The 133,920-nt window shown below is 38.3% G+C and overlaps 1 protein-coding gene across 1 annotated transcript; it reads left to right on the top strand.

Annotated features, from left to right (window-relative positions):
* Nucleotides 1–59,744: 59,744 nt before the first annotated feature.
* On the top strand, nt 59,745–127,544 carry SLC22A4 (solute carrier family 22 member 4). Its single transcript, XM_039324906.1, has 10 exons — nt 59,745–60,280; nt 92,336–92,439; nt 93,928–94,082; nt 106,502–106,673; nt 112,105–112,231; nt 115,516–115,613; nt 117,160–117,374; nt 119,915–120,097; nt 120,946–121,081; nt 123,978–127,544. Exons 1-10 carry the CDS (start codon nt 59,888–59,890, stop codon nt 124,057–124,059), a joined length of 1,665 nt encoding a protein of 554 aa, XP_039180840.1. The 5' UTR covers nt 59,745–59,887; the 3' UTR covers nt 124,060–127,544.
* The last annotated feature ends 6,376 nt before the right edge of the window (nt 127,545–133,920 follow it).

The raw sequence follows: 133,920 nt of genomic DNA, 5'->3' as shown, positions 1-133,920 counted from the left end.
ATCTGGAACTTAGGGTTGTTGTTATTGCTCTTTCCTAACATTTTAGGCATGTTTCTTATACACCTGTCAGTCATTTAATTGTGAGCTGACCATCATGAAGAGTGTGTTTCATCTCTCACCAAAAAAACCTCTATTGTTCAGATGATTGTTCCCATCTTGCAGAAGTTATTACACACATAAGGATTATTAGCTCTTTTTTAACTTTAGCAACCCCTTCCTTTTACAGATGGGAAGAATAGCTTCTCAAGGAGATGAAAGGGGAGAAACCTCCTGTGTGGTGGCTATTTTAAGTTCAAACCATTCATGTCAAGTAGGTTGACTATGAGCCATTCCTCCAATATATATTTATTAAACAGAAGTAGGCACTGTCACAATATTCCATAAATTAGGGACGCTTTTTAAAACCCATGCAATCCATTAAGGATGACATCGAGATGTGCAATCTAATGTTCAAGAGGTAACACAAAGATGTAACCCATGTGTTCTTCTTTCCCCAACCTTGTGCCTCTTGAAACTACAAATCTCACCAGGGCTGTCAACAGGATATACAGGTAGTTCTTGACTTACAACAGTTCATTTAGTGACTGTTCAAAGTTAACATCACAGAAAAAGTGAGGTATGACCCTTTTTCACACTTATGACCATTGCAGCATACCTATGGTCATATAATCAAAATTCAGAAGCTTGGCAACTGACTTATATTTATGACGTTTGCAGTCTCCCGGGGGTCATGTGATCCCCTTTTGTGATCTTCTGACAAGCAAAGTCAATAGGGAAACCAGATTCACTTAATAACTGTGTTACTAACGTAACACTTGCAGTGATTCATTTAACAACTGTGGCAAGAAAAATCATAAAATGGGGCAAAACTCAACAAATGTCTCAACAAAACTCAACAAACATAAATTGTGGGCTCACTTGTGGTCGTACGTTAAGGACTACCTATAGTCCAAAAACCAGGCAGAGCTTTGATTACACTATCACAGGCACCATCTTGACTTAACTCTCATTGAGAAGAGTGAAGGTGAAGACTGAATTCAGTCTTCTCCACAAAATGGCTGTTTCTTCACTGCTAATGGAACCAGAAAAGCCACAGGAGGGAGAGACGTAGCACCCCAAGAACCTCTTAACTTAGTCATTTTATGCAAGATACGGCCACGCATCCATGTGTGTACACGCCAATTCCAAGAGGTGCTCTCAGACTCATAAACCGTTAAATGTATCAATTGAATTCAACATCTTATCCACTGTTGTGAAGCATAAGAGCCATCCTATAGAACAGGGACCTTCAAACTTGGCCCTTTTATGACTTGTGGACTTTAACTCTCAGAATTCCTCAGCCAGGCATGCTGGCTGAAGAATTCTGGGAGTAGAAGTCCACAAGTCATAAAAAAGCCAAGTTAGAAGGCCCTGCTATAGAAAGAACTGTAAGCTTTTTCCAAAAGGATAACAGTTTGCATTCCCCCCTCATCTTTTGATGCGGTTGATAAGAGTTGCAAACACATACACACATGCACACACACACAAACAGAATCCATGCTTTAGTTTCTTCTGCCTTGAATTCTGAGCATGACTTTTATTATATATTCCTATTTGTAAGCCACAAATGGGAGTGGGCAGCATAGGCACGTTTCAATCAATAACTAACCCTCAAACTCACTCCTGCGCCAGGAGTTTTACGCTGGGTGGAGTAGCAATTGTAGGCCTGAAAAGCACAGCTGCAATGATACAGCTAGCTCACAGTCAGCAGCTGTTGCTGGTTTTTCTGAAGAATATCTTCCGCTGACCACATCTGTCAAAATGTTTTCCCCAAACATGAAGTCACCCTCGCTTAGTCACTGAAGCACATCATATATCCCAGACCAATCTTCTGTGATAAAGTGTTCTAAATTTAAATCTGAAATGGAGGCAGTGAAATAAGGAGACCTTTATTACTTGTCTCCGGACTTTGTCATCAGTTGGATTCCACCGTGAATACCCAAAGAAAAACATAAGTGGATAGAAGAGAGAGACGGACTTTTTGAAAAAGATACTTTGAGCATCTTTGAGGAGTGCTGTTTCTCTTCACACAAACTATTGGAGCTTTCAGTGTTTCTTATCTGGGGGAGCTGCTTCTGGCTTATCAAAGGCAGTGAGGACCCTACGTTTCCTAGGTTCCTCTCATCGCCATTAGCTCTACATATTTTTACACCTAAAACTCAGATCAGTGATGGCGAACCTTTTAGAGACCAAGTGCCCAAACTGCAACCCAAAACCCACTTATGCATCGTCGGGTGCCAGGTGGGTGTGACCCATTGGGTGGGTGTGGCCAATTGGGTGGGGGTGGCTGCGGTGGTAACAGCAGACTCGGTGGGACTAAAAAGTTCAATCAATCAATTCCAACTTTGAGAGATCTTTTTTTCCCCCGCGAGAAGTTGAAATTGACTGATTGATTGAACCTTTTTTAGGCAGAGGCCTAAAGTGAAAAGATTTTATAAAACCCAGCTGAAGGCCTAGGACTGGGGCAATGGCGCACATGCCTACAGAGAGGGCTCTGAGTGCCACCTCTAGCACCCATGCCATAGGTTCACCACCACTGACTTAGATGGTGAAACACCAAATATCTTTGGTGTTGATATTATCCCAGGCAGTTAACCAATAGATTATTTATTTATTAGATTTTATCCTGCTTTTATTACTTTATAAGTAACACAAGACAATGAGCATAACCTAATACTCTTTAATAGCATAGCATAGCCTAGCTTAGCCTAGCATAGAGAGAGGAGAGGAGAAGAGAAGAGAAGAGTTGGAAGGCACCTTAGAGGTCTTCTAGTCCAACCCCCTGCTCAAGCAGGAGAACCTATACCATTTCAGACAAGCCCTATACCATTTCTTCTCCCTATTTTCCCCACCACAACAACCCTGTGAGTTTGACTGAGGTGAGAGTGACTTGGCCAAAAACACCCAAGTGGATTTCATGCCTAAGATGAAACTAGAACTCACAAACTCCTTGTTTCTAGCTTGATGCCTTAACTACTACACCAAATCGCCACTACACCAATAGATTATTAAGAGTTAAAGAAAGGTGCTCTGGTTTATTGAATAATAGTAGTAATATGTATTTCGTCTATTTTTTCTAAATAATCCTCTAAGGGGCCAAAGAATAGGGATAGATCACAGGTCTCGGTTTTAGCTGGAATCTTTGAACCTGAACTGGATGTTCTAAAGACATCGGAGCACATGTTCTCCTCTTGGCTCCATGCAGAGTCAGAATAATTTCAGCTATGTGGTCATCACAAAAGCCACATGACATACTTCCTTCCCTGCCAACAAAGCCTTTAACTGAACTTATAGTCACAGGAGGGATGGAAAGAATTAAAAGTAATACAACGCCACTCATATGTGTCTGTGTGTTCATTGTCAACTTGCCCATCTCCCTTTCCCCAGTTATTCTCATTTCTGCCTCTTTATAATTCTGTTCCCTCATATTTATTTTTGAAAAGCACAGGAGGCCTGTTTTCGTTTTTTGAAAAGAAACAAACAATGCTCATGTTTGTAAAAATATACATTCTCATTCTTATGAGTCTAACCTTCTCTTTGCCCAACATTTGGTCTCTCTTTATATTATGCCTCTCCCCATTTATAACCCCTAAGGAAGGCTTAAGTCTCAAGACCACAATTGCTTAAAGGTCTCATTCAGTTCTTATAATACAGTGTGTTTATTATGTCTTAAACAAAAGTCTTCTATGTGAACATGGTTTCTGCAAGGATTAAAACTCTCAAATATGTTAATAAATAAACCAGGGAAGGAAGAAAAACAGACTTCTTCTAACATTAACCTGAAATAATGGCAGGGAACACAACTGTTTTATCAAAATGATGTTGGGCAAAGGAAAATATACTGGGGAGGGCCATCATGGAGACTCTTTGTTTTGTGTGTTTTACAGTTTAATTTTTCTCTGTAGTTTGCACATTTGCTTTGCATTAGGTTTTTATTTTATATTAAACTGCTGAAAATCTGCTGGATTATGACAGGGTAAAAATCAAATCAATCAAATAGCACCAGGTAGTACACACATATGAGACTCCTTTTCAGATAACATCCACCGAATCAGAATATACATTACGAAGGCAATAGGATCTTTGACTTTTTTTCAGTTTAGTATACCTTTTCATAAATTCTTCAGACATTTTTTTTCATAATCCCGTAATGTCTATGCTTGTCAAATCCCATTATGGTTTAATGTAATGTGAGGTTTCTAACATCATTCATTACTCTGATTAAGATTTAATACTGCCATATTGATTTCTTTCCAAAATCTTGTGCTAGATCAGACTGCATCTTACACAGTCCAATTAAATGAATGGGATTTATTTTAAAATGGTAACTGTGAAATAATAATGTGAATTGCACTATTTGCACTCGTAAGAAATTTTAAAAGAGGCTGTTAGATTGTCAACTCACGATAGATCAGCACATTGCATTCCTGTTTTAAACACCAATGCTGCAAATCTTTGCTCAATTTCAAGCAAGTGTTAGAAATGAGAGTATCATTCTACTTAGAATTGAGTGCATTATCTTGAACAGCAAAATGGGATATCCAATCAACTCTAGTTTCCATATTACATTACATATGATCAATCATTTTAAAATATTATTGTCTTACACATTTTTGAGATGGCTAAATGCTGGAAGGTAATACAAAGATTCATCCATTACCATAATTCAATATTATTTCAATGAATTTAAAAGCTACCCTGTCGAGTTCATTGAATGTAAGATTTTGAACAGTAAATACCATTGAAATAAAGCATGAGAACCAGCTACTTATATTATCTTTAAATGTCTATGGAGATTCTCAGTGATCCAGGTCACGGTTATCCCAAAGGTGCTTTTTCAAAAGACAACTGGACTTTCTTGTTTTTCCTTGAAGACATTTCGCTTCTCATCCAAGAACTTCTTCAGCTTCTTAAGTGAGAAGCGAAACGTCTTCAAGGAAAAACAACAAAATCCATTTGCCTTTTGAAAAAGCACCTTTGGGATTATCTTTAAATGCACATGTAAGATGTTTGTTCCCAAAATATAAATCATGAACACAACAGATATACTTGAAAATATCTCAATCTAAATACAGACATATATATTGCGTATTTACTGATGAGGAAATCCAAGACTGGTTGTGCCTACCAAAACCAATATAGAAGTTGTGTGGCTCGAGAGTTTTATTCTTTGAGCTACAGCTATTTGCTACCTCATGCATATAATCTCATGAGGAATCCCTTATCTGTAGCATTGCACACAATGAGGTTAAACCTAACAGTAAAAGCAATCTCACATTTCCAATTGCAAATAGGAAAGCAAGAGAATTCACAAGACCAGGTGGTCAAAGAATTGACTGCTCATTTGGTGATATACCCTTTGTGATCAATTTATATATCTCAGAATTTCCCTAAAACACAAAGTTGCCCTCAAGTCAGGCTTGATTCCTGGGGGCCTACCTTTCCTTGGTAGCATTTTCAAAGTGTTTCGTTGTTGTCTTCTAGAAATTTTTCCTCTCAATCTACCAGTGGTTGAAAGCAAAAACACACACCTCTGCAGACATCAGAGCAAACTCAACAGGCAGCCGGTGAGCATGAGATAATCCAAAACAGTACAGTTCACCCCAACTCTATTCATAAACGGGTGCCTAAGACAGGGGTCCCCAACCCCCACTCCGTGAACCAGCACTGGTCCACAGCATGCCAGAAACCGGTCCATGCAAACAAGCGAAGCCCCACCTTAAGGATGCAGGCAGCACACAAAACCACGCTCCCTCCAGTCTGCGAAAAAAACCTCTCTCCACGGAACCTGTCCCTGGTACCCAAAAGGTTGGGGACCTCTGGCCTAAGATATCGAAGGGGACCTAGGATATTGAAGCCTTTATTTAAAATAAACAGATCTCAGGTGAATGTTCCTGGTTACACATCTATCTTGAACATTCTGGCAGATAGAAGGAATCTATACTACATTTTAAAATAAATATCAGGGACTCCGAATGTGTTCTGAAGAACAGAGATATCAGATCTGGACTGGAAAATTCTAAACTAATAGAAGAGAGCATACAGCTAGGCTTTTCTGTATTGTTTTGCTGCCACCATTTGGAATTTTGGAGCCCTGATCTGGCAGCACTGCTAAGGTATCTCCACTTTCAATTTTTTTTAAAAAAATAATATTCTGCTAATGCCACTTCTGCACTAACACGTCCTGCATGTTTTCATTTGTCAAGGGCTCTCTTCAATCTCCTGTTCTGGCTTCTCAATTCCCAGCCATATAAATTATATCATTGCTCCTAGCCCGGGGTAGGCAACCTTGGCTCTTTTATGACTCGTGGACTTCAGCTCCCAGAATTCCTGAGCCAGCATGGCTCAGCTTGGAAACCTCTCCCTTTCCCCTCAGCATGGCTGGCTCAGGAATTCTGGGAGTTGAAGTCCACGAGTCATAAAAGAGCCAAGGTTGCCTACCCCTGTCCTAGCCTACGGGGTGACCCAAACTGGGGTAGGGCCACAGCTCAGTGGCAAAGCAACAATTCAATCCTCAGCATATTCAGGTGGAGCCAAGGGAGGTCTGACTGAAACCCAAAGACAATCTGTGGTTTGCTCTGAAATCAGAACAAACAGAAGGGAGTTTTCCATGTGCACATTCAAATAGAAAATGTAGCTCAGAATATCTATAGTGCCTTGTTACTGTTATCATGTAACAGTATACAGTCTGAAAGTATAACATACCATGGCAGAGCATAACACAGAAAATGGAATTAAATGAAATGAAGTAATAAAACACCTCTAGCTCTGTGTAGCTCAGGCTTGCTGATCTTGGAGCTAATTAGATGTCTAAATTATTGGAAGTAAGAATATAAGCTCACTTTCATATAATATGATTTGAATAAGGAACCTTGTAACAATCAGTCCACCCAGGGTTGCTGCTTTTCTATTTTTCAAAGGCCAAAAGGGAAATATTAAATGTCAAAGGTGAAAGGATGGAATCTTGAATTTGTGGGAAAAGCCATTCGTTTATGAGAAAAACATTGGATGAAAATGTCTGATGTGGGGAAGCAGAGGCACGGCCCAAATCCCCAATGCTGTTAGAGAAAACTCTTTCGCTTACAAAAGAACGTCTGCTTTCAGGAACCCAGACTAAATATTAGTATCATTTTCCAAAGGAAAAGGTGGAAAGGAAGAAATAATTGGCATGAAACAAAAGACAAGAAAGAAAATGCTCCATCTCAAGTAATCAGCCTTTTGAATGGGCAAAGAATTCATTTATAGAAGGCGTTGCTGAACAGAATGGATGAAAGAAACTGGGCAACTCCTATGCCTCCTTCTATAGCAGGGGTCTTCAAATTTGGCCCTTTTATGAATTGTGGACTTCAACCCCCAGAATTCCTCAGCCAGGCACACTATACAGTTAGACCTGGAGCTAGAACAAGCTTTGAAAAATACTGTAAGTTGATTCAGTCTAAGTGGCTATTTAAGGCAAAGTAACAGGACAGCAGAAAAATATGTTGACTTCAGAGAATGTACTTGGTCAGCATTCTTGACCTTAACAGGGAAACGTGTGTCTTTCCATTCTACAAGCATTATAAAACATTTGCTGAAACAAGTTTAAAATGGGAGTTGCCATCACTGTAATCTTGGTTGATGCCTGACTGCTGTTCAGATTTTTTTATACACAAGCAACAAAATAATACTTGGCTCAGAGATAAGTCAAGACTTTGTCTTTTTCTTCACGAGATGTTATATCTACAGTACTCTGCATTGGTTACATTGCTTTTCTGTGCATCACCAATCTAGTTTAAGTAGTATTACTGTCTGGACCAGGTAATGAAATGGAAGCAGGTCACATCCTACATTTCAGCCACAAGGCCAGAAAAACAGAAAGATAAAACCTACAAAGTGAAACTATACACTCAATTCCATTACATTCAATTATGCGTTTGTATAACATCCTTGCCTTTAATTCACTATAGTTGATTCAATTAACCTAATTTTGTGGGTTTGTATAACATGCAAGGCTAAAATGTATTTGGCTAATTAATGGTTTACTGTGTTGTGGGAGCAAAGCTTCTGACAGAAATGGAAAGCAATTAATTATCTGGACTGACTATGTAAGGGATATTGAACTCCATCTTGCAGTCTGCAGGCAAACCAGCAAGGAAATATTGGGCAAAGGTGCAGACTTTGCCTGACACCTAAAATGGTCTTTCTTGGCATGAGTGACAGAGAGAAGTCTTCTGTTTCCTTCTCTGTTATGGAACTGAATGCTACCTCTGTGCCTCTCTTGGTCTCTAGTGCTCCTTGAAGGAGCACAATTAGCTCCTAGGATGAATCATGTTGATAAGGAACATAAGATTCTTAATCTAAGGAGATGTGATAAGGAAAACCTGTAAGGTAGTCCTCAATTTTCAACCAGAATTGAGACTAAAATTCCTGCTGCTAAGCGAGACAAGGAGTATAAATCCTTCCAGTCCCCACCATCCAGTCAGAGCTGAAGGAGCTTCTTGGATGCTAAACATCTTCAAAGAAAAATAAGAAAGTCCAGTTGCTTCGTGAAAAAGCACCTTTGGGATAACTATGACCTGGATGACTGAGAACCTCCATAGATGTTAAGTGAGGCAGTTGTTAGAGGTTTATGACCTTGCTTGCCACAATTGTTAAGTAAATCACTACATTTGTTAAGTTAGTAACACAGTTGTTAAGTGAATCTGGCTTCCCCATTGACTCTGCTTGTCAGAAGGCTGCAAAAGATGATCACATGACCCTGGGACACTGCAACTGTCATGAATATGAGTCAATTGCCAAGCGTTTGAATTTTGATCACATGAGCGTGGGGATGTTGCAATGGTTGTAAGTGTGAACAACGGTCATAGGTTAGTTTTTTAGTGCCATTGTAACTTCAAATGCTCACTAAACAAATTGTTGTTAAGTCAAGGACTTTCTGCATTACACTCACCACTTGTCTTTCAAATCTATGACTCTTTTCCAGAAAGCTATGTCCACATAATCCTTCCTCCAAAAGTGAATGGGAAGCATTTTTGGCAAAATGTGGTTTTAATTTAGTTGTCTGTTTATACTCCCGACTAACCCAGATTTAATTGTCACCATCTTCAAACACAACAAAATGGAAGAGGTCTGTATTAAACACAATTCCTTATATAGGCAGTAACCATGGTATCAAAAGGCCCAGTTCAAACCTTGGCTGTGTAAACTGTTTTAATTCTGGAGAAAAGTATAGTTACAAAAAAGCCCTGAAATCCAATCCCCACCTCATCCCTCTCCTTCAGCACATGTTCGTCCTTTCAAACATTTAGACTTTGAGGTTCAGATTTCCTGAGTTGGGCAGTCTTGTAATATAAATAGATTAAAGGCTTTGTTAAAAAAAAAAAAAAAGTGGGCCGGGCTGCATTTGCTCTCATGTACACATGAAGTCATTGTAATGTCCTTTTTCTTCTGCACTAACTCCACGCTTTCCCTGGTCAGCTCAGATGATTACCTGCTCATCTGGTAGGGATTTCTCTCCAGGGTTTCTAATACTCCAAAAAGTTTGGGTTGCCAAACCTCTTTGCTGGGAGTAAACCCGTTATTGTTGTCTACTGTGAATCTAAGACAAAGATGACATAATGCAAATGGACTGATTTCAAGATACATGCCGTGAAAATACTACATGTATCTGCCTGATCTAAGCCTGGATGGTCCACAAAAAGAGCAATTCTCTCCATCCTCAGCAGCTGGAAGAGACTGAAGTGTAATTTGTGATATCAGACATTCAGGCTACGGAGTTTTGCTATTCACCACACAACAAGATGTGTGAGGTACTAATCAGACTTGGAGGGAATTTTGAAACCAAACTGATCATATTGCTATTCATTGCGACTTTAATTTTTCATAAGAAACTTGCTTTCCGTTGTGTTTCTATTAGCCAACTGTCTTTTATTTCAAAGTGTTTAACTTTTCTCAAAGCTAATGAAAGGTTTCCACACCAGGGCTTTAGAACCATTTTATTCCAATTCAGATGAGCTACTGGTACCAACCTAAGCTGGCAGATAATAGAAAAGATGATTCCTGGCCTGTCTCAAGGACCAAATAATGCAAAATGGCCCATATTTGTGTCGGACTTACTCTCTCCCATCCATTTTTTATTATTTTAAAAGAAGGGTTTCCTTGACCTATGCAATAGATAATGGAGATCACAAATAACTTTTCTGCAAAGGTGATCTTCCCAGAAGACAAAAACAAAGATTGTCCTTCAGAATTTAAGAAGTACAGTACAAAAACATCTCTTCCTTGTCTGTAATTATTACTCTCTGGAAATTGTATTTGCTTTAAAAATAGCTGGTCTTTACTGACTCACTGACACATTTAAAGACTAACTGAGTTATTAACACATAAGCATTTGGAAGCAACAGACAATCATCAGAATTTCAATCCACAAAAGCCCTTGTTGTTACACAGAAAGTGCAGAAAGAATGCTAAAGTGAGCAAGAAGCCATCCAATCATTTTTAGGAATGTTCACGATCTCTCAGACCCTCTTCTCAACCTTAACCAGATTTTAGATTTCCAGATATATTTAATACAAAATGAGTTTGGTGTTCCATTCCATAACTAATTTACAAATGAGCATACCTTGCCTGCTGTATAAACCATGAAGGAACAACCGGTTTTGTGTTTTGTCACAGGCTGCATCCCTTCAGGGCTAAGCTGTTAAAAGCCACGAGATGGATGTCTTAGAAAAGGGGGCTTGGTCACCACGCCTATACTCTCTTTGATTAATGTATTTTTCTCTAGCTGTTACTAATTTGCTGACTTTTCTTGTTCTCCTAAAAACAGATGGTAGAGCTTATTATTAGTGGTCTAAATTGCTTGCAGAAGAGTTTTTTAAATTAGGCAAGTCAATTTAAACTTCAAAAACAAGGGATGTAATATTTCCATTATATTAAATTTAGTTAATTATATATCTGAATATACATACAACACATACACATGGGCAAACATAATTATTATGTCAATTAATTGATGAAATAATAGGGATATATAAAACTCACCATGCTGTTCTCAGATCAATTGGAGCATTTACTTCCAGAAACCCCTGTACTTGCCCCTGAACAGCATACTGGAGAGGAGGTTTAGCATCATCACAAGAGAAATAAAACCCTCTCTGGAATGTTCTCGTTCTGTACATCAATAGAAAATTCTCAATTATTATCCCCTACCATATCTTAGACATTTTCTCTCATAGTAATTATGCAAAACCTAGCAACATCTAGTACCCCAGTCCTCCTGATCTAAGAAGAGAAAAAAATGTATTCCTGCATTGTTTGCTGGCCTTTTTCTTAACTGGGTGCCTGGGAACCATATTATCAATTTAACCACTATAAATCACAAACACTGAAGCAGAAACTCAGTGTCATTTGACTCACAGGGATAGAAGTGCTTTAAAACCCGAATAATCTGAAGCCTGCCTGTCAGTAATGCTGGTGGATAGGGTACTGTAGTGCGCAAATGGTTGTGTTAAAGAGGGACTTTCACAAAGGGTGTTTGTGAAGGCAAAACACCCTCTTCAAGTATGTAATGTATCGAGTTAAATTCTGAGAACTAAGTTACTGAGAACTGTGAAAAAAAAAACAGTTAGCAGGCCACATGGCCTGAATGCCAGACTTTCTATCTGCAGACTGTAGCATTTAAGCGGGAGAATGCTGTGTTTCTATTGGCTGCTGCCTCCTAGGCTGAATGTATAAATAGGGGTGGGGCATTGGTTGTTAGTTTCTGTTTTAATCTTTAAAAAAGAGAGTTGGCTTTCACCTGCTGCCTCTTCAACGCCCATTGAACAGTAAACACAACAAAGTGTTAAAGCAGTCATGGGCTCTGGAGCCCTGGATGTGGCTGCTTAGAAGACCTTCCAAGTTATCATCCCCGGCTTCAGTGCAGCCTCTTTGGATCTCAGGATCCCAAGAAAATGTCTGTAGATGTAGAAATTGCCAAGGAAAGCCTTCAAAGCAGCCATCATGCTAAGCTTTCCAGAAGGTGCTCAAGGAGAAATAATTCATTTGCCCCAACACTCTTTGCAAGGAGCTCTTTTCAAGGGCTTTATATAGCCTTACTTGGTGCTCTTTCATCGTGCCTGGATGACTATTTGAACAGAGGACTAAGTTGTAAGCTATCTTCAGGTTTAGGCATTCAAATATTTAGGTATTCTTTATAATGGATTGTGCACCTGGAAGACATAGATAAATCTATTTGCTTGTAATAGGGGACTAAGACCTCTTTAGTTCTGCCTATCCCGATTACAATGTGAAAAGGCAGCAGCTGTTAAGATTCTTCCACATAACAGACAGGAGTTATTCAAGGCCAAGGATGCTGTGGAAGCTGAGGAAGATAGTAGATTTAGCTACTGATCAAAATGTAAAACCTATTATTTCAGCTTAGGGCATACCAGATTCCAGCCAGATAATGAGTTTTTTAAAATAGTAAAATAGTATTTTTAAACAGTGAAAAAGATATAAATTAATTCTAACTAAAAAAAATAGAAAGTACAGCAAAGAAAAATAATAGGAAAAGAAAAATAATAGGAAAAGAAAAAAAGTGACTTTCCACCCTCATCACAAGTATAAATAATTTTAGTAACTTATCACTTCTCTTAAAATATAGCAAATAATCTTTTCTTCCCATATCTCATCTCAGATATAAACAAATCCTTATAGCCCCATTGATTAGGAGAAGTCCATGAGGGATTACAGAGATAACAACATACCTGTTTCAAACTTCATCAGAGTAAACCTAGCATTAAAGGTTGGAACCCCCTTCATTTTTTAACATCCAACCATAGGTATGCCTGCTTTATTGTTTAGCAAAAACAAACACAAGTATTTTCATCTTATAATTTATCAAGAGATCTGCTTCCAATTAGGCTGCTAAGGTTCACAATGTTCTCATCATCCTGAGTGAAAAACCACAGCAGCATCTGTAGAGACTAACACTAGCATTAGCTAACCCACTATCTAGGGGAGGTGCTTTTCTTTTGTGAGTCTGATTGAAAAATTAAACAAGAGAGCTAAAATGCTTTCTGCTGCAGCCTGTTTTACACAGCAACAGGGGAAGACAGCTGTCCTAGATTGTTATATATCTTTTAAATATAGGTGTCCTTGTGGAGCTGTTTAATCAGCGCATTCAGCCAAGGATCTGTTGAGGAGACTTCTAGTTCTTCCAAAGCTTATCCCTATGAACAGCATCAAAGGCCAATTTTAAATCTATGAAGATAACACAAAGTCTCCCTTGGACATATTGGACCAAAGATGTATTTCTTTGCTCAGCGTTTAAAAATCAGTTAGTGAGCCATGATGGCTCACAATTTCTCTTGTTCCAGGCAATCTGCAGTTTCTATAGGAAGTGCCTGACATAAAGATTATTTACAGTAGAACATTTAGCAAGCTAATAGAATGACTGTTAGCAGGGTCTGCTTTCTTACTTTTCAGATTGGGACAAAGACAGAATCCCCGGGTATGTACAGCAATCTATTCATATGGGAAAAATTCTGCCAATCCTGGGATTTCCCAATCCATAATACATTTTAACAATTCCGGTCCAGACTGTTAACTCCCCAACTCTAACTACATGTAGCTTGTTGACATAACTCAGACTCTTTACAATTTCTTGGAAACTGGTAATATTCAGCACAGAAATTCAAATCACTTATGCCAGATCCAGGGTTAGTGAATAAGTAGAAGGGGAAAAAAGCACAAGCAATTTTCGCTAGCTTTCTTGGTCAAATTGGCTAAATGCTGTGACAGAATCAACAACTTTTTCATATTCTAAACTTGTTTTAAAGATTCTCTTTTTGTTCTGTTTTTATCTTGCTGTTTCTTAGTGGTTCTCAGCCACCGGGGTTCTTGCATGAGATAGATGGCCATATGTTTTTAAATAGAAAAATAGAATAAATAGATATTCTTTGCGCAATCTAAACTGAAGTTTAAATTACTCCCCTTTTTCCTAGCATAGAGTTTCTGGTTGATATACAGTAAAAGATGGATTACAGGTTGTCCTTAATTTAGACCAAAAATCGTGGGTGTTAAGTAGGTCACTATATGACTGCATCGAATTTCACAACTTTTCTTGCAGCAGTCATTAAGTGAATGCGGCAGTCATTAAATGAATGAGGCAGTCATTAAGTGAATGCAGTAGTTGTAAAGTACATACACTGTCTGCAATGGCTGTTTTTTTTGCCAGAAACCATAAGTAAAAACTGGTTTCCAGCAAAAAAAGGCATAAATTGCAGTCATGTGACAGTGGGACACTGCAAACAGCCACAAATGCAGCCGGTTACAGAATCTCCAAAATGCCGTCACATGACCATTGGGAACAAGGCAGCTAGCGGAACTTTGAATCCAGGTTATAAGTAAAGCTGAGGAGGTCTGTTGTAAATTTGCTTAGCAACTGGTCATAAGTCAAGGACTACCTGTATGTGATTTTGAAACAGCAGAGATTTCAAGATGGTCTCAAATGTTACTGGAACAAATCTGGGAGCAGAAAGCTTCTTTTCGTCAAACGCCAGGAAAATCAAGAGAGTCAGGCAGTTCAAATGTATATAAAAATGTATTGCTAGTTTAAGCTCTCCACAAAAATCTGGCCAACTGGCCATCAAGGGAAATCAACGGGAGATAAGAGAGACATTCAAGGTGGGCTGGACTTAGATCTTTTGCGAGCACACAAGGACTTGTGACTTATGAAGCATTTGACCCCTCCCTCAAGCTCAGCCTGGTCATCTCCCATCTTGTCCCAAGTTATTGCTCCTACATTTATCAAAATGTAGGGGGGAAATGCAGCATTTATTGTAAAATTCTCATTTGTGAACTCTGATAAAATCTGCCATGGCTCTAACCTTGCTCATTCTGATGGTGAAAAGGAATGGTAAATGGCTACCGCTGATCATTCTAATCTTTTCTAGCTATCAGCTTCTCTGCTGAGGAGAATAATTTTGACTGCCTCATTCTCCCCACTACTGTGGGCCACCCCATCATAATCATAGATGTTGTCGTTCTTGTGTAGCATTTGAAAGTTTTAAGAAAACTATAATAAAGTAGCATTGATTTATTGTTCTGGTCTGCACCCTCTAAATCCTTTATTTCTTGAGAAGATGTAGACACAGTCATTTAAAATGTTCTTGCTTTTCAGAGACACCACCGCAATATTGATGGGGGAGGGGTATTGTATATGATAGAATCAAGAGCAAGGTGTGCTCCAGGTAACTGAAAATAATCTCTAGTTGCCCAGAGGAGGGCAGGGGGAGTAATCCAAACTTCACCTCATCTAAATCATCCAAGGGCTCCTTCGGATTATGTGCAAAGTTTTGTTTGCATGTTGAGATAGAAGATGCAGTTAGGTATTTAAGTGCATTATCATTGGAAATCTCAAAACCAAAATGATTGACCTTCTCTGAGCAGCAGCCAAACTACTTGAAAAACACAAGCTGGTATAACTTGGACAAAGAAAAGGAAGTTTTTCATTTGTAGAAAGATGAGCTGGATATCAGATTGGTTAACAGACAGTAAAACTATTTTTGCATTATTCAGCTTGGTTGCCAGTCAGTAATGTCAAATCAATCTGATTGTACAGGTAGTCCTTGACTTACAACAGTTTGTTCAGTGACCATTCAAAGTTACAACCGCATTGAAAAAAGTGATTTATGACCATATTTCATACTTATGACTATTGCAGCATGCCCAGGGTCATGGGATAAAATTCAGCCACTTGTGACGGATGCAGTGTCCCCCGGATCGTGTGATCACCTTTTGACACCTTCTGACAAGCAAAGTCAATGGGGAAGCCAGATTCACTTAACAACTGTGTCACTAGCTTAACAACCACAGTGATTCCCTTAACAACTGTGGCAAGAAAGGTTGTAAAATGGGCAACATTCACTTAACAAATATCTCACTTAGCAACAGAAATTTTGGGCTCAACTGTGGTCATAGGTTGAGGACCACCTGTACTGGAAAGTAAATAAGTTGGTTAACAGCTAAACTGTTTCTTTCAATGAATCCTGACATTCCTGTTCTCCTCACAGTTACATAGGGTTCCAGCTGGTTAAAATGTACTCTCATAGACCACATAAATTTAAACAACACCTTACACAGCATTCAATAAAAGCTATTCATGTCTGCTCAAGATGCACCTCAGGAAGCAGTCAAATCCGGAAACTAATCGTCTCGGCAATGAGATAAAATGTGAATACAATTTTGAGACTTCCCTGTCCTGATCACTTAGTAGGCAGTGCACAATTGCCGTATGAGAGTGATCTGAACAGTGTATCATTAAACTGTTTATCGTTAAAGAAATTAAATCTGCTCTTCAAAAGTGATATATATTTCAGAAGCACATGCACGGTTTTCTCAGTTTCAAAGTCTGAACAAGTATCTAAATGCTTCTGGCAAGGAATGCCATTATATTTATCCAACAGTAATAGATAATATGAAAGCTCTCCTGTGAGATGGAACTAATAAGATAAAGGGAATTGCAAAAGGGGATGTATGAGCTTATGATAGCAGAGATGGGAGTGTTAGTTTTGTCTTTTTTGTAAATCAAGGTTCATTAGAAGAAGCTTGCTGGCCTATGTGCTTTATGTGAAAGGAAGCAATAATGATGTTGATAATGAGTAATAAAGATCTAAAATTCATGCTTCATCCAGATCTTGCATGGATACAATCTGAGAAATGAGCCCACAGTGAGCCAGGTCATTCAAGAAGACTGGTACCTATCTGCCAAAACTAGTTAGGCTGTAGAGATATGTCTCAAATTAAACTAATATTTTAACCAACAGAGTTTGTAAGTGAGTCTTAACTGACATACAGCCAAGGTAAGTGTCACCTGATATTAGGTTTAACAATTCTGAGTCTGGAGTTGTAGATAGAAAGGGAACAAGGTGTCAGAACTTGGTGCAATTTTTGGTTGAGAATTTTATTTATTTATTTTATTTATGAGACTTATATACCGCTTTAAGTGCAAGCACTCTCTAAGCGGTGTACACCAGTAAACAATGTATATATATATTTACATTGCCCCCAACAATCTGGGTCCTCATTTTATTATTTATTTATTTATTTATTTATTTATTTATTTATTTATTTATTTATGAGACTTATATACCGCTTTAAGTGCAAGCACTCTCTAAGCGGTGTACACCAGTAAACAATGTATATATATATTTACATTGCCCCCAACAATCTGGGTCCTCATTTTATTATTTATTTATTTGTTTATTTATTTATGAGACTTATATACCGCTTTCAGTGCAAGCACTCTCTAAGCGGTGTACACCAGTAAGCAATGTATATATATATTTACATTGCCCCCAACAATCTGGGTCCTCATTTTACCTACCCCGGAAGGATGGAAGGCTGAGTCAACCTTGAGCCGGTGAGATTTGAACCGCTGACCTGCTGAACACAGTCAGCTAAAGTGGCCTGCAGTACTGCACTCTAACTGCTGCGCCACCTCGGCTCACACATTATTAATTGATTTGTTTTATCTTCTTCTGAGAATGTACATATTCTAGCTTATTTTACCGGTTTGGGTGGAAATAATTATCAGCTGTTCAAATTTTAGGGTTAGAGCCTTAACTCGAAAGGGAAAGGAGCCTTGTAGAAGAAGGAGGTCACTGTCAGAGAAGGGAAGAATTTGTGCAACAAGCAAATAATTTATTGATAATTAACATAGAATAGAATGAATAGAATAGAATAACTTTATTGTCACTTTAAACCAGTGCTTCTCAAATAGTGGGGCGCGCCCCCCGGGGGGGCGCGAGGCTCCATAAAGGGGGGCTCGTTTGACCTCGGCAAATACTGTCATATTGGATTTCTAGATCGGATCATCCGACTCACTCGCAAGCGGCGTCCCACACAGCATTGGTTGCCTAGCAACTCTAGAGCTGAAGAGAGGGAGCAGCGTGGCGCGTGCTCTATCCTGATTGGCCAAACCCGCCCGTGTGACTTTTAGACCCAGAAATCGGTCCTCTGTACAGAAAAAAATTTTTTAACAGGGATGAGAAGACAGGCGGAGAGAGAAGGAGAGAAGGAGATAAAAGAAAGTCTTCCGAAGGCTAAGACAAGGAAATATGACGAGGGGGGTGCGAAATGTTTTCTTCTTCCTAGGGGGGCATGACAGAAAATAATTGAGAAGCACTGCTTTAAACAAACACCAATCAGCATACATTAAAATGAAATTTTGTTGCATTCAGCTCTCAAAGGGTAACCACCTCCAATATATACTACATAAACATGACAAAAATTACACATATACCCACATACACACACACACACACACACACACACACACACACACACACACGACACAGAGAAACAACACAGTCTACTTCGGATGTATATGGATGGTGAAAAAAAGAATCCTGCGAATTTACAAGATGGATAGCATAAGGAACAAGGCTGTTGCAGAATCTAGTAGTCCTGCTATAAATACTTCGAAACCTCCTCCCAGAGGGGAGCAACAGAAACAGACAGTGAAGTGGGTGTGTGGGGTCTCTAACAATGCTCTGAGCTCTAAGCACATCGCACTTATAAGCAGTATCCTGAATAATGGGAAGCAAGCTTCCTATAATCTTCTCAGCTGTCCTTACCAGTCTCTGTATGGCTTTGCTGGCTGAGGAATTCTGGGAGTTGAAGTCCACAAGTCTTAAAGTTGCCAAGGTTGAGAACCCCTGCTGTATGGTCAAACCTTCTAACTACTTTCCCTTAAATTGATTAATTTGTTGAGAATAAGACTGCTTTGTTTTCTTAACTTGATTGTTAACCTGATTTATGTTCTCACCTCTCTTAGGTTGCTGAGTACTATAGCTACAGCTGTTTCCTCTTGTCCATGACTTCAGCAGACAGTCCATCCAACATACCTTCCTCTTGATGGGATGAAGTGATGAAGTTTCTGGCTAGTCTGCTTGCCCAACTACTTCTTGGCAAGCAGTTCGAAGGAATGTTAAGGTCAATTCCTTTTATCGCTCATAGTCAGAAGTTATTAAAAAAATAGCAGTTGTGGTTTGAACTGACAGGAGACACTGATTAGCAACAAAAAATATTTAAAATCCCTCTTGCCGTATCTCGTTCTGTAGGTTGTTTTTTCATGAGTAAATCAATTTTACCAGGAAAGAAACAATCAATGCAATTTACTATTCTGGCGTGAAGTGGTGATGGACATGCCCATTTTGTGTTCTTTCTAGTTCTGATTCCAATTTTAACATTTCAGATCTGTTGGAATTAGTGAAGTGATTAAAAAGATTATTAGACCATACACTGAGTCTTTGGCTGCAGGTTTTGAGCTTATCTGAATGCCTCTGAGTTGTATACTTTTTTAAACTGCTATGTCTAATAATTTCCTAAAACTTTTAAAAAAAAAACTACGAGAAATGGGTAGCAATAGCACTTAGAATTATATACCACTTCACGATGCTTTACAGCCTCTCTAAGCAGTTTACAGAGTCAGCCTATTGCCCCAAAACAATCTGGGCCCTCATTTCACCGACCTCGGAAGATGGAAGGCTGTCAGTCAGCCTTGAGCCAGTGAGACTTGAACTGCTGACCTGCTGGCAGCCGGCAGTCAGCACAATTAGCCTCCAATACTGCATTCTAACTACTGCACCACCACAGGGCAGATTGTTGTCATATGTGTTGTGATGACATAGTGCAAACTCCATCTCTTAAGTTTGTTGGAAGTCCAAATCCAGTGGCCCATATCCTTTGGGACCTCATGGTCTACAAACCACAGGAAAGCCACAGGGTAAGGATTTACTTGAATGACTTCTTCTAACTCCAGTTCTACGATTGTATGAAATTACTCTGAAGGACTGCACTGATATATACAATGGCACTGTTAGTTCCAGTGGAGCTGAGTGTGTTTTCTTGCAACTACCAGTGAGGATGGGTTTGGTGATGTAACAAAAGCTAGAGCTATCAGAGTTAAGCAGCTTTGGACGGTGGCCCAGTCTGCCTTCTGTTATGTTTTCATAAATGTACAACGATTCAAGCTTCTCAAAGAGCTCCAAGTCAGCAGGCAGGGTTATAAGTGGAATTAACCTCCTCAGAAAACATCATCCTCCACTACAAATGGAAAGGTTTCTTGAAAATAATTGCAAGGTCACTTGGCAGTAAGATCAGATCACACCACATCCCCATATCTTGACAAAACAGGGATGAAAGACATTCAGATAAGGGTGGAATGAATTACTTAACAGCCTTTGTGATGTTATTGAGCTGGACTGTTTCGTCCCATTCCATTCAAATGACATCATAACAATGCTTTGGTGTGTGGGCTATAGCAGACAGGCCAGGAAGAATATGAAGCGTTAGAATCACAAGGTGGCTTTTGCCTCTGAAGAGTTGTTTTAAATAAAAGGAAATGGAAATCACCCCGAATTAAACCTTCTCTGCTTGCTTCCATGAAATTGGCCATACCTTGCTTGCATATTTACTTGGCTCTGAGCACCATCAGATTCAAGGGGACTTCTTTCCAATAAATATGGTTAGGATTATTCTATTACGGTGGTCATTGTATTGATTTTCAGTCAGAACTAAACCTTAAAATTATGGCTACCCTGTTCAAGATTGACTAACAGGTTATTCAACTGAGCTATGCACAATGACAAAAATACAATATTGTTGTAAAAGGAAAATGTCCCTGAACTTATGAAAACCTCAACCATCATCTCTAAAAAGGAGCACACAGAAGCAGAATTAGACAAAACCTCTGTCCATATATTCACTTAGGATGCAAACCGCATCCGCGGGATGCAGGCAGCACACAAGACCACACCCCCTCTGGTCTGAGGAAAAACCTCTCCACAGAACTGGTCCCTGGTGCTCAAAAGGTTGTGAACCTCTGGCTTACAGGGCAAGTAAGATAAGCAAGTGCTGTCTTAATTGGAAATGGGTTTGATTATGGGCAATACATGAACAATTGAGCAGTTTGGCACCATTTTTATAGGAGAAAAAAAAGGAATGTTGCATGATCCTAAATTTCATTTTCAATCTCAGCTGAATCAGGTTTCCTTAAATACTGCTGAACTTTGCTTTTCCCCTCCCACTTTTCTGTTTGCTTTGAATTCTTGAGAGGCATATCATAGGCCAATAAAGCCACGGAGGTCCCATTCCCCTTGTGATACCAGAAACAAACTGCATGCTACAAGCTGAGGTGGATAACAGTCAAATGACCTTCTTATAGAAATGAAAAACAGCTGGGATTTTCTGGGAGGACAAGCACAGCTCCAGGACTCTAGACCAGCTCTTGCCTTTCTGCTCAAAGAACTTCACCCTTTTTCTCCTCTTCACTATGAAGATTCTTTAGGAGAAAAAAAGTTCTAAATGTGAAGCAGTTACAGGAAGTGGTCAGTAATTCAAAGGAAAGGATAATGGGGAGCTGTTGAAGCCCAATCATGTTTGCCCTTAAAACTGAAAAACCACGCTGCTTCTCCAAAGGTCAAAGGGGAAAAAAATAAGTCATTCCCTACCATTTCTCTTGAGCTGACAATGCCATAGCTGTCTTGTTTTAAAAATCACAAAACGCTTGCATAAATAACTTGGGCTTTAACCCAATCTGACAATTTCCAGATATGCTGGGTTTGCACTTCCCAGAAATCCTAGTCAATCTTAGCAAAAAGCTTGAGTGAGAACAGTGTTCTAGGCTTTATGTACAATAATTCTGATTATCCCAAGCATCCTGATTTTCCTGGCATTTCAAAAAGTTATGCATGTTATCGTATTTTATGTATATGATGACACACTAAAATCTTATTATTCTACTTCAAACCACAGTGAAAATTAGAAATTTGGACACTGTTCTAAAAAGAAAATCTCCAAGAGATAACAGGCATTATTTGGATTAATTCTGCAATATCTATAGATGATCCCTTCCTTCCGGCAGCATCATAATGGCACTGCCTTAGTTACTGCATTCAGGCCACCATATATTTTTAATATGGTCCTTGGTTATTAAAAAATTCACCAACGCTATTCACTTTCTGTAACCAGCTGGGTTGATTCAACAAAGGAACAGAATTCCCAAAGGGGAATGAATACATGGTTGTAGCATAACTGTAGAGATTATTTTACCTTCTGAAATAAAAAGGAATTGAAGTCTCTCTATTTTACAGCACACCCTGTTGGGCAATCATTAGATAGCAGCAAAGAGGTACAACACTTGTAATGCTATGCTGCCATCTAATGGTTAGATCTTGGCGTCCCATATCTGGTAACCTTACTCAGCAAATAACAATAAATGAGGTGTTTCTGCCAATAAACACCAGGCCAGGCATATAATTTCTTTTTTGAGCATTGCCCTTTTGTTTGCTGGTTCAGAGACAATGACAAAGTCAAAAGCTCTGAAACCTGATTGTGGAAGCATCTCTTAGAAGTTCAATCATGTATTTTGATTTGAGGAAACAAATGGGTAGTCGAGAATCTTAAATAGTAAAATGTTTACCTTGGCTTTTACATGAAGTAGTGAAGGTGACTTCAAAGGAATTATAGTGGTGTCCACAACTTCTAAAAAGTTGGGAATCCAGATTTATATAATGACAAAAATGGAACAACTTCACATAAGACAATTTATTGGTTATGAGCAGTAAACCAATTACTGTGGGATTTACCCAGGGGCTGCTTAGCAGATAACTCTGCTAACCCCTCTACCTTCTTCATCTAAGGGGTTTGAATATGCCTTGTGTATAGGAGTACAGAGATAGTTTTGAAGACAATATCTGGCAGTTATTACAAAGACATCGTCTTAGCCTTCAACAGGAGGGAGGAAGAAACTCAAAAGTTTGTTATGTTGATTCTCCTTGGATAAAAGGAAGGAGGAAAGGAAAATTCTCTCAGCTTTTGAAGATTCTATTATTGTATTATAAAGCAATAAGTAGAGTTATATTTGCTCCTGTAATGTCTATTTCCTGACCTGGCCTAGCAAGGTCAGAAAAAAACATCAACTTCAGCTGCAACCATCATGTTGACACTTGGATGGTCAACTAGATCCATACTGGCCAGTTCCTTGGCCAATAACCCTGTTGTGTGTTTGAATATTAGTAGCTCGAGTTGGTAGCTGGGCTCTTGATTTGATCTCTGAGCTTGGCAATTTGGCTGAAAAACATTTTATTTCTATTTGGGAGGCACAACTTCAGTGTGCTTTGAATTGTGCTCATCTTCAGAGCACTGGACTTTTAAATACCTTAAAGGTATTTAAAAGCCCATTGAAGATGTTCCCCCCAAATAGAGACGAAATGTTTGCAGCCAAATTGCCAGCTCGGAGATCAGATCAACCGCCCATATTCTGTTGCAGCTCCTTCCTGTCCTCTAGCCTCTGGCCACCCTTGGACAGGAGTAGAATTTGTGACCTGTGTCAACCGAGGCCTGCAGTCTAGCAGTAGAGCAGCCTCACTGAGGGAGAGCAGCCAATTATATGATCACCCACATTTGTGAACTGCACTGGGTGGGTGTGTGAACATTTAAACTTTGCTAAATGGTACCCATTTGCAGCCTTGGATGATGCAGGGCCTGAATGCTCCCATTAGGTAGTAGACCTACTACTGGCAGAGTTGCTTTTTCATTCTAATGTAGTTGGTTTTGGTTGTAATGCCTTTATCGTAGGGATGTGTGGCGATGGGGTAATGGGGGTGAAGCTAAGGGAAGTTAGAGTATTTAAGTGGGATATAGAGGCTTGGCCCATATATCTCCAATTTTAGGGAGCAAGGGTTGCATTTGTAGCAGGGTTTTATCTTCCAATAAAAAATGTTGCTTCCCAATGAAATCCTGTCTTCTATAAATGCTAAAGGGACTGAATAATCTACATGCATAGGTGCCCACATTAGCCTCTGTGGTGGAGACAGGATGACACATGCATGGTGACATTACAACATAACCATCCCAATGTCAGATCCAAGTATGTAAGCTGTGGAGTCTGCATCATGATTCATGATGTATGTTTCATCACCTATCTCCAGCCATTGTAGATGCCTATGAATGATTGTACTATCCTGCTCAGCAATTGAATGTTGATTTGCTACAGTGAAGATAGGTCATCCTACAGCAGGTCTATCTTGCCACTTGCTCTTGAGGTAGGGAAATGTTTTGGTCATGCTTCCAATTGGAGAAGCAAACTAATTTCCCACTTTTGGAATGACAAGCACCAAAGAGACCTCAAAGCTCATGAATCTACACAGATTATAAAACGAGCAATGAAAACATAATTTATTACAATCACAGAAGACAAAAGAACCAATTTGACAATATAATAAAATCTCATCATCCATATCAATAATCTATTCTGTTTTGGAGTTTAATCACAATGAAATGTTATGGCTTGGGCACAGAGTTTGGCTATTGTATGCATAATTTCAGGGTACTTATCCTTTCGGGAAAAAATTAAATAACACTGGTGTAAACCAGGTGTATCCAACCTCTTTGGCTTGCCTGGACTGCACTGAGTGAAGAGGAATTGTCTTGGGCTGCATGTAAAATATATACTATAGTTAATGTATATACATCACATAATAATGATAAAAGTTTATGATCTTGTACAGGTGTATTATTAGTTGTTCAGGGCCACAGGCAGTCTGCATGTGGGGAGTTGGACTTGCGTGCTCTAAACTTTGCAGGATTTTTTTATAAAAAATACAGACTGTCAAGAATGTTTGATTTCATTTCTCTGGCAATGCGAAGAAGTGGAAACTTAATGCAAAATGAAAATCTGGTTTCAATAGAAAGCAAGCATTCTTACAGATATTTTTAATAATCTGAGAATGTTTTTACTGAGCAAGAATATCTATTATAGTTATTAATAGATTACCTATAAAATTGGGTGGGCAGTATAAGTCATCATCTAGAACATACCTTGGAACTAAGATATGATGTCACATGACAGCTGAACTGTTCTTTGGAAATAGAATAAAGAATATGTTTAAACAAGCCGTATAATAAAAACCAGGGTTTCAATAATTGAAAAAAGGAGTACAAAAAGCATCCTGCAGACAAGAGAAAGGGTTTTGGTTTTGCTGGATAACATCACCCAATGCTTTTATGCCAGGCAGAGAAAAGAATATTTAACTAATTGATAGCAGATATCACCCCATCTTTGAATCTCTGGATCGCAATTCAGTATTATGAGATTTAACTTGTTAAAAACCAAGGGAAAGATCTTGCTAAAGAAATGCTGTGTAGAATACATTATATTGTTGCAAGAAAACAGCCTATGCTGACAAGCTTTCTTCACCGCAAAGGTCTAGGACAGGGGTAGGCAACCTTGGCTCTTTTATGACTCGTGGACTTCAACTGGCTCAGGAATTCTGGGAATTGAAGTCCACGAGTTATAAATGAGCCAAGGTTGCCTACCCCTGGTCTAGGAATTAGTTGCCCTCTAGTGGCTCTCTATTATTTATTTATAGGTGATTATTTATCACCTTTGAAGGTGACTTGAAAAAAAAACCTTCCTGAGAGTATTGTATTAAAGCGGAATGACTTTTCCCAGGCTTCCTTGGGAGGCCTGTGGGAAGACTATACGTTGCTACTGCATTAAAAAAATGATTAACATAAATGCAACTCATAAGGCACCCGCACCAATTTTTCAGCCTTGCAAGGAAGTAGAGTTGCTTTATTAATAGCAGAGGAGTGTATATGCGGGGGCAGGTTTATCTCTGTGCCTGTCCCCAGGAGCAAGCAGTGGTCAACATGTAAGAATTTCCTGTTCAGTCTGGGCCTCTTAAGGTTCCTCCCAATATGAGATATCTTGCATTGGTCAGGCCCAGGAGCTTCAGGGACTGCTTAGTCACTCATTTTTGATTCAGAAAAGTCTATGGGCCGACCTCCCAGCTTCAGCAATTATCCTGGATGCTTAGCTGAATGCCTGCCCATAAATGGCATTTGGAATCTGTGTCAGGAACTGCTCAATTTCTGTCAGGACCGATAGGCCTTCTAAAATGGTTACTCCAGCCCCTTCCAGTCACATCTAAATATCTGCACGGTGCTAATTACAAACCTGATATTGAAGATTAATAAAGAAAAACAAGAATCTTTACCTAAAGCAACAACATTGCCTGTCAGCTTTATTTTCTTGGTACCCTTTTTCTCAGAGCTTTGTCACATTGGGCTTATAGTCCTTGGCCCCATCCTAATGCATCTCTTTCTTAATTTCTTCCTTTGTCGAGGGAACCCCAGCCAGGAACAAATAAACTCCCAATTTCCTCTCCTCCTGAATCTCATCCCCTGCCTCTCGTTGGAAGAGAAGTGGCTGTGTTTATGGAATCTCGTGCAGCAGGTCACTTGTAAGAGTTTCCAGTCAGCCAACAGGCCCCTGGATCACTATGCTTGCTCAAAACCCTCAACAACATAAACAGGCCCATATAGTCAAAAAGTGTGGAAAGCATAGACTATGACCTTGAAGGGTCCGGGCAACAATGAGACAAGCTCAAGCCTATTCCAAGAAACTAAATTGAGAAAATTGGCTCAGACAGGTTCCTCTCTAATTCACCATAAAATTTATGGCTGGGAGAAAGCACATTGAGACTTGCAAGGTCCTATTACAATAAAAGTAGTTTTGCAACTCTATGGCAGTGATTTCTTAATCTGGTCTACCCTGAAGGCAATCTCCTTACATTTTCCTAATGTGAAATAAATTTAGAAAAGCAACTGATAGATTCCCCTGGCTTTGCTTGCTCCCCCCCCCCCCCCGCAAACATCACCATGCTGTAGAGAAAATGCACAACTGCTCTCCTTAATGGGGTGAGATGGGACCTGGGGCTGGGACAGAGGCTGTTTTGACAGATAGCTAGACCATAAGAGCACATTCAGACAAAACCTGAGTATAAACTGATGGTCAGCTTCTTTGGGATATAATTTTAGGAGCAATCTGGAATAGTGCTCAACCAGAGTTTAAGCTATTTTTGGATACACAAGTGCAAAACTTGCCAACCCTAACCCTGGATTACTGTTTCTGTGTTGTGAGATAGAATGGGTTCCTCCATCACTTCCTGGGTTTTTTGGCCAGAATTGAGGAAACAGTGGCAGAAAAATCCAAAGATAGATGGGATATGAGGAACTGATTCTTTCTCAATACGTCTTTGTTTTCAGGGAGATGCCCTACCCTGCCCTACCAAAAAACCTTGCTGAAAAAATCATGGCTTTCCTTTTCTTCCCGCCATTTGCTGGACAGATTAACATGAAAACATACAATTCACCTGCAGCCTTCAAATGTGACGCAAAAAAAGAGAAGCTGGTAGCGGAGAAGAGGTGACATCTCTTTTAACTCTGCTAGTGCCTGCAGGAGGATTCGCATTGTCATAGCTGCCTCCTTTCAACACAAACTTCACATTCTGCTTCCCCTCTGCAGTTCCTTAATATAATTTGTTTTTGTTTGAAACAAATAAGGTATAAATCCCTTTTCGTCACCAAGCACAAAGGAGTATCGTCCTGTTATGAGGGGGGGGGGACAAGCCATGAAATGAGTAGATGAGATTTTGCTCAGCCAAAACAGATACTACACCTGGGATTTGGAGTCAGGATACCAGAGAGCAGGAGACATCAGGCGACCACAAATGAACCTATGGATTGTAAACGGAGAAGCTCCAAAGTTGTTTTCAATTTGCTCCCAAGCTAGGGTGTGGCTTCTCCTGGAGTCCAAGCCAAAATGGCTATGGAAGACAATGAGAAGTGAATAAGATGGTCATACCTGAACCAGTAACTGACTCTTGATTGGGTCATTCCCAGCATCATTGATAAAGCATCGTAATTTGTGTCCACAGAAAAATACTTATTTGGAGAAGAGATAGACAGCACTTTAAGTCCAAAAGAACTAAAGAAAAATGCAAGCTGCGTTTATAGTGGGCTGAGGATAAGACGAAGACAGCATAATGTATCCCTATCCTTTGTACATTGTTAGCAAGGCATTTTTAGGGCTAAAGGGATGTAAGAAAGACTCCAAGGATCAAAGAGTCTTGAAAGAGTCTATCATTTTTATTATCAACCTTTTAAGCCCTCCAATTTGGGACTTGACTATCAGAAAGACTGTCTCTCCTGTTAAGATTGCATTTATCCACCCACCCTAGAAATGGTTTTATTAGGTTACTTTGAATTGTTTTTGTGAGACAGGTGAAGTTGACAACAACAACAAATCCCCTCAAGCTACCCATTTCAACTTTGATATCATTTAATCCTCCAACTGGAGTAGCCATTCATCCCAGTCAACCCAAAAGTTTAAAAGTTACAGCTTTGACCACTTGTTGTCAAGGGAAGCATGAACAGGATCAGGTCTGGCATTGAAGAGGCAGCCCAGAGATGTCCATAAGGGAGCTTTTAAAATAGTCCTGCCAATGTAAAGGGAGCCTTGCCCTGCTTTTATCTCTGTTGCACATTAAAAAAGGGGGGGAGGTACAGAACTTTAATTGTGCTGGTATGGATGCTGCTGTGACCCTTTTGACCCCCACCCCCCCTTACAATGATCCTTCAAAAAGCCCTCAAGCTGTGTTTGAAATATCAAATCAGGCCTTAAATCCAATCCAGGAACTAGTACATAGCTTACTTCTGTTATAAAAACCAACCTGACTTTTAGATCAGATTATTTGAAAGACTGCATTCTTTCCCCCACATAAATCAGCTTGCTTTTAGGATTTGGGTGAAAAAGTTTTCTTTAGTCCTATTGCCAGCAAAAGCATGCATGATTAGAATGTTTTGAGTATCAGTTCTCAAGCTTCCCCATTTTTTCTTTTGTCCAGCTGGCATAGACACTTTTGATCAGGCACATTTTTGGCATCTGAACTAGCCTGCTGTTAAAGTAGCCTTTAATCTAGTCGATGCTATTAATGCTTTCTGACTGTTGGGGGTTTTATATGACGAACTATGAAGTTTTATAGATAACTTTGCTATGTGTATATTTCTCCAATTTACTTCAATAAATCCTTCTAGAGATATAACCAAGTCTGATGTTCCTTTTTTTTTTTTTACTGAAGTGTGTGTTGTTTGGGATATTTTGCTGAAATTCCCTGCAGTGGGTTTTTAGCCCCCTCTAATGGATTCAAGAAGAAATCAACAAGGTTTTTTTGCAAATACACAAACACACTTTCTATCTCAGAAGAATGTGGTAATAGTATTTACATAACTTAAAAGGGGTATTTGAAAATCAGTGTTATTTTTGTCAATTAAAGCCAAAGGCTCACATGGTAACATTTATTGTAGTTAAGGAGAGCTTTTGGGGGACACATATATAATTGATGAGTCTGTTAACAAAGCCTCTGTAATGTATTTCATAAAACAAAAGAATAACAGAATTGGAAGGGATCTTGGAGGTCTTCTAGTCCAACCCCCTGCTCAAGCAAGAATCCCTACACCATTTCAGACAAATGGCTGTCCAATCTCTTCTTAAAAACCTCCAGTGATATAGCACCCACGATTTCTTAAGGCAAGCCATTCCGCTGATTAAATTGTTCTAATGTTCATGAAGAAATGCCTTTTATGAAAAAGACAAGCAGAACAGAAGCAATACCAAAATAACTTTTAAAATATTAAATTCAAAGCAATAATCATGAGATGAGGGAGAATATGATTATTTCACACTTATATACAGTGGTATCTTGGTCTTATCATTAATTGGTTCTGGGAGGTGCTGAGTACCAAAAATGATGAGTAGCAATTTTATCCCATAAGGAATAATATAGTGAGTCACAAGGCAGCCGATATTGATACATTCTAGTTATGCATTGAGTACCAAACAAACAATAAGTACTGGGATAAAGTTTTTGTGTCAAAATTCATCGAGTACCAAATTCGATGAGTTTCAAAGCAGATGAGTGCCAAGGTACCACTCTGTGTGTGAGAGAGACACAGAGAGACAGAGGCTACTAGCCATTACTCTAAAATTTCTATTCATTCGATCATCTGGTTTTTTTCCAGAAATGTATCAGGTTATCAGGCTCTATGGTATATAGAACTACACTGCTGATCTGTAACACTGCTATGCAGTAAGGGTCCAAGACGGGTGGGCAACTATGGCCCCTTTACAACCATGGCTGGCTCAGGAATTCTGGGAGTTGAAGTCCACAGGTCGTAAATAGGATATCATTGCTGACCCCTGGCCTAAGAAGACTATCCTTGGAAAGTTACTAATGACAGCGGCATGGAGGAGAAATGTTACACTACCAGCAGAGAAGATTTCCTCAATTCTGTGTGGGGGGAAAAGTCCAGACTTGGAAGTTCCAAATACTTGTAGCTCAACACACACATAGACATCCTACCATAAGCACAAAGCTACTGCTGTTAATGCTTCTGCCAAAAGTCCCTTCAAAATGGGGCATTCTGAGCAATGTTAGAAGTCAAGTTGCCTTCAGATACAGGACCTGTGTTTTTCCATGAATCTGCAAGGTTACTGGAAAGTGCAGGAGCAAAATGGTTAAAAGAAAATACCACAGAAATGAAAAACACCCTACAGTTAGTCCTTGACTTACAACCATTCATTTAATGACTGCTAGAAGTTACAATGGCACTGAAATAAGTAACTTATGACCATTTTTTACACTTAACGATGTTGCAGCATCCCCATAGTCACATGATCAAAATTCAGACCCTGGGCAACTGATTCATACTCGTGACGATCAGAGTGTCCCGGGGTCATGTGATCACCTTCTGCGACCTTCTGACCAGCAAAATCAATAGGAATCCACATTCACTTAACAACCATGTTACTAACTTAACAACTGCAGTGATTCACTTACATTGTGGCAAGAAAAGTGGTAAAACAGGAGAAATTTCACTTAACAATTGCCTCGCTTAGCAACAGAAATTTTGGGCTCAATTGTGGTCGTATGTCGAAGATACTCTGTACTTTTTCCCCTCCAGAACATCAGATGGAATTGTTCTGCCTAACTCATGGTGGATGGTTGGAAATATTCACATGAATATTCATGCATAAACAGATATGTTGTACAGTCACACTTACCCACCCGCCTATCTGTCTACAAACACAAGACACAAGCACTCATCTTGGCTAGCAGAATGAGGAAGATTTCTGTTTCCTCTTTGTCCAGGACATTTGGTTTCTGGCCACACTTCCCTAATCCTATTAGAGGGCAAACAGAGTTTCTGAGATGGAACAATGTTATTCTTCTTCCTGTCAACCACGTTGTGCAAATATCCCTGTGCAACTAATGGGTGCCCTGGGAATGAATTGCTCTGCTGATGGTTGCTTGGACCTTGTGTGCATATTAAAGGCAAATGTTGCTTCATGCCATGCCTCAAAGCAACATACATAAATACTTGAAAAATGAATGTATATTGCAAGCACTTCTTTGGTTTTTTGTAGATACAATCTAACTTCCCCAAGAGGTATTGCAAAATCAAAATATTTTCCTAATTGGCATGTAACATTGTGACTGCAAGAGAGAACTACTGTCATAAAGCTCAAAAATTAGAAGATGACACTTGCATTTGCATTGCTCTGGGTCCTGTGAAACAGATCATCAGATACTGGGGAGATTTAATTAGATATAGCAAGGTTTTTGGTTCATGTTTTCTATGAAAGCCAGTTTTAAAGTTCAAAGATTCAAATACTACTTAGTGAATATCCTACAAAAATGTTACATATTCGTTCATGGACAACTCTTGCAAGTGGATCTATTTTATACTTACTGTTCAAACTGATCTGTCCTATGCTCATGCTGGTTTGATTCTGATCTAGTTTAAAATTAAGCTTAATCTACAGTGGTTTAAAGAAATTCTGTCCAGATATATTTTGGCAACAACTTTCAAAATGTTCAATCCAGACTGCAGGCCACTAGGTCTGTCAACTGAACAATTAGCCACCTCTGCTCTTCCATCTTTCTGTTCCCAGAAAACAATAGCCAATTGCTCTTCTTCCTCTGGGCAGCTCTTCCTGGATATATAAACTTGTCTGTGCATATAGTAGTTCTCGACTTATGACTGGTTGCTTAATGGCCATTTGAAGCTATGGCGGACTCCCCGTCAAAAACTACTTACAATCCTGTCCCAAAGTTACAGACGCAGCAGTGCCCCAACAGTTATTCACCCTAATGTCTCAAAAAAGGAACGTGGTGGCTACATGATTAGAACACTGAGCTGATGATTGGTAGGCTCACTTTGCTGCTGTAGGATTGGATGAGCTCCTATCACTCGCTCCAGGCCTGCCAACCTAGCAATTCAAAAGCAGGCGACTGCAAGTAGATAGATGGGTACCACTTTGGTGGGCAGCTTAAAGGGGACATGAAAGAAGGTCTCAACTGGGCATCCCCCTGGACAACAGTGATGTCACCAGCTAATCCATTCAACCCTGAAGCGCTTCAGCATGCCCAACACAAAGTAGTAGTAGTACCGGCCACAGGGACACTGGGGCACTCCTGGCCTATTTCCCATCCTCTACCACCTCAATAGATTCCTGCAGGCCTTTCCCCCTCACACCAGGTCCTCACAGGGCTGATGTAAAGTAAACATTTTCTTCTTTCCACTGTTCTGCTCTGATTGGTTCTATAAGACAGTAATTTTGATGAAAAGAAATATTAAAGGCAAAACGTTTCACTTAGAATGAAAGAATATTTGGTTAATGGAAAAGTAAGCCTGGCCTAAAATTAGGCTAAGACTCAGACCCATCCAGCAGACTATAATCAAGGAGAATCCGCTACTTTAATTATTATGGACTGTATTTCACATACAGCTGCGCAGAACTTAGCTATGTCCTGCGTTGGCTGGAGCTAATATTATAATTATACTGTACTGTACTGTACTATACTATACTATGCTATACTATACTATAATACAATTAATATAATATAATATTAATATAATAATATATAGTATCATATCATATCATACCATATGGGTTTTTCTCCCTCATATTAAGCTTTGGCTTGAAATCTGTGCAAGAAATCATTTGTATTCAGAATCAATGTAAATAATGAGACTGAGAGACCACAGAAATGGTGCTGCAGTTTTTTCAGGCCTTTGGGCATAAATTGTCACACTCCCCTTTCCAGCAGCAATATCCTTGAGAATGTATATGTACAGCTTTTTCTAGGACTTCTGCTTAACCACAGTTAGCAAGCAGCTGCCATCTGAGATTAGTGACAAGGCTCCTAGACCCGAGTCTAGAATCTATAGGCAGAAATTTCTGAGAAGCATTCTCATTGCATATATTGCCACATCTATGCCTGAACATGCTAGTATGAATGGATTCTACATGAGAAAGGGCATTAGCTGGCCTTTTAGCAACCTGGAGCACTGAACAGATGTAATCTGATCTAATCTGACGTAAAGACAACAAAAAAGCATCTATCTGTATATGGGTGATCCTCAACATACAGCCATTCATTTAGTGAGTGTTCAAAGTTACAATGGTCCTGAAAAAAGTGACTTACAGTATGACTGCTTATGGCCATTGCAGCATCCCTACTGCCATGTGATCAAAATTCAAACACTTGGCATGTAATCCATCTTTTGTAACTTTCTGACAAGCAAAGTCAATGGGAATGCCAATTCATTTAACAATCTTGTTACTAACTTAACAACTGCGGTGATTCACCTAATAACTGCAGCAAGAAAGACAGTAACACGGAGCAAAACTCACTTAACAACTGTCTTGCTTAGCAACAGAAATTTTGGCTTCAGTTGTGGTTATACGTCAACACTGTATATGGATGAAATTGTTGCCATTAGATTTTGGAATGTTGTAACGTGAAAACCACTACTGAGTGTAATTTATTTTTTTCTTAAATTACTTTTTGATTTGCTTGGTTGAAAGGCCACAATGGGCAGCAATTACAAGATCATATGAAGCAAGTGATTTTTGGAGCAGAGAGATGTTCTGTTTCCCTCTTTCAGGTGCGTGTCAAGTTTTTCCAATGAACTGCCTGCCCTGTATGTTTTGTTTTAAGACATAAAATTGAGACAAAAACCACACCTGCATTTATTGGCAGTCAGCTGCTGGATTCTAGCTGTATCATTTCAAGATAATTTGGCAGCTGTGAAAGAAAATAAAAAGATCTAGGAGCAGGGTGTATAATACCTAATTATTATGTGGTTGAAGGTTCCTTCTCCGAGCTTGTGAGTACCAACAATCTTGGAGAACAAACCTTCACCCTCATCCTGCACCTGAGCTACAGATATTCACCACTATTGCAAACATAATTATTAGCCTACCAAGGGTTCTTAGGTGTATATTTAGAAAACACATTGTGATTCATTTAAGCACATATATATGACTTAATGTAGATAATCAAACAAACTATTTCAGCTGAAGATATTTGCTATTCATGTATGCACATAAAATTGGACTGCAGGATTTATCTTTTCTGTAACTAATTTAAATGACTTTTTAAGGCCAACAGCCAGTTCTAGATATTGTGAAAAGTCCAACAGGCTGCATAACAATAACTTTCTTGAGAAAAGATGATCATACAGAGCCAAATCATTCACTTTAAATTCCAATCTTTTTGGTTAAATAAGAGGCTGTCCTTAAAGCTGATTTTGAAATGTCAGCTGATGATCAGTAAGATACCTGGTTATTTTATGATGTATATCAATATAAAAAAAATAGAATAGAATAGAGTAGAGTAGAATAGAGTAGAGTAGAGAATTCTTTATGGCCAAGTGTGGTTGGACACACAAGGATATACATATTAGATATGTAGTAAAAACAAATAAATATGAACAAAAGGATAATATCAAACTAGGATTTGTTTAATAAAATGCTGAGCTTTCATCGGCCAGGACTGCCAACATCATCAGAGCATAGTTTGATATTATCCTGGTGTTCGTATTTATTTGTTTTTACTACATGGCATCACCCAGGATTCAAATTTTTAACGTAATTAGGGACATATTAGATATACATATTAGGGCCTAAATCCATTCAAAGTCTAATTATGCTGATTGGCAAAAGAGTAGTTTTTCAGCACTGGCCTTATTTAGAGGACTATGTTCAGTTTAATCCCTTTTGTGTTATCATTACAGATCTTAAAGCAACTTATTTAGTTGGCCTATAACCAAGTTAAAATACCACTGGGATTGATATATAAATTCTACCGACTGCTTAAAAATACTTAGCATTTCTGTATTATGCTTTGTTGTTTTTGAATGTTATACAGTATGGCACTTTGTCGAAGTTTTTTCTTAGAGAGTAGCTTATTATTTTCTGATGGAGCAAAGGACAGAAGAAGAAAACAAACTACTGAAATTAGGATCAACTACCGTAAATGCCGGCGTATAAGATGACTTCCGCGAGCACTGAAATCGGCGCCAAAGATGGGGGTCGTCTTATATGCCGAGTCGTCTTATACGCCGGAAATACTGGTAGTTTCCGGCGTATAAGACGACGTTCTAGGAATGCGGCCCGGCTATAAAGACGGGGGTCGTCTTATACGCCGGGTCGCCTAATACGCCGGCATATACGGTAATTTCAGTTTAGCTCCCTATATGTTGCCTCCATGGATAAAATACTGGATTTTAAAGTATATAAGGGATAATTGGATGGACAGTGTCCTCTGATATATAATTATGTCATTCCAATAGCAGAATGAGGATAAAGTCTCACATTTTTGTCAGATTCCTGTGAAAACTGACTTCTTATTACTATTCTTTTGAAGGGAAGAAAATCCCCATTTTTATATCATTCAACCAATCAGAAAGTAATTTAGATATTTGTTTCCCCCTGCCCAACAAGCCTACATTTAAATTATAAATGGTCTAGGCTAGACAACTGTAGTGAGCCAAGGGAAGAAAACCTTTCCATCCAATTTGTGTGATTCTAAGGCTATGGACAGACTTGAATAAAAAGAAAAGTAGATTTTATTATTCATAAAATCCACATTGCTTTCATCTGACAAGAGGAACTCAATTACTTGCCAGGGTGCTGTTCAAGCATGCCACTTCTTTCTGAAGCCCAGGGATGAGTCTTAATGTCTTCTATGTTTCAGCAGGATCTTATAGGGTGAAGATCAGCCCCAAATCATCCATTATCCTATTCTAATGAAACAATTTAGTCTGACTTTATAGCCAAACTTTATCCTATATGACACAGTTAAGATTTCAACCTGACCTGACATAATTCAAAGTCCAGTTAGCTACAATATTAAGAAAAGTTGTATATTGACTATTTAAGTGGACAAAGCTCAAGATATCTATGTACTATGTTCAAGTTTCAAAATGGGGAGGTAAAAGTTCCCATGTATACTAAATGATACTGTTAACCTACATAAGTATGTTACGATCATAATCAGTTTATTAGTGTGCTATTTTTTTTAATCAAGCTTATATTAGGAACTGTCTGTTCTTGAAATGAATTGAAGAGTAAACAAAAGTCTGATCAGCAGGCAAGAGATTTTCAGATGTGCCAAGAAAAACAGGTTACTGTCAACAATGATATTGTTAGGCATGATTGTACACCTTCGGCTAATGATTTCTCCCAGTGCTTTTTTTGTTAAAAAAAAAAAAAAGATGCCGAAACTCACAAATGTCATACAACCTGCCTTGCCTACCCTACAAGGTTCCATCCCCAAAAGGTGCCAGAGCTCCGTTCTGGGCGTTCTATGACAAAAAAAAGCCCTGGTTTCTCCTCTTAAGACAAAAAGAGATGTCTCATTCTTTAGGTATTTGTTTTCTGGAAACCAAGAAAACATGCCTTGTCTAGACATGACTGCAGAGTCAGGACTAACAGCATTTGTTACAATTTCTTTTATTTTTTTTAATAATATTTTATTAAGGTTTTTATAGTTACAAATCATTCGTGCTTAATAAATGTGTTGTCTGGGTTCAAATATTTAACATTAATAGTAATACAACTTCCATTTCTACTCTCTATTTCGCTTTTCTAGCCATTGATAAAAATTATCCCATGTTTGAAAATATTCTATACCTTCCTTCCCTTTCATTTTCAATGTAAGCCTATCTATTTCCACACAATCCAAAATTTTCCTAATTATATCTTCTTCCGATGGTGTTTCTTTGTTTTTCCAATATTGGGCAAATGTAATTCTCACTGCTGTTAGTACATGTAATATTAAATATATACATTTTTTTTTATTGAGAATTTTTAACATTTTACAAAATAAATCCCCTCCCCAAACCCGCCCACCTACCCATACCCTCCCCCAACTCCCCAAACCTCCCTAACCCTCCCCTGAACCTCCCAGAGTTGATTACAGGCTTATCCAAAATGTTTCAAAAGAAAAAAAAGAAAAAGAACTTAAAACACATATAAAACTTAAGACACCTATAAATCCTAAACAATCCTAAGAACCTTAAATTAAATGAATTATTTCTAGAAAATAATAATAAACACATTATAATATACTCTAAAAATCTTCTAATCTTACTTATAATATTATCCATCCTTCTAGATAAGTTTCTTCCAAGACACAATTTTAAGCACTGCTTTCTTTAAACATCTATAACTACAATATAAAGTCAGCATAAATCATAAGCAAATCTAAATACATTTAGTTAAACGAGTTATAGTCCCTCCAAAACACAAATTTAAACAATCAAAACTTGAAACATTAGAACAAACAAATTATAGTCAATCAAAAACACAAATCTAAACATTACTTAAAACTTTAAACATTAAAAATCCCGCCCAAAACACTAAACACATTGTAATATACTCCAATCCTTCTAATATCATAAATATTATTATCATTTTCATAAACTCCCCCAAAACACAAATTTATACATTACTTAAAACTTAAAAAAGGAAAAAAAAACAAGACACCTTTATACTCATTTAAATCTTATCAGATTCCATCCAAAGTAGACAGTTTATAGCAAATTCCACCCTCAAAAAACACTATAGGAAATTCCATCCACCATAAACACAATAAATATTCAAATCTTCATCAGTAACAAGTTGCAACCACAAAAACCCCAGTCCTTATCAATCTCAATTGTCCATTTTCATTCTCCATTCATTATCATACTGATATTATTATTGTCAGCCTCGATTGTCCATTTTCGTCATAAAACTTAAAACAAATGCTTTAGGATCTGTCCTCAAAAGCTGCTCCAAATTTTCTGAGTCTCCCAACGACTCAGAAGCCAGTACATATGGGGATTCCTTAAGCTCCTTATTCTGTTGGTCTTTTTCTTTACAATTATACGTTGCACAGATTTTCCTCTGCCCCTTCCTCTCAACTTGTTGACGCCCCTCAGGCTGGAATTTCCCCTTTTTCATCTCAGATGACCCTTCCATCCTTGAAGATTGCTCCAAAGGATTTATGGGTCTTGCTTCTCCCACAGATTCAGCAATCACTAGGTGTGAAATTTCATTACTCTTCTTCAGTTGCTGCTTTTCTTTACAGTTTTGTGCTACACAAGTTGTCTCCTGCTCCTCAATCTGAACATGTTGAGATCTCTTAAACAGGGGTTGCCCAATTTTAGAGTCTTCAAACTGTAATTCTACATCCATTTCTTCCAAAGTCTTGAACTTAATAGATGGAGATGAACATACCCCCAATACTGAAGTATAAAAATCTTTTGCTTGAGAAACAGTATTAAGTCTGTAACATATTCCCAGGTAATTCACCACCATTCCAATCGGAACATCCCATCTAAACGAAATTCGTCTCATTTTAAGTTCATTTGCTAAAAAGGCAAACTCCTTTCTTCTTCTTAAAATTTTAGATGGGATCTCCTTTAAAATTATAACATCTTGTGAAGCAATTTGAAATCTCTTCTTATAAAAAGCTTGTATAATTTCATTGCGTAAAGATTTCTTCCCAAAGTAAATTACCACATCTCTTGGCAAATTCTTTTGTACTGCCACCGCAGAGTTAACTCTAAATAGTTTTTCAATTTCACTAAGTATTCCTTCTTTTTCTTTATTCAAAATTACAGCAAAGTCCTTTGCAACCATCTCTTTCAGATCTTCTTGCAAGGACTCTTCCAAGCCCCTAATTCTTAAGGCATATTCCATTTGACCATATTGAAGCATAAGAATCTCGTTTTCCATTTCTTTTTCCATACTTTCAATTTTCCCCTCCATTAATTCCACTTTTTCAGCTACTTCTTCCACATGGGAATTCAACTTTTCAAGAACAGAAGCAACTCCTTTTAGAGCCAAAACTATGTCTTGCCTCAAAATCTTATTATTTTCTTCCAAAATCTTTTTCATTTCTGCCCTGATTTGAATTGTAAAATTTCCCATCATTTGTTGCATATCCTTCACAGTTGTTGGCTGGGCCACAGAAGATTTAGGAACTGTGAAATTCAGTGGACGCTTTGGAGCCATCTTAAAAAAAAACTTTACTCCTTCTTAAAAATTACAAAAATTCCTTCAAAAGAAAATCATAACTCCCTCAAAGGAAAATCTTTAAAATAATGAGAAAAATAAAAAAATAAAAAAAGGGAGTTAGAAAAGAAGAAAAAAAAATAAAAAAAATTAAGATATACACTCCAATCATTAAAATGAAAAAAAAGAAGGAAAAGAGGAGGGAAAAAACCAGAATGCCTGCCCTTTAAAAATACAAGAGACAAAACCACAAATCAAACCAAAACAAAAAGTTAAAATATACACTCCAATCGTTAAAGTGAGAAAAAAAGGGAAGAAAAACCAAAATGCCTGCCTTTTAAAAATACAAAAAGCAAAACAAAAAATCAGACCAAAACCAGAATGCCTGCCCTTTAAAAATACAAGAGACAAAGCAACAAATCAAACCAAAACAATAATAATACTTCTAAAATCCATCCAATTCATTAAAAAGAAAAAAAAAAGGAGAAAGTAAAAAAAGCCGATCGCCACTCTAGCTTCCCCAAAAAAAAAAAGAGAAAAACGCTAGAAGGTCTCCCGATCGCCATTTACTTTCTCTTTCAACAAAAAAGCAAATAGTAGAAAAGAAAGACTGTAAACAAAACAATAAACCTTTGGATTTAAAATAAAATCGAAAAAGGCGAAAAATAAATCAATAAAAGAAATTAGAATATACACTCCAATCGTTAAAGTGAAAAAGAGAAGGGGGGGGGGGAAAAACAAAATGCCTGCCTTTTAAAAATACAAAAAGCAAAACAAAAAATCAAACCAAAACAATAATGTTTAGAAAATTAAACAACAAAAATTAATAATACTCTAAAATCCATCCAGTCCTTAAAAAAAAGAAAGAAAAAAAAGAGAAGGTAAAAAAGCCGATCGCCATTCTAGCTTCCCGAAAAAAAAAACACTAGAAAGTCTGCCGATCGCCATTTTACTTTCCCTTTCAGCAAAAAGCAAAAAATAAAAAGAAAGACTATAACAAAAGAATAAACCTTTAAATTTAAAATACATGTAAAGTCAAGGAAAGCAAAAAAATAAATCCTCTAAACAACTCTGTCCGCTTCTTAAAAAAAAACTCACTAAATCACTTTAAACGCGGAGGTGGTTGCGAGGGCTTGTTTTGTCCCAAGGACAAAAGCAGCTGGGAAGCGGAGACAGTCTGAACTCCGTGGGAGCACTCTGTCACCCCCAAAAAAGAAAAATTGGGGGTACATAAGAGGCTCTACCACTATTCAGACTACCCTCTGCCCCCCCCCTTTGCCCGGGAGGGGGATTTTGAACCGCTGAACAGCTGATGTCTGCTGTTCATAGCGGTTCATTACACTTACCCAGGAGGACGGCTACAAAGTAGCCGCCATCGCCCAACGCAGATCCACCGGAAGTTAAATATATACATTTTTTGTCATAGTTCTCTGTAATTATACCTAGAAGAAATAGTTCTGGCTTAATATCTATATGTTTTCTTAACATTTTCTGTAACCACATATGTATTTTTGACCAAAGTTTTTTTGCTTTAGGGCACGTCCACCAAAGGTGATAGATAGTACATGCCTGGATTTTGCCTACATTTCCAACAGTTACTAGACATGTTTCTAAACATTTTTGCTAATCTTGCAGGTGGTAAGTAAACATTTTATATAAATTTTCTTTATAAGTAGCTACTCCTGTTATCTTATAGTTTCTTTCCCACAAATTTTTGCCATTTTTCTAATTCTATATTGTATCCAAATATTTTTGCTCAAGTTATTGCTTCTTTAACTTGTTCATCGTCCATCTTCAGGTTTAACAAAAATTTGTAAAGTTTTTTAAATCAATTTTTCATCTGATGATAATAGTATCTGGTCAAAGGCTGTTTGATCTTTATAAAAACTGTATGTTTTAGCATTTTTTCGTATCTCATTTGCATTTGCAGGTGTGGCCACCATGATAGCTCAATGCCCTGTTTTTCCAATTCTTGTTTAGTTTGTAATTTCCCTTCAGTGTTCAAAATGTCTCTGTATGTCACGGGTTTCTCAAAGTGGATTAAATTTGGGTACACAAATGCTTCTATTGTCAAGATCCATCCTGGTATTTTCATATAAATTTTCATTTTTATCTTTTCCCACGACAGAAGTAAAGCATTTCTTATGTAGTAATTTTGAAAGTATTTATGGATTTTCTTCGTCCCATACCATGGAAAAGCACGCCATCCAAGTTGTAGGTCATCTCCCTCTAGATATAGTAATCTTTTGTGTCTAAGGGTTAGCCACTCTTTTAACCATGTTAAAACAGCTGCTTGATAGTATAGGATCCAATCCAATAGCCCAAATCCTCCATTTTCTTTTGCTTCTTGTAGCAATTTCAGTTTTATTCTGGCTTTTTTCCCTTGCCGGATAAATTTCAAGATCAATGTATTTAGCTCATCAACAAAAATTTCTCTAACTTTATAGGTATTGTTTGAAATAGGAAAAGTAGTTTTGATAAAATATTTATTTTCACCATTGCTATTCTTTCCAAGATTGATAATTGTAAATTTTTCCATTTTCCAAATCTTTGTTTTAATACTTTAAAATAGTTATCTTCTTTTAATGTCACACACCTTGCTGTTAAGAATATCCCCAGGTATTTAACTTTCTTAACTATCTCAAGATCTTTTATTTGGGAAAATTTCTTTGGGAAGACATCTGCTAAGACAGAAAAAAAAAACAAAGACTAAAATCTCATAAAAAGCTATTTAAAAATGATGTTATGCAATTTAAAATGGCCAAGGATTTTGAAGATCTTTATCAAGAATAGTTATTGGGGATTCAGGTCTTGATCCCCAAATCCATACTGAAAGAGCCATGCTTTTTAAAGCTTCCTGAGTTTAAGGATATGATCCTTATATCTCATGGGAGGGCCTTCTACAGAAGGGAGCTCCTAAAGAGAATTCTCCTCTCCCAAGTCTTCTCTTATTGCACATCTCATATGGATGAGGACTCTCAGCTGACACTCTCCACAGGTCAATTTGGGCAAGCAGATTCTATTTAGATTACATTGTCTCAATGACCCATCTCCAAGCATCAATATAACAATGGTCACCAGGACTTTGAACTGCATCCAGAAACAAACTATAACTAAAACAACTCTTTTTATATGGCAATACAGGTTTGCCCCAGCTAAATGCAAGCCACTAACACTGGTAAAAACTCCTAGGTGGCCTCCAAGGCTAGTCCCAGGTACAGGATAGTAGTCCAACCATGAGATGACAAGAGTGGCTCATCTGTTTCAGGAATGGTCATACAACTGGCATACTAGTGCTCCTGGCAAAAGCTTCCACTTCCTATTCTTGCAGGAGATATAATCCAAGAACATCGCTTGGGTACTAGGTTTTTCTAGAGGAGCACAATTCCATCCAGAGTTAATATTGGTATTGTCCCCAAGTCAGTTGATTTCTGTTGCTACAGCATCTCCATCTTGCTGGAATCTTTACCTGTTTCTTCCCATCCAACTCTTTATAGCTTTCAGACTTTGAGATAAGACTTCCATGCATCTCCCGGGCACCCTGGGGGTAAAGATGTATCACTGGATATTACTGATGAGACTGGTCTCTAAAAGGCTGGATGAGCTCCTCCAGCACCTTCATATAGGTCAGGGGTAAGCAACCTTGGCTCTTTTATGACTCATGGACTTCAATTCCCAGAATTCCTGGCTCAGTAATTCTGGGAGTTGAAGTCCACGAGTCATAAAAGAGCCAAGGTTGCCTACCCCTGATATAGGTATTACATAATAGAGGATAGAGACAACTTATATTGATGTCCACAGATAAACAGTCCCCCCCATGGACATCCAGAACTGCTCCTGTAGGAAGAAACCAAAATACTGAAGAACAGTGACCCAATTCTCAACCACCATAACCAAATCAGAAAGATACTACACTTAATGGTATCAAAAGCCACCAATCTAGTAAGCCTCACTATACGTCATTAGTGATAGTGATCAATGTAGTTTCATGTGTGTCTAAAGCCTGATTGAAAAAGGTGAAGATACTCTGCTGCTTCTATTTCTTTTTGCAGCAGTCAGCTCATCTTCTTCTTTACTTCCTCTTTTACCACTTCAGATTTATTTATTTATTTATTTATTTATGAGACTTATATACCGCTTTAAGTGCAAGCACTCTCTAAGCGGTGTACACCAGTAAGCAATGTATATATATATTTACATTGCCCCCAACAATCTGGGTCCTCATTTTACCTACCCCGGAAGGATGGAAGGCTGAGTCAACCTTGAGCCGGTGAGATTTGAACCGCTGACCTGCTGAACACAGTCAGCTAAAGTGGCCTGCAGTACTGCACTCTAACTGCTGCGCCACCTCGGCTCTTTTCATGTTGAGGGAGATACAAAGTTCTGGTTCTTGCTCTTCTGGCAACCTCAATCATTGTTAATTCATGATGTATTTTGCCTTTGATGGTCTATCTTCTTCCGGGTTTGCCTCTTTGACCTTCTCCTCTTTTTGGTATATGCCTTGTACGGTATGGAATCCATGACATCACTTCCTCATACTATTTCCCTAAAGGAGCAGGTTAGAGACCTGGTAACAGTAATAATAATAATAATAATAATAATAATAATAATAGTAAAGTTGGAAGGGACCTTGGAGGTCATCTAGTCCAACCCCCTGCTCGGGCAGGAAACCCTACACCATTTCGGACAAATGACTGTCCAGTCTCTTCTTAAGTTGTCCAGTATGGCTGAACTTAGGATCTATTATTAAGAAGAAATGACACTAATATCCTCTTCAATCGTATCAGTACCTGTCCCTCTCAAAATGAGGATTCACAAATACCCAATCCAAATTTTGGGCTATCTCTGGCAGCTCAAATAAGCCAGGTGGGACAGAGATCAAACCACAACTCGCTGAGGGTATCTCTTGAAGGACACTGTCCACTTTCTCAGAGTACACATATTCAAACTTTTCCCATATAATACTACGTTATATGTAGTGTTACATATAACACTAGATATTACCCTTCATATTTCTCTCTGGATGGTATATAGCTGGGGGGCCATTTGAGAAATTTGAAAGCTTTTATATTCTAAAAGTCAGCTATACCCTCCATAGAATCAGCCTCCAAAGTGCTGAAAAATCCCCAATTGCCATCTGGACACTGAATGGATCCATCAAGTGTCTAAGGGAAAGATAAATCTAACTGGTCCGATCTCCCTATAGAGGTTTGTGGTACCAGTCAATATATAATGACTTGGGGCAAACCATGCTTGTTATGAAATCCCAACTAGCCTAAGTACCTTAGGGAAAATAAATGGAAATCACCCAGTACTACCAACCAAAATGTCTCACCTAAATCATCTTGCAGTTAGGTTGTCCTAATTATAACTCAAATCATATTATTGGAAGCTGAAAGATTTTTCATTGTTTATAAACACTAATTTTTTGGGGGGGGAAATCAGAGTTGTCATAAATGGCATCTACAAGAGTGAAATAATTGGCAATGGAGATGGTAATTTTTTATATAAAACTTAAAAATAAGTTGATAAAAGCAGCAGCATGGCTTGATGCTGACTCTGATTTGTAAGGCATTGCATTAAAAAACATGAAATACTGCTCTTGAGGGTAAGCAAAAGCTACTGAATTCTGTGAGAACCATTTTCTGTATTATATGGATAATATTTAAGTTAATACAGTAATTATTTGGCAGCATTAATTGGAAACAATTTTGGGCAGTAGGCTTGGAACATAATTCCAAGGCACACCCTTTACAAAACAATTCTAAAGTCATTTCTCCACAATAAGAGATGAATGGAGCATTTTACATAGCACTCTTATTGCTGTTTAATTTAAACTAGGGGTGGGAGGAGGAGTGAACGTCGCGGCGGTATGACACATCCTTTGGGGGCTCCCGAAGAATTGTCACTTTTCAGCTGTTTGGGGAGGTCTGCCTGGATTCCAGATAGACCAGAGCCGTCCTATAGGGACAGTGAAGAAGGGAAGCACAGTTTGGTGGCACAAGAGGGATCGCAATCTCCTGGAGAGCTGACAGAAGCTTCCCAGACCAGCAGCTGTCAGACGGCCATTGCAAGCCGTCACAAGCTGGGCGGTCGCGCACTACCTTGACGTGGTTGTGGGGCTTGTGTACTCTGAGGAAGATGAGAGCTATGCCAGAGGTTCAACCATACTGGACAGGTCTCATCAGAGGAGTCAGACAAAGAGTGTCTCTCCCATAAAAAATATGGTGAGACGTAAATTTCAGAATGCCATACCGGCTCGGACGTCGCCCGGGTTAACAAGGTCCGCACTAGATATTGGAGTTCCTGGATATCTGGTGAAAAATGGGTTACAGGACTCAGGACTGTTGGCTGAGCAACCAGGGCCAGCAGCTGCAGAACTACTGGAAGAAAAGGTGTTTACCCGTCGCAGATACACAGTGATGGAAAACAAAGAAATAATGATCTGTTACTACAGATCAAGTCCAACAAGAAGAGGATATCTAAAACGAATGCACCAGTTCTGGAAAGAACAACATCCAGAATCAGAAATAACAGAACAGAGACTAGCAGATCAACGCCGATTTATAACACGAAACAAAATATTCACAGAAACAGAATTGGACGAACTGCAAAGGTTTACCCAGGGCAAAGAAATCAAAGCCTTACCAGAAGTAATTCAGAATGTAGAGGCTAACCAGGGGGAGTTGGCAGTGAAGGAATCTAGCAGAAATATACAACTGTTCTCATTTGGAAACCAGGCACCTCTACCTCAGGAAGAACAAAACCCTCTAACTAAAGAAATAAAAGAATTGAAACAAAGAATAACTGAGCATCTAGAACAGCACAAAAACAACAGAATAAGGCTACCTGCATTGAAGCTTGTTCCAAAGAAACAGCTAGCACAAGCATTAAAAGATGCAAATACTGCAATATCAAGTATAAGCACCAATTCACTGCAAGAAACAAACCAACTAATGTACAGCACAGCTGCAGTTATAACAGAATACCTGGGATGCAAAATCAACAAAAAAGAAAAACAAACAAACAGTGCACCAGAAAAATGGAAGGTTAGACTAGAAAATAAGATCAGCAAGTTAAGATCACATGCAAGCAAGCTAGAACAGATGAAAGAAAAGAAGCTGAAGAACAAGAAGACCAAAGAATATCTAATCAAGAAATACCACTTAGAAACAAGGAAGATCAAGGAAGCACTGGAAATAATAAAGCAACAAATAACAGCTATAGCCAGGAAAATCAGTAGATATGAAGCTCGAATTGCAAACTATAGGCAGAACCTCCAATTTCAATCCAATCAGAAACGTTTCTACCAATCCATCAATGGAGAAACTGCAAGGAATCAGTCAGTACCTGACAAGGAAGAAACAGTGCAGTTCTGGAAGCAGATATGGGATAACCCAAAGAAATACAACAAGGATGCGGCTTGGTTAAAAGAGGTGGATGCAAATAAAACAGAAGTTGAAATGAAAGAACTAGTAATAACAACAAAAATGGTAGAAAAAAGAGCAAAGAAAATCAAAAATTGGTCAGCACCAGGTGAAGATGAACTGCATGGGTTTTGGTTGAAACATCTAACTGTTATACACCCACTCATTGCCAAGCAGTTCAACAATATACTACAAGGAGGAGAAATTGAAAAGTGGCTAACAACTGGGAAAACCTACCTAATAATGAAAAATCCAGCAAAAGGGGCAACACCTGGTAACTACAGGCCAATTACCTGCTTACCAACAACTTTCAAATTACTAACTGGTGTGGTAGCTGATGCAGTACAACAGCATCTAGTTGAAAACAATCTCTTTCCACCTGAGCAGAAAGGAAACCGCCCCAATAGCAGAGGAACAAAAGATCAACTCCTAATAGACAAAATGATCTTGGAAAACTGCAAGAGAAGGAAGACCAACCTGAATGTGGCATGGATTGACTACAAAAAGGCATTTGACTCTCTGCCACATGATTGGATAATAAAGTGCCTAGAAATAACAGGAGTCAGTAGAAACATCAGAAAATTTGTGCAAAGATCGATGGCACAATGGAAGACACAGTTGCAGATCAATGGTGAGAGGCTGGGAGAGGTTAATATCAAGAGAGGAATATTTCAAGGAGATTCATTATCACCATTACTATTTGTTATTGCACTGTTTCCTCTGTCAACAATACTGAATAACTCAGGACATGGCTATCAAACATCAAAAACATCTGCCAGACTATCCCACCTCCTTTACATGGATGATCTGAAGCTGTATGGAAAAACATCATCTGAAATAGAATCGCTGCTCAACACTGTCCGTATATATAGCCAAGATATTGTAATGGAGTTTGGCTTGGACAAATGTGCCACACTTACTATCAAACAAGGAAAAATAATGAAAACTGAAGGAATCAAGATGCCCCACGAAAATAACATTAAGAGTCTGGATGAGGAAGAGTACTACAAATACTTGGGTATCCTTCAAGCTGACAACATCAAGCACACTGAAGTCAAGAAAAAGATTAGAGGTGAATACATCAAGAGAGTGAAGAAGATCTTAAAGTCCAAACTCAATGGAGGAAATACCATAAAGGCAATCAACACCTGGGCAATCCCAGTCATTAGGTACACAGCTGGAATAGTGGACTGGACTCAAGCAGAACTAAAAGCAATGGATAGGCAGACCAGAAAAATAATGACAATGAATCATGCCCTTCATCCACGCAGTGACATTGATAGACTTTATCTACCAAGGCAAATAGGTGGGCGTGGAATGCTACAAGTACATCAGATGGTTGAAGAAGAAAAAATGGCTTTGGAAGAATATCTGAAGAACAATGATGAAGATGCACTGAAATTAGTATATCAGGAAGGCTTACTAACTACTGGAGAGACCAAACTGGCCTACAAGAAAGACCAAATGAAGAACAGAATAGAGGCATGGGAAGACAAAGCACTACATGGCCAATACATGAAAAAAATAGCTGGGAAAGCAGATAATAATAAAACCTGGCAATGGCTAAGAGCAGGAAAATTGAAGAAAGAGACCGAGGGACTAATTCTGGCTGCACAAGACCAAGCCTTAAGGACAAATGCATACAAAGTCAAAATTGAGAAGACAGCAACAGACAGTAAGTGCCGCCTATGCAAAGAAGCTGAAGAAACAGTGGACCACTTGGTAAGCTGTTGCAAGAAGATTGCACAGACTGATTACAAGCAGCGGCATGACAAAGTAGCAACAATGGTGCATTGGAAGATCTGCAAAAAATATCATTTGCCTGTAAGCAAAAACTGGTGGGATCATAAAATAGAGAAAGTCATAGAAAATGATAAAATTAAACTGCTCTGGGACTTCAGAATTCAAACAGACAAGCACCTGCAACATAACACCCCAGACTTAACAATTGTCGATAAGAAAGACAAAAAAGTCTGGATAGTGGACGTGGCAGTGCCTGGAGACAGCAGAATAGAAGAGAAAGAACTAGAGAAGATAACAAAATACAAAGACCTACAAATAGAAATAGAAAGACTGTGGCAAAAGCAAGCAAGGGTAGTACCAATAGTCATAGGCTCCTTGGGTGCAATCCCAAAACAACTGGAGCACCACTTGAACACCATTGGCATTGACAAATTCGCTATTAGTCAATTGCAAAAGGCAGCCTTATTAGGAACTGCTTCCATCCTGCGACGATACCTGTAACACCATCAAACATCCACATCTGCCTATCCCAGGTCCTGGGTAAGGACTCGATAGGTAGACAAAATGCCAAATCCAGTCTGAACATCTGGCTGACTGTGCGATGATCCATAGTAAAGTTGGAAGGGACCTTGGAGGTCATCTAGTCCAACCCCCTGCTCGGGCAGGAAACCCTACACCATTTCGGACAAATGACTGTCCAGTCTCTTCTTAAGTTGTCCAGTATGGCTGAACTTAGGATCTATTATTAAGAAGAAATGACACTAATATCCTCTTCAATCGTATCAGTACCTGTCCCTCTCAAAATGAGGATTCACAAATACCCAATCCAAATTTTGGGCTATCTCTGGCAGCTCAAATAAGCCAGGTGGGACAGAGATCAAACCACAACTCGCTGAGGGTATCTCTTGAAGGACACTGTCCACTTTCTCAGTGTACACATATTCAAACTTTTCCCATATAATACTACGTTATATGTAGTGTTACATATAACACTAGATATTACCCTTCATATTTCTCTCTGGATGGTATATAGCTGGGGGGCCATTTGAGAAATTTGAAAGCTTTTATATTCCAAAAGTCAGCTATACCCTCCATAGAATCAGCCTCCAAAGTGCTGAAAAATCCCCAATTGCCATCTGGACACTGAATGGATCCATCAAGTGTCTAAGGGAAAGATAAATCTAACTGGTCCGATCTCCCTATAGAGGTTTGTGGTACCAGTCAATATATAATGACTTGGGGCAAACCATGCTTGTTATGAAATCCCAACTAGCCTAAGTACCTTAGGGAAAATAAATGGAAATCACCCAGTACTACCAACCAAAATGTCTCACCTAAATCATCTTGCAGTTAGGTTGTCCTAATTATAACTCAAATCATATTATTGGAAGCTGAAAGATTTTTCATTGTTTATAAACACTAATTTTGGGGGGGGGGGAAATCAGAGTTGTCATAAATGGCATCTACAAGAGTGAAATAATTGGCAATGGAGATGGTAATTTTTTATATAAAACTTAAAAATAAGTTGATAAAAGCAGCAGCATGGCTTGATGCTGACTCTGATTTGTAAGGCATTGCATTAAAAAACATGAAATACTGCTCTTGAGGGTAAGCAAAAGCTACTGAATTCTGTGAGAACCATTTTCTGTATTATATGGATAATATTTAAGTTAATACAGTAATTATTTGGCAGCATTAATTGGAAACAATTTTGGGCAGTAGGCTTGGAACATAATTCCAAGGCACACCCTTTACAAAACAATTCTAAAGTCATTTCTCCACAATAAGAGATGAATGGAGCATTTTACATAGCACTCTTATTGCTGTTTAATTTAAACTAGGGGTGGGAGGAGGAGTGAACGTCGCGGCGGTATGACACATCCTTTGGGGGCTTCCGAAGAATTGTCACTTTTCAGCTGTTTGGGGAGGTCTGCCTGGATTCCAGATAGACCAGAGCCGTCCTATAGGGACAGTGAAGAAGGGAAGCACAGTTTGGTGGCACAAGAGGGATCGCAATCTCCTGGAGAGCTGACAGAAGCTTCCCAGACCAGCAGCTGTCAGACGGCCATTGCAAGCCGTCACAAGCTGGGCGGTCGCTTGGAAGAATCAGAAAGCAAAATTGGAGGATCTCCTGGATGAGATGATTAAGAGACTGTAAAAGGGAAAAAACTTTCTCTTAAATGCTGGAAATCGCAGGGGGAAATAAGACGAATTTGAAGCCGTGGAGAAAGGGGGGGGAGCAGATTTTTAAGCTGCTCCTTTCCCGGAATTGTAGCAGCGAAAAGAGTGGAAGGCAAAAAAGGCAATAAATTAATAAATCAATGTAAAAACTGTGTAGAATTTGAAAAGCCTGCTGAAAACAATTGGATTGATGGAACTGATCTGAGAGTAAACTACTGCTGGAGGTGTGGATTGTTCTTTTTTTTAAGTGAGTTGCCTCTTTTTTTTGTATTTTTCTTCTTGTATTTGACTGGGAGTACTTTGGAAGCTGTAATGCCAAGGAGAAGACTAAGTGACCTTGAACAACATCTGCTGGACTTACTGATAAGAAGTTAGACATTCATTGCATTTATCACAGTGACTGTTTCTTGTTTTGGTGAATGGTGGACTGTTTCACGGAGGCTTTATCTTCGATCTTTTTTTTTTTGATTAAGGCATGAAGAGCCTGAAACAAAGAAGTGTAACCTGCCTTTTTTTTTCTGCCTTTGGATTTTTGATGTGGGATATTTTTCTCATTTTCGTTTCTTTTCTCTTCTTCTTGGAACATATTGGGATTATAATATTTCATTGATATTTGGATTATAAATCATTGGAGAAGATGAAGAAGATTACAACACACTTAACAACAGCTGCCTCAACATTACAGAGTCCGGTGGTGCAGGGAACAGTGGACTCTACAACACAGCAAGATAAATTTAACATGGAATTGAAAAATACGATTCAGGCACTACATATAGACTTCAAGGAAGGGATAGCAAATTAGAAGAGGAACTAAAAGACGTCAAAGAACTGGTGGGGAAAAATGAACAAAGATTGCAACAAGCGGAAGGGAAAATTGACTCAACAGATAAGAGAGTAGAGGAGATGGACCATCAACTGACATTAACAGATAGGAAGCAGGAAAAAGCGATTATCTCTCTAAAGATGGATAGAGCTGATTATTACTTAAGATTCCAAAATGTTGAAGAAAAGGGAGAGAATGTAGCAGACGTGATGTTAGCAGAAGCACTGGAGGAAAGCAAAGAAAACATAATTAATGATATAGATGAGATATTCAGAATACATACTAGATATGCAACGAGAAATAAGCTCCCTAGAGAGGTTCAGATAAGATTTACTAAAAAAGCATTAAGGGCAGATATACTACAGAAGCTGAGAAATGTCACAATAAAATATAAAGGAAGAGAGATAGTGATATTAAAGCAGATTCCAAGAAGAGTGAGAGACTTGAGAAAGGAGTATCAATTTTTGACGAAAGGCTTAATTGAAAAAGGGATAAATTTTAGATGGTTAATACTAGAAGGAGTAATGGTAAACTGGCAAGAACAAAGACATAGACTAGACACATTAGAGAAAGCAGAACTTTTTTATGATCACTACTTTGGACAGCAAGAAGAAGAAAGGCTGAGAGGGGAAAGAGGAAATAGACACCAAGGAGATGAGATAGAGAAGCAAAGGGGTGAGTATAGCAAAGAACAGGAGGAAAGGGCATTGGGAGAAGGAGCAAGAGCAAAAGAGGCAAAAGAACAAAGAGAGATGAGAATGACAAGATCAGCCAAAACTTTAAATAAATAATTACGGAAGAAGAGATAAAAGCAATCTCAATAAATATAAATGAATTAAACTCGACCATAAAAAGGAAAAGAACACTAAATAAACTGGGGAAATTAAAAATGGACATAATTTGTTTGCAAGAAGTTCATATTAGGAAACAACATAAATATCTATTAGAATATCCAAAATTGGGAGAACTGTATACTTCACTTGTGGATCAGAGTAAAAGAGGTGTGGCACTATATATTCAGAAAGCAATACAAACTAAAAAAGCAAAATCCTTTCTTTTTCTAAGAATTTTTGAAGGTATTTCTTTTAAAATTATAACATCTTGAGTTGCAATTTGAAATCTCTGCTTATAAAAAGCCTGTAAAATTTCATTACAAAGTGATCTCCTAGAAAATAAATAACCACATCTCGTGGCAAATTCCTCTGCCTTGCAACCCTTGAATTAACCCTAAAAACTTTTTCCGTCTCTCTCAGTATTTCTTCAGGCTCAGCCCTCAAAATGAAAGCTATATCTTTTACCACCACTTGTCTCAAATCCTCTTGCGTGTTTTCCTTCATTCCCCTTATTCTTAAAGCAAATTCCATGTCTCTATATTGTAACATAGTAATTTCATCCTGTATTATTTCCGCCTTATTTTCTACTTTATCAATTCCATCTTCCAGTTTTTCAAAATTTTCCACATCATCAATACGATCATCCAGATGATCTATATGACCAACAAACTTTTGAAACGCAGACGCAATGTCCTCTCTCAGTTCCCTAATTTTATTTTCAAGAAATTCCTCCATCTCTTCTTTAATCTGTCGTGCCTTATTTCCCAAGGCATCCTGTAAATCTTTAAGTATACATGCTGGTAACGATGGAGAAGGTGGTGGTAACTTAAAATTAACTTGCTGAGCTGTCTGCATTACCGGGAAGATCGAGGCTTTAGAAACAATAGAAGCTCCGAGACGCTTTGAAGCCATTTTATTTTTAAGACCACTTGTTAAAAAGTCTGCTAAAATCTTATAAAATCAACAAATACCAAAAAAGGGGGGAGGAAAAAAGACAAAAGCCCCCTTAAAAGAAAAAAGAAGATTCTTGCATTTTATATAAATACAAAATCTGTTACATTGTTTCAAATAGAGGTTCCGGTCCTTTCACTCAAAGAATCAACATCTCAGCGCCATTTTTCACCACTCTTAATTGAAAAAAAGGAAAAGATAAATTCTTTTCCAGAGTTAAAGTCTCGAAATAATCACCATTTTAATCTCTCCTGGTCAGCTCTGTCTGCTTTAAATTTTACTCACAAATTCATTTTAAGCGCAGATGTGGAAGCAGCGTCTAGCTTTGCCCTGGATAAAAATCAGGGCAAAGGCATCCTGGAATGTGGAGGATACCTCAGACTCTGTGGGAGTTCTCACCCTCCGACCACCAAAAAGAAAGCTTTGGGGTCTCGGGAAGCTCTACCACTATCTGAGGAAAGCTCACCTCCTCCCCTTTCTACTGGGGAGAGAGGTTCCAAGCTGCGAGACAGCTGTTGCTTGCTGTCTCAGCTGGCTTTGACATATCCCAGGGCGGACAGCTGAAAAAAGCCACCATCGGTACCTCCGTCACCACCAGAAGAAAGGATTTTGCTTTTTTGGCTGATGAGCTCAAAAAATGACAGGTCCGGTTCAGATGGGAGATACCGGCTGGAATAGCTGTGAATTATGCGGGGATATATCATAGATTTAATACAATTTCAAAGGTGAAAGATTTTTACACTTCTGTTTGAAGGCGGGCTCTCCATCATCTTTACGACCTGAGATTACAGAAGAAAAGTTGGAAGGGCAGCTGGTTGAAGGTGCTATGTTATTGGATGTAGGAGACATACAGCCTGAATCTCTGCAGCAGTCTCTTGTGACAGAAGATTTTTTAAAGAAACCGAGAATGACTCGTGCAGCCTATAGACATAAAGTAAAAGAACAGCAGAAGGCGGATGTTGGAATAAAGAAAAGGAAATGGTGAACTTTTGTAGTAGTTTTTTGAGATAGAAGATGTTTTAAAGGAATAATGAATGATTTGTGTAATTTGCAGATGTAAAGAAAAAGAACAATAAATATTATGTTTTAAAGGAATAGTGAATGATTTGTGTAGTATGTAGATGTAAAGAAAAAGAATAATTAGTGGAAAAGTTTAAATATTTGGGAGTACATATATTATAATTTTTTTAATTTAAAGTGTATAAAAATAATTATGAGATATTATGGGTAAATGTGTAAAAGAATTTAAATTCTAATGATCTCTGCTGGTGAGAATTTTAGTGATTAAGATGAATGGTTTGTTGAAACTTCTTAAGTAGGAGGGTATTAATAGATTTATTTAGGGGTGGGGGAAAAAAAGCAAATAGCCAAGTTTATCGAATGTAAGTTTGTTGGTTGGGTTATACTGGAAGGAAAATTTTGTGTTTATTATAGATGAATGGTTGTTTAAAAGATATATACACTTCAGCGTGGAGAAGATGGATAAATTACATGTAGAGTAAATAGAGTTGATATGGGATTAAAAAGTATTATTTAGATTATGAATAATTTTTAGTTTTTAATTTGGAATTGCTTATATTGTTATTTTTTTCCTTTTTGTTTTTTTTATATTTTATTTGCTTAAATTTGTTTTGTATTCGAGTTAAAGTACATTATTGATTTTGTTATTTGTATAGTTGGATAAGTTTATTTACAATTTGTTTGTTTATTTGTAACCCTATAACCAGCTCTGGGAAGTGAGGGGGGGAGGGAGGGAGGGGGTTATTTTAGGGGGGGATATTGTTAAAAACTTGTATAAAACTTTTCAATTAAAAAAAGAAAGCAATACAAACTAAATTGATATATTCAGACAAAGAAGGACGAATCTTAATGGTGGAAGTAATTATGAACTGTAAAAAATCATTATTGGTAGCGATCTACGCTCCAAATGAAAACCAAGAGAACTTTTATTTAAAATTACACAAGAAAATAATAAAACTGGAATATGAAAGCATATGTATGATTGGAGATTTTAATGCTCTTGTAAAGGTTGAGCTGGATTATAATACAAAAAAAACAAGACTCTAAGAAGAACACTCCCAAAATAACATGGTGGACGAACTAAATATATTTGATGTTTGGAGAGAAAAATATCTGGAAAAGAAGCAATACACATTCTACTCTAACAGACACCTGTCCTGGTCGAGAATTAATATGATATGGACGTCAACAGATTTATTTATAAATATACAAAATATAGCCATTGAAACAAGCACATGGGCGGATCAGAACCCAGTTACAATCATATGGAAAGGACAAAAAAAGAGAACAAGATGGACATTAAACCAAACTGTATTGAATGAAAAAGACTTTCAGCAATATATGGGAAAAGAAATATCTTTCTTTTTTAAGGAAAACAAAAAAGAAGATACTTCACTTCAAAATGTTTGGGACATGGTGAAAGCGTACATGAGAGGACTTGCTATGACTTATTTGGGGAAAAAGAATAAACAGAAAAAACAAAATAAGGGAAAACTGGAGGAAGAATATAAGACACTTGAGAAAGAATTACAGAAAGATACACAAAACAAAAAGATTAAAAATTTAATGGAGCTGAACAAACAAAAAATGAATTTAATAGAAAATGAAGAAGTGGCAATGAAAATAAAGGCAGCTAAGCAAACCTTTTTTGAGCATGCAAACAAACCAGGGGTTGACATATAAAATTAAAAAGGAGAAAGAGAAGAGATAGATGAAACAATTGGAAGATGCTGAGGGGATTTTACAACATTGGCATGAAGAAAAGAAAAAAATAACTTGGAAATATTATGAGAACTTATATAAGCAACAAACAGTTCCAGATGATAGGATAAAACAATTCTTGGAAAAAACAGAGATACCTAAAATACCGGAGAAATTTAAAAAGTTATTAGAAGGGGAAATAACAATGATGGAATTAACAGAAGCAATTAAAAGACAAAAAAATGGTAAAACACCAGGACCGGATGGATTACCAGCAGAGCTATACAAGACATTGCAGGAAGCAATAGGCAATGTAATGTTGGAACTTTATGATGAACTTTTTTCTGAAGCTAAGATACTAGATTTGTGGTCCTCAGCATTTATTACCCTGATACCAAAGGAAGAAACGGAAATGCAGAAATTAAAGAATTACAGGCCGATTTCCCTACTGAATATGGACTATAAAATATTTGCATCAATAATGGTGGAAAGATTTAAAAAGTTTTTAAATGAATTTATACAATTGGATCAAAATGGTTTTTTACCCAAAAGACAAATTAGAGACAATATGCAAATTGTATTGAACACATTAGAATACTGTGAAACACACCCCAAGAAACAGATGGCATTGATGTTCCTGGACGCACAGAAAGCATTTGACAATGTGAATTGGCAATTCATGATATGGATTATGGATTTGGGGGAGAAATTTATAAATATAATCAAAACAATTTATAATAAGCAATCAGCCAAAATAATGATAAATGGAGATATGACTGAGAAGATTAACATTATGAAGGGAACAAGACAGGGATGTCCTCTATCCCCACTATTGTTTGTCTTGACATTAGAAGTATTAAACAAAAGTATAAGACAGAATAATGACATAAAAGGCATGAAAATTAAAAAGGAAAAATATAAGCTACAAGCATTCGCAGACAATTTAGTATTTATCTTGGAGGAACCATTAGAAACAGGATCTGTATTAATAGAACAAATAAAAAAATATAGTGAGGTAGCGGGGTTGAAGATTAATAAAGATAAAACAAAAATGATAGTGAAAAATATTACTGAAAAACAAAAAAAAGAATTGATGGGAAAATTAGATATACAGATTGTAAAGAAGGTAAAATATTTAGGGATCCACCTGACAGCAAGATGTACAACAATTAAAGAGGATAACAATCACAAATTGAAAAGACAAATTGAAGTAGATTTGGATAAATGGAAAAATATACAACTATCATTAATGGGAAGGATTGCGATAATCAAAATGAATATATTACCACGATTATTGTTTTTGTTTTCAACAGTATCAATAAGATTAGATAAGAAATATTTTGAGGGGCTTAATAAAATAATCTTGAAGTATATTTGGCAGGGAAAAAAGGCAAGGATTAATCTAAAAATGTTACAAGATACAAGACTCAGAGGTGGGTTTGGTCTACAAATTGGGAATTGTACTATCAGGCTGCAGCATTATCATGGATGAGGGAATGGATCTTACTGAGGAATACGAGAGTATTGACATTAGAGGGACATGACTTGCAGTTGGGATGGCATGCTTTCATATGGTATGGAAAAAACAGAATACATAGCTATTTCCAGAGACACCATATAAGGAATTCTTTATTAGTGGCTTGGGAGAAAATAAAGAGAAAGCATTATTTGAAGATTCCAAACTGGGTCTCAACTATGGAAGCGCTAATACACCCCAATATGCTTAATATAGGAAATATTATAAGATATAAAGACTTACTAACAGATATGGGGGAGTTGAAAACCAAACAACAATAAGAGGAACAAGGAATAAAGATGGATTGGTACATGAGAACGCAAATAGAATCTAGATATGAAAAAGATGTTAAAATAGATGGTTTTAACTTGGGGACAACAGTTAGATGAAATACTCACAGAAACGGAAGAAAAATGGATTAAAAAATGTATAGTTACCTACTACATATGGAGTTAGAGGAGGAACAAGTGAAAGAGACAATGATAAAATGGACAAGGAATTTTGGATATACGATTGAATTAGACAGACGGCAGCAACTATGGGAAAGAAACTATAAACTGACAATGGCAACTGCATATAAAGAAAATATGTACAAAATGTTCTATAGATGGCACATGTCTCCAGAAAGATTAGCTAAAATGTTTAAGGACAGATCTATGAAATGTTGGAAATGCCATCAAATACCAGGTTCTTTTTATCATATGTGGTGGACGTGTGTAGAAGCTAAAACGTATTGGAATATAATTAGAACATGGATAGAAAAGATGATACAACAACATATAGAACTAAGACCAGAAATATTCCTGCTGGGTATTTTACCAGGGAAATATAATAAAGAGAAAACATATTTGATTATTCATATAATTACGGCAGCCAGGATTGTGTTTGCACAAAATTGGAAAGCACCAAAAGCCCCCCAAGAGGGAGAGGTGATCGGGAAAATACTGGAATGTGCAGAAATGAATAGATTAACAATGATAATTAAAGAAAAGACAGAGTCAACAATATTATGAAATTTGGGGAATTTTTTATGATTGGGTGAAAAGAGAATATGGTTAAAAAATAGTTAACACCAACTTAGATGGAAGAAAAAGGAGATAGGAGAAAGAAAAAGGAGGGAGACCCAGGCGACACAGTATTGAATAACCGGAGGTCGTATAAATACTTATAGAAGTATGTACCGAGAAGGTCAGATAAATAGAAGTATTAACGTAATAGAAAACTAATCTTATTATATATAATATAGATAGGGAAATTTAGAGAGAGGAGCTGCTCGGACATTATTGTATCTGAAGAGGGATGAGAGGGAAGAAAGGAGAGGAAAGAGAGAAGAGAGTAAAGGAGGGGGGAAGGAAGTAGGAAGGTTGGAGGAGAAGAGGAGGAGAAATGGAAGGGGAGTGGTGAAGGAAAGAGGAGAGGAGAGGAAGAAGAGGGAAATAGGAAAGAAAGAGAAGGGAGAAAGTAGAGAAGAGTAGGGGTGTGGATACAGTGAAAGGGGAAATGGGCGAGCAACACCAAAATTTATGTGTATGTATTTATTTTATTTTATTAAAGAGTTTCTGATAGATAAGACTGTAAAAAGAATGTATGCTAACATGTGATAAATATCGCGGTATATTTGTTGATATGTATGGGGAAGAGTTGGGAAAAATAAAAAAGTTATATAGAAAAAATTTAAACTAAGGTTGTGGAATTAACTATTTTGGGCTTTGTATGAGATTGAATCATCAACTAAGCACCAGGATTGGGGGTCATCACACAATACACAGGGAAAAAAGGTGATTCAATGATCTTTGTCATAACTGGCTACTACTTGTATGGCTGATTTCCAACAACTACCATAGGCCAGCCACATTTTAATCTCAGGTATTGGGTGAACCCTCCCAGACCAAAGGTTAGTTACTAGCTCAATTGTGATGTAAGCCGAGCCTATTGTCTGAGCTAACCACGAGTAACCATGCCAACTTGCCAAGCCAGCCAGTGACTTCAGTTTCTGTCCATTTCTCCCGCACAGCCTTCGCGGGAATACAAGTCCTTTTAGCGGAAGAACTAGCAAGAGGCGCTTGCTCAGGGCTCACCACCGCATACAGCCAGCTTGTTTACGAGCGTTTTCGATGCCTTTTCCCGCCCAAAGCCTAGATATCGTCATAAGGACGCCTCCGGGCGGGCTCATAAGCGACTCGCCTTCCGGCAGGATGAAACCTCTCCTATCGGCTGAAGGTTATCTCGGGCGGGGCCGATCAAAAACCAGCTCGGGGGTGGCGCGGGGGGGGGGAAGGCGAGAAAGGCGGAGTCGGACCGGCAGAGACCCCACCTCCGGAGGGATGCCAGAACCAGTCAGAAGGGCGCAGCGCGGGCTCTGTTCAGCAGCCGGTCTGGGGGGTGTAGCTTTTCCTCCGCCGGCTGTTCTTTGTGCCCGTAGCTGCTATGCGGGATTACGACGAGATCATCGCCTTCCTGGGCGAGTGGGGTCCCTACCAGCGTCTCATCTTCTTCTTACTCAGCGCCAGCATCATCCCCAATGGCTTCAACGGCATGTCCGCCGTTTTCTTAGCCGGCACCCCCGAGCACCGGTGCCGGGTGCCCGCCAGCGCCAACCTGAGTGTGGAATGGCTCAACGCCAGCATCCCCCTGGAGGATCGTGACGGGCGGCAGGTGCGGAGCCAGTGCAGCCGCTACAGCCTCGACGCTCTCATCAATTTCTCCGCCTGGAACCTGGTGCCCGGCCGCGATGTCAATCTCAGTCAGGTGGCGCAGGAGGAGTGCCTGGATGGCTGGGAGTACAGCCGGGAGGTTTATCTTTCCACGATCGTCACGGAGGTAAGAAAGTGCCTGATGCTTTTCGGGTCGGGGGATGGCAGGGAGAGGAGTCGGAGGTCGCGGCCCGCTGTGTTGTTCCGGGGTAGGGCTTGCAAAGTGTCGGAGAGGTGGCCAGCAGGCTGACGAGCGTGGACCGGAAAAGCGGCGAGAGAGATCTATATGCATGGCCATGTGAGAATAGGAAGCCGCCGAGGCAGAAAATGGAGTAGGTAAGGGTCGGGGCGTAAAGGCGAAGGAAGGAGGGGCCTTACTGGGGCCATGTTGTACGGGGCTTTACGAGCAAGAAGATGCCCCTGTCTCCAAATCCCTGCTGGGCTTTTTTTTTTTTTTTTTTTTTTTTTTTGCAAGAGAGAGAACGCAGGTTTGCTGCAAGAGAGTGTTGGAGCACGTGGCACGCGGGCGATTGCGTAGCTTACAGTGCGGTGTTTTCAATTCGGCGGCGCCGATTAATTATTGCCAACTTCTACCGAGAGGAAAGGCTTCGGAGCTGAGTCTTTGCGAGATTCCTTACTTAAAGAAATGCCTTTCTCGTGATTTGGAGAAGCCCTTTTAGGAGAGAGGCATGTGTCACCCACGTTGTGCGTTGTAACATGATGTAACTAATGGGTTTTCTCTGTCGCTTCTCTTTCATGAATGGTGGATTGGGAAGTAGCGATGCTTGTAATGCCTGTTAAGTATTTTTGAATATTAGCTGTGATCTCGCATGAATGTATAGGATTTAATACGTCATAATGTTGGCAGATTGACGTCATGCAATATCCGCATTTCTATTGGGCATTTAAATTCTCAAAATTATTGTAATTAGTATTTTTCCATTCTAATTAACATTTTTCCCTTCTATCATACACTAGGAGCAGAACTACATGATTCTTTTGTATATAATATACATATATGAACAGATGCTACTTATTCATACACACACACACACACACATACAACACACACACAGAAAAATAATCAACCATAGATCCAGAGGCCATCAACTGTTCATAAATTTCCAGATGAACAAATAAATCTTAACCAAGGGTATGCCAATCCTCTGTACTATGTCAAAAGGCCTTTTCTCAGTTGACCACTGTTATTTCTAATGGCAGGAACAGTTGGGTGTGCCGGGGAATCAGCAGTGTCAAAATAGTGTGACTGGATAATTGCATCTCCACCTCTTTATAACATGCATTGATTTGTTGTGCTTGCTGTTTTAAAGTTGTTGGCCCACACACATCTCGTGACGTGGGTAGAGCCGTGAGATGAACATAACATTGTTCTATTGTTCTAGGTGCCAATTAAAGTAGAGTATATTATTTGGCATGGAAAGGTTGACAGCTATCATCCTTATGCTAACCAAATACATTTCAGTATTTGGAGTTTCTTTACATACATCTTATTTATTGGACCATGGCTTAAATAGACAAAGAAGTTACACTGATATAAGATGTATTCAGCAGGTTGGAACAACTGTGGCTGTTTGCAGGTTAAATAGTTAAATAGAAGTTAGAAGTTAAATTGTCTAGTTATTGCTTTCATGGGGGATAATTTGGGAATTCTAGATCTGAAAAATTAAAATACGTGTCAGAAAGAGGCAGTGACAAATCTCTTCTTTCATTCTTATTTTTATGCAAGATAATGGCATAGGTATAATTGCCAAGGATTGAGCTCAACTTGAGAATTTTGTGGGATGTGTTGAAAAGTGTGGGGGAGGAAAAAAATCAAATGATTGTTTTATCCCCAGTTCTCTCAGATCCTTAGGTGAAACTTTTTCTGCTGACTTAAGAACACATGCAGGCTGATAAGAGGGAAGGGTTCTCATTTAAATTTCACATGCAGAAAATGGATTTTCAGAAATTAAAATGCTAAGAAAGCTGCTCTTAAAGGAGATGTATTGTTTTGGAACAAAAATGATAGAAAATCATACCTTGGTCAGATTTTATGGAATTTGCTTGGCAGGCAGTATTCAGCATTACTACCAGCCGAGCTGCTGGTAGTAATGTACATGGGTTTTTTTTGTTCCCATTGTTTCCCATGGCTGTGTGGAACAATCAATTAGTACTGAGTTTTTTTCTGACGGAACACAGCCAGCTCCAAATGTTTAACAGAACCTGTTGATTGGAGCTGTTTCTTTGTCATATAAAATAAATTATTAGTTTCAAATATATCCATACTATTTATTTACCTTCCCACCACTATCTTGTTGGATTCATTATAAGTTGCAGATCCCTGGGAGAGAAACCACACTGATGACTTCCCTAAAAACCAGAAAAATTATCTGAAAACTTTTTTAAAAATAGAACAGTAAGAACAGGGATGATCCTGGGAGGTAAACCATTTATTATTATCCTTATTCTCACTTGGGTAAGTCCAAGGACCATCGCTGACCTCCCAAGACACCTATGTGCAAACTTTTTTTTTTTTGCACTACTAGAGCATCAGATCATATCACAAAGCAGCTTCATCTTCATAGCACTTCATTCTACATTTTCTTCTATAGTGCATGTGCAGACATGTGAAGTAGTAACTGGTGCACTTCCTTGCAAGCACTACTGTTCCCAACATTTGTCTCTAGTATTATGACATCTTTCTCCAGTGCATAAGTTGCATATCTGTTTACAGTGGTCTTGCTAAGTCTACCCAAAATGGGCTGAAATTCAGTGGTGTGATTTCAAGGTGTCTAGGGTCCTAAGTGGAATCTGGTGTGTCTGCATGCAGGCCCACATGTTCTTCCTACTCTTGAGTAAGCCAGGTAGTCCCAGTTTGAGAATTAGTGTTTCATAGTTCTGTTCCTCAGCTCTTAGATCATACACTGATGAATATATCTTATCATCCCACAGAGCATTACATCTGGATAAGTTAATAAGTGGTGGCATGGTACAGCCACAACACTTTCATCTTCATAATTATGTTTTTTAAGCTTTTGCACAGTAGACATTTCTGGAGAGCATATAATGGGACTTTAAAGATTCCTGATTGGAATCATTGGAGATGCTGCTAAGTTTCTTCAATGTCTTATTCCTACACAAGGGAAACAATGATGGATACGGATCTGCAGTAGATGTACAATGTCTTCAGAGGTACTGACAAAAGATATCATAAGCATTGATGTTACCTTGTTCTTTGTAGGAAGACAGACACTTAGTTAAAGCCAAGGTACACAGGTCCTGTTTGCCAAGTGCTTGATCAGAATTAAGTATAAATCATCTAACAGATATATGCAACCTTTGATGATTTAGTATCTTCTATTGTGATGTTTTAATGTGAAATTATGGGCTTAATTGATAAACTTAAGAGACTTTTTAAATCCATCTCTACACCATTTTTTAAAAAAGTAATGTTATAAACAGTTACTGTACTGGATAGGTCGCCAGTTGGGAATCTGGCTCATTTTCTAAATTGTCATTCACTATCTGGAGCAAATTAATCTCTCCTACGCTGTGTGCATGTCACAAAAAATCAATGAATCTTATTTTGTATTTGTTCTGACCTAATTTGGATTATGACTATAAATGTTTCAGTAACATGGAACATAAAGATATAGATACAAATAAAAGCATATAGATTTCTAGCCCACAACTGTCCCTATAATCATAGGAGAAGCTGGCAGGTTCAATTTCTTCTGACAGTAGAGATCCCAACTGTAATTGCACTATATGCAATTCCAAATAGTGATGATAGTGGAAAAAAATGAACACAAATGAAGATTAATTTCTTTTTATTTTATTTATAAGATGTGTATGTCTATCATCCTCTGGACATCTCGCTACAACAATAAAAATCCTGAACTATAAAAACCAAAACATCATTAAACACAACCAAAACCTAGTACCTCAATCATCCTCTTGCAATGTCCTAGCAACCAACACCAATGACACTCCCTCTACCCCAGCACTTGGAAGGCTCTAAGAGTGGGGGGCCTGGTGGATGTTCCATGAATAAAGGGAATCTCAGAAAAGTCCTGCTTCAGAGGTGCCATGAGATGGCAACATTTAGGGAGGAGACCTAGAGCTTGACTACCCTATCCAATCTGTTACTCCCAGGGAGAGTATCTTGCAAATAAACTGATTCCATGCCAGGTAGAGCTTTAAAGCTGATAACTAGCACCTTGAATTACACTGAAATTAATAGCTAACTATATGTCAACAGGTGCATCAAGTCAACAGATTATATAATACAATCATGAAACCTATCAGAATTTCTCTCTGCCTGATATATCAAAGATAATCAAGGCAGGGTAATCTTGAGTCTCTTTCTCACCACCTCCTCATTCTCTGGATTGAGCTGGTATTTACATAATTGCTCTTGCATTCCTTCTTCAAGGTTATGTCCATACTGTTCTAAAGCTTTACAACTTTTTTTTTAAAAGGTGAGTGTAAACAATAACTCTGAAACATTTCTAGTATTTCTAGGATTCTCAAATAATTGCTTTTCAGTAAGATGGAGAAGAGATAAACAAGTTACCAGCCTTAGGTGTACCTGTCCCCTTACACCAGGGGTAGGTAACCTTGGCTCTTTTATGACTTGTGGACTTCAACTCCCAGAATTCCTGGCTCAGGAATTCTGGGAGTTGAAATTCACGAGTCATAAAAGAGCCAAGGTTGCCTACCCATGCCTTACACCATTCCCTCTAACAATAAAGACAGCATTAGTCAGTTTTAGCACGTTGGACCAGTATACCAGAAACACAACCAAAGTTTTCTCTCAAGAATGCAGGCAATAGTTGACTTACAACTATTGATTTAACAATGGTCCAGAATTGTGATGGCCATCCAAAACATGACATTACTATCTCCACGGTCATGTGTTCATGATCTGCATGCTTGGCAACCTATTCACACTTGGGACTGGTTGCCAAATGCTCTGGAATCATGTGATCACCATTTGCAATCTTTTCTACTAGCTTCCCCAGAAAGTCAATGGGGAAGTGTGAAGATTGTAAGTTGCTGCTGCCTGCTGTTAGGATTTCCTCTTGTCTCTGGGGGCTGGCTGAAAGAACTGCATGTGAAAAGAGTGAGAAATGGAGTTGAAATCCTGAAGATGGCAAGGAGGATTTTCATTTCCCGAACGGAGCTTCCCAGAGTATTCTCCACCTCCAAGGCACCCCACGCTCCTTACCTGGGCATCCATTTGTTTAATGACTCTTGAAATCATTTAATGGCCAGAACTGGTGCCAGGAGTGTGGTTGTTGACTAGCAGTCACTTGGGCATTTCCCTTAATGTCTGTTTCTCTCAACGACCAAGATTCCAGTCCCAATTGTGTTGTAAGTTGAGGTTCTCCATCTCCGTGCTGAGAAAAGGCGTTCAGGTAAGACAACGCCCCATTCCTGGGCTTAACTCTTCTGTGCAAACTATGTTCACTAAAATATACTACCTAGCTAGCCAGTGGATTTATGCCCAGTTAATTTGGGTTTTTTTGGGAGGAGAGTATCAAGAATAACTTTTGAGAAGAAGGGAATGGAAGGAAAGGAAAGGAAAGGAAAGGAAAGGAAAGGAAAAGCAAGACATAGATAATTTTAAATTTTTAAATAATCATTTTTATATGTTAACTACTTTATAGAGTCACTTTTCATGAGAGGGGCAGCCATATAAATTTGATGAATAAATAAATAATTTCTCAGTTAGCTCAGAAATGCTTGTAGTTGGTGTATTATCTACAGTATAATTGAAACAGTTCTGGTTAAGGAATCTGCAGTTCCATCCAAAACAGGCTTCAGTTTAATCCCTGACTCTAGTTTTATCTTTTCCAACAGCAGCTCCATCTTGCATGGGTTTATTTCCAAGATGACGAGTTTAGATAACATTCAGGAGTACTGATTCTCTGGAGTTAGGCAGGAAGGAGCAATAATGTGTGTCAGCAACATACTATTAGATCCCACTTTAAAACTTTGGATGAACTTCTCCAGTAATTTTAGACAGATGTTAAATAACATAGGAGACAAAGTTGAATGATCGATGATTTAGGTGAGAAATTGTAGTTCCCTAATAGTACCATCCAAGCACATCCTAATAGAGAGGACCAGAACCGCTGAAATTAGAAACCATTTCTTTGGAAATCAGTCCTATTTTTAGACAAATATGCATTAATAACATCAGAATGGCTTTGGTCATCTTTAGCTAAGTGTTTGAAATTTGATTTGGTCAAAATATAAGGATATAATTTTATGCTTCTTAGTTCTCTGCTCATATGCACTTGACGGTCCCTTGAAGACTATCTGGAAATTATAACTGGTACAGAATGCAAGAGCATGTGCAGTTTTGCATACCCCTCAGTTTGCCCATAGATATGATCAAGCGCTGCCTTTTGCTATTGCAAATTACAATGGAATCTAAATTTCTGTGCTATGAAAGGACTCTAGCATTAAGAAGGAAATATATACATAAAATCAGTACCTATGTATAGAACATAAGATATCCTCTTTTTTTCTTTCCTACCTACAGCAATTCTTGCTTTTTAAAATCCTGATAACATGTATGTAAGCCTACCTACAGGCCATCTGGTGATTACCTTAGGTTGTAACATAAAAGGTAAATATTTAGTTAACATTTTATATTTATATTAAATACACATATTTATTTATTTTCAGCTGCATTGTTTCAGTATTTAACAATATTTGACCTAGAGTCGTGAAAACAGGATCAACATTATGGCATTGGTTTAAGTTCACAGTAATTTTAAACGAGTATTTTTAAAGTCATGCTTTTTGGACAAATTATAATGATCTGATGCATTCTACACTGATGCAAATACCTAAATTTTTGCTTCCATTTGCAAAATCTATTAAAATTCTACTGAACTGAAAGAAATATCTGAAATACATGAAACTCTGTTTTCTAACTGATTTGAATTAATAGCAGACTCTGGGTTTTAGACTACACCCTGTGTACTAGTATGTGCAGTGCTTAAGATTCTGCTTAAAACAGTTGGTTTGGAAGCACCTTTTGGGGATTTATTAAAGCATTCATGTCTTTTCAGAAGCAGAAATCCAACTATGTACTGGAATCCTGTACTTGGAGAATGGTTGCAAATAATTTTATAGGTTCAAATACCAAAAGCACTAAAGCAAGTGCCTTTCCAGCTTCATAAATACAGTCCTACTTTGTCTTGAAAGTAATCATTATCTTTATTGCTGCAACAACAACACATTCGTTTTAATTTTAAATGAATGGATTTATAATTCTTAATTGTCACTGCCCTTACTGAAATCAACTATGTCACTAACAGTGTATGCAAAGCATGATGTGCTTTCTTCACTGGAAATAAAGTAAAATAGTTATGCATGAACATGGATGCGAAAACAGTGAGGAACAGTTTTGTGAAATTTGCATCACACACAGATGTTTTAATGATTTACACAGATGCCTTATTCATACTCCTTCACATTGTGAAGCTCTTCATTTGAATACTTTGCAGAATGCTATTTATAATTAGTGTACAAAGCAAGAATTGTTTGCACAAGATCAAAAAACAACTGAGTACAGCAGTTTGGTATTATACAATAGTCTTTTAAGCAACCCAGAAATTATTTGGTTGACTCAGGATTTGAGAAGTTGTATTGAGGAGTTGCGAAAGCTGTATTTCTTTACTTTACTGTATTCAATAGTCCAAGTGTGTTTGCACTGTTGAAAGAATAAGAATACTAAGCCAGCACAGCTTGCTTGACTAGGTACTCTTTGTTGAGTTATTGAAATGGTTTTCAGGACATGCAAAATTGGATGTTAGGACATGTCAGTCAAAAGAAGAAAACTTTTCAGAGATTCAAGCCAAGAATATGGTATATAATGATAATAATGATAAAAGCCTCTCAGTAACGATGAGGAAGTTGGAGTGCATTTCTTTCCAATAAGAATATTGTGTGTGTGTGTGTGTGTGTGTGTGTGTGTGTGTGTGTGTGTGTGTAAAATAACCTTAGAGAAATTGCCACTGACCAGGATTAATATTTTTCTGATATAGAAAAATCAGCATTCCAAAATTTTCTCATAGTTTAAAGAAGGTGTCAACACAGCATGCATCAATTGTACAGGTGGTCCTTGTTTACTGACCACATATTCAATGATTGTTCGAACTTATCATGATGCTGAATGAATGGTAATTATGACCAGTCCTTGAATTTATGGCCATAATCTGCTTAACTCGCGGTCATGTTGTTAGATTTTATACTTATTTTGACAAAATGACTCCTACTAAAGAGTGCTCTGTTCTGCCCTTTCAACAGAATTGATATCAAGGAAAGTTGTAATTTGCATAATTGTAAATCAGATATAGTAATATACTATTACCCACCCAAGTAAAATGCTTAGGGTAACCTTTGATGCAGTGAAATCAGGGAGGTAGGCAAAAGAGGTTCCATTAGGATCAAGAAATCAAAATTGTGGAATATAGATGCTTTATACTTTAGAACATTTGATCTTGGAGGTGACCAGAAAGAAGACAACCCTGGATTTACAAACATTCTTGGATTATGACTGCAATTGAAAGTGGAATGTTGGTTGCAAAGCAAAATGATTATGAAATGCAACATTACATGATCATATTGTCTAGTAACAGCAGTCATGGTTGCCATTATGATCCCAGGACAGCACAGGTCATTAAGAAAGGATTTCATATGACTGTGACTTAGGAAGAGACAAGAATCCCAGGCAAGCAGGCTGCTGAGTGCACGGAGGGTGAGTGGATGCCAGTGATAGGCAAAAAAGCAGTGGGAACAGGAATTTGTAACCATTCATGTTGTTATTTAACATTGAACAGTCACTAAATAACTGGTCATGTGAACATGTTTGGGAAAGAGCTTGGGAGACTGGGCCAAGAGACAGAATAGCCTTCAGCTGTATAGTATATGGGGCAAAAGGATGGATGCCTGTGTTTAGAATGTAAGAACATAATCTAAAGACCAGGTGATTTTATTTTTTTGTTAAGAAAGATGTAAAATGTAATGAACTTTTCTTTGGTAAACAGAACTTGCTATAATAAGAGAGCAAAAAGTAGCACTAAGGATTTTAAGGTGAGCATAAGGAATTATAAAAATGAGCAGATGGTAAGCACCATTTCAGGAAGCAAGTATAATTTATTTAAATATGTCTTTTATCTTCTTCACAAGAAATGTTTAGAATGCTGTGGGAGTCTTGTGCAGAAAAATAGGTGTGGAAACAGGGAGATGTTCTACCTCAAAGCATAAAATTAAGGGTCATCCAATGAAGTTGATTAGTCTCTTCCAATACAACGCTCAATTCACTTATTAAAATATGATGATAGCCACAAACCGGATGTCATTAAAGGGAGACTGGATACTTTCATAAAGGACAGATCTGACAAGACTTGTTGGTCTTAAAGAATCTGTGTTATATTGGGCTTGGGGCAGCATTCCTCTAAATCAGTGGTTCTCAACCTTTCTAATGCTGTGACCCCATAATACAGTTCCCCATGTTGTGGTGACCCCCAAGTGGGTGTGGCCACCAATAAGAGGGAGTAGGACAGCTAGGGAAAAGGGAACAAAATGGTGGACAGCATGGTTTGGCGACCCCCATGAAATGGTCGTTCGACCCCAAATGGGGTCCCGACCCACAGGTTGAGAACCACTGCTCTAAATGCCTATTGCAAGAAAATATTAGGAAGAGAGAGGGCTTGGGAGCATCCAAAAGGCATCAGATTAGCCATTCTGGAAATCAAAAGGGTAGATTGAGATACTCTGGTCTGATATCGGGATGGTCTGTGGGAATTAACTGGAGGAGGAATCCAATCGGGGAGAATATTTCTGTCTTGCATCCCCTACTTCTGAGCTGGTCTGCCTCTTCCCTCGCCCCCTGAAACCCCCCTCCACCTGGTTCCCAGCAGCTGCTCCATGCCATTAATAAATGAATCTAGAAGGATGTTTTACTGAAGCAATCTGCACATGTTAAAAATAGTATTGCAAACTACTGTCAAGTTTATATCTACTTATATTTGCTCTACGTGCTTCTCACTTTATATAAAATTCACTGATTAATACCCCTCTAAGATAGTGTTTTTAGCCAATTATACACAAACACAGTTTAGGTTGGACATGTCCTCCTCCCCTTCCCCCCCAAAAAACAATATTGTTTATAGTAGGTGGGAGGGAGCTGCCAGTCTTATTCCAAAAATTTGGAGTTCAATCTAAGCCTCCTTGCTTTTTATTTTTGAGATGTTGGGATAGCTGCACTCAGAAATCAGAATCATAAAGTTTGAGACTTTATGCAACTTTGGCTATGGTACAATAAGCACAGCCCTTAAGAAATAAAAGAAATGGGTTTGCTTAAATAATTTCATAATCAATTATGATTCACTCATTCATTCACTCATAGATTGATCTGCTTTCTCAGCAGATAGATTTCTTGGGTAAGAAGTTTTCTACTGCGCCTTGAGATTCCATTCTCCTTTTTCTTTAACCATGAAATTGGACAAAACAAAGCTGCATTTAGCAGACACTGGAAGGTATGGAACTCTGGAATAACTTTGCAGCTGGCCTAAAACTATATAATGAAACAAGGAAATGTCAGTCTGCACTTCTAAGTTATCTTATTCCAAATACTCTCTAGAGCACATTTCAGGTGCCCTTCCCTCAGCAATATGTTCTGTTTGCACAGCTGACTGTGTGCCTTCCATGAAATTGAAACTAAAGCATGACATTCTGAGATGTCGATTTTATAAGGAATAGCACCCCCAATTCAAGTCTTAATAGATTGCCTAGTCATTTAGACCAGGTGTGTCCAGCTAGTAAACTGGACAGGATTGTAATCTTTTAACATTATTATATGCATTTATATACATTAACTGTATTATATATTTTGTAGCAGCCCAAGATAATTCCTCTTCACTCAGTGAAGCCCAGGTGAGTCAAAAGGTTGAACATGCCTGGTTTAGACCAGTGATATTTAATTTTTTTTTCTCCTAAAAGATAAGCACTCTGCAATTACCCATACAATAGCTAAACTCTGTGCTCAAGCCATAACATTTCACTGTGTTAGACCCAACAACAGCATAGGTAAATTATATAAATAATGAGATTTTATGATATTCTCAAATTGTATTTGGTTGTTTTAACTGTAATAAATAACTGTAATAAATTATTTTTTTCATTCCTCTTTTTATAACCTGTGTAGATTCATGAGCTTTGAGGTCTCTTTGGTGCTTGTCATTCCAAAAGTGGGAAATTAGTTTGCTTCTCCCATTGGAAAGCATGATCCAAATATCTCCCTACCTCAAGATCAAGTGGCAAGATAAACCCACTGTACGATGACCTATCTTCACTGTAGCAACATCCACAATCAATCTCATATCATTTCCGTATCAATTTTCAGAACAGAAAAAGGGCTATTTGCCATTCCATCAATAGTTAAAAGTTTCAGAGGTTTTAAAAATAGATCATTCTAATATTTAGGGATATACAGTAGCATTAATCTTGGTATAATGACATTAATGGTATTAGAGTACCAACTAATTTTCAAGAAGTATGTTTTGCAAAAATTTTATAAATACAGAAATTTCCAATAGGAAAAAAAGAACTCGGTAGACTACCTTAATTATAGGTTGTAGTTATACAGTAGCAGTATTGAGATAAAGATGGAGAGAATATTGCAGTTTTCAACAAAGGCTTGTGTTTTCTGCAAGGTAATATTTCAAATGAGTTTTGAAACTTAAAGGATAATTAATTTTCTAACATGTCATGCAAGCCATGTTTTAAAAACTTAGAATTCCCACAGGGCTAATGTAAGACTTAAATTATTTTAAAGTACAAGGTAGTCCTCACCTTATGACCACAGTTGGGAATTTTGGGCACTATATGATGCAATCATAGAATGAGACATCACAGGACCACATTGCTTAACAATCTCTATCACAGCAATTCCTGCTGTTGTTGTTAACCAAATTTTACCAGTTGTTAGCCAAGGACTTAGCCCAATCTAAGCCATTCCAGACTTGGGCCCCTCCCAGCCCTGAGCTTCAATAAGCTAAGGCAGGGGTCCCCAACCCCCGGTCCATGGACCAGTACTGGTCTGTGGCATGCCAGCAACCGGTCCACACAAACAAAGCCCCATCCGCGGGATGCAGGCAGCACACAAAACCATGCACCCTCCAGTCCACAGGAAAATCTCTCCATGGAACCGATCCCTGGTGCCCAAAAGGTTGGGGACCTCTGAACTAAGAGACTGCTTCCAATTCCCCCCCCCCCCGCCTATCTCACCTCTATCTCTGCTCTTTTGCCCATAGTTTCCCCTGCCTTGAAGGGCAGCCACACAGTTTGCTATTCCCCGGGAAGCCATGACTACTCCAGTCTACCATTCTGTACTCCCAAGATCCCTACCCCCCTGCACTCCACCACCCCAAGTCACCTTTGCCATCTACTTGCTCCCAGTGCTCCTAGGTATGCCCGGCCTTGCTACTGGGCTGGGGCTGTTTTTGCACTGTAAAAAAAGAGGAAAGAAAAGACAAAAGCAGCCTCTGAGACACAGGGCACCAAAACACCTCTTTGCAAAGAGCTGGGCAGGGCTGAGGCTGCTTTTGGCTTCTTTATCCCTTTTTTGGGAGTGCAAAGCCAGCTCCAGACTGGTCCAACAGCCAGGCTGGTGTCCCTCATCAATGGGAGCAAGAAGATGGAGAAGTGAGCTTGGATGATAGTGCAGGGCAGCTGGGGCCCAAGGAGCATAGATGGGTTTGGGGAGAGATAGGTGGATAGGGTAGTTGCAGCATCCCTGAGGTTGTAAGAGCAAGCAGGCTGCCAGTAGCCCAAATTTTGATCACATCATTGGGGCGCACTTCGGTGGCCTAATTTCCGGCATGGGTCATCAGTCCCTTCATGCAGCACCATTGTAACTTTAAACAGTTGCTGAATGAATGGTCATAAGCTGAGGAATTTCTGTCCTAGCTTTTTGGCTCCCAGAACATTGAGTATATATTGTATGGTATGTAATGTAAAAATGTAATTAACTCTAGATTTCATCTGTACCCGGTTCTTTTAATTCCCATTCATTTTCTGTATGTAGGTCAAACATGCTGTATTTTGAAACTAGCATTCTTACAAAGTTACATGTCCTATCCTGATAAGCAATTTGCAGGTCAAGCTTGTAAAAATGTTTTCTTGAGTTCAGTGAACTTTAGCAAGTTTGTGTAGGATTGTTGTAGATCGGCAATAATTGAGGGGTTGGAGGCTGTAACTCAACCTCCCACATTTCAGGAAACCATCTATCTGGCAGCCAAGAAAGAGCAGGCCCATCCCTGGAGGATCTTAAGGGTGAGATAAAAGTAAGAGGCCCAGGCAGGGTAAATCATTACTACCTTTAAAACACTTAAAAACAACCTGAGAACAGACACTCAGTGGCCACGCTCACCCTTAATTTTACAAAATAAAAGAAATAAAAAATGCACTTCATTTGTAAAGTAGAGAGAGTACAGTCTCTGAAGCTGAATTCAATTCCTGATGATTTCATTTGACATAACTATGTTTTCATGGCAGCAATACAGAAGTTGTTTGCCACTGGCTTCTCCAGGGTGTTATTCCAACTTTCCAGTCTAGCCTACAGTCTGGGATGCACTGATGGTCTCCTATTCAAGTCCAAATAAAATTCAACTTGGCTTTTTTTTTTTTCTTTTTTTTTTTTTTGAGATAGACCCTGCTATATAGACAGCATAATTTAAAAGCATTCAAAAAGTCATATTCAGTTGGGAGATGTTGACAGCAGAATATGCAATGCACAGAGGGCTCTAATTCTGGGCTGGCCTAGAATTTGGATCAAGCTCTTACCCTCTGCATTTTTAAAATCTTGCCTACTGCCTTTTCTGGTTCATTGCCGGAGTTAACTGGTCAGTCAAGGTGAAGCAAGGCTTTTCCTCAGCTTTGGATGAGATGAGAATAGAATGGAGGTTGTCATTTAGCTTCATCTTTAAATTTTAAAAGACTGGCTTTGTCACATTTGCCAGTAATTGGCTGAATAGTCATCATGGTTGTTGAGATTGTCAAATATATCTTTCTTATTCTATCAGTTTCATTTGATAATTCAAACTTATAATTAGAACTATTCTTTCCAAACATAGCTGAATATTGGCCTAAAACCTTTATACATATAATAAAAAGCATTGAGTTTACTTCCCTCAGAGATCTCTATCACTATTTAAATGTTTATTTTTATTTTATTATATTTTACAATTATTTTATTTTATTTATATTATTATATAAATAGTGATTAAATTATATTAGTAGAGTTATTATATATGCAGAATTAAAAACTTTAAAAAACACTTTATTTTATTTTATTTTTTGGTCTAGGAAAAAATATGCATTTCTTTTTATTATTTTTTCATTTGGTAAGCTTTGAATATATCCAAGTTGTTAAACTTGATCCAGATGGAAATATTAGTACAAATCTCAGGAGACCTCTTTTCTTCTATTAGAATTTAAACTTTTATTTACTGGAAGATTGTTTTGGAAATTCATCTGGAGAGACTGTTATTGTGAGATAAATCTCTGGTTTTGCTTCTTCGTTTTGTCAATAAATGCTTGTAAAAGTTGAAGGCTAGCTGCTTTTTGGAATATATCCTTCTGTGCCCCAAACTAACTAAATTCTTACCAGATAGAGAGCTTCTCAGAAACTGAAGAATTTCTTAGAACATGTGTTGTGAATTCTTAATAAATAGTTTAACGTTGTCAGAGCTTAAATTTTTCCTATATAGATAGATTGCCTATGCAACTGTTGATAAATAAATAGAAACATCTCCCCTCTCTTGTGCTTGAATATGTGTATTTAGAGAGAAAGAGAAAGAATGAGAATGAGAATACCTTCTTGGTACATAATGCAATGTTCGTTATGTAAATATGTTTGATAATATTTTTTTCTTCTGCCATGACAACTAACTGCCATTAAGAGTTTCATGTTGCTTGCATCATAACTGCTGCTTTCTTAGGCACCCTATGTTAGCATTTTGTGGTTCCCTTGGGCACAGAGGTTGGTTGAGTGATTAGGGACCAGTCACTCTCTTACAGCCCAGCCTATTTCATAAGGTTATTGTTGTGGGGAAAGTAGGAAGAGGGAGCACTATGGATGCCCCCTAGAGTTGTAAAAAAGTAAAGACAGGATATAAATCAAATGATAAAATAAAAAAGGGTTTTGACAATTCACTGGCTAATTGGAATTTTCAGAGTTACACCTTTGCCTTGTTTGTGCATGCAGGAATTTCATCCAAATATATGAATGTAGAAACTTATTTACTATTAACAGCATTATGCAACTAACTGGCTTGTGAGATTCTTGGGCAAAGAAGTGGGCTAATTAGTAACATTCGGTTGAGAAGCAAAATGCTGGGCTAAATAGACTGAGTCAAAAGTAGAAATACTGTGCTAAGTAGATTGAAGTAGAAACACTGTTAGAAATAGATTGCACTATATTGAAAATGGTGCTAGTGGAGGAACTTCTGCTTATTCAAAAGACTGATAACATATTCTGGTTATCTCCCATACAATGTAAGTACCCACAGCACAGTTCTTGCAGTCTTCTATTTCATGCCAGTGCCATCTTCATAGCTAATAATCTCACAAGCAGCTGAGAGAAATTGTTTTTCCCAATCCTCACAGTACATGCATAAGGGCAAATATGACATCCCAGCAGCATGTCAAGATATTCTGGGGAATTAGAAGTTATTAAAATACCTCTTGTTCACCTCCAATCCCTTACTGCTCATTCAGGCTAATGAATTCCATAACTTGAATGAATGATGAAAGAGGGATTATGGGACACACGTGCTACTCTCCTGTTCCTGAAAACTTGACAGAAAGAAGACACAAACAGCTTGCCAGTTGAGGGAAAAATCAGATCTACATTTGCAAATTTGAATCCTTGGTTTTTCTAAGAAATGCCATAACTATATATATATGTGTGTGCAGGACTAAAACTGCATGGATTACTTCAGGAGCCTAGATTGGAATCTTTTATCTGCTACCCAGAATACAGAAACCAAGCAATGTTCAACTTCTCATGTTTCTATCCTGACTTTCTTATATATAGGATATTAGCTTATGTGGAATCCATCAAATTTGATTTTTTTAGGATAATATTCCATCGTTAAGTTCATATTATCCAAGCTGTAAATAACTCCATCCATTTCATAATGTGAGATGTACTATGTGAAAGCTTAGGTTAGTCTTTAGAGTGCCACGAGCATTGTTTCCTTTTGCTCTGACTGAGCTACTGGTCTCAGAAGATTCTGTAATTGTATAAATCAAGATCTGACCAATTCCAGCCCTGCTCCCACATTAATAAGGGTACAGTATCTTTATTTCAGTTTTCTAAAGACTTTGCCCTATGATAATGACAGAAAGCCTCTGGTTAATTAATGACTAACAAACAAAAACTCTAATATTATTCACAGGGGCTTTACAAGGACTCAGTAAAAAATTAAACTTCCACAGTTTGTATGAGACAAGCATTTGAAGATTTGCAATGAGATGGACTGGATTCACATGTTAAGAATTCACTTATAAATTGGTAATTTAGAGAAACTGGATGGGCTAAATCATCACTTCCAAGGCTAGCTGGCTGATTCTGAATAGAGCAGGAGTAATTTTACTAAACCTTTCAGCCTAGCTCAGAGATGATAAATCTGTGGTCCAAGGACTCCAGATCTTCCCAATTCCTATTGTTTACATTCCTTTGAGTCTAACTGCAGAAAATCACTGACAGAATTCCCAGCTATTTTTAGCAGAAAACATTAAAAACTGTAGTACAAGTTCTAAAATAGTGTCACCATACTTAAAATGTAAAAACACCCTCTTAAATTCCTCCCAAAATAAAAAAAAACCTCAAAGCCATGACTGCCTATGTGTATGATTTGGCTTCCCAACCTGTCTAATTTAATTGCCTTTTTGGCTGCAATCCTAATTCTTTTTAAATTGTAACTGCTAGTCTAACTAGCAAAAATTGTTTGCCTCTGACTTTACAGATCTTTACTATATGGAATTATCCTGTCTGTTTGTGTGTACTTATAGCTACCTGTATCTGTATGGGAAAATTAGCTATCCATGGGTATATTTGGAGAAATAATACATTTCAATAAAGCAGCTTCAATTCTTTTGCCAGCCATAGAAGCATCTAAATTGGGGGCTTATTACTGTACCACAAAAAATACTTTGGAAATTACTACAAGTTTTAAATGGGATCTCTGGGTTTAACATGTCATCAACACCAGTAGAAACCCTGTCTCCTAGCAGGCAGGTTCCTGTGATTCATCATACCCTGCTCCAACAAGTTGCAAGTTAAAATTACTCTACTTTTTGTTCAATTGTTCAGTTTTTGTTTTATTTTGGTGAGAGATTGTACTTCTTCAGAGCAAACTATATTAAAAACTAGTGGCATTGACAAATTCAAGTTCTAGATTTGCAGGCTTTAGATCATAGAATCAATTAAGACATAGTTATGTGAATCATTCCAGAGGCCTAGCCCAGTGGTGGCGAACCTATGGCACGGGTGCCAGAGGCGGCACTCAGAGCCCTCTCTGTGGGCACACGCGCTATGCCCCAGAGATGGCAACCATCACTCTGCAAGCAGCTGCCCGCTAACTCGCTGAGGTCCCACATGGCTGGATGCATCCCGGCACGGCTGGTTTCCCTCCCCCATCCCATCCGTCCTGGCCTCGCATGCTCTCCTTTTCCCAGGCATAAACCCACTGCATCACCTCCTCAGCTGTTGGCCAGCCGTTGAGCTCAGAGGCGCTTCTCTGAACTGCTGGCAGTGGGCTGCGGAGCCCTAGAGTGCGCCGGTTGAGGTGCCAGCAGGCTGTGGCTGCTGATGGACACTGTCGGCCCCCATGCGCTCGCTGGCCTCTGTGTGCAGGGGGTGATGGTGTCAGGCAGCAGCTGCCCTGGCCCCTGCATCCCACCCACCAGAGACCCCCTGGATCTCTCACAACCCTGTCCAGCCCTCACAGGAGTTCCTGCCCATGAGCAACATTGAGGTGACCATGCCTACCTTGGCCACACCCATCCATTCTGCCAAGACCACCACAGCCGCGCCCACACAGGGCCTCGCCCACCTGGCACTCGGCGATAAATAAGTGGGTTTTGGGTTGCAGTTTGGGCACTCAAAAACAGTGGTTCTCAACCTGTGGGTCGGGACCGCATTTGGGGTCAAACGACCATTTCACGGGGGTCACCAAACAAGGCTGTCCGCCATTTTTTTATCCCCTTTTCTTTGGCCACGCCCCTGGCACCCGGTGATGTATAAGTGGTTGGGGGTCACCACAACATGGGGAACTGTATTATGGGGTCGCGGCATTAGAAAGGTTGAGAACCACTGCTCTAAAAGGTTCGCCATGACTGGCCTAGCCCAACCTTATGAGTCCAGGCAGATGCCAACAGATTGAAAATAAGTGTAGTAGCCCCTTCTCACCTAGGCTTCTTAGTAATTACTATCGAGGCGCTTATTGTCTCTGCAGTAACAGCCATGTTCTATATGGCAACTCATATACACAGTTTGTTGGCCAATTTGCCTCTTTGCTGGCTTCTACTTTCCTCCAAGCAAACATGATAAAGAAAATCACCAATTAGTCTTAAGTCTATTGTAATACCTGATGAGTTCATCCGGGCACAGATAACAATCATCATCCCTATAATAAGTCCATAGTAAAAACTGTAGCTAGTAAAATCTGTAATTAATCTATAGGCAGGATAAACTAAAAACAGTTTCCAAGACATGATATTGCTGCAGGATCCAGTGGGCGTGAGTATACACTTAACTTGAAAGTGATGCTTATCATTTGTCTTGTTATCATGAATGCATTTCAAGTATATACTATATGAAGAGAAAGTTCCTGTCCTAGATCTCTTAATGGTTTCATTAAAAGATTCTAGGTTCTAATTATGTGAATAAACAAAACAATGGCTTTTCCATTTTCTTCACCCCATTTGTTTTTATTGGGCTATATCTACTTTTTCGTTATATTTTTTTGCCCCGCAAGCTAAAGATTCTCAAACCTTAAAATCTCGTGAAAGAAATACTCTAGTTTAAATTGTGATTTCCTTTTATTTACCTTGTTTAAAGTTCTTCTGTAACTAAGGTGTACTGACCAAAATTATCCAAAGCATTTCCATTGCTCTGAGAACATAGATTTTTATAAACAATTCTTTGTTGTCAGCTTTTTTCCTCCTGATTTATTTCCTAACGATCCCTAAGGTTGCCTTTTCACAATAGACACACACTGGTTTGGAACTATTCACCCCCAAATACCAAACACCCAATTACTGAAATGAGTTTCTTTAATTCACTACTGCCAGCTCAGTTCCTATGTACACAGGAGTAATTTTAGATTTTTTTTACTATAACAGCCTGGTTTATAGATTGAGCCACTCTATTTTTCATCCAAATTCAGATTATTATGAACAAATGAAAATATATAGTCAGTAGACTCTTTAAGGGATTCCACTGCTTCTGTATTCCATTGATGCAACCTATATTTTTATTTATATCTATTCCTACCTTATGTTTTCTATCCTTGAATTAATTAGCAATATGTAAGAGATTTTCTCCTCTTATACCATAACTGTTATGGGCAATCAAGAATCTTGACCTAGAGACTTTATCGAAAGCCTGTGAAAGTTCAGGAAAACAGTGTTGCAGTAGGTTATTCCTGTTCAAGGAATGTTGGCAATCAGCGAAGGAAGAATTTATATTTGCATTAGCCATGTTGGCTCTTTAGAAACAAAGTTGGATTAGTTACTATACTAACAGAAATGTTATACTTTAGGTTCCCACAGTTCTTTTTAAAATAACAAATGCACTCCTATTCTGTTGACGTAAAACTTAGGCAAATGTTTTTTGAAATGTGCTAATTTTTAAAGGGCCAGATTTTGAAAACTTGGTTGGAATTATTGTCACCACTGTTATTGTGTTAAGTATTAAATCACTAGGAAATATAATGATCTAAAAAAAAAGTCACTGTTTCTTTCAAGAAAAAGTATATAAAATAGGTTTCTGAAATGTGTCAGCATTTTATTTTATGAAACCCTGTATGCATATTATCCTTTGTTGATTGCACTTATGCTCACTGTACAGATAGTCCTTGTTTAAAAATTCTGGGACCACAATTGTTGCTGCAACAGTGTGGTCATAAAGCCCTGTGCCAGACTTCTGCCGCCCAACTGACCTTGGCTGCCTTTGTTCACTGCTGATGAGCCATGCCATGTAAGGCCTTCTTCCAGGGCTGTGCCTGGCCTTCTTCAAGTTGCTGGTGGCCTTCCTGAAGCATCTTCTTATGGAGGTCAGTTGGGGGAAGAGGAGCAGCAGTGTTCTGGGCATCTTGCACTCTCCCCTACCTTGACAGCAGCAACTCCCAGCCCAACTGCGCTACTCCAGGGACAGGCCAGTGCATCCCTTCAGTAATGGGAGATAGAAGACAGCAAGGGCAGAAGAGTGGTGGGGTTACAGGGCAATCAAAAGACAGGTATGGCAGAATTGAAGCATATGTACTCAGTTGTAAATGCAGATGGGTACCCAAGTGCCCAAATTTTGATCATGTGATCAAAGGAGTGCTGAAACGGCCCTAACTTTGAGAATTAGTCATAAATACCATTTGTTCAGTGGCATTGTAACTTCAAACATTCACTGAACCAATGGTCATTGAGCCAGGACTGCCTGATAGCATCATGACCCCTGGTCCTTTGTAATTGATCCTGATGTCAGGTGCAAGTAGTTAAATCATGTAGTTTCATTGCACTCTTTGTCATTTGTCTCTCCAACTCCACCTTACCTCACTCTGATCCCACTGCAGAAGCTTATGACTAAGCAAGGAAACCCACAACAACCCAAGAAGCTGCATGATCCAGATGTCAGCCTTGTGAAGTAGACCAGACAGGAAGAATTTCATGAGCTAATTCTACTTTATTGTAAGATTACATGAATAGAATCTTGCAAGTCTAAATTACATTTCTCCCCCACCCATCCCCCTTTGTCAGTTCTCCGAAATAAACCCAACAGGAAATATGACTAGATTTACTAATTCTATTTTATCACAAGGCTACATTAACAAAATCTTGCAAGTCTGAAGGCAGAAACTTCCTTCTGCCTCTTTTAACTGCTTGATCAATTAGGAAAGGCTGACCCTTCCTGAGTTTCTTTTTCTTTTTCTTCCCTCTCAGGTCCAGTTATTTCCTAGATAGCATCTCTTCCCTTCATACCCCAAGGTCATCCATACATTTCATTAAATCTCTACAATTCAAGAAACTAGAGACAGTTCCTTCTAAACTGTTCACCCTGCCCATAGTCCTGCTGGGGGCTAAGTTGCCTTTTTATCTGACCATTATCTTGACTATGTTTCTTCTCTCTCTCTCTCTCTCTGCTAAGGTCATTCCCATATGGCATATACACTGGGAAAGATATAGCTATTTTAATGAACCCTAGACCAGTGGTTCTCAACCTTTCTAATGCCGTGACCCCATAATACAGTTCCCCATGTTGTGGTGACCCCCAACCAGTTATACATCACTGGATGCCAGGGGCATGGCCAAAGAAAAGGGGGGAAAAATGGCGGACAGCCTTGTTTGGCGACCCCCGTGAAATGGTCGTCCGACCCAAATGGGGTCCCAACCCACAGGTTGAGAACCACTGCCCTAGACAAATGCTATGTTCTCATTCCCATAAGTTTCAAAGCACGGGGTCATACGGGGGCAACGTATATATTAATTAGACATGAACTGGTTTTAGCTAACCCTTAATATAGGTCTGTGGAAAAATCATCTCATTCCTTGGCTAAAAAAATATAACAGTTTGAAGATCAAATAGCAGTGGGGCATCAAGAGCAGGACAGCCAAAAGGGGAGAGATGTGTGTGGGAAATAGGTGGGTGGAGGGAGTTGAAGTAGAGAGGAGTGCAGCAGGGCAGGAGAAGAGTGAGATCCTTGCCTAATGACTGTGTAGTCCTGGCCTAATGACTGCAACCAGAACTACCAGAACTGCTGTCACTAAGCGATGCAGTTGTGATGTTTCACCTAACAACCATTTCATTTAGTGACAAAAATTCAGGTCCCAATTAGGGTTGTTAAGCAAGGACTCCCTGTAATGTGTGTGGGTTTTTCTCATTTTCATGTCGTGATGGTATATACAGGATCCCTGTGGGATGAACATTAGGACTCCTGTAGTTATCATCGGCTCTTGTGCTTTGCAACTACTCTATACAGGTAGTTCTTGTTGAGCACAGTGACTGCAGGTATGAGAGTGATGAAAAGCAACTTTTCAACCAGCCCTAACATTTATGGCCTATGAGAATGGCCTGCATTGCTGTGACTCCACTACTGTTATTGTGGTTTTTATATTATTTTACTCATATATTTTTATTCATAAGATACACTTTCATGGATTTTCATTTATCTTTTCATTGCATAATCTCACCTGGCAGAATGAGTTCCTTATATTGAAGATTTACTTATTCTGGTCACTATATATATATAATGTTTCAAGATACTTAACAATTTTTAGTTAAATCATCATTTGATAGAGCTTTATATGGCTCCTTTTTTAGGAGTAAGTTCTTATGCAATATTTAGAGAATAGGGAACTGACATTGGGTTTTTTTTTAAATTTGTTTTGGAATTTGTGAAGTTTTGGAAAGTATTTGCAAGATATGGAGACACCTAGGATTGTTCCTCTGATTCAGGTAGTCCTTGACTTACAACACATTTGAGCCCAAAATTTATGTTGCTAAGTGAGACATTTGTTAAGTGAGTTTTGCCCCATTTTATGACCTTTCTTGCCACAGTTGTTAAGTGAATCACTGCAGTTGTTTAGTTAGTTACATGATTGTTAAGTGAATCGGGCTTCCTCATTGACTTCACTGATCAGAAAGTCACAAAAGGTGATCACAAAACTCTGGGACACTGCAACAGTCACAAATATGAGTCAGTTGTCAAGTTTCTGAATTTTGGTCACATGACTAAGAGGATGCTGCAACAGTCATAAGTGAAAGACAGTCATAAGTCACTTTTTTCAATGCTGTTGTATCTTTGAACGGATACTAAAAGTCAAGGATTAACTGTATTGAGTGATATCAAATATGCAGATAGGTCTGAGAACTTATACTGAATGTTACAAATTCTCATTTATACATTGTAACAAGATCACATAGCTATATGCTAATTGCAAAATGTTGAAATTTCCTTACTCTAGCTCAGTGATGGCAAACCTTTTAGAGATAGAATGCCCCAAAACCGGCCCACCCCTGCTCTGCCCCCCCCCACTCCACCCACCCACAGGTCCACTTACCACAGATCACCCAGGCAGCCTTGCAGCACCATGGCAGCCACGCCCTCCGCCCGCACCATCATCTGCACATGATGGGGCATGAGAGCGGAGTCTTGCCCCTGCTGCCCAGCTGCCATGTGCTTGGCTGTACTGCTGTGCATGGGCTGCGCCTGGGAGAGCCTCTCCTCGGGGCAGGTTGCTGGTGAGGGGGTTGTGGGGGGAGTCGGGGCTGGGGCAACAGCGTGTGTGCCCACAGAGAGGGCTCCAAGTGCCACCTCTGGCACGCGTGCCATAGGTTCGCCACCACTGCTCCAGCTCTATCAATTCCTTGGCTATTAATGATATAAATGTTTTGTTCGGTGCAAAATTAATGAAGTTCATGCAAAGATCTGCAGATGTAGGTTAAAGGATAGCAAATTTTGGATGGAGTTTGTTTTTATAGGAATGCTCCCATCTATACGTCTTCTATTTTGTAGAAACGTAAAAAAAAAAAATGGTGTTTTGTAATATTATGGCCACCCATTCCTGGAAGCAAACTGAAATTCTGCGTAATATGAGAGATAGGACGGAAAATCTTTTTTGACTGTGTCAGATAGTGTAATGATCTCTGTGAGGTTTAGAAGAAAGTATGTAACTTCGCTAACTGCTCCAGCCAGAAGGAAGAAATTAAATAGCTTTCTTAACAATTTCCCACTGAGTTGGTTCCTGAGTTAGGTCCATCTTGTTGTGTACCAGATCTGATTTGATGGCATTTCCAGGGAAAAGAGAACTTGTACTACTGTGTATTCCTATTTATTGGCAGGGGAGACCAGCTATGGACATACTTCTCATTCTGAAATGCTTATAGTCTATATCTTACCTCCTGTAGGGAAGGGTCTGCATACTGTTTGAAAAGTTTGGCTTTAGTCTGAAAAGGAACTTGTATTTAGAATTTATAATAATTGTTAGACTGATAAAAAATCTCATTCATGTTCAATTATTGGTGTCCCACATGGTTTTAACAATAATCTCAAGGCAAAAAGCTCATTAAATGGATTGCCATTTTTATTTATGATATGTTATTTATAGGCTGACCTTGATGGAAAGTTCAGCAGAGGCAAACAGTATAGTGTTACAGAAGGAGCCACGTATATTTGTAGTTGAGAAATTAATTTGTGGTACTTCACTGTTTGAGAATAATGTGATCCGTTTTGAACAGATCACAGTTCCATTTTGGTTCCTTGTGCCTGACAGCTTCCTTGTTTTTTTCATACAGGATTAATTAAATAAGGCTTATATAACATATCAAATCTCAAGCCTCTTTTATATCTTTATCTAATCATAGTGGTTTGAAAATTGGTGAAACATAGCAAAAATGAAAATCATAGAAGCCTCTGCTATCTAAAAAATAAATTCTATGCTGACATTGTCCACACACCTTCAGTAGATATTTGTGTTCAGAGGCATTTATTCAAACATTGTTGGGAACACAAGGTATCATGTAGATCCCTAGTTCAGCGGTAGGCAACCTTGGCTCTTTTATGACTCGTGGACTTCAACTCGCAGAATTCCTGAGCCAACATGGCTCTTCTTGGAAACCTCTCCCTTTCCCCTCAGCATGGCTGGCTCAGGAATTCTAGGAGTTGAAGTCCACGTCATAAAAGAGCCAAGGTTGCCTACCCCTGCCCTAGTTTCTCTGCAGTCTTTAAACAGCCACTTCCCTTGGTTTCCAAGTTTTGGCAATAGGTCACAAAAATTCAGCTGCAAAGTGTTGAAAAAAAGGTAACACTGAGGCATCTAGATTTCATACAGGGGGCGGGGGAATTATTTGATCTCTTGCTGATTTTGTACGTTTGCCCACTGACAAAGAAATGATCAGTCTGTAATTTTAATGGTAGGTTTATTTTAACAGAGATAGAATAACAACAACAAAAATCCAGAAAAACGCATTTCAAAAAAGTTATAAATTGATTTGCATTTTAATGGGTGAAATAAGTATTTGATCCCCTATCAGTCAGCAAGATTTCTGGCTCCCAGGTGTCTTTTATACAGGTAACAAGCTGAGATTAGGAACACTTTCTTAAAGGGAGTACTCCTAATCTTAGCTCATTACCTTATAAAAGACACAGGTCTTTTATTCTGGTCTGGGAGCCAGAAATCTTGCTGATTGATAGGGGATCAAATATTTATTTCACTCATTAAAATGCAAACCGATTTATAACTTTTTTGAAATGCATTTTTCTGGATTTTTTGTTGTTATTCTGTCTCTCACTGTTAAAATAAACCTACAATTAAAATTATAGACTGATCATTTTTTTGTCAGTGTACAAAATCAGCAGGGGATCAAATAATCCCCCCCCACACACACACTGTATATGGATTATCTAAATACCTTCAGAAGTTGTCATCCTCATGATGTAATCTGAGGCCTTTGGATTTTTTTAAGGGAGGCCCTTTAGCACCATAAATTCACCACTCTGGCTTTAAAATAAAAATAAATAGGCTACTTTTATCACTGTTTGTGCAGCCCATAGCCTTACTAGCAAGGCCCAACCATATCCTTCATTCATGACAAACGAGAAACAATCCGTTCCTTACCCAAGGAGAGAAGTATTTTGTTGATTTTTTTTCTAAAACATTTTTTCTGTGGAGTCATGGGTAAGTGAACATTACTAATATGTGGCAACAGTTAAACTTATTTGCAGCCTGAATAATCCTCAAACCAATATGATTTGTAAGATGGAAAAAGAAAGTGTATCATAGCTGTAATTTTGGAGAAAGCTTATCCACCCCTAGCTTTAAAACAGCCCATCATTTTCTTGTGTTCTATATTCCCTTTTAAGGAATCTGGCTTTTGAGGGGAAAATGTATATTTTTTTTAAGAACAAAAATAATTTCCAGAATATTTTATAAATGGATAAGATAGTGCTGACCTTCATTTGTAACTTTCTTATCTTGTTCCAGCAATTTTTCCAATTATCGTATTTACCAGTGCAAATTGTGTATATTGAACAAGGAAAGATGGAATTGCTGCACACTGCCCATAGCTTTAGGAACCTCCATATTACCCTGGAAGCCTAAAAGGAATACATTAAAAACAGAGGTTCTGGATAACGATCTTGTACATTTAAAATAAGTTCTATATTTTAATCAAATTTAATTAAATCAAAATAAAATTTAATCCTTAAATTAAAATCCATAAGCATCAAAGATGTTTTCCTTCTCTTCGCAGTCTTTCAGCGCTCACAATAGAAAACTGTGTTCTATTTTAAAACTCCCTTGCATTTCTTAATGAAAATGTGGTATAAAGGTATTTTATTCTGTGGTCCATTTCAATCTGCCAGGCTTCTGGTGGCATTATGAATTTGGGAATACAAAGAGTTATAAAGCCTTTTAGCTGGCAAGGGAAGGAATAAGGATTCTGAGACAAGACAGTATTATTAGGTAGATATAACAGAGGTGCCACTGTGAACCGGGTAGCAAGCAGTTGGTACTGTAAAGTCAGTAAGGTATGAGAAAGAAATTCAGTAATAAGTCAAGGACAGAAACGTGGAGAGAGCTAGATACTTAGACCCTGTAAAATCTGACCTTTGTCGCAATTAGAACTTCTTGATATCTGCAAGAAAGTTACTTATTTATCCAAGGCTTGCCCTTGAATCTCTTGCTAAGGCCATTAATTTATATTTTATGTTCCATGTGTCTCCACATGGTAAATAGCTTCATTTTAAGTTATCGTTCTGGCTAAATAACCTGCAAAACAGGATGGACACTTGCTTGCTTTGCATGTTTTCTACTTCAGCCTTCATCTTGGCAACAATGAGATCTAGAAGAGTGATAATTAAGTATTTTAGTTCCATGGATTCCATAGTTCCATGTTTCCTGCTGGCTGCAAGAGCATGGATATGGACATATAAATGGCCTTGGATTGCTTTGGGTGATGGACAAATTAATAAAAAGTAGGATGCTAATAATACCACTTAGATTTGAACAACTGTAAGCCTATGTTTATAATCAGTTTTCATTGCTAGTTGTAGCATTATCATTTACTCATGTCTAGGATTTTTTAATTTCTCTTTCAGGCTGACCAAATTGCTGTTGGGTTGCATTCAGGTAGAAGATTTGGGAAAAGGATTATGTTTGCCCACTGAAAATGCACAATCTATGTAGGTTTCACACAGTCCAGTAATACTTTTAATGTACTTTTATAATTTTAAAGTAGAAGTTTGGATGTGTCAAACTCAGCATTTAATAGAATTTTCCATTCATCCTTGACAATATATGCCAACTTCAATTATTTGGTCAGCTGTTTATTTAAAACTTTCACTCTTTAAAATGAAAGAATTACAATGATCAAGTAGCCTTGTTTCATTTTCAGATTAATGTTGCTTAATGTACTGTTTGTTTTCTGAGAAATATATGTGAAAAATACTGCTTGTATGGGACAAATCAGCCTTACAACTAAGGGAAACATTTTAAAAGTATAGTATATGATGATTCAGGCATGCACTCATTTTAGATGGTGACACAAATCAGACACTTGATAAGTTTGTGTGTCTTTATTTGCTGTGAAGAAGTAGAAGAGAAATGGTGTTATATTGTTGATATTTAAATATAATACTTTCCCATATAGTCAAAGTTTATGCCTCCATAAAAGTGAAAACAAACTACATGGCTATCAGCCAGAGCTACCTGCAAGCTATTGTTACTTTATTGAGAATGTTGAAAGTGGTCTTGTGATGCAACCTCCATGCTTTTGATGAATGCATGGAATGTCTTGATGCCTGTATAAGGGGAGGATGGGGCCTATAGGACAGGGCTTTTCAACCAGTGGTACACATACCTGGCTGGTGGTACGCGGTGCCCCTTCTTCCCCCCGTGTCGCTTTCCTTCCCCCCTCCCCCCCGCTCTGCTCCTTCCCAGCTTACTTGTTTGTGGAAAACATGCTGCTTGGCGGCAGCCTGCACAAACCCTACCGAACATGCCCTGCAGAGGGCGCACGAAGAGCGCAGGTGCAGAGCAAGGCCCCGCCCTCCCCAGGGACTCATTGTGCAGCAACCGGATTGACTTCTTCTGGTGCATGCAGGTCAACGGGATCCCTATTGCCTTCCCCTCCCTCTTCTTACTTCACAACAAGCGCTAGCCTGATAGGGGATAGAGCCATCCATTCCCTTGGCAGGAAGGGGTTTGAGACCGCTCGTGTCGCGGCCCTGAGCGCCAACATCACAACCGCCCCTCCTTTTCCCCCTTCTCTCTCTCTGTTGCGATCTCACACTCTTCCATCTTCTTCCCCCCCCCTCGCAAGCTTGCGATACCCCTCACGGCCCTCATGTTGCCTCCCGAGGGCTCATCCTGCGGCAGCAGGTGGGAATTGAGGCCCACATTTGTTTTGCTGATGCACGCCAGGCGAAGCCAACAGAACAGGGGTGTGAAGGGAGAAATGTGCCTGCCTGACTCCCTCCCCCCTACTATTTCACAGCATTTAACCCTTCCCCATTTCCACCACGGCTGGCCAGCCCACCCGCCAGTCAGTTTCCCCTTCCGGGCTGGGAGAAGCACTGCAGCCTTCCAGTCCCGTGAGCATTGTTTGGCTGTGCTCCAGGCCTCATATTCATCAGCTGTTCGGCGGCTGAGAGACAGAGCCTTTCAGCTTCAGGCCGCTCCATCTGCCCTTGACTCCCTGCCTCGGCCTCCCGCCCATCAGCTGTTTGGCGGCTATGAGTAGGACGCATCCACGCTGCCAAGTAGAATGGCGCTGGCTGCTGGTCTCCTTTGCTGCCCCGCACATCATCCTCAACCCCTCCCCCGCCAGTTCATGTCAAGCCCGCAGGGGCTTGACAGGGAGAGAGGGAAGGAAGGAGGAAGGGATAAAGAGGGAGGTGAAGGAAAGGAAGGAAAGAAGGAAGGAAGGGACAATGGGAAAGAGGGAGGGAAGGAGGAAGGGACAAAGGGGGAGGTGAAGGAAAGAAGGAAGGAAGGACAATGGGAGAGAAGGGAGAGAAGGAGGAAGGGATAAAGAGGGAGGTGAAGGAAAGAAGGAAGGAAGGAACAATGGGAGAGGGAGGGAAGGAGGAAGGGACAAAGGGGGAGGTGACGGAAAGAAGGAAGGGACAATGGGAGAGAGGGAGGGAAGGAGGAAGGGACAAAGGGGGAGGTGAAGGAAAGAAGGAAGGAAGGACAATGGGAGAGAAGGGAGAGAAGGAGGAAGGAATAAAGAGGGAGGTGAAGGAAAGAAGGAAGGAAGGGACAATGGGAAAGGGAGGGAAGGAGGAAGGGACAAAGGGAGGTGAAGGAAAGAAGGAAGGAAGGGACAATGGGAGGGAAGGCAGGCAGGAACCCGTCCCAGTCGTATCCCCCTCCACCAGAGACCCACGGATTACCCCCCACGGCACCCTGCAACCTGAGTTATCAGCTAGCCATGTCCCCGTCCATTGATCACATGACCCTGGGACACTGAATATCATAAGTATGAATTAGTTGCTAAGCAATCCGAATGTAAATCACAAGACCCTGGGAATGCTGCAATAGTCATAAGTGTGAAAAATGGTCATAATTCGCTTGTAACTTCAGTCACAAAGTGAATTTTTGTAAGTCGAGGACTACCTGTACTTTCTCATTTTTTCCTCTCTTTTTTTGGTCAAGTTTTTGATACCTTGCTGGGCGAGTGGTGTTACTCGGATATTGCCTTATCTGAAAAGTGGTATAATGGGTTAAAAAGCCCTGCTATAGGAGATGCTATGATGCTGATACAATACACTGACTCCTGCCTAGAAGCCATCTGCTACGAACAGGTTGTGCTGGGTTTTTTAAACAAAGGACTAACTCAGCAAATAGAAAATGTTTTGTCCTAACTCCTGCTTTTTTGCCCCCATCATCTCTTGAGAATGAAGCATCTTACAGATAGAAAATATAATTCATAACAAACTGTCCACCTGCACTGATTACTTTTTGTAGAAGCTCATATAATATCCTTTTAAAACTTTGAGAAGTGATTCTTAACAGGGCATCTAGTACTCATTCTGTGGTAGTTTCTTTTATAATATTCACCCGAGAATGTGAACTAACTGCTTGGAAGAGAGAGATTAACCTTATGTATGCAAGTAGTTTTTTTTCATCTTGGTTGATAAAATCAGCTGCATACTGAAAATACTAGCTGTATGGATTCTGGATTTATGTAATGTCTCTGTAGAAAAAAAAGAGGTATCATTCAGACACCTTGGAAAGAAATAATGTATGTGTGTGTATAAGATCTGAACCCAGATGATAATTACTGAACCCAGTTTAAAGGGCTGATGTTAACCTTAAACATCCTAAAAGACTAAGCATTAGATTATTTTCAGGGCAGGTCTTCTGGTATGAACCCACCCAACACGTAAGATGAGAATGATCTCATCCTCTGATCTTTTTCATAACAGCCTGCCGATAAGTGGCTTGCCCATGATTGTAGGATTCCATTTCTGCTGTGCTCCCGCTCTAAATATTTTTAGAAAACACTGGATACTTGTTCCAGACAACGCTGCTTTTAATTTCCTGTTGTTGGCTTTTAAAATGTTTATCACTGTCCAGTCTGCTTCTCATTTGTACTCCTCTTCCCCCCCCCCTGGTTTTCTGGTCCCTTAATTGTTTTCATCTTGATTTGATTTTTTTTTTTTTTTTTTTGGGCTATATGTTTTTAGGTTTGGAAATCAATTCCCATCCTCCCAAAGGCAGGAAGTTTTCATCCAGTCTCCTGAGTTGATTTCAACTTAAGGAGAGACTTGTTAGGAGAGACAGAGACTACTTAACGCTTGCTGCCCTGCACAATCTTTCTTCATAAATAGCTTTGTTAGTTTTATAGAACATGAATATGAAATTCATCTGTAGGACTTGGATCTCTACCTGATTGTCTAGCACAGATGGATTCTTCTTCTGAGTCTAGGTCAAACTTTAAACTTCTAAAACCACCTTCCTGGTTTTGTCATTGGCCAAATATCGATACAGGTTTCTGGTAGAAGCCAATCATATCAGTAGATAGGTTGGGCTCTGGGTCTCTCCACATTCAGACAGCATATTGTTATCTGCTAAGAGCCTCCACTTGAGTGCATTGGTTTTACACATAGGTACTCCAACTCTCAAACTATTCAGGGTTCTCCAAGTAGTATTTTAAATGAGAATTGATATGCAAGGCCCTTCCGTTTCTTTGCCTTTGGTTGATATCGTCCATCTTGAGAGTAGATATAGACTGCAGTAGAATGATAGTATATATATTTATTCTGATTACATTTCTGGCTTCTTTTTAATTTTAATTTTAAATCCATAATCTGGGAGGTTGTGGAAACTGGAAGCAAACCTATCCTTTCCCCCCATAGTACTTTTTGTTGCATCTATAGAAAATACTGTAGGTAAAATATCCAAGCAGGATATTTACCCAGAATAGAAAGGAGTAGATACTTTCCACTTTGCTCCAAGTGATTTGACCTCTGGTTGATATTTCCAGCTGTATGTTTGTATTCTGCAAACAAGATTCATGCAAGGTTGTAATCCAAGCTCTATGAGACTAAAATCTGTGTGTCAGAATTTCTCTGCTTACTCTGCTTGTATTGAAATACATTTGGGCCAGATTCCTGGAATGTTGATTTCATCTTCACAGATGTAAAACAGGCAATACATTTTTAATAAGGAACTAATTTTTTAAAAACGTTTAGATGCTAATTATATGCAGCAATACATCAAATTATTTATCTGTTCAGAATGATCTCTATTTGTTCAATAACAATTTTTCATTATTTTTCCTAGCTTTTTACTGCCAATTCATACTCCATTATTAAATAGTTTAAATCATTGCAAAATGACATTAAGTTTGCTTTGTTTTGTTTTCTTACAGTGGAATCTCGTATGTGACAGTGATTGGAAAGCTCCTCTAACTACATCTTTGTTCTTTGTGGGTGTGCTGCTTGGATCTTTTGTATCTGGACAACTCTCAGACAAGTAAAGTACACATATTTAAAAATAGCCTATGGGGGTGTGTGGGTTTTAAACATATTTTTGTAATGCTCTTAAGAGGATTCAGAATCATGCTTAACTTGATGGTTAATTCCAAATTTGAAATTGAATTGAAATCAAACATTCATGGGAATATATGTTAGTAGACAACCGAGCTATATATTTATCTTCGTAAACTAGTTGCATTCTACACATCTGTAAGTGTGACATATTTGTACATCTGTATGAGATATGCATGAATTTCAATATTAGTACTAGCAATTAAGTTCAAATAAAAGAGATTGCTATTTGACCATTGTCAGAAGTTTTTCACAATCTGCTTGTCACTTTTTATTGGGAAGCTGTGAGAATAAAAAAAGCACTAAACATTTCTGATTGAAGAAGAATCTTGGAATACTAGTTTGGGACAGATAACTAAATAAGAAATATATGCTTAACCTTTCCCCTGTTGCACATTTTCTTTTTTAAAAAAACTGTCCTCTGAGACTTTAGTGCATTTATTTCAATGTAATACTTAGTTTTCCCTTTAGGGGATCAGTTTTGTGCAATTCTAATACAAACCAAGTACAGTATCATATGCTATTTATTTTTAAGTTCCAACCAGTCCATTGTAAAACTGCCTAGTACAGAACAGTCTTCTCTAACCTATCAGAAGTGATGGACTACAGCTTTCACCATTCCCATCTAGTATGGAGATGGGAGTTCCAATGCAATATTTCTGGAGGTTAGATTAGCTGACTGTTGGAAATGCTGGATGGTTGAAGTCTCCATAAACAAAAATCAATCATATGTATAGTGAAGGTAATACTGTATACTGCCACCATGTGTTCATCTCAATATATTACTGAGAAAGGCAAGCCAGGTTTTTTTAAGTTAATGTTTACATAATACTAACTCAGCATTTTGCTACTCTTGAGTTTCATCTGTATTTTTTGTAGTCATCCAAAAATGTGTGTGTGTGTGTGTTGGTTGTTAAATTTGTGTTAACATGTTTGTTTGTTTTTTATTTTTATTTTTTATTTTGGTTTGGTGAACACAATGGGTAGATTACCATTTAAATTTGCATCTCAATCTGCCATTACTAGATTCATATTAAGAGCTATTTAGCAACTGGATTCAGAGTGCCCAAGATTCTAACTACAGATTGTTTTCAATTTGGATTAGTTTTTCCCTTTATTTGGTTAGAAAAAATCCCCTTTCCCACTATATCCTTTTGTATTTGATCCAGGTAACAATGGAGAATGGAGTAGAATAACCTCTAAACTAAGTTTGAGTAATTCAGGCATAGATAACATTGAAAGTTCTATTGCTAAATCACATGATGATGTACCTATATTCCTTTGAAATCTACTGTCTACTGAAAATAAAGGGGAGATTGGGTGGACCTATTTGCTCTTCCTAAAAGCAAACAATAATTATATTCTGGTTTAATTTATATTTTTTTGGCTTGCTTGTTCTTCTTTTCCCCAAAAGGTTTGGCAGAAAAGCTATTCTATTTGCAACCATGGGTGTGCAGACAGGTTTCAGCTTCCTCCAGATCTTCTCAACCAGCTGGGAAATGTTCACAGTGCTTTTTCTTATAGTTGGCATGGGGCAGATTTCAAATTACGTTGTGGCCTTCATATTAGGTAAGATTATTTTCACTCTTAAGCTTTATTTGCCTGTTTCAATATGTAAAATATTAAAATATTCCCACATATAAGTATGAAAACTATATTTAAGGAAAATAGCTAAATTAAAAGAAGGGCTAAGAATTGGTAGAACCTGAGAAAGTCCAGATGTTGAAGAGGATAAAATTTGCCAAGTGAAAGAAAATACTTTCTGTCAATTTAGCTAGCTGATTCAGTGACTTAAATGACTCATTCCCACTGTGTGGTTATATTGTTTTTGAGGTTTAACATAGTTTAATAGAATGTAACAGAATTGGAAAGGACCTTGGAGGTCATCTAATCCAACCCCCTGCTCAGGCAGGAGACCGTATACCATTTCAGACAAATGGCTGTCCAATTTCTTCTTTAAAACTTGCAGTGTTGGAGCATCCACAACTTCTAGAGGCGAGTTGTAGATTTGTCTGGACAAACATAGACATTTCAGTAATTGATTTCAGATTGTTACAGAAGTAACATTCACTAGCTATTCTGAAACCTTTTTTAATTCATCAGAAGCCAGAACTTGTTTAACAAGGAAAGCAGAAGAAATATTTGAGAAAAGGGTGAGGGACATCATAAATATGACAAAAGGGGCAAATTTTAGCATAAACAACAGGATTCTTCTGAACTCCCTTAGCCATCTTGTCATGCTTTTTTTCCCTTCCCCCCTCTCAGTCTTGAATAACAACAACTGGGAACGGTTGACAGATACAGGAACTCCCATCTTCTAGCATTCATAGTTAGGAAATTTATTCTTTGTTAATGCAATATTGAAGACTCCCAAGAGACTAATGTTTAAATCAGCAATGGCACTACTTAGAAAGAAGTTAGGGCAGGTTGCTTCTTTAAATGATTATGTTTTATGCCACCATAAGCATATCCATAAGGCAGCAGTGCCCAACTTTTACAGCTTGGCAGCACGGTAGGGGGGAGAGGAAAACAGGCGTATGCAAGTTGAGCTGCCTGTGTGCATTCCAGCCCACTGCCCACACAAGTTGAGCAGCGCATGCGCACATGCTGGCCAGCTGCTGTGTGGCCCAGTTTCAAACAGGCCCAGGCCCCAGTAGTGGGCCACAGCCTGGGGATTGAGGACTCCTACCATAAAATCTGAGGTAAAGTCCATCCCCATCATACTTTTTATGCAGGCAGATCTTGAATCATACGAAGCTATATGTGGTCACCAGTTTCAGATTGCTGCCTTCCTGGAGCCTGATGATAACTATTTGGCTTCAGGGTGACTTGTGAATTCAGAGTTATCTAAAACAGGACCAGTACTGGGCTGCGGCATGCCAACAACCGATCCACATAAACAAGCAAAGCTCCATCCGTGGGATGCAGGCAGCACACAAAACCACGCATTTTCCGGTCCGTTGAAAAACCTCTCTCCACAGAACCAGTCCCTGGTGCCCAAAAGGTTGGGGACCTCTGATCTAAAAATTTCAAGTTCAGATACAATAGGGAGTTAATTTCTTGCTTTTTTAGCTGGATTAACCATCAAGTTGAATTGGCTCATTAGTTTTACTATAGTTATTTCTTTACTATTCTTTATTAAATTATATGTGGCATTGCTTTTTTTTAGTACTCTCAGCCACCAGATTACCAAATTTGTCACGTTGAATGCTGATGCTTCAGAAAGGGAATTATTGGAAGATAAGAATATTACTCTGTCCCTGTTTAAATGACAGTTTTTTCAATTAAAGAATAAAGAGCAATGATATCTATTTTGTTGATCTTTGTATAGAAAAGGAATTCTCCAGTACAGGAGATGGAGAATCCACCAATGGGTTTTCTCTGTCTGCCTGCTCTTGAGATCAAGTAGCCAAACTTGACACGCCCCCTCTTGCTAGGAGATCCTGTCTTGACTTGGTCTCAAGTTCTTAAAGACATATCAGGTTTGGCTCTCTCAACAGATAGCAGGTTAGAAATCCATTGGTGTATTCTCCTTTCCCTATAGTACCCTCTAAAATTGACTAAATATTAAATTTGGATTCCTCCCTTAATTTTCCCATAGTGCTGGGATCAGTGCTAACTCAAATCATTTATTTGAGGAGTGAGGTGTGGGGGGAGGCCTCTGCAGCTTTCCTTCTTTACCTTTCCCCAGGGCTCTGGGGAAAACTTCTGAGCAGGGGCTGCTTGGCGTAGCCTTTGTTCTCCCCCCCCCTTTTTTCCCCCCTTTGAGCTACCAGGCGAATTCCAGGCTGCAGGTCTGAAATTCGAGCTTTGATTCAAGGCCTCCGGAGTCATCTCTGGTGGCCGGGAACGGTCGCAGACTCCATTTTGGTTGCCGGCAAAGGCAACGAATTTCACCTCAGCCTTGTTCTTTTTGCTGTTCGAAAACAAGCTCTCTGGGTGCAATTTCGGCGCAGTGTCTAGTGCTGCCATCGCGATCGCCCCAGGCACCAGAATTTTTGCCTTTGAGGCCTGCGGAGGCCATTCTCAGTGGAGAACAAGTTGCAGCTGCCATTGTGGGGCCGCCAACAAAGGCAAAAAGTTGCGAATGGCTTTTCTTCGGCGTCCTCAGCGTTCTGCCTTCCATCGTTGGTTCAATTCACTCAGCCCTTTTAGGACTTTAATTTCCGATTACACTGCACACCTCTGGGCACAAATAGGTAAGATGACTCCTAGCGGCCGCCATCTTGAACGCCACATGGGAGCTTCTTTAGGCCCCACGAGGCCTACTCACAGTAGTTGGCCTGACCCAGGCCGCATTTGAGGTACGTGTTTCCTTTATCACAAATCACTTTCTGCAATACAACACAAATTGTTTCAGACCCTCTGCGCACTTCATTGGGGCTTTTTCTGGTGCACCTTGACTGGCCACCTAAGGCCTCCGGGCAGAGCCCAGAGCAGGTCCCCAACTGTGCCTTCGGCATCTGACTCAATTGCTGTGACCAAAGCCCATATAGATTTTTTTCTGGTCAGGTGGTAAGGGGAGCAGTCTTGTTACTTGTTCCAATTTCGCTTCTGCCAACTGCTTGCCTGCCAGAGCTTCGTCTCAGTTTCCCTGAGACTGCTCAACCAGGGTGGATGACTCCACGATGCCTCAACCCATGAGCACTGCCTCTCCATCCTCTAGTTACAGCCAGCACAAATCCTCTGAACAGGAGGCGGCAGGCAAGCCCAAATCTAAGGCTAAGACCACTCTCAAGAAGCCTTCCAAGTTGGCGGAAAAGCAAGCCAGCCGTAGGCACCAGGCTCTGGAGAAGGAGTTCTCCAGAGTGCAGAGGCAGGCCGGATTAGAGATGGATCAAATGGCAGTTCCTGAATTTGACCTTCCTTTAGGCCCTTCAACCTCGGCTGAAGTTTGTGGTCTCTCACAGGGACACCTGCCACACTCAGCTCCCCTTCTGTATTGGTTCAACAGGCAACAACTGCTTCAGGCTCAACCCCAGAGGCCACTTTCACTCCTACGGCTGCAGGACTCAGAGGTCCGGACATCGGAGACATTTTCTCCGACGGCCGCCTTGAGGCCTTACTATCCAAGGTTGTGGACCGCGCTCTAGCAAAACAGTCCTTCCATCCGCCTGGACAGGGGGCTGCCACTTTATGTTCCCTCTACAGGGTTCCCTATTCTTCAGGAACCCACATCTCCTGCACACTCCTCCATGAGCGGATACTCATCTCCGCAAGATGAGGAGCAGCCGGAATTTAATCTATCAGAGGAGGAGGAACTTCCCCCTGAACCCTCCCCATCGGGAGGCCTGTTCAATCCAACCCTGTTTCTTCCCCTACTTCGCAAGGCCACATCAACGGCAAACGTAGGGTGGTCCGATCAGTTCCCTCAGCCACAGGCAACTTCGAGTTCCAGTCCAAATCTGATATTTTTTGAGACGGTGGCAGCCCAATATCACGTTCCGTGTCCCTCTATTTTTCTCAAAGAGATAAAAAAACAATGGGCCTCCCATTCCTTCTTCCCTTCCGTAAGCAGGACTGACAAAAAAATTTTTAGCACCTCCACAGACCTCACTGATGCCCTGGAGGTCCCCAAGGTAGACGAAGCCTGGACCCCTCTGGTATCCCAGACTGCGGCCACTGGGGACATGTCAGAGGCACTTAAAGTGGACGACAGAAAATGGGACCAAACTTTCCAGAAGACCCATCAATCAGCAGCATGGGCAATTAAAACGGCCACTTGTGCGTCCTTCTTTGTGCGGACCACCCTTTTATGGCTGGGTCAGCTTCAGGCCAGGTTCCCCGCTGAGAACATTCGGACCCATCAGGACCTAAGCAAAATGGTGGCGGCCACTGAGTATGCTGCCGATGCAACGCTTCAGTCGGCCAACTTTGCTTCTAGGTCTCTAGCATCCAACATTACAGCCAGGAGGATGCTTTGGCTGAAATACTGGCAGGCCGACGCCAAGGCCAAATGGCGTCTTGCGACTGCTCCCTATCTGGGCAATAATCTTTTGGGGGAGGCCCTGGCCCCGTACCTTGTGGAGAACAAGGACAAGCGGAAGGTCATGGCTCACTTGAATACACGGCCCAACAAATGTCCCGCTCCCTATTTCCGTAGGCAGCCCTTTCGGCCAGCAGCAGGTCCAACAGTTATGCAGCCCTCCTGCTGATACACACCCAGACAGGACAGGCTGTATGACCGTCTGTATGACAGGCCGAGTTTTCGGTCCAGGCAGCAGAGCCAATCTAAGTGGCCATTTCGAGGGGCAGGGCGCCCCTACAGGAGGTCCAAGTGACTCTTACACTGCACTTCCCATTGGGGGAAGGCTGGCCCACTTCTTCCATCAGTGGGAACTCACTTCCATGGACACTTGGGTCTTACAAACCATTCAGTTTGGTCTGTCCCTGGAGTTTCTAGCCAGTCCCCCGGACCGATTCATCACCTGTCCCGTTTCCCGGGATCCACTCAAACAAGGACTCATGCAGGAGGCCATTCAACATCTTCTGGAGATTCAGGCCATAGAACCGGTACCGCCGGACCTCAAGGGAGGGGGATTCTACTCCATTCTGTTCGTGGTCCCCAAGACCTCGGGGGGATGGAGAGCGATTCTAGACCTCAAGAGTCTAAACTATTACATCACTTACAAGAAGTTCAAGATGCAATCACTCCAGTCCATCCTGAGGGGCATCAGACAAGGGGACTTCCTGGCGTCAATAGACTTCACAGAAGCATATCTCCATCCCCATCCATCCAGCTCACCGGCGGTTCCTCAGGTTCTGTTACAGGGGCAGTCATTTCCAGTACAAGGCCCTTCCCTTTGGCCTCTCCTCGGCACCCAGGGTGTTCACCAAGATCCTGGCTGTACTAGCTGCCCACTTGAGGAAGGTACTGATACACGTCCAGTGTTATCTGGACCACATCCTGATTCAAGCGTCCTCCTTCCGGGCAGCTCAGTCGGACCTGGAACTCACCATTCAGGTCCTCCAATAGCATGGTTTCTCAGTCAACTTCCAAAAAAGCCAGACGGTTCCCTCATCCAGGCTTCTGCACCTGGGAGCAGTCATAAACACAACGAACTGCATGGTCTATCTCTCCCAGGAGCGGTTGGTCAGCATCAGGGATCTGGCTCGTCGGGTGTACAGGAACCGTACCGTTCCACTGGTCTTAGTCTCCCAGCTTCTGGGAAAGATGGTGTCCTGCATAGCCATAGTTCCCTGGGCCAGGTTCCCTTTGCGGGACCTTCAATGGTTCCTCCTACCATTCCAGCGGGTGAATGCCAGCGCATCCAACTGTCAGGTCAGGCTCCCAGTCCACATCCTCAGGTCTCTGTGCTGGTGATTCTCACAAGCGGTGACCAACGGGTCACCCTTCAAGGAACTGGACCGCATCATCATTATGACGGATGCCAGTCTATTCGGTTGGGGAGCTCATCTACAGTCTCAGTTTGCACAGGGCCGTTGGTCCCATGCAGACTTGAGACACAACATCAATTGGCTGGAGCTCAGGGCCATCCACTTAGCTCTTCGCCAATTCAGACACTGGATCAAGGGCCGTCACGTGTTGATCCTCACGGACAACATGGTGTCCAAGGCACACGTCAACCGACAGGGGGGCACCAGGTCCAGGTCCCTTATGTCCGAGGCACGGCTCCTGGGTTCCTGAGCAGAGTCCAACCTGGCCTCTCTCAGGGCCGAACACATCTCGGGGGTCGAGAACCAGCAGGCTGACCTTTTGAGTCGCTCTACAGTAGACCCCTCGGAATGGGGGTTACATCCAGATCTGTTTTCCGAGATCTCCCACAGGTTCAGCCATCTGATCCTCGACCTGTTTGCATCGTCAACCAATGCCCAACTCCCCAGGTACTTCTCCCGCTATTTTTTTCCAGGGGCAGAAGGAATGGATGCCTTGCGGACTCCGTGGCCACAAGGTCTCCTTTATGCCTTCCCTCCCACTCATCCCGGCGACCATCCGCAAACTACACCAGGAACAGGCGGAAGTGATCCTCATGGCCCCGTACTGGCCACAGAGGCCCTGGTTTGCCGACCTGATGAATCTTTCCCGGTCTCCTCCGTGGAAGATTCCTCCGTATTGTGTGTCCTTGCATCAGGGGATCCTCCAACACCCGGACCCTCAATGGCTACAGTTGACCATCTGGTGCTTGAGCGCAGCATCATGACACAAGAGTTATTTTCCCCTCACGCAATTACCATGATTCAGGCCTCTCGTCACCCGGCAACCAATCGCATTTATGATTCTACTTGGAAAAATTTTTGCCATTGGTGTAGAAGGCGACAACTGGATGTCTACAAATTGACAATCCCTCAGATCATAGATTATCTTCTGGACAGAGGCCTGGCCCCTGTGACCATTCGTAGATAGGTGGCGGCCCTGTCAACATTACTCACTTGTGCGGATTCAGTTCCTTTAGCTCATCATTCTAGGATACGCGCCTTCATCAAGGGTGCGTGCAACACTAGGCCTCCCATGGTACACAGGTACCCCTCTTGGGAGCTGCCTCGCATGCTTCGTGCTCTCACAAAACCGCCCTTTGAGCTCATAGCTACTATTCCGTTGCGGATCTTGTCTCTTAAGGTTGCATTCTTAATCGCCATCATGTCAGCCAGATGTATCTCCGAGCTGGCTGCCCTCTCGGTCAGGAATGACCTTTGGATCTTCCACCGAGACCAGGTGGTCCTCTGGTTGGATTCCGCTTTCGTGCCCAAGGTGAACTCGCTCTTTCATAGGGCACAGGAAGTCATTTTACCAAATTTTTGTCCCAATCCTTCCCATGACTTGGAGCGGCAGTGGCACACACTGGACGTCCACAGGGCCCTGCGGCATTACATCAAGCGCACGGAGCCTTTTTGTAGATCTGAGGCTCTATTTATTTCCTTCCGTCCGGCTTCTCTGGGACAGAAGGTGTCCGCTGGCACTATTGGCAGGTGGATCAGGACCTGCATCGCGGAGGCATACCAGTCCTCTTCCCTGCCGGCTCCAAGTCATCTTACAGTCCATTCCACTCGCAGCACTGCGACATCTGCGGCATGGGCCACTCAGGCGTCCATTGAGGAGATTTGCAGGGCTGCGACATGGTCCTCGCCCTCCCCATTCGTACGCCATTACAGGATTGACCACTTCACTTCCGCAGACGCCTCCTTTGGTCGGAGGGTCCTTCAGCATGTGATCTCCGGGGACATGGTTCCGGCCTTCTGTTTCCCACCCATCAGGACAGTGAGGCTTTGGTATGTCCCATTGGTGGATTCTCCATCTCCTGTACTGGAGAAGGGGCGTTGTCTTACCTGAATGCCTTTTCTCAGTACGGAGATGGAGAATCCACACCCACCCTTTAGGTCAGTTAGGCCGATATTAAGGGATTGAGAGCCAACACCTCATCCACCTTCAGCTACTTTCACCCTCGTCAAGACTAAATCTCCTAGCAAGAGGGGGCATGTCAAGTTTGGCTACTTGGTCTCAAGAGCAGGCAGACAGAGAAAACCCATTAGTGGATTCTCCATCTCCTGTACTGAGAAAAGGCGTTCAGGTAAGACAACGCCCCATCACCACCACTTTGTAGAATAGAAGAAAAATTACAACTGGGAACATTACTGAAATTAAGTTTCTTTATCCGATATACTTAATCCTATAAATTTAAGCCTAAATCATTAAAATAATGCAGGTTTTTTTTCCATTGCCATTAATAGAGATAAATAAGAGATAAAGTCTGAATCTCAGCAGGAGCAATTTTCTGGTTTTTGTTTTAAAAAAGCAAGTACCAATTTGGTCATGAATTAATTAAGCAGCTACTTATTAAGATATAAATATTTTAGTAATTTATATACTGATGTTAATAATTTATATATTAATATTTCATAATGGAGTATTTTAAAGATATTGTATGCCCTGAAAAACTAGTTTTCCCCTGGAAAATTTGAATGATGCAATGTTTTTTTTAAAAAAATAAATAAACTTTTTCCTTCTTGTTTATGGATTTTTACACTATAAATATTTACCAAAATGTGTCAACCCTGTTCATGAAGTTCTACAGAATTATGTAACTATAATGGTGGGGAGCCAGGGAGGAGGTGAATGGAGGACATAGAGAGGACAGTGAAGTCAATGGCTTACTATGCAGAATAAGTCTTCTATGAAATAATCTTCAGGTGGCTACCAGATTGTGGCTGTTTACAAGTGATTACCCTCAGACTGGGTTATTTGGAAGTATTTGAGAATACAATATTGGCCTTATGAACTTGGTTTATTTGAACTTGCATTTTTTTAAACAAAATTCTCTCTTGCATTTTAGAAACTTTTAGAAAATGTATTTAAATACATTAAACCCTTTGGGATCAATAAAGGCATAGAATATACTTATCTAATACATTTTGGATTTATAATAAATAGAAAGGGAAGACTGATGATTGTTCTTTTTCCAATGCTATAGTCAAATTTTATCTCCTTGAACTGTATGACACCATTTTTTCCACAGGAACAGATTGCAAAGGAAAGGAAATGTGAACATTTCTAGAACACTTTCACAAAATGAACAAAAACATTACAAGGAATTTTAGCACTTTCTGAAAATATACACATTCTCACACTTTATATTTGGTTAAGTAAAAACTGTTTATTCAGTTTGTAGCTATTTGGAGGCATTTTTAAAGTGTTCTCAGTTAATTTAAATAAAATATATCTAAACTATTTTTAGTCTTTGTCAAATAAAGTGTGAAACAATACACTTTTCTTAATAACATCTGTTTTTTGAGGACTTTAAATGCCAAGCATTGGAATCAAGCAGATGTGTGATATTCTCCTTCTTTCCCCAAATGGGAGAAAGTACATACATAGAATAAAGTCCCAACCAAATAGCCTAGCCCAGTGATGGCGAACCTTTTAGAGACGGAGTGCCCAAACTGCAACCCAAAACCCACTTATGCATCGTCAGGTGCTGGGTGGGTGTGGCCCATTGGGTGGGCATGGCCCATTGGGTGGGCGTGGCTGTAGTGGTAATGGCAGACTGGTGGGACTAAAAAGTTCAATCGATTCCAAATTTGCAAGACCATTTTTTTCCCGTCAGAAGTTGAAATTGACTGATTGATTGAACCTTTTTTTTTTTTTTTTTTTTTTTTTTTGCACACGGCAGCGGAGGCCTAAAGCGAAAAGGTTTTATAAAACCCAGCTGAAGGCCTAGGACTGGGATAACAGCATGTGTGCCCACAGAGAGGGCTCTGAGTGCTGCCTCTGGCACCTATGCCATAGGTTTGCCATCACTGGCCTAGCCTATTAATACTTTTCCCTACCATTCCTTATAATAATTAATCATATAATACTTTAGAGTGCTTTCCTCAACACCTCTCATAGCCTGCTGAGTTGTACACGCACATGGGTCACTAGTAATTGCTATACAGTAGGGTGCAGCAATGTTTTTAGGAAGGTATGTCTATAAACAGATTAATAGTGCAGATCAGTACAAGTCAGTGAAAACTAAGGAAATCATGCCACTTTCAGAACCCTGGAATCTTTAGTATACAGTACAGGTCAGGTTGTGCAATTTTCTAAGTGCTTTCAGTAGAAAATAATTACCTTTTATTTCTTTACTTGGATCAAACATGAATTTAAGACTGTACTGACTCACAAAATTTATTATAACAATTTCTTTATTACTGTAACATATCTGAAAAGTATATTGTTCTGTAGTGTTTTTCCAAGAAATCATCGTTTTCATAAATTATGAAGTTTGTACTTTTAATGCAAAGTAATATGTTTCATAATGAGAATGAAAGAGAACATTCTTAAGACATTCAATATCCCTTTATCATAGTTGAACAGAGGACAATTCTGATGTTATTCCTGCTGCCCTGGCATATAGGAATGTTTTTCCCTATATTTGAGCAAAGTGTCATAGTACAGTTTAGAAAAAACAACTGAAAGGTTTTGAAAGATTTCCTTTCAATTTCATTGGATAAGGAAAGGGAATTATGACACCAAGCATGCTATTGTTTATTTGGCTTAAGTACATTGCAGTAGATTGTGTGAGGTTATGATTACTTTGATTTTTTTCCAGTCCAGAACCACCTTATTTATTCCCTGATGGGTTAAGCATACAGTAAAATATGGGAAGTAATATCTATATTCCTGGAAATGCTTCATGAATTTTAAATGGAACTCTAAAATATTTTTTAAAATGCCTTCTAGTGAAGGTAATGTTTCATGCATTCTGCATGGCTGTTCATTGCTTTCTAGTGCAACCTTAGGGATTAAATTTATAGATACTGTAAATTATTAATTACTTAGCAGTTTTAATGTTTATGCAATATTCCCTAAACAACTGGTCCCAATGAGCATGCTCCTTCAAAGAACTTGGGTATGAATATGGCAGAGATAGTCATTGACTTGATATCTCTGTGAAATGATCTGATATGAACATTTTCTTATTGCTCTTTGGAAGGGGTTAGTTTCTTTTCCTAAATTTGGATGGATGAATGACAGACAGAATGAAAAGATTTAGGCTCTTTTCATTTAGGCTCAGGAAACATTCCCTTGTTGCTAAGATTATTATTTTGTACAGTTTGGTGTATAGATAAGTGTCTTCTAATTAGTCAAAAGATGGCTAACGAAACATTTTAATCAGTCAACTTAAACATGCATTAACGTACATAGAAATAAAAGCAGTAATTTTCAGAAAACAGCCTTTTTGCTAAACATTTAAATAATTAAGAGTGAATGAAAATGGAGTTGTCCTATCCATAATTCGTAGAATGCTTCCTTATTTTTTTTTTTTTTCAAAGAAAGTTTTTGGCTGGTAGGTTGTAGGTTTTTTAGCACAAATTTAATAATGAGGTTGATCCCTCAGCAATTCTTAGCAGGGCTGGATTAAGGCATGTAATGCCCTAATTATAGCTGAATAATGGTGCCCCTTGACCCTTCCATTGCTTAACTGGCTTAAGACAATAAGTGCTGAAAACCAAAGTCAGTTGTAGCAGTGAAGGAGCTTGAGTGGGGGATAAAACCCTGTGGTGCCTCTCTTCAATTAGTATCTTAAGTGTATGCTTATTTTGCTTATTGGTTAATCCAGGGCTGATTGTTAACTAAAATAAGTAGTTTAGCTGTCTATTCATGTAAGCTAATGCTTGAGTTGGATACTTTTTGTTTGTTTATTAGAGCTATACCCCACTTGAATAGAATAGAATACAATAGAATGGGACCTTGGAGGTCCAGCCTCCTGCTCAAGCAGGAGAACCCATACCATCTCAGATTGGCATAGGTGATGCTCACTTCTTTATTTTCCTACAACAATAACATGGCTGGGCTGAAAGAAAGTGACTGGGTCAAAGTCATTCAGCTGGCTTATATAGAGAGGACTAGAAGACTTGGTCTCCTGGTTTTTAGTCTAGCACCTCAACCATTGCATTTAGCAGTAATATCAGACTGTGCTTGTGATTGTCTAAAAAAGAAAAAGACTCCAGTTGTGGGACTTTTCTTTCTGGCAGCGCCAGTCAGTATGGTCAGTAGTCAGTAATTACAAAAGTTGTAGTCTTAACAGTCGCCAAGAGACTACATTTCCCTACTCCAGTGTAGAATTAAAACTGATGGTTATTGAAATTGTAACCATGGACTAACTGAATTACTGATCTGCTTAAACTAAAGCAGTTCTAATAGTGTTATGCATATTAAAACATATTTTCAGTAGTGACATGGCTGTGTTTCAATAACCTCTCTTATTTTCAAAATATAACTGAAATATATCAATCAGCTAAATATATCAATTCTGATGCGTAGTGTGTATTAATGTTTAATTTAACTTAAAGTTAAATTATATATCAGTACACATTATGAATCAGAATTCCCTGCTAATCATGTTCAACTTTAGGCTAAATTGGTGTCATGCCTGTCTTGGAAACTGGCTCCACTTAGAAAGACTGTATTTAATTTTCAAACTGGGTAAATTTGGGGGGTAAATTTTAAATTAGAGTTAAATGCTAACCACACTCCTTGTTTTAAACAGGCACAGAAATTCTTGGCAAATCAGTCCGTATTATATTCTCTACGTTAGGAGTTTGCATATTTTTTGCAATTGGCTACATGTTGCTGCCACTATTTGCTTACTTCATCAGAGAATGGCGGATGCTGCTACTGGCTCTTACTATCCCTGGGGTGTGCTGCATTCCACTGTGGTGGTGAGTTTAATTGTTCTGAAAGTTGTTCAGCTTCAGAAATGTTGCCTCTGTAGCTGATAACCTTCACCCTACACTGTTATATAACCAGTAGGCATTTTACAGCCTTGAGTTGATGTAGATATATTTTTCCACCTTTGGCATTTGATTGCAGAGACCAGTGGATTGTTTTGATTGTTCTTTTAGCGTAAATTATCTTTATTTTGAGTCTGATCTGACTGCTTCTATAGGACTTACCCTGTGCGAGTTCTGGATTATGTTATTCTGACCTCCAACTTTAAAAAATAGCTTTAAAAAAAAAAGAATTGCAAATCATTGTTAGATGACTTCTCTTGCTCAAATTTCCCCCTTCTCAATCATCTTTAATTCCACTTTTTCTGTTGAGGTACCAACAAAATTTCCTGATAATCTAAAAGAGTCCATGATATTTTTAACAGCAGCTGCAGAAAGCAATACTGTATGGCTAAATCTCTCTATTTTTTCTAGTTAGTGTGTATGCATTGAATGTTCACAGTCATGTTTATATCTTTTAAGAAAAATTCTAATAAATTAACTTCATGAAACCATTAAAACAAATTACTGCATCAAAAGAACCCACTTCCAATTGCTAGTCATCAGTTTCATTATAAAATTTGTTAGGCTTAAAAGATAGTACCAGACTTCTGAGTTTTGTACAGCACTTGTAAAGAATTTATTGTAAAGAACTGGCGCTGCTTGCACACCTGCATCAGCATTCAAGTCTCAACAAGTTTTGATTTACTGGCCTGAAATAATGATTCAGTAATAGATTCTGATATCATCTTACTGTCGGTATTTAATATGTCATTTTAAAGAATTTGTTTGCAATTTAAAAGATTGCTTGCAAAGGTATAGCTCACTAATATTTATATATCAGTTTTAGAGATTAAAAGCTTTGGAAAGTTACACGTTTTACAATGATCTTAAGGAATTTAAGAATATAATCCTTGTTTCTGCATAAGCATTTTGCAATTTTAACTGAAAGGAAATACTGTGGTTTCTAATTTATGAATTATACAGCCTCCCACAGTTTACTTGATATTAAAACAAACATCTATATGTTTTAGATCTCAGTTCTTGCTTTTCAGTGTGTCAGTCATTTCGTTCAAATTCTTATACTGGATTTGGCCTAAAAATTATTAGAAATATATTTGGAGATCTATAATGTTTAAATGTCTTTGTGTTTTAGGCTATGTTCTTCTGAAATAATGTTGCAAATTATTTTAATCAAAAACTTGGTTAATTCCTACATGTATTGTTTAAACCCTAACCACCCTAACCCTTTTTAAAAATTTCTTCCTATACTTTATAGGCTCCTTTATTGTTTAACTATCTTCACAGTTAAGTCTATGATCCAGGAACCAATTTTTTGTGAAAGTTATTGTATTAATAGAAAGCCACAAAAGAAGAAAAGTTTTAACTTTCTGTTCCAGTTTTACATGCAGAGTGCCAAAAAGAGAATCCCGCTGAAATCATTTTTTTTTTAATCTGAGACAGATGGGAAATATTTCTCTGGATCTGAATAAGAAAATTCTATTTGAGAATGTCTACTTGCTGATAATGACAGTAGCTACTTTTTGATTACTATTTCAAAAAGTAATTGTTGCCACATCAGTATGTTTTGAATAATGTAAATCAGTGTTTCTCAACCTTGACAATTTTAAGGCATGTGGACTTCAACTCCCAGAATTCCACAGCCAGCATTGCTGGCTGTGGAATTCTGGGAGTTGAAGTCCACATGCCTTAAAATTGTCAAGGTTGAGAAACACTGATGTAAATAGAGATATCAATATGAATCGAGTATGAGGTATTATCTTTCCTCCACCTTTTAAAATGGCTTTTTTTGTGTGTGTGTGTGTGTCTTGTTTGGCCTCTCCCCTCCTTTTCAGTTCTTGGTCCATTCAGTCTTAGATTTGTGCACTCAACATCTCTGTATATGCCCCAAATTCCTCCTCTCACCTCCCTCCTCATTTTTTCCCCCCTGTTGTTGGTCATTATACTTCTGGCTTTTAACTGAATTTTCCTCTTAAGAATTTTTCTCGCTTCTAAAGTTGGCAAAAATAAGTATTAAAATGTCTGACTTTTAATGCTAAGATGAAAGGGATCTATTTTACTTAGCTAGAGCTACCAGATCTAAGTTGCAAAAATTTCATACAATGACTAACTAGATTGATACAGAACTCTCTCCCCTGCATTCCTGCTGCCCAATCTAGTCATTTTTTGGATTGTTCCAGCCCAGCAATTGTCTGTCAACCCTAATATACTTTAATTCTACAAGTTACTTGGTCTGTAAATCAGTAACTATCCTCTTTTTCCCAATGATGCCAAAATATTATAGATATTTTGATTACAGATATTGGTTTATAGATCAAGGAGATTATGAAATTGCTTGTTCCTTCCTGTGAGTAAGAAGCAACATACCAATAATGCATCGCTACAAACTACGCTGTGGTTCATGAATATTAAAACTTTTAGATGAAATAGGAATTTTGTGTTTGTGGTTTCCTATGTTTTGATCAATTAAGGAATCAAAGGTTGCAATCCTTGAACATTCAAATAAGAAAGATTCACTTATTTGAAACGTAAGTTAGAAGAACAGGGCCGCATCACAAGCTTCTGTTTCTGATACTATTATTTGAACAAGACAAAAATCAGGTTCATAAAATAAAGTTTTTAAATTTCTTCAATTCTAGCCTGTTTGAAAATTGATAGTATTAAATAAGTTATATGTATATTTGGTAACTAAATAAGTTTGTTTCATAATATATGTATTTAAAAAACAGTACAATCCAAATTTTCTTACCATTCTTGAAGCAAAAATTCAGTACTTTTATTGCATTTCTGTGCACATAACTAGATGTAAGCCATACTGAACTTCGTGGAACACATCTGGATCCTCATACATAGGATGCTGTGTTTTGTACTGCTTATTTCAATAGGTTGTCCTAGTACTAATGTACTTGTTTTATTAAGTTGCGGGGGGGGGCATTTAGATGTAAACATTGGCATATAATGTCATATTGAATATTAGCAGCGTTGACATATAAATTAAATAATTAAAAAAGAAGATATGCTTCGAGGCTTTAAACCTTTGCAGGAAATAGGGCAATTTAAAAAATAGTGAACAAAATCTGTGTCTTGAAATCAGATCCCAAGTGTATTAGTGGACAATTAGATTTTCCATGTGCGACAGGGATGGATGTTTCCTCTTGTAGAAAGCCTCTTGATGGATTCATTTATAGCATTTGTAAGCATTACAATGGGTTGGTATCCCACTTAACATTAATTTGGGTTTGAATTATATTTAAAGATCTGGTACTTTGCAACACTGTGTTTATTTTATGTTGTAGACAAAGCTGAGGAAAGGTGGAAATCTGGAGGTCTCAAACGTGCTTTCCCAGCTACATCCTAGCTCTGCCCTTCTGTCTTTTGGACAGTGCTTTGGTAACTCATGCTGCCGCCATGTGGCTACCTGGGAACACCTTAACACCAAAGTGTTATCTTCTTAATCCTATTTATGAGATAGAGAGGCTTCCCACAGTCTGTGCTGAGTTATTGGCAACTAAAAGGGTTTGGGGAAAAAAAATCTATACTGTAAGCCCTGGATGTATGGTACAGCGACTTGAGGTTTCATCAACAACTTTGCCCCAAAAAGAACCAATTTTACCAGAGATGAGTGAGACATTTTTTTTTAAAAAAAGAAAAGTTAAAAATGTAACAACTTTAGATTTCAAAATTACACACAATTCAGAGATGCCTCAATTATACACAGTTCAGACATGCCTTCCAAATTATTAAAAAGAGAACTGTAAAATAAGATGCACGCCAGAACACAACGGCACTGGTTAACAACAAATATTGCTGTTGCTATAATTGCTAACAAATGGATTTTAGAGGCAAAACATTACATTTATGGCCAGTCTGAATTATAAATGAATGAAAGTTGACACTGAACACTCAACTTCCTATAGTTGTCCAACAAAACAAAGATATTTAGGAACCCATTAAACAAATCAAAGAATTGTAATTTGCATACTTCTCCAAAAACAAGGGCCTCTTGAAATTGCTGTTCCTCTTGCTTCATTTTATCTGGGAAATTGTTTTCTCTCTGGAAACCCCACTTTCTTCACAGGCTGCAAACTTCTTCTAGCTCACTCCTGTTCCTATTCCTCTACATGCCTTTCTTCTCCTCTGTTCCCTTTTGAAGTTATTTTCTTTTGAAAGTTTATATCTCTAGTTGAGGGAGGGATTGTGAGTTCTCTTCAAATTTTCCTCACAGAAGGAAGATACTGATTATACATTTATACATTTGTCAAGCATGTAAATTGAAAATATTTTTTCTTGCTAATTTTTCTGTAAAATCAGAAGTCCCTATAAAATTTTGTTAATATTTCTCAACTTTTTGATAATAGAGTAGGCATTGAAATCTTTAGAGGCACTAGGTTATTAGGTTCATGATCTATTTTTCTGGACATTTTAATAATTTCCTTTCTAAGAAAATACTATGACTTCTTACGAAGAAACCAAGAAACTGTAATCAAGAAGGCACGCAGATTGATTGACCCTAAAGATAAGACCATGCTAATTGAATTCTTCAGGTGAAACCAAGACTTGGCTCCTCTAATGTATGAATTTGCATAAATACATTGTGGATTTACATAACAGATTTTATTCAAATTAGAGGGATTTCACCTGTTATTTTAGTATACCAAATCTTCCTTGTAGCTTTGAATACTCACTGCAGAGATTTAGTATTAGAGGTTTCTATACCATATATTGCAATTTTCTCCAAATTATGGAAAGCAGCTAGATAGGTATACAATGTATCTGAAGTATTTGTGGAATTATTAATCAAGGAAAGACATTAGGATGTAAGGAAGAACATTGTATTAACATATATTAGCTCCTATAATAGTATTTATATGGGTCCCAGTTGAGCTACAGTCTAAGCTAGCATAATATAAGAGATAACACAGTCTGTATTATACTCACTTCCAAGCAAATATATTTATTATAAACAAATTCATAGTGCACCTATCCAATTCATTGGATTATACATACAAGTTAACATAAATTGTTCTATTAGAATTAGCAAGTATTGACTCAAATGTTTGTCTGTTTATATCGAAAGTGAAGTCTTTTTAAACAAAAAGAGTTGCCTTGAAATGAGAAAAATCTGGCATCTGCATGTTCTTCTATTTTTTCCCCGAATTTAGCTCCACGATCATTAAAGAACAGCACAATGCAGTGAGTTAGTTAGTTGCTCACCCTGACACATTCCTTTTCATGCTTCTATATGCAAATGGACCAGACCTCTGGCTTGTCACATCACAATTAAGTGAAAGCCCTTTCAGTCACCGTGATGGTATCAATTTATGAAAAAAAAAAGCAATGAGATATTTTGGACTTGTTACAGGTTTATTCCTGAATCTCCTCGGTGGCTGATCTCTCAAGGAAGATTCAGAGAAGCTGAAGCTATTATTCGGAAGGCAGCACAAACAAACAGGATTCGAGCTCCATCAATAATTTTAGATCCAGTGGAGGTAAGTATTAGGAGTTATAGTTGTATATTTAACAGTAGTGGTGTAGTGGTTAAGGTACCTAGCTAGAAACCAGGACACCACCTTCTAGTCCCACCTTAAGCATAAAGCCTTAGCCTAGTCACTCTCTCTCCACCCTGGGAAGCAGGCAAGGAGAAGCCATTTGTCCTGGCAGTCACCAGTCAACAATGACTTGGAGCCACAGAAACAAAAAAATGTATATTTATATTTTTATAGTACTTGCTGTAACCTCTATTACAGGGATTTTCAAACTTGGCCCTTTTATGACTTGTGGACTTCAACTCCCATAATTCCTCAGCCAGCATGCCTGACTGAGGAATTCTGGGAGTTGAAGTCCACAAGTCATAAAAGGACCAAGTTTGAAGACCCCTGCACTATTATAATAATGACTGAGCTGGGTGACTTTGGACCAGTTACTCTCTCGCAGCCCAGCCTACCTCACAGGATTAGAAAACAGAAGGACATATTAAGTATGATCACAGCTTTGAGTTACTTATAAAGTAATAAAAATGGGATAAAAATCTAATCAGATTGATAGATAGACAGAACACAGACAAATAGATAGCAGGTCTCACTAGCACCATTGGTCATATTTTAAAAAAAACATAACTCTAAGGTAAAGCAGGTGATAGTTTGCATGCACCAGTACTTACATCTGAGTTAATGATTCGTATACGGCAAGGTCTTCAAAAGCAATAACAATTTTTCAAGGTGAACTTCACTATAAACCCAGTTATATGTGCAATAAAACACCACTGCATGTCCTGAAAGAGAACAAGAACAGGCAATATGCCATGAATGTCTGCCTAAAAATTAAGAAAAAAAATGTATAAATCTACCTCAGTAACACAGCAAGATCATCAACAAACCTTCCTGATTCTAAATACAATGTTGGCACTCATCTTTCTGCATAGGATCTGCTTTTATCCCCCACAGCAGGCATTTTAATATATTTCAGCAGTGGCTTAGAGCTTGTTCGACTTCTGTTATTCTACTTGTCAGCTGTAGTTCTATTCTTGACCAAAGGTTGTGGTTTAATCACCTGAGCAGGATTTATCATTCAGTCATAAATTGCTATAGATTGTGTTTCTGGCTTGGACAAAACATGCTGCCCATTTTTCTTAAAGCTTCAGGATGGCTTTATACAGTCTTCTTGTTTGCCAAGGGGAAAAAAAATCACATCCCTCCCTTTGTGAGCTGCAGACAAATAATGAATTGTGCATATCTGAATTTGATCGGGCCACCAGCATAGTTGTGAAATGGACGTTGGACAAGTTGCATTTTCCCTCTTTCCGAAACACTTCAATAGAAAAGTTCAAGAAAGTGTGCAGTCCATCTAGTGTAGCTCATTGTCATGTTAGTCTTGAGAATAAAGGCTAATGATAGATAGATAGATAGATAGATAGATAGATAGATAGATAGATAGATAGATAGATAGATAGATAGATAGATAGATGGCTTTTTTTGTCATAGAATGCCCAGAATGGAGTTCCAGCACCTTTTTTGGATGGAACCTTGTAGGGTAGGTAAGGCGGGTTGTATGACGTGTGAGTTCCGGCACCTTTTTTTTTTTTTTTTTAGAAAAAAAGCACTGGATATATAGAGAGATATAGATATAGATAGCTAGTTTATTCCATTGTAGCATTAAACAAAAGTCTCTGGCCGCATGGTGTGTCTCAGTTTATTTAAAAAAAAAAACAACTTGGGTAATGAGTTTTGGAGTCAAATGGAACAAAGGTTGAGCAACCACCTCCAATATAATTATTTACCAGCTAATGTATGAAGTTGTTGTTTTCTCTCCCGATTATATATTTTTGGTTGTAGGTGGCAATAAAGCAGAAAATGGTGCTAAGAGAAAGTAAAGATAGGCAATGCATCGGTTGGCTGTTGTGTGTGTGTTTTTGTGATTCAGTTTACAAGGGATTTTAACTCCATTTAACTCTGATATCCCTCCTTTCCCAACCCAACCTAATCAAGACAGTTAAAATAAAGATTATAAAGGGAGACAGAAATGAACTTCTGTGGAAGGCCACAGACTCAGTTTTTATAGTTGCAGAAAACTCTTTGACTTTATACCCCTAATTTTACCAGGGGCATGCAAAAAACAAAGAGTTGTTTTTTAAATTATAACTTAGGGATACACTTTTCACTGGCACTCCTGAACCAAATTCCAGAATGGAAAATCCCAGGAGAATGTCTAATTCTGAATTAAAAATGAAATCAAATAGCTGTACAGCATTGCTATGGTCTCTACTTGTTGATTGCTCTGGTTTCATAGACAATCCTACCTGTCTCTCTAAGAAGCTAATGACTTGCAGTTGCAGTCATTAATGAAGAAAAGAAGCTAATTTGTCAGTTATTTTCTTTTTAATTTGTTATGGGCTTATTACTTAAGGGCAAAGGTTTTCCCTGGACAGTTTTACACACATATTTCTGACATAGAAAGCTACAGTAATCCTCGCCTTATGACTGCAATTGGGACTGGAACTTCTATTAAATGTGAAGTGGTCATTAAATGAGCTGTGCCCAATTTTTTGACTTTTGTTGTTAAGTGAATCATCATGATCATTAAGTGAATCACACGGCTGTTACATGAATTCAGCTTTCCCCATGGACTTTGCTTGTTGGAAGCCAACTGGGAAGATTGCTGATGGTGATCATCCTACCCCTAAATACATGCTGGTTGCCAAACACTCAAATTTGGATCACATGACCATGGAGATCCTACAACAGTCATAAGTGTGAGGACCAGTCGTAAGTGCAAGAACCAAACCTTTTTCAGCACCATAATTTTGAATGGTCGCAAAGGAAGCTATCCATGAAACTGGGAACCACATCAACTTGTTGAGTATTTTATTTCATAACTGGCTGATTTTTATTATGGAGCTCTTGTTGCTTCAGTATGTGTCATGTGTTCATCAGTAAACATAATTCATTAGGTCTCTTTTCCCAACAATCCTTGTTAATTGATTCTTACTAATTTAGGCTAATTCTCAAACATAGACTGGTTTTTTGTAAGATAAAGAATTTTGGAAAAAAAAATCAATTTTGAACTGGCCTCCAAAACAGATTAAAATCTGTGCAGAATGAGAGTGAAAATACATAAAATTGTCAAAATGAAAGCAATCAATAAATCTCCATCTTCTTTAAATCAACGGCTTGAATTTTTTTCCTTTTCTTTGCCTTGTATGATATCCAGGACATTTATGTTTATTTACTTGCTTGGTTTTGGAATGTTCCCTTTTTTCCTTTCTTTTCCTCCTAAGGTAGAAGATTTGAAAGCCAAGCAACATCAGGGTGTGTTTTTGGACTTGTTCAGATCACGAAACATTGCAATTATGACTTTTATGTCTCTTCTTTTATGGTAAGGTTCCAACAGCAGGCTCATTAAGTGCAGAGACCCGATGATCTGTTTTTTGTTCGGGGAAAGTTAGGCTGTTTGGGACATTCCAATCCTTATTACCAAATGAGATTTTATTTTATATTTTTAATTGATCAATTTACATCGCTACCCTGCTTGGCATATTCAGCTGTCCTTAACATGTGAATTGCCATTAAAATGTGATGTAGATCAGAACATTGTGAATGTTTTTCTAAATAATTTTCTATGCCTAAAGGACCTTTTATTAGATTGCTTGCTGATGCATGTAAGTATGGAGGGATTTGAGAGTTGTGAGCAATGGAGTTCATGCAAACAGACGCATTTCAGTAACAAAACTGCATCAGAACACTTTTGCCTACTTCTTTACCTTAACATTTTAACCAGACAAAGCTAAATACTAATCAACGGGATTAGATATTACACCAGACTAAACAATACCACACTATTATTGTTTCCAGCCCCACAGATCCAATAGAAAAATAATAATAAAAAACAACTTAACTAAACAAAAGTCAAGAAAAAAGAAACCAATTTACATTTAAGCACCAGATAGGTCAAATTGTTTGCACGGTTTTCTTTTTAATAATAATATATTATTGAAAATACTGAACTTTATCAGCAAAGGTAAATTACAAGAAATAAAGCCTGCTTATTTAAATATCCATTTGGACATTAGAATTAAAAGCTAGTATTAATGCAAGCCCTTTTTGCACCAGATAATAATGAACACTGTCACTATACTATAGTGTTATCAAGAGATTCAGATACAAGCTACTGCATAGGCACAATTTATTGTATAAGACTTTCCACAACCATATACATTTTCTGAACAGAAGGAACCAATATTTAAGTCTCAGTTCAGTTAAATCTTTAGCATCTCATATACTGAATTGGATAATTAAGAGTCCTGAGGAGCTTCTTGTCTTCCCATATGAGCAATCAGCATTTAAAATTAGGTAGTTTCATTGGATGGCTTGCCTCTAACACAGTGGTTCTCAACCTTTCTAATGCCGCGACCCCATAATACAGTTCCCCATGTTGTGGTGACCCCCAACCACTTATACATCACCAGGTGCCAGGGACGTGGCCAAAGAAAAGGGGAAAAAATGGTGGACAGCCTTGTTTGGCGACCCCCGTGAAATGGTCATTCGACCCCAAATGGGGTCCCGACCCACAGGTTGAGAACCACTGCTCTAACAGGTACATGCTATATAACAGCACTAAAGATACTTTAGGGTGAACAGTCAGCTTTTCCTTGTTGTCATTAGAAGGACTAGGTTTCACTCAGGGATATTATGAATTTGATTAAGATACTTATTTACACAAATTATTGAAAAACAGGAAAGCAGCATCAAAACATAGATGTCCAAAGGGTTGTATGTATAATTTCCCAATGCATTTTACTCCATTCCAATTCAAAAAAAGTGCCATCTGAAATAGTAAAATAGGAAATAAGTCTATTCTACTGTTGGGCTAATTGTGCCAGATTGTGGCTATTTATATTTGCTAATTTCTCTCTTTATCTCAGGATGCTTACATCTATTGGCTATTTCGGTCTGTCACTCAGCACCCCTAATCTGCACGGAGATGCCTACTTCAATTGTTTTCTGTCAGCAGTCATTGAGGTCCCAGCCTATGTGATTGCTTGGCTCCTCCTGCGGATCTTGCCTCGGCGATATACAATATCTGGCACCCTCTTCTTGGGAGGAGGAGTTATTTTGTTCATACAGTTAGTACCTTCAGGTAAGATTCATTTCATTTCACTTCATTTGTGCTGTAGTAATTGACAATAGTGTATGAGGAGATGGAACATGTGTTAAAGAATGGTTTTTTACACCTATATAGTCTATTCCAGGAAGATTCATTAAGATTACGAATAGATAGAAATCTGCATTCACTGAACATTATAGGGATGTTTATCAGTTTATTTTTGTGACCTCTGTAACACAGATCCACAAAATATACCCGTGCAAAAAAAAAAAAAAAATTAAAAAATTCAGGAAATGCCCAAATGGTAGAGAGAATTTGGTGGAAAGCCAAACAGTTGCTCAGCTTTGGGGTATGTGATCTCTTACTGGCCTTCATTGAATTTAAGGCTGGGCAAAAGAATAAATATATAATTGACTTTTAATAATTACATTTGAATCTTTAAATGCAAAGTTCTTAAATGCTGCAATTCTGCAGCTGCCCACTAAAGGCCAGTACAATCCAGTTCTGGTAGCAGTAACAGTCTAACAACTTTCCCACTTTCTCTGTGCAAGATCCCTTTAATTACTCATAACTCCTTAAGTGACTTCAACTCACAATTTGAGATGCCTCGGTAATATTCTTGCAGTACCTCCAGTTATGCTGCAACTGCCATACAAGCAGTCTTCTACTTACAATCATTTGTTTAATAACTGTCCAAAGTTACGATGGCACTGTAAAAATTGACTTACCTATGTGAGTTTGTGAGTTTTTAATTTTTTAATAATTGCATTTTTCTAAGAGCATCAAGTGTGGAAGTGATTTGCTTCTCACCATGTTTACAGAAAGGAAATCACCATGAGGTCTTTCATCCTTCAAATTCTCACTCCCTTCCCAAATTCCAGAGTTACTGCAACACTCTCCTAGACTCACTTTTGTTCAGAATGCCAGGTTCTCAACAATTCACGCTGCCACCAGGGTGCCAGATTTTTCTGATCCTTCTGTAAGTCTTGCTTCATGATCAACTCCAACAGTATTTTCAGATCCAGTGTTGATTTTTTTTTTTTTTTTTTTTTTTTTGCATTGCCATAGCCTGAGATCCCAATGGCCATGACCTTCTTGGTCTTCTGAAAGGATGTGAAAACCTTGCTTTTCTTCCAGGTGTTTGGCCAGGATAATAGATAAACCCAATATAGGTATGACTGTGCAACTCAGTTTATTCTACGGTGCCTTTGTTAATGTTTTGTAATTATTTTAGCTTGTTTGCTATTGTTAACTAGAGCTTTTTATGCTAAAGCAACTATATATATTTTCTAAGTAAATAAAAATATTTTTTTACAGCATCATTGTAGATACCTCCTTTCATGTGGCCTCAGTCTTGACAGTATCTCTTCTCCTTCATATCTATTTGACTACACTTTGGATTGGAAAGATTCTTCCTTTGCATGCTTTCCTTTCATTTTTAGGCCCAACAAGCCTTCAGAGAAGAAGCAACACTAAAGAAACAAATCCAATTGTTCAATATTATGGTCATAGACCAGCATAATATTGAACAGTTTATTGCATGGATTCTACTTCAGGTTTTATGGTGCATGAAATCCCTTTACTTTTGAAGACTGGTCTTTGAATCTGTGATAGATTTAACAGATTCTGTTAAATCTATCACCAATTCTGGTGTCCTGGATTATTAAATGTACTGTAGATGTGTAGCAAAAAATAACTAGAAAGACTACTTGTGAGTTATATGCTCCTAGACCATCATGCCTGCAGTTTCACATGGCTACAGTTGTGCTTCATCTGGGTAGCATCTTTATTTAAGCAGTATTGTTTGGATAGCTATTATATGACCAAATGCCTGCATTAATTAGGTAATTTTTACCAGTAGTGATTTTTTTCTCTTAGTTTTTGATAGCTTGCTAATACCTTTTTTGTGATATACAGCCAGGAAGATGTAAGACAGCCACTGTCTACCCAGTGCAGGATGAAGGCCTCTTCCGCATGTTTCCAACCAATACAGTCCTGAGCTTTCTTTTGCCAATTGGGCCCACAATACTTGCTGATATTGTCAATCCATCTTGTTTTAGGCCTCTCTCGTGGGCACTTTTTATCAAGTGGTAATCCATTCTATGACTGCCTTGGTCCACCTGCCATTTGTTTATTTGTGATTGATCAAGTGATCTTTCACTCTTCCACAGTCATTTTTGCATGCATACCCACTTCTGTTCTGGAGATGTTTCTATTAGTGTCACAATTCTCAAAGATTTTGAATCGATTTCTAAGTATTCATGGGATGATGCAAAGTAGGCCTTAAAAGCATGCCTCAGGAGGTTTCTCAGTAGTATGGCAGGTGGACCTAGGCAGTTATAGAAGAGATCTAGATCACTTGATAAAAAGCGTCCACAAAAGAGACTTAAAACAAGGTGGATCAACAACATCAGCAAGTATTGAGGACCCAATTGGCAAAAGAAAGCTCAAGATCATATTGGTTGTAGACATATGGAAGGTCACCAGGCCTTAAGGTAAAAGTAGGACTTGTTCAAAGTTGATTAATAAAAGAAGCACTGAAGTTTTGTTTCTTCCTTAACTTCTTTTCACAGATCTCCACATTCTGTCTCTCATCTTAGTGATGCTGGGGAAATTTGGGGTCACATCAGCCTTCTCCATGCTTTATGTCTACACTGCAGAACTCTACCCAACGACAGTAAGAAACATGGCAGTGGGTTCTGCTTCCATGTCATCCCGGGTGGGCAGCATTATTGCACCATACTTTGTTTTCCTGGGTAAGAAATTTATCATTTTAAACGTGCTCAAAATAAAATGCTCCCTACTTTAGCTTTGAGTTGATGGAGAAATACTCAGTAACCTTTCTGTGATCTCATTAATCTTGTGTTTATTTGTAGGCTTAACTCACATTGCCTTTCAAAAGACCTAGATATTCAGGGCAAGCCATCATTATTCTTCTGAAAGCACTTGATTCCTAGTTCTTTTCCAGTGGTGGACTATAATTCAAGACCAGTAATTATTAGTAGAAAACTATTTGGGGACAGTGGTTAAAGGTACCAGGCTCAGAGGTGACCTTAGGCTAGTAACTCTTTTAACCCTAGGAAGCAGGCAGTGGCAAACCATTTCTAAAATATTGCCAAGGAATCAACACTGATTTAAATGCACAACAACAAAAAATACTTCCTAGGATTACCAAAAAAATGTTTTGTTGCATAGTATGCAGTACTGAAACAAGGATTTCAAAGATATAGACATTAATTGACAATCATTCATAAAACGTACCTAATAAATCACACTCTAAATCTCCAATTTCCTTAAATCATACTTTTTATCTAATATACCAAGGTAATGTGCAGTAAAAACATCAATTAAAACATAAAATGTGATTCAGAGAAACAAAACCTGCACAAAAAAATCACATAACAAAAATAGCACAAAACAGTATACATTGGATAGTGCAAAATAACGTATCTTTAAAGTAAAGATCACGAAAGATTGCTGTTGAGTTTAAAAGAAATACATCCAGATAAAATACAGGAGGAAAGGACAGGAATCAAATAGATAAAGTGATTATGAATTAATATTGAAACATTATGTAATAAACCTACTTTTTATGTTTTACCAGGGGCCTATGGTAAATTTCTGCCTTACATCATCATGGGCAGCCTGACGTTATTAATAGGGATTCTCACCCTCTTATTGCCAGAAAGTTATGGAAAACCTCTGCCAGAGACATTTGATGACATGCAACAAATTAATGGGTAACTTGATTTTACTGAAATAGAATTCCTCACTGTATTTTATATTAAGTCTGGTGAACTTCAAACTAAAAGGCAGAAAAAATTTCATTCTTCTGTATCAAGGCCTATAGAAACCAGAAGTTGAATGAAAACAAAAAAGGCAATTTTTTAAATAATATATTGTATTAATTTTTTAACAAGCATACGTCACTCAATAATTGGTAAATAGTGTGTTGTCTGGGTTAATTTTTTAAAGAATTATCTTTTATCAGTTTCTTATGAATCTACACTTTGGAAAAATGCAGGGTGTTTTATTTATTTATTTTTTTAATTATTCTGAAATAAATGAAAATCTTTACTTCCATCTATCTTCCATTACTGGATTTTTGAAGAAATTACCAATACATTATCCTCAAACTTAATTGCCATAATAAAGAAATAGAAGAAAGCAACTGGATGTCAAAACAGATGATGAACAATGCTGAGAAGAAAAGCTAAAAGCGAAGAAAGAAAAATATCTCAGAAGAATTTAACAAAGAATTTCAAAGAACTTGCAGAAGAGATAAGCAATGCATCTGTAAAGGCACTGAGTATGGGAAAAACAACAGTAAGTCATTGAAAAGATCTAAAGTTTCCAACCTCGAATTGGTATGCTAAAAAATGCCATTGGAAAGATAGTAACTGATTCAGAGGGATCAAGCAAAAATGGAAGATTAAAATTCTCAATGTTAATCTAATGTCCAAGATACTTTAAAAATAATTCTCCATTTATAAGAAATGCTTGTACTAAAAGATAATTAGATCACTATTCTAACCATTATGAAATCAAAAGATTATAGGAATTGATGGAATATCTATATAAATATTGTAAACAACAAAAGAAGAATCAATAAACATTCTAATTAAACTATGCCACACAATCTGGAAATTGACATACTGGTTCAACAAATGAGAAGAGGTCATTTTACCAATAACAAGGAAAGAAAGCTTAATAGAGTTAACAAACTATTGCAAAAATGTGCTTGATCAAAACAGTACTAAGGATTGTGCAATTATAGCCCAACTTAGAAAGAGTTCAAGCTGCTTTTAGAGACATTATTATTGCTCATGCAACTGGCTAATTAAAAATGCCAAAGAATACCAAAAAGAAGTCAATAAGTGTTTCATTGATTATAGAAAGGCTTTTGATCATATCAACTACATCAAGCTATGGACAGTTCTTAGGAAAACGGGAATCCCAGAACATTTAGAATCACTGAAGTTGTAAGGTGGGCAGCCAAATGAATCTATTGAAAAAATAAATTCATTGTCCTCATGAAAAACCTACACACAGGAAAGGAAACCAGGCTGTATGGAACATGGTGAGACAGGAGTGAATATACTCTTTCCTTATTTATTCAAACTTACGTGGAATCCGTAAGATTATCTGGGACACTACACATCCTCTTCACAACCTGTTTTCCTTGTTACCTTCTGGAAGGAGGCATCTTGGTATTCGTAGCAGAACATCCAGATTCAGCCATAGTTTCATTCCATACAGCATTAAACTTGTGAACTCTCAAGCTTCCTCCTTCTGTTATATATTCAAGATGGACAGTATTTAATATTTATTTGTTATGTATATAGGGGTGTGGGTCTACATATATGTTGTACATAGTATGTTTAGATGTGTGTCATGTTTGTGTTTCACTTTGAGAGCGGGCAACTAAATTTCATTTTTGATGTGTGCCGTTGTGCCCACAGTAAAAAAAAAATGACAATAAAGGTTATCTTATCTTATCTTATATATTGAGAGCTGCATGGAAGAAAATTAATGTGATTTTAAAACTGGAGGAAGATATATCAACCTGTGCTGCTGACATGACTCTGATAAATGAAAATCAAATGACTGTAAGCTGTAATAATGAAAATAAAGATGCATAATGAAAAAAATGGGACTATGATTAAATATAAAGTGGATCAAACTAGTGACAACAGATACCATAGAATAGGACTGACAATCCATTGAAGTGATGGACACCTTCTTCTTTTAAGATCAACTAGCAACAGCAAGGGAACCAACAGTCAAAAAATACAACACAGGCCAACATTTGATAGGAAAAGAAAAGTATCTTGGAGAAGATATTCAGATGCCATGATATATATGTGTAGGCAATGTTTTTTTTTTCTTGTGATGCCATATGGAAGCAGAAGTTTTGCTCTGAAGAAGCAGTACATAACATTGAATTTTGAATTTTTGAGTTTGGGAAGATTCCTGAGGATACCATGGATAACCAAGAAAACAAAAAAAAATGTTAGCATAGAGGTAGACTTTGACTTAATGGCCATTCATTCAGTGGCCACTTGAAATTATGATAGTGTTGAATGAAAGGATTTATGACCTATGCCTGAACTTATGGCTGTTGCAAGGCACCCATGGTCACACGATCAGAAGTCAGGCACTTGGCTGCCTGCCTGACTATATGACCACGGGGTGCTTCAACTTCCCTATTCCCTCCCCCCAATTTATGACCTTTTGGTTGCCCTGCAAAGAAGCATTCATTGGCAGCAACACTGGGGCTGGGCCTGAAGTAGAGGCTTGAGGCTTTCAGCAGTGTCAAGACAGCTGCCACCACCCCCAGGCCTGATATTTTCATGGTATTTGGAGAAGAAATTGCAGAATGAGGCTTCCATTTTAGCACCCCATTCTTGCAAGGTCAGGTTCTCCAAAGTATGTCTTTCATTCAGTTTTGTGGAAATAATTTCCTACTACCTGCCTTTGGAACTGATTTAATTAATCAGAGCCACTCCTTCCTTAATAGTTCACATTTATACCAAAGGATATTTTGATAAGACAGTATTAAAAAGAAGCTTAAAAAGAAAACTAATTGTTTGCTGCTGTCATTTCTAATGTACATAATTTCCTATTTGTTTTTAGGTTAAGCAAAAGAAAACATCTCTACAGGGTAGAGAATTCAGAGCAAAGTGAACTGACCATCAAGAATATGACATCATTTTGATCATATCAGTTGAATGGAAGAGTTTGTGGTTAACAATATTTCTAAAGATATATGAAAGTCGATAACACTATTAGACAGACTTTTCTAACGATCCTGCGGTTCTCAAAACACTGATGTACCAAATATGTGGAATTGTGTTAAATTGCTGTGTTGGCACAAGTTACTTTTATCAGTAACTATTTCTCTTCCTTGGTTTGGGATTTGTATTTTTGTAAGGTCTTGAGTATTTTCATCTCTTCTTGAGGTGTAGGTATTATTTTATTGTTGTATATGTGTATTTATCCTTTTTATAACATTTCTTGAACTCCAAACATCATTTATAAGTATTCTCGATTAATTATTCTCGATCTATAAGTAGTCTCGATTAAGATCTACAGTATAATATTACACTTTAGAAAATAAATGGCAGAATTTTTTGTGGGTAGGGCTATATCTTCTAAGGCTCACTTGAAAAATCTTTAAAGTAAAAATTGACTATAATAAATTGTGATTTTAAACTTTAAAAGATATTTTTAAAAGTGAAGCACGTGTTTTGAAATTTGTTTTCTTATTAGAAATAAATTATAACTGTTTTTTTTCTGTCAACCAGAAAATAGCTCCGGAAATCCAAAATCTAAAGTTAATCGTCATTGGCTTCTACCTTTTAGGAAATTTGCCTGTCAAAGAGGGAACAATGCACACAATACATAGACATGGTTTCTACACACTTCGCATTCTAGTTATTTATATGATTAATTAATTCACTGGGCCCAAATACAGCTCTTTATTTATTTTCTTCAATGAGAAATATAAATCAGGTATTATGTTGGATGTAAGTCAGCCTACCAGAAGAAACTATTTTATGAAACTGGATTTTTAAAGCATTTTAGGTGATAAAGTAAATATTAAAGATGATGGCGTGCATGAGCTTGTCAAATCCTTTGCTGAGAAAGTCATAAGATAAAATAGTGATTAAGGTCAAGTATTCAGACAATTGGATCTTTATGTATAGATCACAATTTGTTGCCCATTTAACACTGAAATTCTTTGTCTTTTGTCAACAAAATCATGCCTATATCTATTTCTTATTTGAAAGGCTTAAAATGGTATTTTTTGAAAACGTAAATTTCTGTAATTCAGATTTTGCCTGCATCATAGGAGGAAACTGGCTTTCTAAGTACCATTCCTAGTAATATATTAATCAGACTTAATTCATTAAAAAGTATGCAACCCACTTATCTTAAATGTCAGGATCATAACTAGTAAATCTGCACAATATGCTGTGTTTTTATACCATTAATCTGAACACAGCATGCTTTGTTATAATACTATTAGTCCAGAGCAATTTGTTTTATGACCTTAGACCAGGGGTGTCAAACTGCTGGCCTGTGGGCCGGTTTCATCATACTGGAGCCCCGCCCACCCCATTGCCGGCAGTGGCAAAAAAGCTCTGATACGTTGCATGTCACGTGACGTCGCAAGTTTGACATGTCTGCCTTAGATCAATCTTTTCCAATGTGATGATCCCAAGATAATGCTGACTATTGATGAGAATGATGGAGTTTATATTCCAACACATCTGATGGACAAGATTATCTTGGACATTTTCTATGATGGTTCTGTGAAGGCTGCTTTAAATTTTACTTAGGATGGAGTAAAAGTTTTAAATATGGCAAAGAAAGTCTTTATAAAAGCAGCTTTTTCTAACCACTCCTTTGAAAACTAGAGATGGAGCATCTGTATCTACCTTGAAAAAGAATGACAAAAGACCAAAGCAGCATTTAAATCGATCCCTGACCTTCAGGTGACAAATTCAGGACTAGTAGCTCCTGTTCCTTGTAGAACACTCTGCTTTATGAATCCTTGCAATAAAACTAACAATGTATGTTAATTTTTTTATGGTTCTGGTGCAACACATTTCCATAGTCTTAACATGACTCTTCTAATAATCAAGTTACTTGTAAGATTGCCAGTTTCCGAATCACAAACTATAGCTGTAGATCCACAGTGTTTTCTCAGGTTTTTTACCTATGGCAAACAGGCAGGATTCTGAAACACCCCTTAGAAGAAAAAATCTCACGCTAATGACTTTCTCAACAAAAATCTATCAGACAAATTTGTTTAATAATGTATTGTAATCTGGCAATATGTAATATATTGTGTATAAATATTTTAAACAAAATAATGGATTCCTATACAGTTTTACCTTGTTGTAATTGTAACTGTTTCTAAAACAATATTTGTGGTACTTTTTTGGAAAATCTAGTTTTGTTAGAGTTTTTTCATAGTTTTAAGAGTCTCTTGATTTTTAGTTCAACACTGTCCAGTTTAGAAAGCTGCACTTTCTAGAAGATTGTGACTTTGCAATTTTGTTTTTAATTTTTGGAGGGATCACTTCTCTAAAGACTATTACAGTATTACCTGACCTAGTGCAAGTTGTAAAGACATTTTAGCCTCCTGTTATATCCTTAGCTTCTTATAATATAGCTGCTTTCATCTAATGAGGTCCAATTTAGTAGTTGAAGAAAGTCTGATGAAAAAAGCAACAATTGTATTTCTTTTTACCTTTCATTACTAGGTAGCTGAAGATTTATAATATCCAAGCATGGATTATTGACATATTAAGTTCTATAGTGTTTATCCTATAATTACTTCATCAAAATATGTTTCAGTAAAATGTATTCTTTGCCAATATAGAGTTTTCTCAGGGATTTTTCAGATAATGATTGCAATCTTCCAAAGACAGGAAATGGTAGGAGGACCATTTGGAATGGAAGAAGACGAGTCATTTGTCACATTTTATTCCTCGCTTCATTTTTTTCTGTAAAACAATTGTGGTGCTAGCCGAAGTTTTAATTATGTCTCCTGGTAGGCAGCATGCACAATTTTGTTTCATTCAATGAAACACATTCAACGGTCATGCAAGTAGGAAATCAATGCTTCAATACAGTTCCATTTTTGCTACTGCCTTGCAGGACATTAAAAAAGAAGGAATCTGGTTGCTATTAGGTTGCAATAAAAGGCTACAAGTTATAAATCAGGCTGAACAAATTCCATTTAGCTGTTAATTTTGTAAAGTGCCTTGTAGTCATGTTTGGTGTTCTTTATTTAAAGACTGAAGTTTCTCAGCTTACCAAAGTGTGAGTTATTTGTCTCATATATCTCATCTAACAGCTCTATTAGATGTGTTTTGGATTGCACTTATACTGTATCTGGTAATGTACTGAATATTAATTGGAATCAGGTTCTCCAGTTGAAGGAACTGATTTGGTGATTAAAAGAGGAAAGAAAACGCAATGGATTTTCCTACTAGGCGATCCTCAGAGTAGATCAAGACAAAGGTGTAAAGTAGACAGGAACTCCTATCTTACAAATTTATGTTCTATGTTGGACTCTTCGCTGTTCATTTGGATTATGCCAATTATGAAATCTCATGTGTCACCATGTAACTGTATCTCTTTATTTTCTTCATTGAGAGCAAGCATAAACAAAACCTTCAAAACCTATGCTGAGTTGTTTTCTGTGCCTCAAATGTAAAAAAGGGAAATTCCATGTGTATAATAATACATTTCCTTCACATATTGATGACACTGTCCTAACAAATCAATATGAAACATGAATATTGGGGAACCAATAAAGCTTGAGAGAGAATTGATGCTGATTTAGTATTGAATAACACAGATACATCAATAAATATAAAAGAATCACTTTAGGTCAGGACTATTGCGACGGCATTACAATCAATACTCCATTATAATTTCATATTTGGGGTAGGGTATCTTACATAAGTAATAATGTAACAAAATAAAGCAGCCGTGATATCCCAAAGCAGACAAAATACTTTGAATAATTATCAGAACTGCTAAATATTTTTGCTTCGCATCAATACTTCAAGATCAAAAGAATGCATGCATGTACATTAGTTAATCTGATAGTTATTATCACATGATAAATGTGGCAATTTATCATGTGATATTCCAGAGGAACAACTGGATTAGTCTGCTGCACCAGAAAAGAGATTAAGAAACGTGTTTTAAAGATTTACAGATTTAACATTCACAAACAATTAGCACAATTTTATCAACACAGCAATTCCTAAATTAATATATACAATCGATTTTGAGGTCTGGTTCTCTAAATAGCTGTGTCTCAAATAGTACAGTAAATTTCTAAATGTGGAAGTACTTCAGGCTCAAACTCTTCTGAGTTTGAAACAGGTATCTTGAGCTGGAAATTAGACCATTTCAAGACTGAAACTTAACAGAATGGTTGAAAATAATTTATTTTGAATTTGGACTTCAAAATTTAGGCAACTGTATCCTCAATAATAAATATACATTCTTGCTTTGAATAAAAAAATTGGGCAAATTGGAAATAAATTATTTTCATTTTCTTAATTTTTAAAATTGTTCATAAAGTTAATCTTTCAAAATACCTTCCACTAGGCAAGATAAATAGTTGAATGATAATTTGGGAGACAATTATAAGATGAGGGCCTATTGGCAATCTCAAAATGATAAGCAGGTTTGGATCTAGTTCATTTTAGGTTGGGAGACCACTTTGAAATTTCAGTACTGAGCAGTGCAAATTTTCTGGGTTTCTGCAAACAGATTTTATATTTCTACTGATATACCAAGATAACATCTCTTGAACACATTCCTCTAATATATCCAGAGTTCTGGCACCTTTTTTGGATGGAACCTTGTAGGGTAGGCAAGGCAGGTTGTATGACGTGTGTGAGTTCCACAGCACCTTTTTTTTTTTTTTTTTACAAAAAGCACTGATTACATCAAACAATTTTTCAAATCTCTCCTTCAAGTTAGCTAGATGTAAGTTTATACTTGTGTATTTGAGATTAATATTTGTTTAGAAATAACAATTGTAGCCTCTGGTCATCTCCTGGATTTGTCATTGTTAATAGACAATAAAAAACCCCAAGTTTAACATTTGTTAAATATTTAAAGAAAACAAGAGATGTAACTAACTACAAGGGAAAATTTAATTTTCAAGATCAAGTTTGTTCAAAGAAACAAAGTGTTGATTCATAAGATTGGGAAATAAATTTGCATAATATTTGACTAATTTGAGCAGTGGTGCAGTTACCATGCCCATCCCCATTTCGAGACATTGTTTCTCCCAAGCATCTTCTTGAGCCAGGAGATCATATCTGCCCACTTCGCCTATTGCTTTCCTCAACTTTCCTCAGTTCAGCTTATTTTCCAGTTATAAGCTACTTGTATCACAAACCTCAAATATGCGCTTCTGCCTGTGAAGAATAGTGCTCTTAATAGGGTAAAAGGTAAAGCTCTCTCGAGTTGAACTCAGCTCGATGACTTTATGGAGGTGACCTTGTTGTTTCCTTGGCAACAATAGATATGGTTGTCATTGCCTTGTTTTATTTATTCTACAGCCCCTGAAGCATGACGGAGCTTGCAAATGAAATCTTTGAAAAGGCTTTATAATTAAATGGAGAACAATTTCCCAATTAAATGGAGAACAATTACTTATTGCATGTTTGCTTGGATAGGAAACAGACGAACTCTTTAGTATACAGCAGGATCCAATCTGGGTCGGACACACTCCAGCATGACTCTGAAAGATCAGAAAACAAAATCTCTGGTTCCAGTGATCAACCCAGATTGGATCCTGCAGCATTTTCCTGGGACGTGTATATTCACCTTCATTCATTGTTAGTATACATCCACACCTAGCAACCTAGCATTCAGAAATAGAAATTACATTTCAGAAGTTCTATTTCCAAGTCAGAAATAAAAATATTTCTCACCTTGTTTGCTTGCATAACCTTCACTGAGAAACTGCATGCTTAGTGGTTTTGGTTACTGTTTTGAAATACAGTTGTGACATTTACATTTACTCTAATTTGATTACAATATATCTACAGTGCCTAGAAAAATGTATAAATAAGCAAGGACTCTTTCATACTGCCTAATACATATGTACCTTACTGATGGTAGTTTTTGATTAACATCATTAACTATAATTGCAATTTATTATGACTGAATCTGAAATGGTGAAAAGCTTTCAAGGAAGTAGTTTCTCAGTAATCAAAAAAAAAATATCTGAGAGTAGTGCAAAGAAAAGAAAATAATTGAAGCAACTTAAATGTTTCCAATTAAAATATTTTTATCTGTGTCCACAAGAAATTCTATTTTAACTCTTCGGTGACTAGGATGGATGCTTAGAGACTGCATCTCTGCCATACATAAATGCCACAATTTTTTCAGGCCAAATTCAGCTTTTGCCTGAAGCACTATGGACTGTTTGGTGGACAAAATTTTAAAAGGTCTTAAAGTATCGTAATAGTTTTTTTTTAATTTTTCACATTAAAGTTACAATTCAATAAGGGTATCTGTAGAGGCCACACACACAACTTTGGGCAATGGAGAAAAATGCAAGATTCCTGAGGGCCCAGATCACTGTCCTATAAAACTGAGTAGTTTACTTGGAAAAGATGAGATACCTTTGAGAGAAAAGAACGATCCTGTTGTCAGAGGATATGAAACCAGTCAAAGTAGAAGTACTTTTACTATTAGAAATACAGTTTACTATCTGGTGTGTTTTTGTTCCAAATGTTATTTTGATCACCATGTTGTTGCTCTTTTGATAATTTTATCAGCTATATCTTTCTGTGATTTTGCATATGCACCTGTTTGTCTTATAAATGGCTTCTCCTGAAGAGGATAATTTTTATTTTTTTTAATTATTCAGATGCCATGGCACATTCCCTTCCTGGAGTATGCTTTAAAAAAAAATCTGTACAGGGTCCTTTGAAGCCTCAAGTATTGGCCAAGTGATCAACTCCAAGATAGCAAATAAGAGTTAGATTTAACTGAAGTATAGTAATATATTTCATTGCTTCATGCATACGTTGAATCCCTCCTAATATATAATTAGAATACACATACACACAACACACACTGTAATATATAACTGATAGATATAAAAGTGAAAACAATACAATTGGACAGATGAGTGTAGTCTAGTGTTACATGGTAAATATGGTTGTACACATATTTTGAATGCATATTTATATATTAGCAGAGAGCTAAATCTGAAACATTACTGTCAGTTTTGGAAAAGCGACTTTGGACTTTGGATTGAGAGGTCATACTCTCTCAATCCAACCCACCTTACAGGGTTGTTAATGTAAGAAAAAGAGAAGGAAAATGTGTTGGATATATTTCATTGCCTTATTTGTAAAAATAGAAGGATATAAATAAATAAATAAATAAATAAAAGAACCATTCAACCAATGCATGAATCGCTTTTCTGATTTATTTTAATTAAAATATCTACAGAAGAGTTTTAATATGGGACTAGTAAGAGCCCTTTTTGCTTTTTAAAAAATCTTCCTTATTCCTCTCCCAGCCACTATTTGCATTACAGATAAGCACAACTATGTAATTATTTTTTGTCTATAGGGTTACCTGCCTCATGCCACATAGTCATTATATAACTTGGTCCTGACTTTGTGTTAATTTAATCAAGCCATTGTGCTTTGCAAAACATGATTTTACAGCTATGTATATTATTTGAATTCAGTCTAAAGCAGATCACATCTTCCATTCATAACAATAGCACTTAGACATATGGAATAGCACTTAGACTTATATACTGCTTCATAGTGTTTTACAGCCCTCTCTAAGCGGTTTACAGAGTCAGCATATTGCCCTTAACAATCTGGGTCCTCATTTTACCAACCTCAGAAGGATGGAAAGCTAAGTCAACCTTGAGTTGGTGAAACTCGAACTGCAGAACTGCTGGCAGGCGGCAGTCAGCAGAATTAGCCTGCAGTACTGCATTCTAACCACTGTGCCACCACGGCTTATTATGTCAGGATTATATTTTGAGGTAGAAACTGAGGTTTTCTCCCATTACATTTCTGCTTTGTAAAACTCAAGGTTGAAGGAAAATGAACATCCAGTATAGGAAAAGTCTCCTTCAGTAGGATCCACAAATTTTTGCTGCTTTTACTCAGAATGATTAAAGCAGAATTGTAAACTCTGCCCCTTTTGGGTGTACATGCATGTGACACTATGGAAAAGGGCTTGGAAAAGGACAGGGCTTGGGTCATGAAGTTGTCATGCTGCTCATATCATTCCCATCACCTTTGTTCCACTAAAAATTACCCTCAGTCTACCTCAAGGTGAGCCTGATTCCTCATAAATTTGTGAACATCTCTACACAGGCTTTTCTGGCATAGCATCAAAATGATTTGCCTTTTCTTCTGGAAGGTTTTTGATCTCCCAGTCTGACCATTCATGGATAACCAGACTTATCTAGTTTAACTTCTGAATCCAGGCCAGGTCAGAAAACTGCTCCAAACTGAAAGAAACAGCACACATTTTTAGTTATCTAGAATGTTGTTCTCACCTGGATTCCTGATTATTGCCACATATCAGTTTAAAGAAACTGTACACACCCATATTGTGTATGCTTAACCTTTCGTTAAGTAACTAACAGAAACGCCTTAAAAAGCCATTGCTAGATATGTGGTAATCCAAGATTTGACAGTTGGTTTTCTGGAAGCTCATTAACAACATTCACTCAGTCACTATTTCTATTTTTTAAAAAGTCACCTTGTTTAAAAAATGTGCCACCCTATTATCTGCCTATTATGTAGTAGAATCTGCAATTAGATTTACTTATATTGTTGAATTTTATGTTCTGCCACTAGATTTATATAAACTACCAGGAGTCCTGATGGAGTTGAGAATTCAGGTGGTCCTCGACTTATAACATGTGACCGTTCAAAGTTACAAAGGCACTGAAAAAGCGACTTTTTCACACTTACCATTGCAACATCCCAATGGATGTTCAGACACTTGGCAACTGGTTCATATTTATGGCAGTTGCAGTGACCCAGGATCATGTGATCCCCTTCTGCAACCTTCTGACAAGCAAAGTCAATGGGAAAGCGAGATTCACTTAACAATTGTGTTATTTACTTAACAACTGCAGTGATTCACAGAACAATTGTGGCAAGAAGGATTGTAAAATGGGGCAAAACGCACTTAACAAATGTCTCAGCAGCATACATTTTGTGTTCAATTGTGATCATAATTTGAGGACTCCCTATATAGAAACATTTATAACATATAAAGAAATAATCTTCCTGGTTCATTTTAGATTCTGAAATTTTAAGAACTAATCTATGTTTATTCAAAATATTTTTTGATAATGAGGATTGCTAGGCTTACTTTATACTTTTAGTTGTTTGAGAAAAATGTGTGCCCTGATTTTTTTTTTTTTTAAGTAGCTCATGACAAAATGCTTAATTATACTAATTTCAGGCAGTGCTTTGGAATTTGAAGTACCTCAGCTGGAACATTTTACCTGCTGCTTTGACTATATTGTGGAGAAAGGTCACACAGATTGTGACATGGGTCATTTCAGTAGTAATCATCATCACAGATTTCATTGCTCCAAAAAATTTCTTTTGGAGCAAATCTGAGTAACAAAAGTACATTAAGAACTGAAAATATAAATAATTTTGTAAGTATTTATGGCTTCCCAATCTAAACGTTTGGAAATCTAATAGCAATCTGTGCATCAATCTTTGGGTAACATATTTTGTTTGTGTTTAAATGTATATTTTTGTTAAATAAATCTACAGTAAACAAATCTCAGAACAGTCATTTTAAAGTTACTTTAAAAGACATGAAATGACTGGATTGGGTGCTACCAAATGCTTTTAGAACAGTCAATGTTGCTTGTTGTGTTGCTTTCTATTCAAAAAATAAAAGTTTATACCAATGTGCAGTATTGGAATATGGTAATAGGCATGGAGGGAATATGACTATTCCAAAATATTTGGGGGGGGGTATATAAATTGGTTGGGAAAGGCTGTCATAAAGTTGG

This window comes from Crotalus tigris, unplaced genomic scaffold (assembly GCF_016545835.1).
Source record: "Crotalus tigris isolate CLP2741 ecotype Arizona unplaced genomic scaffold, ASM1654583v1 scf7180000024310.2302065, whole genome shotgun sequence".
In the NCBI taxonomy this organism is placed as follows: domain Eukaryota; kingdom Metazoa; phylum Chordata; class Lepidosauria; order Squamata; family Viperidae; genus Crotalus; species Crotalus tigris.
The sequence above is the reverse complement of the archived record's forward strand: the minus strand, read 5'-3'. Positions and strand labels throughout refer to the sequence as shown.

Bases quoted from the DNA above. Each gene is read 5' to 3' on its own strand.
- SLC22A4 (XM_039324906.1), top strand. From the start codon at position 59,888: ATGCGGGATTACGACGAGATCATCGCCTTCCTGGGCGAGTGGGGTCCC. The intron at 112,232-115,515 runs GTAAGTATTAGG...TTTCCTCCTAAG, and splicing joins TAATTTTAGATCCAGTGGAG to GTAGAAGATTTGAAAGCCAA. The intron at 121,082-123,977 runs GTAACTTGATTT...ATTTGTTTTTAG, and splicing joins GACATGCAACAAATTAATGG to GTTAAGCAAAAGAAAACATC.